A 138,317-nucleotide genomic window follows, 5' to 3' on the forward strand; every position below is an offset into this window, starting at 1 on the left:
GAGCGGTATGTGAAAGTAGGAAACACACTTCATTTTTTTCCATCTTGATAATATGTACATAGTTTTCAGGCACTTCTGGGTATAGCTATTTCTAGCTATTTGAATACAGGAAATGCTTCCAAGAATGCCTCTCACTTTTTTAAAAAAATGAGAGATAACTCACATACTGTAAAATTGACTTTTAAAGTATACAATCCAGTGGTTTTAGCATATTCACAAGGTTGTGCAACTATCACAGCTAATTCTAGAACATTGTCATTACCCCCTACAAAGAATTCCATTAGTAGTCACTTCCCATTCTTCCTTCCCCCACTACCAGCTTCTATCTCTTAATCTCCTCCTATTTTTTGTCGCTATGTATGTGCCTATCCTGGACTTTTCATATAAATAGAACCAGTCAGGTGTGGTGGCTCATGCCTGTAATCCCAGCACTTTGGGAGACTGAGACAGGCAGATCACACGAGGCCAGGAGTTTGAGACCACCTTGGGCAATATGGTGAAACCTCATCTCCACTAAAAATGCAAAAATTAGCCAGTGTGGGTGGTGCACGTCTGTAATCCCAGCTATTCGGGAGGCTGAGGCATGAGAATTGCTTGAACCCAGGAGGTGGAGGTTGTAGTGAACCCAGATTGTGCCATTGCACTCCAGCCTACGTGACAGAGCAAGACCTTTTGTGTCTGGCTTCTTTCTCTTAGCATATTTTGAAGATTCATTTGTGTTATACCATGAGTCAACACTTTATTCCATTTTATGGTTGAATAATATTCCATTTCATTTCTCCATTCATCAGTTGATGGACACTTGGGTTGTTTCCAGAAATATTCTCTCTGACCAACGTGTTAACTAACCCAATGAGAAGGTCTAGGGCCAGAGGGAGTATCATATTATGAACAAGGTCCAGGGTGCCTGATGTCAGAAGAGTGAGGGGTGTGGAGAAACAACAAGTTTGAAACACCCGGAGTCAGAAGCTGCCATGATGGAGGAATGACTAAATCTATCTTTTCTCTCTATAGAAAATGAAATTGCAAAATTGTTGTTAAGTGAAGAGATTATCAAAATATTTACAGTTCCCAAATGTAGAAAAACATAGAGGTGTCAGATAGTTAAGATATCTTGTTTTTCTGGGTTGTGATATATTTTTGGTAATTATCAGTTTTTTTCAAAACGTGTAACTTATGGTTTATCTTCCTTTATTTATTTATTAATTATTGTTATTATTAATTTTGGAGATGGAGATGGAGTCTTGCTCTATCGCCCAGGCTGGAGTGCAGTGGCGTGATCTCCGCTCACTGCAAGCTCCGCCTCCCAGGTTCACACCATTCTCCTCAGCCTCCCAAGTAGCTGGGACTACGGGTGCCCACCACTACGCCTGCCTATTTTTTTTGTATTTTTAGTAGAGACAGGGTTTCATCGTGTTAGCCAGGATGGTCTCCATCTCCTGATCTCATGATCCACCCACCTTGGCCTCCCAAAGTGCTGGGATTACAGGCATGAGCCACCGTGCCCGGCCCTATCTTCCTAATCTTAATCTAATTTATATTTGTAATTTTGCATTACTTTTCTTTAAGAATTCCCCCCAAATCATGTATATAAAAGCCGCTCAAAACCAGGATCCGCCTTCCTTTCAGGTAACAGTTTGAACCCACTTTCCTTGTGGTCAGAGGAACTTAGATGCTGTGTGAGGAACTTCCTCTTTGGGAATTACATGGCAAGCTGCTCATTTCATTGCTTTCCATCCTTTTATTGTAAACCATTTTCTTTCTCAGCTTAAAGCACTTTCAGGAGAAACCAGCTCATGCAACACCTTCATTAAATGTGCAGTACTTGCATCATTGCTATGGTTGGTTGAATATTGTTCAGCAAAAACTCCCTCTCTCTACTCCCCTTTCCTTCAGAGTAGAGACTACTTCCTCGTCCTTCTGACATTGGGCTTGGCCATGTGTCTTGCTTTGGCCAGTGGAAACTAGACAGAGAAGACATGGTGACAGTTTTGAGCACTCATCAGGGTCTTCCCTTGTCTACCCTATTGGGAACTCATGCTCCAGTAGCTGGTGGTCCTTTATTATGAGTCCAGGAAGAAAATACACAGGAAAGACCTAGGTCCTGAATCCAATATTTAGCATAAAGAGGAGACACTGCTGCTGGCCTGCAGACCTTGAGTAAGAAATAATTATTTGTTATTCTGAGCCACCAAGACCTGGGGGTTGTCTTAAACCCAGCAGAATTGTAGCAGGAGCTGACTACTACAGTTATACATTCCTAACCTGAATGACAGAGCTAATATCACTTACCTCCCAGGAGGCAGCTAAGCTTGGACCCAAAGCTCAAACTTCCAAGATCTCTGACAGCAGCTCCCAATACAGCACGTTTCCAGGTTCCCACTTTCCTTCCACCTTACAAGGAAAACTGTGTCTGGGAAAAGGTGCTGTCTCCTTTCCCTCCCTCCTTCAGCCATAATTATAAGTGCAAGTTCATGGTTTCCACTGTCTATAATCGCATTTTTGTCACTGCAGTTAATCTCCTTCCAGGTACAGACCACTACACTTCGCCTAATAAACGCTCTACTCTTTAGCTTCAGTTTGGCAACCCAATCAAAAGTCTGAAAATATCTGGAGGATTCTTTAACCAAGCAGTTACACTTTCAGAAATTTAGCCTGAAGGACACAAAATATAGGAAACAATCTACATGTCCAACTATAGGCAATTCATTAAATAAATTAAGGTATAATGGAATACTCACACTACATCATTACAAGGGATACAGTAAAAACGTGTTTTTCCTTGACACAGAAAGGAGAGGGTTATCAAGAGGAATGCACAGTATAAATTCATTTTGTGAATAAAAAAGTGTATATTTATGTATTTGGAAGGATATATGTTGATTATGTACAGTTGTTATATCTGGTTGTTAGAATTGTGGGTAATTTTTATTTATTTCATTTTGCTTATGTTTTTTTCTTCTTTTAAAATCATTTTCTAAATGCCACACATGTTTAACCTTTGTAATAAAAAGTAAACAGTAAAATGTGTTGTTTTGTTTGCCCCTCACAACTGTTTTAGATGAGTAAAGAGGCCTTCTTATTATGAAGCTGTCTACTTTTTTAGAGAAGAAATCATTTCATATCCAGTGTTCCCCATCTGAAATAAACAACAGTAAGAAAATAAAATCAGGCCAGGCTCCGTGCCTCTCACCTGTAACCCTAGCACTTGGGGAGGCTAAGTTGGGAGGATTGATCACCTGAGCTCAGGAGTTTGAGACCAGCCTGGGCAACATGGTGAAACCTCATCCCTACAAAAAAGAGAAAAACTTAGCTGGGCATGGTAGCATGTGCCTGTGGTCCCAGCTACTCTGGAGGGCTGAGGTGGGAGGATTGCTTGAGCCCAAAAGGCAGAGGTTGCAGTGAGCTGTGATTGCGCCACTGCATTCCAGCCTGGGTGACAGAGCAAGACTCGGTCTCAAAAAAAAAAAAAAAGAAAGAAAGAAAGAAAGAAAAGAAGGAAAACCAGTAAAACAAACAGCTAAAATATAGGAAAATAACTATAATAGTGTAAATAACTTGAGATAAAATGGTTAAACAATCTAAGTTTTAAAAGATCACAGAATAAGACTGTGCTGTTTGACTAAACGAAGGTGGTTAAGGCCGCAGTAGAGAAGAGAGCTGGACTTCTTCATAGCGGGAACTTCCTAACAGGGCTGAGTCACTCTGGAAAGCAACAGTCCCTTAAGTAGGCTTGACCACTGCAGATCAGAACACATAAACGAGTGGAGTGTTGGAAAGGCTCTGGATCTCTTCCTGGTTCTGTATTCAGTGACATCAGGCTAATAGCTTAAAATCAGCTACGATGGGAGTACTGACACCATAAAAATCAGCAAATGCTACAAATCAGGGCTCTCTTTTCCCTGGAGAATTGGTTGTTAAACATTTACCTGAGACAAACCATATAACCTTCCAGGGAAAAATCCAGGAACCATCAGAATCCTGGCAAAAATTCAAACACCTTCCCCAACGGCTTCTCCTCACTACCCCCTGCCCACCACAGCGCCCCAGGACTCCCACCAAGCCCACCTCCCCAAACCCTGCTCTTTATGCCCCAGTGGAAGCTCCTCAGGGGATCTGAGTCAGGCCTGAAAATAGGGTATGTTCTCAAGGAGAAGCAAACAAATGAATAAAAAATGACTTCCTCCATGTACGGGCCACGCCACCTCTCAGCATAAAATGAAACTTGAGCTCTCTATCTCTTTGAACTTACAAGGAAAATATTAAAGAGAATTTTAAATGCCCCTAATGGCACTTGCACTTGTAGAAGAGTACATCTAACTTCCTTTATATTTTTTCTCTAACATTAGTAGCTCTATCTTGAGTAGAATTGCAGATGTTCTCTTGTTACTTTTTTTTTCTTTTGAATATCTGGAAAAACAGCTCAGCTTTCAAAGTAGAATTACTAAAATAATTCCAGTTAGAGTGTAGAATCTTTCACTTTTTCCAAGACATCAACTCTTCCTGTATTACCATAAATTCTATAACTTGACCTACTTCTCTCACTGTCTTGACTGCAGTCTTGTTATAAAGTAGGTTCAAATGATTCCTTCTTCTGATTGGGTTTTGGTAGGAAGAGGGAAAGAGGGTGGGGGCAGAGAGAGTGAGTAGGCAGCTACAGTAAAATAACAGTTCGCACCACGGCTCTCCAGCCTGGCGACAGTGTGAGACTCCGTCTCAAAATAAATCAATAAATAACACCCTGTTTTACTGTCCACTTGACATGGTTCTCATGTTTTATGCTGGTGTCTGTAAGTCTTGTATCTCTGTATGACTCTGTCAGTGGTATCTGTTTAACATCTACTTTTAAGAACAATTGAAGGGAGGAAGAGGGGAAGGGTTGAAAAACTAACTGTTGGGTACTATGCCCAGTACCTGGGTGAGGGGATTAATCACACCCTGAACCTCAGCGTCACACAATATCCTCAGGTAACAAACCTGAACATGTACCTCCTGAATCGCAAATAAAAGTCGAAATTATTTTTCAAAAAGAACAATTAAATATTTAATTTAATGGCTACCATATGTAGGGAGAAACAAGAAAAAGAAGCACCAGGTTTTGGGCAAGGTATTTTTTAAAAAAGAAATTGTACTTTGGTGAAAAGCAATGCTTTAAAGGTTCCATTATAAAAGTATCCATGCATATTAAAGAAAATTTAGAACATACAGAAACATTAAAAAAAGAATAGAAATCACCACATTATCCAGCCATAATGGCTGTCTCCATTTTGATCTGATTCTGTCTTATAACTATTTATGCATGCATATCTTTATTCAAATATAGCAGAAGGTATAAACAAACAGCCTTTGGGGGAAAAAACAGTTTGATGTGTTTTATCTGGCCTAGGCAATATATTTTTAACTTAAATTAGATCTTAACATGCAAAAATTAAGAGATGTCACATTAAGTTTAGATACAGGGTTTTTCTTGAAAAATTGAACCTGCATTCCTAAATGGCTGTTGAGGAAAGGTAGCCACTCTCAGAAAGGAACATGCTTGCCAATTTGCCATTGTCTCATTGTTTGGCTCTTGTAGGTACTTATGTTCGCTGCCCCTGTAGAGTTTTTTTTAATCTTTGCACTTATTTTATATATGCAACTTTATATTCAGATGCTTTCTCTGAGCAATATATTATTAATCTTGCCATATGTTGCCCCCTGATTATACCAGTGTATCTAGTAGTACATATCAAGTGCTTAAAAGTATAAACAGGAAAGTAACTATTATTTGGAATATTTTCTTCCAATTTTTTTTCTACGCAAGTATCTTTTTAAACGGTGGAAATCATACAGCACACAATCCTGTATCCAGCTTTTTTCACTTTTTGTTGTATTGTAAACATGTTACTCATCAAATATATACAATGTATCTAAGTCTTTTTCCTATGGTTGGATAGACTACAGCCTCCACCTGCTGGGTTCGAGCGATTCTCCTGCCTTGGCCTCCCGAGTAGCTGGGATTACAGGCACGCACCCACTCCTGGCTAATTTTTATTTTTTTATTATTTTTAGTAGAGACGGGGTTTCACCATGTTGGCCATACTGGTCTCGAACTCCTGACCTCAAGTGATCTGTTCGCCTCAGCCTCCCAAAGTGCTAGGATTACAAGTGTGAATCACTGCTCCCGGCCTAGGTTATCCTTTTTCTATCATAATTATGCTATGATGAATATTTCTGTGCTTTCTATAATTTTCTTTCTATATTAAAGATTCTTGTCCTAGGATATATATTCCAAAAAATGGGCTATGCAATTGAAGAATACAAACAGTTTTAAGGCTTTTGATGTGTGTTGTCAAATTGTATCCTAAAAGGTTACCCAGTGTTCTGATTTGAATGCCTACCCGCATTGTGTGAGAGTATGTTTCAGGACACATTGACAGAATTAACTATATATATATATATATATATATATATATATATATATATATATATATACACACACACACACACACACAAACACATATATAGTTATAATTATATATAATGAAAACCTATGTGTATATATGTGTTACTGATTTGATATAGAATATGGTACCTTCTAGGTTTAACTTGCAGTCTTTTCCTCTCCAAAAACTCAACTTTGCCCTTTGAAAGGACCAGAACAGCAAGGATGGAACTCACTAATTCAAAAGGATGGCCTCAGCAATGCAGGTAGAGGCAAGTGTTGGGGCAGAAACCCAGAATTCCCCACATTAGGCAGAACTGGAGGAAGAGGCTAGGAGCAGAGACACCTGAGGACAGGATGAGGCAAAGAATTCAGGGCCACAAAAGTCAGTCCTGTGAAAACTAAGAAGGTTCACACCACAGTCTAGGATCCAGACCTCACAGCTAAACACAAAATAGCTAAATCCACAGGATCCAGATTTTTCATCTTCTAACGTACAATGTTTTCAGGTCTTACAGTCCTAATGAGGCCCACAGTCTGGGAGGTCACTTTAAAATTTCTGCCACAGGCAATTTATTTATTTTGCTATCAGCTATTTCTCCCCAGTTCATTCCATCAGCTTGAAATTCCTCTTGAAAAAGGATTTGTCCAGAACTGAATGTCTTGAATCGGAATCATTTATTCAACTCACAGAAGCACATAACCAACTAGAAATCAAGTATCACAGACCTGGACTGCCAGCCTGTATTAAAACCACCCAAGACAGGAAGGAGAAGCCCAGGTGGCCCATTCGATTGGCACCAAGGGCAACATAAAGAGTGGCCAGCACTCACGACCTGCAGCTATTCGTTATCAACACGGAGTGAAAAATCTCTTCATATTTTTTTGTGAACACTTTGTGAAGCTAATGTTTGAAGTGACAAAAAAAGTATGAGTATCTGAAACCTCATATGAACAAATGAGTATACGTAGCTACAGCAATCTGTAATCAGACTTGAAGAGAATGATCATTTCTGGATAGAATATGAAATCTTTTTCATTAGAGGTATTTTTATTCCTTTCTACCTCTGGGTTTTTGGATTTGATAGTAGTGTTTTTATTGCCTGGTAAATGGGAGGGGAGGATGAAAATGATAGCTGTCTCTTGCTTGCAATGTGTTAATATAGGTATTGAGCTCTACATCAGGGTTAGCAAATCTGGCCAAGTCCTAGTCTGTGTTAGTACAGTCTGTGAACTAAGAATAGTTGTTAGATGCTTGGAAGGTTGGAAAAAATCAAAAGGAAACAATATTTTTTTTACATTTAAAATGATATGAAGTTCAAATTTTAGTGTCCCTAAGTCAAGCTGTATTGGAACACAGCCATGACTTTTTGCTTATGGATTCTCTGTGGCTGCTTCTGTGCTACAATGGTAGAATTGAATTGTTGCAAAAGAGACCATACAGCCCACAAAAACCAAAAATATTTATTCTCTGGTACTTTACAGAAAAAATTTGCTGACCCCTGTTCTAATATATTTAGAGTCATAGCCTTATGTAATTTAACACCCTTACCAAGGGCTCTATCATGACGGGAAGATACAAGAGAAAGACATCCACATGACTTGAAATCAAGTATTGAGCTTATGTTTGTTAAATTTGTAGATGATGTTAAATCAAGCAGGATGAAGAGGGAGTTGTTAACGAAGTGTCAGAAAAGGAATTAAAAATGAAGATGATAAATGATTAAGTTTAAGTGGGCATTTAGGATCTAAAATGAAATGCTACAGATACAAAATGAGGAAAGCCTGAGAGAAGTGTGGCGTTAATATTCTGATGAATGTTGTCAAATGTGTTAAATAGCAATGTCACATCCTCAAGAGAAGGAAACATGGGCAAGCTGTAGGGCTTGGCTCAACATCAGGGCTGCACTTCTTGGTTTGTGTTGACTCATCAGTTGATCTCCACATTGGTGTTTGCATTTTGAAGCTCCATGCTCTAAAGAAACGTGAAGCTGAGGGTCCTACAAAGATGTAAAGGAGGAGAAACAGATGTATGAAAAACGGCCAAATGTGCTGGTGTATTTAAACATCAAAACTGTTGTGGAACAAGGACTGGATGTGAAAAGACTTGTTTTCTAATGCCTGGCCTTGCCATCTTCCAACCATGCACTTTAACCTCTCTAGGCTTCCTTATCTATGGAACAGATAACATCTCTGTAAATGATTCTTGAAGGAATTAAATGAGATAATATGAAAAGAGCTTTGTAAACTCTCAAGCACTGTGCAAATGTGAGATACTGTTGTTGGAAAGCCATGCTGTGACAATGAATACCTGGAGTACTGAAGAATTATCCCATTCAGTTGTGGAGTTTGTGCACTGCACAAGGGTTTGCAGCCTGGAAGGTCAATGGGGCCTTGCAAAACGGCTCTGGCTCAGGCTAGATTCCTCAGGAAGGGGAGCACTTTCTTCTCCTACTAAGGCATCATCTGCTTGTAAAAATATGTACTCACCTAGAGGAGGTATCTTTCTTCATTCATCCTTATAAAGGTGCTGTATTTTACATATTTATATATAAATATACAGCAGTGTTATATATCTCAATGGTAATCAAACATTAGACTACTTAAAGTGATAATAGAATGTCCACTTTTGCAAAATCTTGTGAGACAAAATGGAAAACTCCCTCAGTGTCTGCCAGTTAAATGTCTACCTGGTACTCCTGGTTCTCTGATTCTGACATTTATCCCTAGATTAAAAGACACATAGCCTTCTAAATGGCTTCCCTGTGCTTCACTCACAAGGAAATAAAAGTTCCTTTTCCTTAAATTTGTATTTATCCAAATATCAAACTGCATTGTATTACCTATGGGATGGTAAAGATAAGTAAGAAGAAAAATACATAGGGAATATTTTAAACTTTTTGGAGTCTTTTTAAATGTTTTGTGTCCTGTGCATATATCCTGTTTACAAAATTTTCCTAATGTTTATTGATTAATCTATTCAGCTTTTCAGCCTAGTCCGTAAGAAGTGCTTCCTGCATTAGCAAGAGGCGGAGTGATATAATCTGCAGGCATCAGTAGTGATAATGCTGCCTGCTCTGAACTAGCAGTTGAAATAAAACCAAACAGGTGAGCTATTGGCTTGAGTCAGATGTAACTTTCAGTGATCCGGCATGTTAATTTCCCTTCCACTTTCAGAAAGGCTGTGAAAATTGTAGCTGAATATTTCTGGGCTGAAATAATGGCTTCCCTCATGAATACTTTATGTAGAGGACTGTGCTTTCAACACGCTTTTGTAAAGCAACGGCCTTGTTTTCTGTCTGACTTTGCACCATAGAGGACTGTCTGGTTTTTCGGTAAAAGCAAATGGCCTACAAACTAAATACAGCTTAAAATCCATGTGAGGTCTAATGGAGATATCAAACACTTTTAATATAGAATAGTTTACATTATAAGTACATTTCTATATTATATAATTTTTATTAACCTTTGTAATAACTCTGAGAGACACAGATAAATATGATCCCTGTTTCACAGATAAAGGAATACAGGTGAAAGTAAGTGAAATAATGAATTCAGGATCACACAATTAAGTCAGTAAATAAATTAGGTTTGACCCATTACTCTTGGTCAGGTTCTTTTTGGGCTACTTACTCTGAATAACAGAAAAAAGTGGCTTATTTTTGGCTATTCTGGAAGATAAACAAGCAGATATCACCATCAGATCACATTAGATGTTTAATTATATCAATTCCGCCAATCTCCTTGCTGCTGCATTTCCTAATATCACATGGTTTAAAAATTATTTTCAGGGTCCTCATGAGTACAGCATAGGATAAGATAGGAAGATCTTGACCTCCTTTTAATTGTTCTTTGTTTCCCTGGATTTAGACCTCTAAAGGTTGTTTTCATTCCATTATCAGCCGAATAAGCCCCCACAGACATACTGAGTGTCTGCTATTGAGAAATTTACAATTAAGTCAGGAAGGCTGATTTTACGTATTCAAAATGGAAAATACAAATGTAATGCCAGTGTCTAAAACTGGTAAATACAACTATGGTCCCTTCAATGCACATATCTAGTCTTGATGGCAATTGACTGCAAGATGTCCAATCTCTTCCAAAGCCTCTCTCCTTAAATAGATCTTGAAATTCCGAGAGATGCACACTTGTGTCCAAGATCCAGTCTTGGTTATAGAAGCAACAGTGAGTGACAAAGCCAGGGTTCTGAGCTCCTGGTTCTGACCACCCTACAGAGGTGTCTGCTTGGACTGTGAGGCACTGCTTGCCCTGCATGGCCACTGCCACAGCCACACATGTGGCCACCACCAAGAGGCCAGCTGAGTTGTTCTGTTCAGTTGCTGAGAACACTTCTATGTTGTCCTTTATCTGTGCAAGTGAGGGAAACCTATTTATTCAACAAATTCTTATTGAACATTTATTATCTGCCAGGCACCATTATAATACATCTAGGCAGACTGAAGTTTCAATGGCAAACAAGGCAAAGTTTCTCTTCTCATGAAACTTACATTTCTAATGGGGGAGAGAGTCAAGACATAAGCACACAAGTCTGTCAAAACAAAATCTTGGCAAGGTGTGGTGGCTCACAGCTGTAATCCCAGCCCTTTGGGAGACAGAGGTGGGAGGACTGCTTGAGCCCAGAAGCTTGAGACCAGCCTGGACAACATAGCACAACCCTGTCTCTACAAAAATTTTTTTAAAAAGTAGCTGGGCATGGTGGCTTGTGCCTGTAGTTCCAGTTACTTGGGATACTGAGCTGGGAAGATTGCTTGAGCCCAGCAGATTGAGTCATGTCATTGCACTCCAGCCTGGGTGACCGACCGAGACCCTGTCTCAAAAAAGAAAAAAAAAAATCTTAAGCAAGATTTACCATGAGCACCTCAGTCTCTTTTTGTGCAGTGTCACCAGTAAAAAGCAGAGAAATACAAACATGTGTGACAATAATTACAAATACCAAAAGAACATTGGAACCAATTTTTTTCTCTATGGCTCTTTTATTTATCTATTTTTAATTTTTATGGATACATAATAATAGATGTACTGGAATAATAGGTGTGCTGATTAGGCCTACGCTAACTAAAAATTAAATGCAAATTCATTTTAGTTAGCCTAGGCCTAATCAGAAGAATATGCTCAAGGATCGGTTTGATCAGTTTTAATTGAGCAAATGACTTTTATCCCCTTTATTGACTGATTGTTTTTGATGTATTTACTTAGGAACAATAGAATGCATTAAATATTATAGACTCCATTTTCACTAGCCAGTAAATAGTCTTGCAAAATTTTATTACTTAGGACAATTTTAGCCACCAAATTTATACTAGCCTCTTGGACTCAAGGTGGAGTTTTTTTCGTTTTTTTTTTTTTAATATGTTGCTTTTTTGATTTTTCTATTGTCAGAGATAAATTGTGGATTATACATTATACATTCAAGAATCCTAATGTAAAACAATGAAATACACTGTATTGAACCACTCTTGATAGGGTACCATGTCAAACTCTCAAAAAATGTAAACACATGAAAAAAAAGGCTTTGAATACTTGGGAAAACTAGATTACCCTGTCTAAATGATAGATCACATTTTGGCATGGTAAGGACAAGAACTCTGTCATTATTCAAGAGGAATAGACTCAGGTAATGTCCACTGAGGTACTGTTTAATGAGATAGGTACTAATAACAGTCTGATCTTAATAGGTCTAATTTTGAGTGACAAAATCCCTGGGAGAGTTTTAAAAATCATGCAGTGATTCCTGCATAGCTTTATGGGAAAATAATTGGACCATAGTTTGCATAATTAGTCTTTGCACAGTTTGCATAATAAGTCTTATCCCCTTATTTTCTGATGTCCTTGGATTCCTTTGGGGCTCTGAGAAATGTCAATAACAGCAGTTAATTAATGGGGACCTATGATCCCATTAAAGTATGTGGATGTGTCAAAGTTAAAATACATATTTTAGTGAGTTTTGAGAACGTATATCAAATTTAATACTTAGCAAGATTGTCAGTCACTGAAATGCCTTGAGAAAGACAAATTTAGTTCAGAGAATTTTATAGGAAAAGAAGCAGTTAAAATGAGAGCAGAAGGATTAACACAAAAGGAAAGAGCTAAAGAACAAAGAGACAAACAATACAACCTAAGTCCAATTATAAGTCCTTTGATGCAAACATAGATGTTGATCTAAAGGTATTGAAAGGAAACGGTCTACACCTAATGTCATCTTTTTCATCTCTAGAGGACTGGGAAGGAAGCTGAGGATTTCCAGAAGTTGTCTGCTTCTAGAGGGTTTTCAGTGAACCTTTGGGTCAGGTGTACCATGGTGCTGATCATCAGATATGAACTAAGGATCTTAAGTTTACTGCGAAGCTTGTGTATACAGTGTGTGTTCTGGAACTTCAGAGTAGTATTTGTGGTTAACAGTACCGGAAATGGCCCTTTTCAGTGTGGTTTTAACGGTGATTTTCATTGGGGTCATTGCATTTCACGACTGAGGTCTGTTTGAATATATTTGGTCTTCTAAATTTGTATCATGTAGTGAATCCAGCAAGGTACCTTTTGGAGGTGCAGCTCACATCTGTTGGATTTATGACTACATATCCTCCTTATCGTGTCTCACAAGACCAGAATGTTCCAAATGATATCTGATATCTGTCAGAGGGAGAGTCAAGTGTATCTCATGGGACTTTTTGTAACCATTTTATACAGTGAGAATTTGTAGAGATTTTGACAGATCTCATTAAAATGGAAAACGGGAACAGTTTTGATTATAAAATACTATTAGCTTATTTTATATTTTTAGAGCTTCAGGAATAATATGTCATTGACATTTCTTGAACTATTTTAACTGTAAAGTGAGTTTTTAAAAAAATGCAATTTTTTCTGTTTTATGATTATTAGAGATAAGGCAAGATTTGGTCACCTACTGAATCTCTCAGCTAATTTTTTTTCCGCCCATAGTTTTATAAAGTCTGAACCAATTTCACCCTGATTTTGTCACTTTTTTGGCATATAGGTATAAAACATAAGCCCTAGAGACAGGGCTTGGAAAAACATCAAATGGTTTGAGAAAATTTTGCAATTGTCATTATATTTATATAATGTAAATATATACATAGTTATACTTGAGTAAATCCTTTTTATTATGAAATCACATTGAACAACTATCTTTTAATGGCAGTAACACCATTAGCAACTGTACATTTTGTATAATGCGATTGACCCTTGAACAACAGAAGGGTTGCGGGGGTGCTGACCCTCCGTGCAGTTGAAAGTCTGTGTATAACCTTGGGCTCCCCCAAAACTTAACTACTAATAGTCTATTGTTGACTGAAGACTCACGGATAATATAAATATAATTTGTATGTTACATGTGTTATATACCATATTCTTACAATAATTTAAAGAAAATATTATTAAGAAAATCAAAAGAAAAAACATATTTACTATTTATTAAGTGGAAGTAGACCATCACAAAAGTCTTTATCCTAATCATTTTCGTGTTGAGCATGCAGATTAAGAAAAGGAAGAAGAAAGATTGGTTTTGATGTCTCAGGGGTAGCAGATACAGAAGAAACTATGTATAAGTGGACCCACGCAGTTCAAACCATGTCATTCAAGGGTCAACTGTAGTTGGCTGGTGTATTTTCTTTTAGAATAAGCTTTAGTCTGAAATATTGAGATTTTCTTTAGATGGTAGATTGCTTCCAATAAGTAAACAATTTCCTTTAAAAATTTTTGATTGAGGTGCCTGCAGAAGTTAGAAAAATCCTTTTTTTTTTAACTAATATGTCAAAATCTTAAACATTAACTTAGACCTGTCTTAATTGTAGTTTTTAAACTAATATGTCAAAATCTTAAACATTAACTTAGACCTGTCTTAACTGTAGCATGCTCACGTCAGAGATATGTGAAAAGAAAAAGTGATTGATAATAGAATATTTAGAGTATATTGTTTAGACAGCACAGTGTATACATTGATTATTCTTAAGGTATGAGCGACCACCAAATAGTATCGTATTAGGGTTGTCATTAGGGTTGAATGTCAGTCAAAACAGAACAGGGCGTGATTAGAGCAGATGTTGGACATTGTGAGAGTCGTCTAAACTAGGAAGAGAAGTTAGGGTCTCTGGATTTAGATCAGAGCAGCATTTAATCAGTGTGTAGGAAGCAGACAACCAAAAATTTTATAGGTGACAATCAACTGGCCTGTATGTGCTTGTCATTGCTAGGATTCCTGCAGCAGATAAACAAGGTCAATAAGCCTCAGATGAGGGCTCAAGAGGAACAGTGAGGTAGGTGATGGGTTCATGGTAAGTTCCTAGTTCTTAATAAGTGCCCTTAAAATTAACATTGTCTTTAATGTACAAGTTGAGAAAAGGGGTTAGCATAGTTAGAAACAGCCAAAGTAAGGGGTTGGTCTAGTTTTCACTTAAGAAAGAAAAATGCTGACTTGGCTTCTGGATCCCCAAATCAGACATTGACATACTTATTTCAGTCATTTGCAGAGTTGATAAAGCTAAATGAAGATAAAGCTAAATGATAAAGCTAAATGAATGTCATGAAACATACCTTATTATTTTCATATCTCTCCTTTCATAAGGTTAGGAGATAAATCTTATTGGTTACCTGGGGACCATCTGGAATGCCTCGAAGATAGTTTAGATGTAAAAGAATCTTAACATTTAAAAAACACTTACATTTTGGGCTTAAATTTAGGAAAGACCAAAAAAGGGAGTTTGTATGCATTGGTGGTGCTTTAGGAATAATGATACAGCATCTATATGGATAATTTGTAATGGGGAAAGTCTACAGCCAAGGAAGGAAGTTAGGAAAATATTGCAATAGTCTAGGCATGAGGTGATGAGGGCCTCAACAAGAATCTGGCATTGAGAATAGAAAGGAAGGGGCAAATTGGCAGCAGCAAATGAAGTGAAGACTGGCCAAAGAAGATTTAGTGACTTCCTGAGAGAGAAGGCAAAGGAGAAGCCAAAGATGACTTCTGGCTTTTTCAATCCCAGGTCATTGGGAGGAAGAGGGGAACCTGAGCAGAAATAGAGATATAGTGTGGTAGAGCTAAAGTAGGAAGATTAAGGAGACAAGTCATATATAACCTTATAAAGGAGGAAATAGAAGGATAGATATGTATGTTTTTACTCATTCATTCATTCACCATACCACCTCATTCCATAATAAATCTGAAACCATTAATAAAATTACATAGAACATAAATAGATGAGGGAATTGGTACATGAGAAAGATAAACATAGGAAATATCAAATCCAGATGTGATATTAGCACATAGTTTTGCACACTGTAGATTCTCTATGCATGTTACTGGAGTTATGGTGTAAATTTGGCTTTAGACTTCTTAATGACCTGTGCAGACATGGAAGCGCAACCCGTGGAGGATTGCCAGTATCTATAAAAATGAATCTGCTGTTCAGCAGGAGCATAGCTCTTCATGATCCTGAAGCCTATATATTTTCCTCTGCTCACAGACAGAGGACACAATGATGTAACAGATGACGTGCTCTCTTGTCTAACAAATCCTACAGGGATTTGTGATGGAGCACATTTACAATATTTAATATATGAATGTCACCAACCTTTCCCACCCCTGTACTCCTCAAGAGTATTTTGGCTTTGCTCACTCAGTTTCTTCTCCTCCTCCAACATTTGAAGAAAGTTCTGCCTTTGTGGGCTTTTTTTTTTTTTTCTTCCTGGATTTTGTTGATGAGTAATTGGGAAGAAAGAGAAAGGGATTGAACTAAGGCTGGGAGAGGTGCCATTTAAAGAGTGTTTGGAGAAGAAGTTGGTTTGGAAGAGTCAGGAGGCATGAAAAAAGTACAAAGAGAATAAAATGACTTTAAGAAACATTTGTAATATTGGCTATATGTCTCTCTCACAGTGTTTGAAAATACTAGTCAGGGATTGCATTATTTTGAAATCTCAGCTGGTTGCTGGAGTTTTTTCTTGGACACAGGCACCACTCTAAGACAGGAGGATGTGGGTCCTAGACTCATGATGAATATATGAGGGGCCTGAATAGCCAGGTTGAATAGTAGACCTATGGTGCCATAGTCTAACTGTGTATTAGACTTAAACCATCACTGCAGATACGACCAGATGGCACCGCTTTATTCTAATGGTTAGGCCAAGAGCACAGTTGGCCTTGAGACTTTGGAACAAGGGCCAGTCAAACTTCAGACTTTATCCACTTGGAGTTGCAAGCTAAGGGATAATGCACTGGCACATGTTCACTAAATAGAGGTTGTTTCATTAGAAAGAAAAGAAAACAAAATAAGAATTCTCAAGAAATGGCTAACTTGAAATTGGTTTCCATGTTAATATATATGAATGCCTACTCTCTCAAAAAAAACCCCAAGAGGCTCAGGCCAGATCTCCACTCTGCATGGCTGGTATTGTCCAGCAGCACATTCAATGATAAGATATCTTTTCGAGTATAGGACATTTCTTTGTGAGGGCTTTAAAACATAAGCGCTCTCAGTCTCTCCTTCCCCTGCCTTCACTCCTCCTCAAGGGAGATTCTGGCTTTGGCTGTTTAGTTTTTCCTCTTCCCTTGTTTTCTAAGCAGGATTCTGAGGTTAGCAGACTACTTCTTCTGTGTTTTATGGTGAAGAATTGGTACAAAGGAGGCGGGGTGGTAATTTTACATGTCAGCGTGACTAGCTAAGGGATGTCCGCAAAACTGATAAAGAGTAGTTTCTGCATGTGTCTGTGAGGGTGTTTCTGGAAGAGATTGGCATTGAAATCAGCAGACTGGATGAAGAAGTTCCCCTTACCAATGTAGGTAGCCATCATCCAATCCACTGAGGGACTGATGAGAAGAAAAAGGCAGAGGAAGGGTGAATTTGCTCTCTCTGCCTAAACTGGGACATCCATCTTCTGCTTCCCTTGGACATCAGCACTTCTGTTTCTCAGGCCTTCAGACTTGGACTGAATTACACCACTGGCTTTTCTGGTTCTCTGGCTTATAGACAATAGATGTGGGACTTCTCAGCCTCCATAATTGCTTGAGTCAATTCTCATAATGTCTCTCTCTCTAGAGCTCTCTCTCTGGTCTCTCTCTATAGAAAAAGAACCAATAGATTATCTGTATCTATATCTACCTAAAAATATGAAAATTCTATAATTCTATTAGTTCTGTTTCTCTGGAGAGCCCTGGCTCTCTTTCATAGTTTGTGAAAGAAAGTGGGTGAGCAGGTTAGGACAAGTCAGGAATTATCCCAGAGATTTGGGAGTTGAGAGACTCTGAAGGAAGTGTGGGGTATGATGGTTGAACACGTGACATTTTTTTCTGGTAGTTTCATTTATTACTTTTTACAATGTTATTGAGGTATAATTGATATACAATAAATCACACATATTTAAAGTGTATTATTTGATAAGCTTCTATATATGTAGGGATTCATGAAACTATCACCAAAATCAAGATGATGAATTACAGATGAGTTTTTTTTTTAAACTTTTATTTTAGATTCAGAGGTCATATGTGCAGGTTTGTTACTTAGGTATATTACATGCTGAGGTTTGGGGGTACAAATAATCTCTTCACCAAGGTATTATCATACCCACCAGTAAGTTTTTCAACCCCTGGTCCTTCTCGCCTTTTCCTCTCTAGTTGTCTCCAATGTTTATTGTTGCCAATAGATAATATTTTAAGAACTATTACTGTGTGGCTGGGCGTGGTGACTCATGCCTCTAATCCCAGCACTTTGGGAAGCCAAGGTAGGAGGATAGCATGAGCCCACGAGTTCAAGACCAGCCTGGGCAATATGGTGAGACCCTCATCTCTACATAATTTAAAAAAAAAATTAGCTGGGTGTGGTGATGCTTGCCTGCAATCCAAGCTACTAGGGTCCTGAGGTGGAAAAATTGCTTGAACTCAGGAGGTTAAGGTTGCAGTGAACCATGATTATGCCTGGGTGACAGAGTGAGACCCTGTTAAAAAAAGAAAAGGAGAAAAAGAAATATTGCTGTGCAGTGTGTATTTCCTTCACTGTGCTTAAGAAACACAAGTTATAAGTCTGCATTATTTTGAAATTACTTTTTAGTTGCTAAACTTTTTTTCTTTGACTAGGACTCCACTCAGATTCTGGAACAGTGCTTCAGTAGGGTTACCTTCTAATACAGAATTTATATGGCTGTTTCTTTAACATTCTTCCATTGAAAATATAACCTCAGAATGTAATTTTGTGGTTGAGAGATGGCTTAGGAGGGAGAAGGAGGCATAACTTTACAGCCATGATTGCTAGACAGGTTGTTTGAACCAAGGACAAAGTTGCTAATCTCCAATAGAGTGAAGGATTATATGCCATTTGGCAAGCTCCATTCTTGCAGCTGAGCTTTGGATAAGTCTTGGACTACAGAGAGTTGAAAGCTGTACTATTTAGCAAAAATTTGGAGTTGCTAATAAAAGCCAGATCCAAATGCTTTAGCAATCAGTAGAGCCAAGGGTAAGATTATGATTCTCTGACTGAAATTATGGAGGCTGACTAGAATGGTTGCCTGGATGAATGGCTGCCCTATCTCTGCATGGCAGAACCAAAATCATCCTCAGGAAACATTTCTGGGTCTACTCTAATGCATAGGTATGTGTGCAATCGAAACTCTAGGATTCCAAAGTTCTATGACACAGAAGAGATTATTTAAATCCAAAAATTTTTAAAGAAGATAATACTAACTTCCCCCCAATGTTTTTTGCAGAATTACAGATTGAATATTGAAAACATGTGCCAAAGATGACGAATTTCATTGAGATTCATTCTTAAACCATTCTTTCTGGCAAAAAATTTATTGGCAGACTAATAATCTATAATCTATAATAATCTATAAAGACCACTCCTAGTATACGCAGTAGAATCATATCCTTTGCATAGAGAATATATTTCCATTCTTGATGGCAGGCTCATTTAATTCAACCATTAAAATTTAAGTTTAAAAGAAGGAAACCTAAAACATCTCTCTTTTGCAATGCTTCAAATGGTTGGTTACCTGATCAATTAGAAGATCAGTCCTATTAACCCTGCCCTTCAAGGATCTACTGAGATGTAAGTTTTGTATGAATATGATTACCTGCATGGGGTGAGGAAAGGGTTAGTATTGAGCTCATCCAAATAAGCCCTCTCTGACTCATGACCATAGAATCACACATGAAAGAAAGGCCCATAACAGCTGTAAACAACTTTTGTCATTCCTGTCTTCAGAAGGAAATGGAGGGCAGGGGAGGTGGTAGTGGTAGGTGTTATCAGACACCTTCAGCTGGTCTCACCAGGTCTTATTCAAGTCCCACTGCAGGCACCAGCACTGGCATGGACTCAGACAGACTTTGCCCAAGCACACCCTGACAGGGCCTTATCCTGTCTACGTGGTATACCCTCTTGACCCCAGACCCACAGCTTCCTGACCACAGCTTCAGATGCATGGACAAACCCCTACTCTGTCCTCAGCCTGGAAGTGCAGAAGGCAGTAATGCCCCATGGTGTATACTTGGCCAATGGAAGATGGCAACTGATAGACAAATTCTTCACCCTCTGTCCTCATCTTAGACACAGTATATGTAATGGCTTTTGTAAAGGTCTGATGGCACAAGATTAAGGCATCAGTTGAAATCAGTGGCAGAAAACTCTATACAGAACCCAACCATTGACTTCCCTTCCTTCCCTGTATCCCTCACTCCTGTGATTACACTTCCCAGCAGAGTAGTGAGATAGAACGCAGCTTCAGTCTCTGCTTTCTCTGCTGAGATAGTGGAGTGGCTAGACCTAAAATCTACTGGATCCTTGTAGAAAATAGATGTTTAAGAAGTTGAGGTTTATCATGTGTAAAGAGAAAATTTACACAGAGTTTAGAATAGACATATAAGCCCAGGCAAGGCAGATTAGACCTGGAGCCAGACCCTGGGGTCCAGCCTCTACATAGGGAAAATAGGAGAGGAGCAGTATTACTGTGTGGGAATTTGGTTCAAGTTAGCCCAAAGAAGTAGAATTGCAAAGTCAGTTCGGAGATAGAGACTCCAAGTTTAAGATCTTGGAAGTGAAGAGTTCCAGTCATTGTGTGTCCACAATGACCTTCACATTTGGGAGGAAGTAAAAAAACATCTGAGTTGCAGACACAGGCTATGCAACCTCAGAAAAAGGATTTCACTTCTTGGGGTTCTATCAGTGGAACAAATCACAATTCTAACATCCGGTCTGTCTGCTTCCACAGTAATGGGGCAGTGGCAGTGAAGCTCATGGTATGTTATGCCAGGGAAATTCTATGTATGAATGAAGGGGTAGTTGCCCACAGAGAATCTTGTATTTTACCCTGCTCTAGGGTACATCAAACACATTACGTGCTCTTGGCAGTCCTTCCAGCAAAAGGAGGAGACAGATGGTGGGGATAAAGAGGAAGTGGTCGAATTTCCCCAACACTGAAGGACCTTCCAGGGGCCATCCCTCCCACATCCTTCCTTCATCAGCTATGGGGGTGTGGCTTCCAGGCTCCATCATGTCTGCTTTCTTTTTTTTCCCACTGTATATTTTGCATGGCCTGGCAACCGACTGAGAAATAAATGGTTGACCCTTTCCCTAACTGCCTAGCTGGATTGCCTTGAGCTACTGCAAGGGGCCAAGGGCATCAACAGGAGATGACCAGCTACTCCCTTAACGACAAGAGAACTGAAGGGGCAACTTGGGAATGGACAAAGAATTCAGTCCTGTGGTTGTCTGGGCTATTTCTGCCATACAGCGAGGGGGCCTCAGGCCTAGGTCCTTCATTCACAAATTTTTATATTTGAGCATTATTTGTTTCTCTGTGTTCTGTGCCCTTGGGTATTTTGAAGGTATTTTGAAATGTAGTTTTAGCTACATTAGAAAAAAAAAAAAGGATGAAGGTTTTAAGATATTCAAAGGAGGAAGATTCTCTTGTTGGCACTGTATCAGATTCTCTTCCCTAGGGGGAAGACTGCTGTTGAGGGAGGGTGGGGTGGGTTCAAAAAGTTTGTAGTATGTTCTGGCTTTGGGCCCAACATTGTTGAAAAATGCTCAGAGGAGATTCCCAGAGCACTTGGATTTTGGCTTTAAAACTGTCTTTGTTTAGATGTTCAAATTTGTTTAAATATTTTCTCAAACAGAAACAATAAAAGAACCCGAATAGAATTTTTGTTTCCCCACAAAACAAATTCTTTCCCAACATAGGCAGTCAAGCTCACTGTACAATCATATTCAGGTCTGCATTAGTACCATGCAAAAGAAGTGAAATATATAGGATGCACCTAAGACTTAAACTACTCCAGACTGTCTAACAACGATAGTAACCACTGTCATCCACTATTTGACATTACTATTTGCTAGGTCCCGGTCTAAGTGTTTCAAATACCTTACACCACTTAATTTTTCCAACAGGTCTTTAAACTAAGTACCATAAGCCCTATCTTAAAGTTGAGGGAACTATAAGAGACTCAGAAGACTGGAAGAGCTTCTCTAGGGGGGTACTACAAGTGTCAGAGCTTAGATGCAAACCTTGATTTGTTTGACTTTAGACCTGATCTCTATCTCTGGTGTTCTGGGGAATGTTTAATAATCAGCTCTCTGGGTAGGGAAGGGGAGGCCTGCTTTACAGTGTTTGCTGGTTTCCCATGGTGTAAATATTCCCACCATGGTTGATTCAAGCTACCAACTTGACTTCACTGAACACTGAATTGGAAAGAAATGCACAAAACTGACTCTGGCTGGTATCAGATACTTCTAGCAAACCACACTGTACCTTCCATATTGTCATCAAATACACTTTGGAGCCTGGAACCACTGGTGTCACCTACTGCTTGGTGGTAAGTCCACAGTCCCTCTACTATTTGTGTCTCCATACGCTCTTTCTTGCCGGGTATTTTTTTGGAACACTGCTGCTGAGCACTTAATCCAGTCAGGCAAAGCTTCAAAGGCTTCCCAGGCATTTCCTCACTTGATATTCCCTACAGCCATTTTGAGGAGACAGCTCTTATTTTTCTGATTTCAAAAAATGAGGAAACGCAGGCTCAGAGAGGATAAGTAATTTGATGAAGGTCACACAGCACACAAGTGACGAAGGTCTGGCTAGACTAAAGCTAGACCTGAGTCTATGAACTCTGTAGATGATGAAATTTTCCAGAGGGACTGAGAAATGCATAGGAGTTGGAGAGAAGTAATATTAGTCAAGTAAGATTGGAAAGACTGGACAGAAATGAAATTTTATCTACATAATGCCAGAAAATAATACATCAGTTGCCTGTACCTGGGAGATGGCAAATGTCAGAGGATTAGCTGTGTTTTAACTTTTTAACCTGGATATTCTGGGTAAAGCAATCATAATACAGTAGAAAGAATATGGAGGGTTCCAAAGGTCTCGATTTGAGCCCATCCTCAGTCACTGCATATACATCCTCAGCCACTTGGATGTGTCACTTGATCCCTCCTGGCTTTGACTATCTCATCTCTAAAATGGTTGAACAGGCCGAGCATGGTGGCTCACGCCTGTAATCCCAGATCTGTGGGAGGCTGAGGCAGGAGGATTGCCTGAGCTCAGAGTTTGAGACCAGCCTAGTCAACATAGTGAGCCCCATCTCTACTAAAAAAAAAAAAAAAATTAGCTGGGCCTGATGATGCACACTTGTAGTCCTAGCTACTTGGAAGGCCAAATGGGGCAGATTGCTTGAGTTCAGGAGTTCGAGGCTGCAGTGAGCTGTGATCACACCACTGCACTCTAGCCTGGGTAATAGAATGATACTCTGTTTCTTAAAAAAAAAAAAAAAAATTGGTTGAACAAGTGCCAACTGAGACAACGTAAGGGAACGGAGTTTATGATCCACATATTTATAATATTAGGTTTTGGGATTGAACAGACACAGCTGAATGAAAGGAACGTCTTTTCTTCACAGCCATTGAGCTTTTGAAAAAATATTAAGAGTTCAGAATTAGCTCAATTTACTGTGTACTATGGGGGTTTATGATTTTAAAAATTATACCTGAGTTTTGAAATTTTCAAGGGCTTTTCAAATGTGTCCCAAATAATTGTTTTTCACGGAACTGAGAAACTGTGAACTTTTGGATAAGTATCTGGAGTCAGTCTTCTCCAGGAGAACTTGCTTCAGTGGTTTTGTTGTTTTTTAGATTTTTTTTGTTCTTGCTGATTTTAAGGTTAAGATGGATAACTACCTGAATAATCCAGATGAACTAAAGTATTGCCCCAAGTCCCTTCTTAGCACTGTCATCTAAAATTTACTCTGCATGGAAATGGTAAGCGCATCTCGCTGCAGGCTTATGAAAGTTTTCTCATACATCAACACATGCAAATCACAGGCACTATTGGGTTAAGACTTGACATTTAAGGAATTAAATCCTCTACATTCTCCTTTGACCAGAAGGAATGTTGAGAAAGAAAAGTATGGTTCTGTTTCTGCATAGATGTGATAAAGTTTGAGACTTGCAAAAGAGCTTAAGTAGTACAACTTGTGTGAGAAGAATTCTTTGGGTGCAGTTAGTATAAACAAAGGGTCCTTGACATGAACAGAGAACTAAGCAGCTGCAAAAGATTTGCTTAGAAAACCAAAAGATTAAATACTCTTAAGAAAAAAGAGAGAGAGGAGATACCCACTAAGGTCTCTGATATTTCCTTTTTCTTTTCTAACTCTGTATAGCCTTCTAGGATTAAGTATGCTTATCTATGGCTAAAAAGACCAAAAGAATCTTCTACTTAAGAATGAACATTGTCAGTATTTTCCCTTTATCTCTAAATTTAAGTAAGCATAGGGACCTAAGGTTAAGTCACTAGAAAGACATAAAATAAATAAAAAAGAGGACACTGATAGTACTTTGACCCCCATGAGAATATTATGAGAGTCAATAGGAGTGATTGATGCAAAAAGAAATTGCCTCGAAATGAAATATACCAGAATCAATTTGTTTAATATGGAAAACCCAGTGGAACAAAAATACAGTGTCATAAATTTCGGGTATTCTTGCTATTTCTTATGATAAAGCAGCTACTCATATTCCAAGTTTCTTAGGATATTCACATAAAATTAACTGGAACTTACTTCCAGTAAATTCCACATAATTCCACGTAATTCAAGTGATCACACTTCTAAAATAGTCCTTATTGCTGCAACACAATTTTCAGCTCAAACCTGGGATAGGTACAAGGCATAATTTCATCATCGAGTTTGTACAACTTCACATGTTACTGGAATATATTTGAAACACAACTGTTATTACACTGAAACATATGGAATTGTCAAAATGTGACATTTGACCTAAAAAACAGCAAATTTATGTTCTACTAGAAAATACAATACAATAGACTATTGAATAAAGCACACAACTGAATATAGGCATAACTCATTCTATTACATTTCACTTCATTGAGCTCTGCAGATACTATGTTTTTTACAAGTTGAAGGTTTGTGGCAACCCTGCATCGGGCAAGTCTATTGGTGCCATTTTTCCCAACAGTATATGTTCATTCTGTGTCTCTGTGTCACATTTTGGTAACAACCAATATTTCAAACGTTTTCATTTTTGTTATATCTGTTATAGTGGTCTATGATCAGTGAGCTTTGATGTTACTACTATAATTGTTCTGGGGTTCCACAAACTGCATACATATAAGACAGCGAACTTAATTGATAAATGTGTGTGTGTTTTGACTGCTCCACCAACAGGCCATTTCTCTGTTTCCCTCTCCTCGGGCCTCCCTATTCCCTGGGGCACAGGTATATTGTAATCAGGCCAATTAATAACCCTACAATGGCCTCTAATTGTTCAGGTGAAAGGAAGTATCTCTCCCTTTAAATTAAAAGATAGAAATGTTGTAGTAAGGAAGGCATGTCAAAAGCCAAGACAGGCTGAATGTCAGGTGTTTTGTGCCAAACAGCCACATTGTCAATGCAAAGAATTGTTCTTGAAAGAAATTGAAAGGGCTACCCCAGTGAACACATGAATGATAAGGATGCAAAACAACTTTATTGTCCACATGGAGAAAGTTATAGTGATCTATAACTATAAGAATAAAAGGTCAAACCAGCTACAACATTCCCCTATGCCAAAACCTAATCCAGAGCAAGATGCTAACTCTCTTCAATTCCGTGAAGTCTGAGAGAGGTGAGGAAGCTGCAAAAGAAAAGGTGGAAGCTAGCAGAGATTAGTTTATGATGTTTAAAGAAAGAAACTGTTCCCATAACATAAAAGTGCAAGGTGAAGCAGCAAATACTGATGTGGAAGCTGCAGCAAGTTATCCAAAAGATTTAGCTAAGATCATTGATGATGGTGGCTACACTGAACAATACATTTTAAGTGTAGACAAAATAACCTTCTATTGGAAGAAGATGTCATCTAGGACTTTTCTAGCTAGTGAGGAGAAGTCAATGCCTGACTTCAAAGCTTCAAAGGGAAGGCTGATTCTCTTGTTAGGTGCCAGTGCAGCTGGTGACTTTATGTTGAAGCCAATGCTCCTTTAGCATTCTCCAAATCCTAGAGCTCTTAAGAGCTATGCTAAATTTACTCTGCCTGTGCTCTATAAGTGGAACAACAAAGCCTAGGTGACAGCACATCTATTTACAACATGGTTTACTGAATATTTTAAGCCCACCGTTGAGACCTACTGCTCAGAAAAAAAGATTTGTTTCAAAATATTACTGCTCATTGACAAGAAACCTAGTCATCCAAGACCTCTGATGAAGATGTACAAGGAAGTTAATGTTGTTTTCATGCCTGCTAACACAATAGCCATTCTACAGCCCATAGATCAAGGAGAATTTTTGACTTGCAAACCTTATTATTTAAGAAATACATTTCCTAAGGCTATAGCTGCTATATATAGTGATTCCTCTGATGGATCTGGGAAAGTAAATTTAAAACCATCTGGAAAGTATTCACCATTTCAGATGCCATTAAGAATGTTCATGATTAATGGAAGAAGGTCAAAATATCAACATTAACAGGAGTTTGAAAGAAGTTGATTCCAACCCTCATGGATGACTTTAAAGAGCTCAAGACTTCAGTGGAGGAAGGAGCTGCAGATGTGGTGGAAATAGTAAGAGAACTAGAATTAGAAGGGGATCCTGAAGATGTGACTGAATTGCTGCAACCTCATGATAAAACTTCAATGAATGAGGAGTTACTTCTTACGGATGAGCAAAGAAAGTAGTTTCTTGAGATGGAATCTAATCCTGGTAAAAGTGCTGTGAATGTCATTGAAAAAGGAGTTGTAATAGTCTATTAACTTAGTTGATGAATCAGCAGCAGGGTTTGAGAGGACTGATTCCAATTTTGAAAGACATTCTACTGTGGGTAAAGTGCTATCAAACAGCATTGTATGCTTCCTTTTGTGAAAGGAAGAGTCAATCAATGTGGCAAACTTCATTGTCATATTTTTTTTTTTTTTTTGAGACGGAGTCTAGCTCTGTGGCCCAGGCTGGAGTGCAGTGGCCGGATCTCAGCTCACTGCAAGCTCTGCCTCCCAGGTTTACACCATTCTCCTGCCTCAGCCTCCTGAGTAGCTGGGACTACAGGCGCCCGCCACCTCGCCCGGCTAGTTTTTTGTATTTTTTAGTAGAGACGGGGTTTCACCGTGTTAGCCAGGATAGTCTTGATCTCCTGACCTCGTGATCCGCCCGTCTCGGCCTCCCAAAGTGCTGGGATTACAGGCTTGAGCCACCGTGCCCGGCCCATTGTCATATTTTAAGAAATTGCCACACCCACTCTTAACTTCAGGAGCCATCACCCTGATTAGTCAGCAGCCCATGGAGGTAAGACCCTCCCCACAGCAAAAAGATACAACTCACTGAAGTCTCTAATGGCTATTAGTATTTTTTAGCAATAAAGTCTTTTTAAGTTAAGGTATGTACATTGTTTTTTAGACATAATGTCATTGCACACTTAATACATTGCATTATAGTGTAAACATAACTTTTGTATGTACTAGGAAACCAAAAAAATTGTGTAACTTGCTTTATTGCAGTATTCACTCTATTGCAGTGGTCTGGAACCAAACCCACAATATCTCCAAGATAGCTTATACTATAAAGTCATCAGAAAAAATGGGTGTTAATCTAAATATACTGATATGGAAAGCTATACAGGATTATTGTTAAACGATAAAAGCACGTTCTCATGCAGTATATATAAAATACCACCTTTTTTGCAAAAATAAATACTTTTATAAATAATAAATATTAGCATATACATGGAAAAATATGGAGGAATATACATGAAGTAGTTGTTAACAGTGGCTGTATCTAGAAACTAATATAGGAAACTTTTTTGTTCTGTATAACATATTTCTGTAGTATTTCAATTTTTAATAAGCATATATCATGTTTGAAGACTACTTAAAAACTTTGAATACACAAACAGCAAATAATCATATGAAAAGATGCTCAAAATAATTAATAATTACAGAAATGCAAATTAAAACCACAATGAGACACCACTACACATGGATCATAATGTCTAAAAGTAAAACATAGTGACAACCAAATGCTGGAGAGGATGTGGCGAAACCAGATCATTTATACATTGCTGATGGGAATGTAAAATTGCACAGCCACTCTGGAAAACAGCTTGGCAGTTTCCTGAAAAGTTAAACATACACTTAGCATATGACCCCGCAATCCCAATCCTAGAAAAAGTGAAAGAAAAACTTACCTTCACATGAAAATCTGTACATGAATGTTTATAGCTGATTTATTCATAAGAACTAACATCTGGAAAACGGTTCAATGTCCTTCAACCAGGGAATGGATAAACAAACTGTGGTACACCTGTAAAATGGAATACTGCTCAACACTATAAAGGAACAAGTGTCCAGGCACCATGTGGCTCACTCCTGTAATCCCAACATTTGGGGAGGCTGAGGCAGGAGACTAGCGTGAGCCCAGGAGTTCGAGACCAATCTGGGCAACACAGGGAGGCCCTGTCTCTACAAAAAATATAAAAACTAGCTGGGCATGGTGGCACACGCCTGTGGTCCCAGCTGTATGGGAGGCTGAGGCAGGAGGATCACTTGAGCTCATGATCACTCCACCACACTCCAGTGTGGGTGTCAGAGTGAAGAACAAAAAAAAAAAAGGAATTCAAAAACCTGTTTGATTCTATGTATTTGACATTCTGAAAAATGCACCACTATAGGGTTGGAGACCACATAGGTTAGTGGCAGCCAGGGATTAGGGTGGAGTGAGGAAAGTGGAAGAACTGGTGATTGTTTTGGGGTCACAGAGCCATTCTATATCTTGATTGTGGGGTTGGTTATGCATCTCTAAGTATTTGTAAAGACTCATAGAATTGTACACCAAAAAATTGAATTTTACTGTATATAAATCTAAAAACAACTTTAAAAAACATGCCATTGGAAGAAAAATTTAATTAATGTTTTATTTTTTTTAAATGTCTCCACAAGTCTTGATTCATCCTGTAAATTTTCTGGATAGAGTTGGGAGAAACTGCTTTTAAATTGACAGGGGTGGTTGCCAAGTGTAAATTAACTCTGATATTCTTGCTATTTGAAGAAAGACTGGGGGTTCGGAACCATAGCTTGGAAGCTCTCTATATAAATGCAAACTGTGTGGAGTGGAGGTCAGGCTCAGTTACTCACCATGCATGACAGGGGTTGTGGGTAGTGTCCATCAAGGCTCGAACGCCAGACAGCTCCCCCTTCACATGTGAGGGCTATCTTTCCCTACCCAAAGAATGGATTGATCATGTTTCTCGTAAATTCCTCAAGTTCCTCTTCCTTCTATTGAAACTATGAATTAAAAAGGCACTTGAAGGGCAGAACCAGGGGCTCACTCCTCTTCCAGTTCAGGGTCCCTAATGCTTAGGCTCCACAAGGTAAACTGCAACGCTCATGGACAGCACGAGAATCGCCTCTTTAGCAGTTAGCATCAGATTTGGCAAAAGCAGCACTGTTCCCAATTATATTTTACCTTGTAGCAGTAAAAACAAAACAAAACAAAAGAGGAGGAGAAAGAAAACACACACACACACGCACACACACACACATAACAACACAACAGAATCTCCTGAGCTTGGGGCTGAAAAGCTGAGCTTTGCTTTGTAGAGTCCATTTTCCAGCTGAGCCTAAAAAAGAGACTGACTCTATTTATGTGGCTTATTAATGATTCAGGTCTGACAAATCTGGGTTTGTAAATAGGAGAGGCTGAATCAGACTGTCCTGTGTAAATAAGTCTTTAAAATCGCACCGTAAGTAACGACTGTGGCACACCAGATGTTTTTAATGAAGTGACCACTTCACAGATCAGCACCCTGAGAGTCTAAGCTGATGGGAGGGCCCTCCCCCAAGTGTCTTGTTATTGTTTTATTCTCCTTCTTGTAATAGACCACCTTTTCCCTCCTGCCAGAAAAGAACAGTGAGAAGCTGGCTTTCTGCTTTTATGAATCTACCTGTTATTCTGTTTACTGTGGCTGCCAGATGCTTCAAGTAGGAGCTAAAAGAAAGTATTTCCAATCCCAGCTATCAAGTTAATGCTCCCACATCTAAGTCAATGGAACAAGGGTCTATTAAGCCCTTCCTGTATACTTTATGTTTGAAGAGATAATAGCCAGAGAGCTCAGAAAGAGTGCATCACAAGTGCTTTGCGCTGATCTGACAGTAGGTGTTCTTCTTTCCTCTCCTCTGTTCATTCCTGGCTTGAAGTGCAGCAGAAAGGGCTGGAACTCTGGCTCACTGGCCACTAGCCTGTGACACCAGATACCTGGTTTTCTTCCTATTGGTGCTGTGACGCTTGAGTGAATGACTGAATCTCACTGAGTCAGAGTTTTGTCACACAAAAATGTGGAGATTAGATTACAGGACTTCTCAGGCTCCTTCCAGTACTACAAAGCTACGAGTCTGTGAAATAAGGGAGAAAATGTAAGAAACACATGTAGACCGAATCCATAATGATGCCCAAGGATACCTAATGCTCAGGATTCTTTCTGAGTCAATTGATAAATGTACCTGTTTATTCAATATACAGAATAAAAATTAAAGAAATGGCTAGGGGAGACAAATAACACTTTTTTTTTTCTTTTATTGAGACAAGGTCTCACTCTGTGGCCCGGGCTGGAATGCAGTGGTGCAATCAAAGCTAACTGTAGCCTAAAACTCCTGGGCTCAAGCAATCCTCCCTTCTCCACCTCCCAAGTAGCTAGGACTACAGACACGCACCACCATGCTCAGCTAATTTTTTGCAAATGACACCTTTAAAGGACAATTTAGAAATGTGGAGATGTTCCTAAGGTTCTAGAGCATATGGCATAATGATGTTAAGTACTCAGGTTTTGAGTCAGCCTACTCAGGTTCAAATCTCAGTCTCACTACTTAGTAGCTGTGTGATCCAGCCCAGTTTCTTTCTCTGAGCTCATACATATAAAGTGGGATAATACTATTCTCCCCAAGGAGTTGCTAGGAGGATTAAATGAAATAATGGATGCAAGCCTGGGCCATGAAACATTTGACAAATGTTATATGTTACCACCACCACTACTACTACTATTACTACTAATACTACTACTTATAGTGCACAGTGAATGATTACTCCAGAAGTATTTACAGCAATGGATGGTGCTGAAGAGAAGAGACAGTTGTGGTGGACAGACCAAAGCACCTAACTTCACATCCAAAGTCCAAGGTTTTAGGTAAAGATAACACAGAAGTAAAGAATGTGTTCACAATCAAAATTCCATCATGAAAATTATATAAGGTACTGCCCCACAAAGATATTAATGCCTATCTCTTAAGGGCGGTAGAATGAGTTACATGAGATAATGCCTGTGAGTCCTGCATTGTAAACCGTGAACTCCTCTACAAATGTAAAGATTGTTCTAATCTAGGAAGATTACGAACCAAAACCTATAACAGCAGTCTTTCTAAAATGAGACCGCTGTTTGTCTGACAGGCTGAAATACTTCGCATTTTTTTTTTTGGAATGACTGGGGGTTATCTTCATGGACATCGATTACTAACAAATAGAACGTCCCTATTCATCGTGCTCTGCTGTTTTAACTTGCTTTCATATACATGACCTCCTTTCATTCCCATGACCTGAAAGGTACAGAGGGGATTTGTTCCCATCCTGATCCTATCCCAGTTCTTCCTTCATAGCTGCCATGATCTGGCCTCTGCTCCCATTTTTCTTTCCAAGTGGTGATTATTGGAAACAGACATAAGAATAATATCAAACACTTATCTTGAATTCTAGGTCCAAGGGTGCCTTTGAGCAAGGAAGGGGCATATTCAGGAATTTTAGAAGGCTTAATGAGCAGCAGCTGACCTCAGAGAGACTAGAGTGTGTGGACTAAGCAGGGATGGATTCCAACGCAGTGGTGAGGGAGTGTCATATCATGAGAGCAAAGGTGGTGAGACCTCTCTCTGCCTGTATTTTGGCAGTGAGAGTGAGAAGCAGGCAAGACACTTTGCAGGAAGTAAATCTATGAACTTCATTTCTTCCACAAATGTTTATTGAACATTTACCAGGAGTCAGGTATTGTGCTAGGGGCTGGAAATATATTGGGGGGGGGGCGGTAAAACACACAAAGTTTTGATCTCTGTGAGTTTATGATCTGTGGATGTCAAGTAACTGGATGTCAATGAGAGGGAAAGCGGGAAGTCAAATGGCTAATTCCAGCTTGGCTGTCAGGGGAAATAGTGGTGCATTGGGCTGCACTGGAAGGCAGAAGGAAGACTGGGTTTGTGGGAAGATTGACACATTTGGTGTTCAGCACAATAAAGTTGAAGAACTAATATCAAAATACTTTTCTAAAGCGAAATGAGTGCTGGATTAAACTCAGGTTTTGTGGCTGGCACCAAGTGACCTACATGGTGTTATATGGTGACTCAAAGCCTAGTTTGACTGAAAATCCACTTAGTCCTGGTCCCATATTTTAGGAGGCATTTTTCTTGCAAACCTTACATGAGAAAATTTATTTAAATAGTAGACAATGTCTTTGAGTATAGCTTTACAAAAATGTACTGAAATGTATATCAAGTTGATTTTTCTCATAAAGATCTTCTATAAAAGTTGAAAGCACTACTCAGGAGGCTGAGGTATGAGATTTACTTGAGTCCAGGAGTTCAGAACAGGCTGGACAACATAGCGAGACCCCATCTCCTAAAAGAAAAAGTTGAAACTATAAAATTCTAACTCAGTCAAGGTATTTTTGGGAGTGGTAAAGTAACACAATCCAAGTAAATTATTTTCTCGTGATTTCACTTAATACAGGAATGTAGAGAAATGGTATGTCCCTTAGGTTGTGTCTCAACTATCAGGTGTGTCCAGGAAACCATTGTTAAGGGCTGGGTTGTAGTTAATTCCTGGCCAAATTCTTTGGCTGGTGCCTGATGTAGCAATATTTAGTGTGGTTCACAGGAAGCACTGTAGGCCACAGATGTGCAATAACAGAGTTGACATATTATTGGGAAAACTTAGGAGCCTTGCTTTTTCCTTCTACTTCCCTAGAAGTAGGGCCAAGCCAGGGATCATTCTACTTCCTCACAGATGTGGGCCACAGAGATGGTGAGATCATATTTTTCCCCCTACAAAAGTACTGAATCATTCTGACTCTTAAGCAACTTGTTTAAATGACACTGCTTTGCCACATAAACTATAAAGATCATTTTATCTTGAAAAAATATTGAAAGTAGGTTCAACCAATCAGTACCAAAGAAAACCCCATTTTTTAGGTGTCTAGAGAACAGTTGATCCCAACCTTGGCTACACTTTGAATCACCTGGGGAACTTTATAATCTACTGATGCTTGAGTCTCACCCCTGGAATTCTGATTTAATTGGTCTGTGGTATTGTCTGGGCTTTGAGAGTTTAAAAACTTCCCCAGGTGATTCTGATCTGCAGCTATGGTTGAGAACTACAGCTGTTTCTGAGGTCTGCTCAGGCTTCTTGGTAGTAAAACCATGGCATCTGCACAGAGGAAAGGGCTCTTTTTCCATCTTACTTTGGCAGTGGAAATGCACCCTATGCAACTCCTGGGGTATCTTTGTCTATTAATCTTTGTGTCTGATATGAACATTCTACTTTTTGGGGGTCTACCTACGTGAGTGGAATCAAAGACTGGGGTGATTTTGTAGTCTTCACATTTCTCTTCATTTATTTGTTATCGTTGTAATTTCTAATGTTCATACTTTGAGTATTTCTGATTCATTTTGGGGATCACAATCATTCTGAATGGCTAATGAACCAGGTTTCTGTACCAGATTACTGAAGCATAACTATGTTTATGTGTGTGTGACCCGTTGGGGCCATTGATATCTTACTTCAGCTAGTACTAGTTGTTATAGCCTGAGCAAGCCACTCAAATTCTCAGAATCTCATTTTCCTTATCCTGTAGGTTGTTGTAAGGATTGCAAATAATATGTTATAGTATCTACTGCATAATAAATACTCAATAAATTATAGCTATTATTATCTCCAAAACTAGATTGCAAGCTCTAAGGGTATGAGGTCATGTTTCCTATACAAATTTTAGATATTTATAATTTTCTAGGCATTTACGAGATGGTATTCAATACAGATAATACAAATCCAGCTTTATAAATCATAGAGAATACTAGACAGAATTCTTTCATCAGATTGGCAGATTTAGACGTATAGTCTAGGACCATGTTACTAAGTAAGGTAATTGGTCAATCAGAACCTCAGCTCTATAGTTTTAAGTGGTTAAGAGCCTGGGTTCTAGAATCAAATCTTGTGGGTTTGCTTTTTTGTGTGTGGAATAGAGATGGGGTCTCACTGTGTTGCCCAAGCTGGCCTTGAACTCCTAGGCTCAAGCAATCCTCCTGCATTGGCATCCCCAAGTGCTGGGTTTATAGGAGTGAGCCACCATGCTTGGCTGACCTCCTGGGTTTGAATTCTGCCTTCCATTCTCACTGGCTGGGTTCTTGATCAAGTTACTTAATCCCTCTTAGCTTAGTTTCCTTATCTGCAAACTGGGCATGTTCCTTGGATGAATGAAACATTGCACATATTGCATGCATAGTGCTTAACCAGAGCATACCACATTATAAAATTTCAATTAAGGCTTGCTTATTATTATTATTGGCTTCATTCACATTGTTCTGACTCATGCATCAATTTCCAGAGGAGGTGACCGTGGCCAGCAGGTCACATGCAATAGAAATGAGGTGTCACCATTTCATAAGAAGCAAAGCATGTCTAGGAAAGAAGTATAGAAGAAGCCAAGGACAACAGCCTCTGGAAACTCAGTGGTGGTCACTACCAAATGGAGACAGCACATACTGGCATCACTCTTGGGCAGTCACCCAACTCATTAGAAGTTGACCAGCCCTTATTTATTCAACATTGTGTAAGGTAGCTATTAGAGTCTTGAAGGAAGTGAAAAGCAGTACCTTTGAGGAACTACAGTCTGGGTGGGAAGAGAAGTCTTCGTGAAGAAGATGGTTATTCATGTTATATTATTAAGTGCTAAATTGTGTGGTTCAGCCTGTTCTTTCAGTAGGAGTTACAAGAGGGGAGACAGCAATGCTGGCCTTTCTGCACTATTCTTTCTGGAGGATAATAATGCCATTAGCAATAACATTTTCAAACATAATTATCAGGGAAGGTATCTCTTTGCTAACATAAAAGCCAAACCATTTAATCTCCACTTTTCAGCAACAATGCAAAATGTAACAAATATGTGAAGAATCACGGAGTGGATTATTCAGGAAATAAGTACAGGAGTTATGAAAGATTTTTTTAGAGGACGTATTTCCTAATTCAAATCACCAAGAGTTTACTGAACAGCCCTTCTGTAACAGATAGGCACTGTGCTAGACCCATGAGATGGAGAATGAGGAAGATACAGTCCTATCCTCAAGGGTTGGCTCATATTCCCCTGACTATGTGGGACTGTCAGGTCTCAGGACATTTCTAAGGCCCTTTTCTTTTCCTGTGCTCATGGTAAAAACAGTCTGAAATCGAGAAACTGAGGAGGTAAGAGAGCATAAGGAAAAAAGCAGTAAATAATGTATCATTCCATGAAAACTACCCTTGAAGAGAGTGGAGGGGACAGACATAAATAGACCATTTCAGCCACATAAGTGAGGAGCTCGGACAGGGATGTGCCCGGGTATTGTGCACGCGCTGGGGGAGAGGTTCTCTGCGGAAGCTGGAACTGAGAGAGGCTGCCAATGTGATGTGATGTCCTGAACTGAGTACTGAAGGGAATGAGAAATCATCAGAAGATGGGAAGGGTGTTCCAGGCAAGGAACAGCCTATGCAGAGGCCCACCAGGGTCCAGCCACTTGTGTGGGTGGTGACCTGGAAGTAGCTCATCATTGCTAAGATGTCAGGCAGGCAAGGGTGGAAGGTGACAGACAGAAGCCAAGCCACAAAGGGCTTTCCCTGCTGCACAGCTTTAGCTTTCCCCAAAGGGAGATCCATGTGGTGGTCAGATGTGGTTTTAGACATACATATGTAGAGAAAGAATTGAGGGAAAGACTTGATCGTGAGGAGTGGGTGCTATTGCATGCATCAGTGGACTCAGCATATAGGGGTCTGTTTGCTCACATGCCAAGGAGTCTGGTGATGGCAGATACTGACTGACTCAGATACTCAGCTCCCCTCTGTGTTTTTGCTTGGCCATGCTTTTGTTCTGTTGTACCTCACAGTCAGAAAATGGCTGGCCAAGCTCAAAACATCACCTCTGTGTTTAAGGTAGCAAGAATGGGGAAAGATACAATTATTTCCTTTAATCACCAACACAAAACCTTTCCAGAAATTCCCAGACTTTCATGGGATGTCTGGAAGTTAGATCAGGACTATACCAAACAGCCACCTTTGGCTGCAAGAAAGGCTGAGAAAGTAATAATCTTGCTTCTATAGTGCTGGGGCCAGGGAGAAGGAGGTTGGAACTAAGGGTTGAAGAAGTGAACCTATCATTTCTGCCACAAAAGCTAGCAGGTGAGAGTTGGTGAGGACCTGAGACAGGACAATGGTAATCGAGAAAGGGTGAATATTGTTGCCATGGACTGAAATGGAAAACTCAGAAATACTGAGTATTGAATCTAGTTATGCTAGATGAAGGCTTAGGTATTATTCCGGGGAGATGTTCAGCAGGGAGTTGGATGTTAGTTTTAAACTTAAGTGAAGGCGCAGGCCTGTGGATATATTTGAGAGTCATTAGAGCATAGGTGGGAATCTGGGCCATCAGAGGAGTCAAGACACTCAAGGATAGCATGACATGAGAAGAGCAGTAGGCCGTGGTCATGCCATATATTTAGACACTGGAAGCAGAGAATGAGAAACTCACAGGAGATATTACCACAAAATGGCCAGAAAAGTCAAGGAAGTAGAGAATTTCTAGAAATGAGTGGTCAGTAGGATCAGAAACAAAAAGACCCAGTAAGATAAAAACTAAAAACTACCTATAGCATTTGGTAATATGATTTCACTGTTGGTCTTTGCCTGAGCAGTTTAGTTATCGGGTTGGGAAGATTATTTTTGCCGTGGAAAGAAGGAGGCGAGAAGTATAAATTCCTTTCCAGTAGAGTTTTTGAAAGTAAGAGAAATAAAACTAAGGCAACCGATAAGTAGGGAAATTTGTTTTTTATTTTTATGGGTAAGACTGGGCAGAGGGGATTTAGAGGCAGAGGGGAAAAGGCCAACAGGGAGGGAAGGGTTGAAGTTACAGGAGACTGTATCACTATAAGGGTGAAAGGCATTATCATGATTGGCTTCCACCAATCTTAGGGCATCTGCCAGGGCTGAGGAAGCAACCCATCATTGCCGGGCTTATTGCACTCTTTACCTGAACAATATGGGGTTTCTAAAACCAAAAAAAAAAAAGAGGGGACGGCTGTTGGGAGAGCCTCCAATAGTGTCTGCCACACCAACCTTCTCTCTGCTTAAAAATGTTACAGCAGAACTGCATTTGCAGTGATTCATATCAAAAGCTTGAACAGAGTCTTTTCATATTGCACATTTTAATTTAAATACTTTCTCACTTCATGGTTCTCCCTATGCCTAACCTACTTTCAATTAAGCCTGAGCCTGTGAAGACATACTAATTTGTTCAAATCTATTTTCTCTACATGCTAGCACACACACCCTGGAATTTAGTAAAATTATGTAAAGAATCATTGTGTGCAACAAGAACTGGGACATTTTCTGCCAAGCCCACCTCCAATACAAACATGTACACACACCCATCGGTTCTATACATAGAACTTGCTCTTAAATACCAAGATCCATTTGCCACACTGTGGAGCAAATGTGTTTCCATTCTCATGATTAAAATAACAGGAAGTATCATCATTCTTGAAGTCTTGGTATTTATAACAAAAATATAACCACAAAAAATATATAACTGTGGAGACTCTTGCTGAGGTCTATTGGCAAGGCATCTGGTAGCATCCTTGGCTTGATGAAAAGCTCTGCATCTAAATAATCTTACTTCTCAAGCAATGTGCCGATATACCCTGAGGATCCAATCCAAGAAGGCTAAAAACTGCTACAGAAGTCCTCTATAACCTCCAGTCTGAAAGGGGCCTCTGCCTCTTCAGCCAGTCTGGCGAGTCATGGAAATTCTTCTCTTGCAAAGAGAGCTGTGGATACAAGCAAAGCATTTCTCCAGTATTTACTTTGACTGGTGAAAGAGCCACGGCAGATTTTTTTCTTTTCCCCCAAGACACAAAATGACATTTTAAAGGAGAAACCACTCTTGGTGCCATAGCGTCTTTTAAAAATAATATCAGAATAAGTTCAAAGGCAGGTCCTCTTAAGCACAGCTGTCCAAAGCCTCCTATTTCAGGGAGAATTCAGCCACTTTATGCAGACAGGAAAACAAGACTGTTCATTTAGTGTCTTCTCTATTGGAACTATTTCTCTGTACTCAGATCGCATCAGATTCAAAACTAGTGACATCCTCTTATGCTCTGTTTCCCCAACCAGATCATGAGCTCTCTAAGGTCAGGGGCCACATTTTGTACTCCTTTATTTCTTGCAGAGTTGTGTTTGTCATGCTAAACTTTCAGGAAATTGTTGTTGAATGGATGAATGAATGAAAGAATGGCAAAAATAGGAGAGCAGTGGTAGGTGAGTTGCTAGGCAGCCTGGTAAAGAGGATTACAAGAGTCAGGTCAGATTAGCAGGAAAGGTGGTGTAGGGGAAAGAATGTTGCGTTTTGAGCCAGCAGACATGGGTCCTCGTCCCAGGCTGGCTTGCTTGTTTTCACTAATTCAACAAATATTTCTTACACTTCTGATGAGCCAGGCAGGCATTGTGGCAGACACTGAAGAAGACAGAATCCCTGCCTTCCAGGTGTGGTGGTGGTGGTGGTGAGGGAAGCATGTGGAGATCAGGATTATGGGAGACATGTGTGATAGGAGGTATGATCACGGCAAGCACAGGGCACATGGAAGCCAGGAGAAAGGGCCTCTAAATCAGACTGTGGATTCCAGGAAAGCCTCGTCCACCTGAAAGGAAAAGACAGAGGCACAAAATATAACAAAACGTTTACTTGAGTCAAAGTGAGGACAGTTGCCTGGAAGACTTAGACCCAAGTAACCTTGGATATGAGCTTCATGCTGCCTTTATTACAAGCAGGTTTTTTACAGGCAGAAAAGGGGGACAGGGAGTAGGCTGATACAAAATTGTTTGACAGGAATTCACATTGGTTTACAGAAATAACATTGCTCACTGATTGGCTATGCACTGTTAAGCTATAGGCTATGAGGTATAGTGTCCAATGTGACATTATTAGGTTAATGTATAGCTACTTGTGGCAATAGCAAGCAGTTTCAAGGATGAACACATAGCTCAAAAGGGGGCAGTAGTGTTACTGGAAAGGGTTCCTGATCCAGACCCTAAGAGAGGGTTCCTGGATCTGTTGCAAGAAAGAATTTGGGGTGAGTCTACAAAGTAAAGTGAAAGTGACTTTATTAGATAAGTAAAGAAACAAAAGAATGGCTCCTCTATAGGCAGAGCAGGGGCATGGGCTGCTTGACTGATTATACTTATGGTTATTTATTGATTATATGCTAAATAGGGGTGGATTATTAATGAGATTTTTGCAAAAGATGTGGGGAGTTCTTTTCTTTTCCCAGATTCCTGAAGGAGGAGGGTTTTGATTCAAGTCTTAGAGATGAGAAGGTGTTGGTTTGAAATTGACCAAGAAATCTCACTGTAGGTAAAAAGACTTACCTGTGAGGATGTTGTATTTGAGAATTAAAGGCTCAGCTTCAGGTGAGACTTCAGATTGGCTGTGATGGGAGATGAATTTAGAGACATAGACTAGAGCTACTTTCCAAAGGGCCTTGCTACAATATAATTTAGTGGTTAGGAGTGCAGGTTTAGAGATCAGACAGAACTGGGTTCATATCTCAGCTCTGGTACTTACCAGCCATGTGATAATAACCGATTTTTTTAAATCCCATCTAAGCTTTAGTTTCCTTAACACAATGACTACCTGTTATCAGTTGTCTATTGCTGCATAACAAATTATCCCAAAACATAATAGCTTAAAGCAACACACAGCTTCTTCAGCTTCTGAAGCTGAAGCTTTAATTCTCAGTTTTGGTGGGTTTGGAATCCCACCAAAACTATAATTATAATCTAACCAAAACTATAATTCTCAGTTTTGGTGGGCCTGGAATCTGCACCTGGCTTAGCTGGGTCTTCCGCTTCAGGGTCTCTGGCAAGGCTGCAATCAAATGTCAGCCAGCGCTGAGGTATCATCTCAAGACCCAACTAGGGAAAGATCCATTTCCAAGCTCACTGACATGGTTGTTGGCAGAATTCAGTTCCTTGCTGATTGTTGGCCAGAGGCTGCCCTCCTCAGTTCCTTGCTATGTGGACCTCCCTGACATAACAGCTTGCTTCATCAAAATCAATGAGAGAGAGAGAGAGAGTCAGCTAACAAGGGAGAAGCCACAATCTTATTTAGCTTTCTTGTCATCACTATTGCCACACTATGTTTGTTAGAAGTCACAAAGCCAGTCCACACTCCCGGGGTAGGATTCATACAGGGGAATGAACACTAGGAAATGGGGATCATTGGAGACCATCTCAGAGTCTGCTTGTTCCAAAGCTTATAGCTTAGTACCACGAAATAAATGTTAGTTATTATTATCATGCTGAATTGAGAGATAAAGTAAAACTACAGAGGGCCAGTAGTTTTATATCAGGGACTAACTTCAGATGATGTTGGGCAAGTCAAGTCATGTAATGTCTTTGAACCTTCATTTCATCCTCAGTAAAATAAATTTTTTAAAAAATTTCTGACCCCAGAAAGAATGAGAAAACATATGTTCAAGCATAAATATATTTTTGGAACATCAAATATACAATTCTCCACTCTGAGGAAGCAAACTGCTTTGGGCCAGTTTTCCATTTTGTGTCTGCTCTATGAGTCTCACAGTCTGATGTCTTCACGGTTTTTAGCGTTTGGTCCAGTGGGCCCATAGGAATAAACACCTACGAAGAGCAGTGTGTCTTTGGAGAGTCCTTTAAGGCATTTCCAAGGATTTGCTCCTCCCTTCCTTCCTTCCTTCCTTCCTTCCTTCCTTCCTTCCTTCCTTCCTTCCTTCCTCCCTCCCTCCCTCCTCTTTTTAAATATCTTTGCTTTTAAGGACCCCATGGGGGGCCTGGGAGAGAAAACAGACTATCTGGGAAATTTCAAGCTCTTGATAATAAAAATGGTAATAAAATCTCCGGCTCCTGAGGCTTCGCAGAGGGGATGTTTATGGTGGATGGGGTTCCCCTTCTGCGCAGCTGGTTTCGAGGTTGTGCGGTTTCCAGTCCTGCGGAGCAGCTCAGGTTACCGCCTCCGTGGCCACGGGGGGAGGGCAGCTCCGACGGCCGCAGCAATGGGCAAGAGATCAGGGTCTTCCCATCCCCGCGCCTCGCCCATTTCTGCCTGGTGCCCAAACGGGATGCCTCATCCTACTCCCCAAACGGAGCGGATCACACACAGTAGCGTTTCATGGTCTTTCCTGCTGCGGTTTTCCCGGGGGCAGGTATTTCCAGCTGCCGGCCTTCAGCAAGGGGACAGAACTTAGGAGTCAGCCCTCTGACTTCGTACAAAGATTCGCTTCTCCTCAGGGCAAATCTGGGTGGGGCGAAGCGGCCGAGGGGACCACCACAATGTCCCTTTGCTTCTCGGATCGATGGCCGGGCCTCCAGGGCCAGGGGCACCCGGGACCCCAGGGCAGGGCGCAAAGTTCATACCGCAACCCCGCCACCCGCCCGCGCCCTGCCAGCCTGTTGGGGCCAGAGCTCGCAGGCCAGCAGCCGCGCTCGCCCCCGCAGGGTCCCCTTGGCGCTGAGCTCATCTCCTGCAACGCCGCTGCCCCAGACCTTGCGGGCCATTTGGTCCCGGGGCTGGGGCTCGTCGGGGCTGCGGGGCAGCCCGGATGAGAGGATGACCCAGGAGCTCCCTAGGGGCGGAGTGGAAGGAGCAGCTCCGGGCAATCCTGGCCAGGAGCTTTTACCCCGCCAGCCGCGCTGCTCCCGCTGCCGCTCGCTGCCTTAGAAAACTTAACGAGAACCAGATGTGGTGGCCTCTGCCGAACTTTCTCAGAGCCGGTGATTGGTCCCCAGCCGAGGGCCTCAGCCAATTAGCGTGCTGGGTGGGCCTGGAGTCCCGCCCCGCCCAGTCGCCCGCGTAGATCCAGGTTCGAGGCTGGCGCGGCGCGGAGAGTGGGCTGGAGGCCGGGGCGGGACGCGCTGTGTAACGGGGAAGCGCACGGCCGAGCGAGCATGGAGGGAGACCGGGTGGCCGGACGGCCGGCGCTGTCGTCGTTACCAGTGCTGCTGCTGTTGCTGCCGTTGCTGCTGTCGCGGGCCGCGGCGCTGCACCCAGACGAGCTCTTCCCACACGGGGAGTCGTGGGGAGACCAGCTTCTGCAAGAAGGCGACGACGAAAGCTCAGCCGTGGTGAAGCTGGCGAATCCCCTGCACTTCTACGAAGCCCGATTCAGCAATCTCTACGTAAGTTCAGCCCCCTCCTGGCACTTTTCCCGCAGCTTCTTCCCAGGGGTCGCTCTACGGAAACCCTGCCTCCAGAGGGGAGGAAACATCCCCCACGCCCGGAGCCCCCCAGCACCCTTGCGGTGGGACCCGGGCAGAGCGATGCCGCTGCCTGCCCCGCTGCTGAAGGGGAACAAGAATGACCTGCAGGGGAGAGCAAGAATTGTTCGCAGCCACGTACGCGCCCCAGGCAGAAAAGGTGGCGTTGCTAAGGGCGGCCGGCGGGCTTTGCAGTTAGGACCGCGAAAAGGCTGTGCCCGTCTGCGGAGCTGGGGTGTTCCCTCCTCAGACCTGGCGGCTTCCTCTCCGGGGACATGGGGCTCCGGGGTTTTGAGAGGAGTGAGCAGATAGGTAAACGAGTTGTAGGGCGCCTGGACCTATTGCACCGCGGTTGGCGTAAGGGGAGGTGGGACAGTTGCAAAAGTTGCGCTTGTTTCCCTGAATCCAGACTCCCCCCAGCCGGTGGGGAAGGGGAGGCTTTTTGCCTAAGTGAGTTCCCTTCCCTCCCTGCGCGACAGGGTAGCGTCCTTGGGCTTGAGCGACCGTCACCTTTTTGTCCCTGTCCTCTCCCAGGTGGGCACCAATGGCATCATCTCCACTCAGGACTTCCCCAGGGAAACACAGTATGTGGACTATGATTTCCCCACCGACTTCCCGGCCATCGCCCCTTTCCTGGCCGACATCGACACGAGCCACGGCAGGGGCCGAGTCCTGTACCGAGAGGACACCTCCCCGGCAGTGCTGGGCCTGGCCGCCCGCTATGTGCGCGCTGGCTTCCCGCGCTCTGCGCGCTTTACCCCCACCCACGCCTTCCTGGCCACCTGGGAGCAGGTGGGCGCTTACGAGGAGGTCAAGCGCGGGGCGTTGCCCTCGGGAGAGGTAAGTGACCAGGGGTATTTGACTGCTGAGGAAATTGAAGGATGGGCTTGAATTCTGGGGCTGCAACCCAGGGACTGGCTTGGAGTTGTTTCTGAGCTTACTCTTGCACTGAACCTGACGTTGGAGGCAGCAGGGCTGGAGGCTTGGAAGTGAGGAAAGATATTGTCTCTAAGCATCTTCTGAGACCCTGGCAGGTGGTCACTCCATTGAGAAAAATATTGCTTACGGGATATGAGAGCGGGAGTGCAGATGTGGGAGCCCCTTTGAACATAAGGCAATTTACTGTTTGGTTGCTTATTTTTAGAACCATCTCTAAGTATACAAGTGTTTCTAATTATATGTTCATTGAAGGGAAAAAAATCAGAAAATATAGAGAATTTTAAAAAAGAGAACAACCACTTATTTTCCTACCACTGATAAACATTTTTCTGTGTACATTTTCAGAGTTTTTTCTTCTGTATATCTTTATTGCTGTCCATTAACAATGATGAGTTTACACTACACGTACTGTTTTATAACTTGCTTTTTTCACAGAATAGTATATTGTGAATATGTTTCAACGTCAATAAATGTATTTGTACAACATCATTTATGATGATGCATACTACTGTATCCTGCTATTATCCTGTATAATACAGAAGGTTTACCACAGTTTACTCAACCAGTGCTCCCAGGGGCCATTAAGGCTTTTTCTGATTTTTCATTATTATAAATAATAGCATGAATTACTTTTTAAAAAGCTAAATCTTTGCACATGTTCTTAGTTGACATTCCAGGAAATGCAATTGGTAAGTCAGAGAGGATGCACTTTTGGTAAAGTTCTTGAGAACTTCTGCCTAATTGCCTTCCAGGTACCAGTCCACATGTTCCTTAGTTTATAGGAGTCTGCCCTCAATGTGCTTTACAGTCTCTAGCTGCGGAAAGTAAAAAATCCCAGGCTCCCGATCTTTAGTCTTGTCATCAACATTTGAAGTCCTCCAAATGGATATGAGTGGGGCCAGGGTGGCTTGGTAAATGGCGAACTGCCTCATTCCTGAAGAAAGTAAGGGCTTCCTTCTATGAAATTAGACCTGAATCTAAAATGCCATACTCCAAGGGCTGAAACCATATGATTCATTTCAATTTTAACTTACGGAAATGTTTCTTCACTATAGAAGGATGATACATGCCCACTGTTAAGAGATGAGGTTACGTGCCCATGTCACTGATCTCTATCTTGTAAGGATGCTGTGATATATATCTTTTATATGAGGACTCTTTATTTTTTTAATTTTTGAGAGTACATAGTAGGTGTATATATTTACGGGGTACATGGAATGTTTTGGTATAGGCATGCAATATGTAATAATCACATTTTGGAGAATGGGGTATCCATCCCCCCAAACATTTATCCTTTGTATTACACACAATCTAATTACACTCTTAGTTATTTAAAAATGTACAATTAAGTTATTATTGACTATAATAACCTGTTATCACAGGTTATAGTCATCGTGTTGTGCTATCAAATGGTAGGTCTCATTCATTCTCTATTTTTTTTTTTTTTTTTTTTTTTTTTTTTTTTTTTGGTATCTGTTAACTGTCCCCACCTTCCCCTGACCCCTACTACCCTTCCCAGCCTCTGGTAACCATCTGCTTACTCTCTTTGTTGCATAAGGACTCTTTAAATGCAAGGTTTTTGGAATTAAAACTTTTGTCTGGTCCTTTTTTGGGGGTGGGGGAGGTTTAGGGTAGAAAAGATTTGTAAATTCCAACTCTCTTTTACTTTTCTAATTAAAATCCACTTGCAGACATTGCCATGTGCTAGTTGGCTTCAGAATGTTTCATGAAGAAAGGAGGATTCTGTTTGGATAGGGGATGTTCTTTCAGTTACCCGTGTTGAAGGTTCTTCTGGTATTTTAAAGAGCTCTGGAACTTGAGTTCTTGTTTTAATAGTTCTTTGGAGATAGATTTTGGCAAACAATGATGTAATTTGCTTGAAGGACTGAGTTCTACTTGGCCTGCTTAAATTTTGGCTTACTAACCTTATATTGCAAAGTTACTGGCAACTGGAAGATTCAAAGCAATGGCATCTTTGCCATTAAAAACAATCGCAGTTGGTGCCCGTTTTCTCCATGGATATTCCTGTCAAGTGTGACCAGATGTTGCAGCTGATATTGCAGGAATGTCAAGGTGTAATTGTATCTGAAAAAAATGTGAACAAATAGTGTTTGTCAACTCAGTAAATCTGAGATTTCTTAAACTGTCATAGGTAGTTCACAGAGCAAAAAAGTTATGGTGTAGACCTTTGAAATACTTACCAATGGGAGACGTGGAGGACTAGTGTTTACTTTAGCTGTGCTTTTTTGGGGGAAAGAGGAGTGTTTTGTTTTTGTCATTTTAGGGATAGGGTTAGAGACAACTGGGTTATATAGATCTCTGTGGTGTGGGGAATGTTTTGTTTATCTGGAATTTCAGTTGGGTTGAAAGGGATAAAAAGAATGGATATTGAGAATGAGGTAGCAAGAGAGATTGTTCTGAGCTAGAACGTGACCTGGGAGTAGGTTGAAAGAGCTGGGCCCAGAGAAATGGATGAAAGAGTCACAGGCCGTAACATAAGACAGATGAGTGGAAGGTTGCCTGCTATGGTTGAATATCTGTCCCCTCTGAAAACTGTGTTGAAACTTAATCCTCAACGTGGCAGTATTGAGAGGTAGAGCCTTTGAAAGGTGACTGGGTCATAAGGGCTCTGCCCCCATGAATGGGTTAATTTATTCATTCATGGATTACTGGATTATCATGGAGTGGGACTGGTTGCTTTATAAGAAGAGGAATTGAGACCTGAGCTAGCACATTAGCACACTCAGCTTTGTTGCCACGTGATGCCCTAAGTGCCTGGCACTCTGCAGTTACCACTGACCAGAAGGCTGTCACCAGATGTGACCTCTCAACTTTGGACTTCTCAGCCTCCATAACTGTAAGAAATAAATTCCTTTTCTTTGTAGATTACCCAATTTCAAATATTTTGTTGTAAGTAACAGAACACAAATTAAGACATTGCCTAATGGAGGCCTCCACGTGGTTGGGGACTGAGACATGTTGACTTGGTTCAAAGGTGATAGTCGTTGATGGAGGTGGTTGGATTTCACAGAGAAAATGAGAGGTAAAAGCAGGACTTTTTGTAGCTTTTTGACTTCTGGAGACGAGGTTTAGAAGAGGGGAGGTCTACAGCCTATGCAAGAGAGTTCAGCCTGAGTCTGAGATATCACTGTGAAGACGAAGAGAATAGAGACATATATGGAAATTGGTTAATGCTGAACCATATATGGAAATTAGAAATGCTGACGTTTTGCTGAAGAGTATCAGGAAGGATATAGTATTAGGGATGTGATAGTACCCAGCATTTGTCTTTGAATTTTTGGCAGGATCTGTAGGATTTAGTGCAGTAAAATAAATGAGAGACAGTCCTGCATGTGACAGTGTCCTGCAGGCAGTGGGAGATGAAGAACTTCACTAAGGAATGGAGGTTAGTGTTCACAGCAAACACTGGAGGCCAGACCCAATGATCCTACAGCTCTAGAGGACATGTGTTCCTGAGGAAGATGACAAAGAGAACTTTGTGACCCCTATAAGAGTCACCCTAATGCTCCATTTTCATTTTGATAATCTTCTATAGGCAAGCCCCTTGAAGAAAAGGATGTCACTATTCTGATTTTTGGCCAGATAGCTGCAGTTAATTAAATGAATTGCAAAAGTTAGAAATTCTTAGAGGGGTGTGTGTTGTATGCATCAGCCTGACTCTGATGAGTGTCACTTCAACATTGATTGGGATGTCCTGGGAGGAAGAGTCAGGCTCTGGTTTCTGCAGAGGGCTCTGGCTTTTCTCTCTTTCTGATAACAGGGCCTGCAGCCACTCACCCTGATCCTCTCTGTGCTGCTCCTCTCCCCGTGGAGGCCCCTTTCTCCTCTCTGGGATCCTGGGGGAGCTGGGAACCAGTGACTCGTTCGTCGGGTTTGGCAGCCCATCTGAGGGCTTCTCTTTGGAGACAGAGACTGTGCGGCTCTTGCAGAGGCTTGTATCTAGGAATGCGAGGACCTTTCCTGTTTGGAAGCTAGTCAAGGAGTTTTTTGAGAGGGGGAGCCCTTCAAGACTTCATGAAGTGGGCTCTTTAGCAATTAGATGTAGAATTTTGTAGAACTAACTGAGAACTTTACAAGTGATGATTTAGTGTGTGGGTGGCTTTTAAACAGCCAAACTCCTCTGGCGTGTACTTTGGGATCATAAATTCTACTTAAAAGGAAGTTATTTCCTTCCTCTGATATTTGCCTATTTTGGTGGAGACAAAGCAATTAAATACTTGCCACCCATAATGAGTGCTCATCTCAAGGATAGTATATAGAAGATGTTGAGTAAATTTTAATTGAAATGAGTTTGTTGGCTGGTTGGCTGAATGAATGAATAAAATAAAGTGCTAAATGCCCAGAGTGCACAGCAAAAAGCCAGACTCTCCTCTTCACAGCTCTGTTTACTTCTCTCGTCCCCCCTTCCCCATCTCCTTCAATTCTTCACAGTCTCTACAACCTCCTTATCTTATAGAATTTCTCTAAATTTAGAACAGGATTCTCTCCTGTTTCACATTTATTATGGGAGATCGGTGCCAGGAGCTTTGAAAGCTTAGCTTTTTACAATGGGTTTTTTTTCTCCTTTCTCGAGTACTTTTCTTTCCCTAGTAGATTTTTCTTTATTCTGACTAACGCACAACTCTGAAGTTATTGAGTCCACATTAGTTGATGATGTAGACTATCTTATGGTTAGACATGAGGCAGAACAGCCTTTGTTTATATTTGGCAGTAGTTGTGGCTTCCTAGCATTGAGAAGCTCTAAAAACATTTCTTGCTTTTTGTTTCTGGAAAAGTCAAGCTTTGCTGATGAACAATGAACAACTGGAACAATAACAAATATACTAGGCACCCTGTTACTTTGTGAGTTGAATGAATGAAAGAAGCAAAGCAAGATGTTGTTTTTTCTGGGTTAGAGAACCAAAAGAATGGCTGATTGTATTTTATTTGCTCTTGAAGAGTGTGTTACATCTATGTTTCTTTGTCCTATTAGCAAAACCTCAAAACCCTACCTTGAAATTAAACATTGAAAGGAAAAATTAACATTAGAAAAGAGCTAGCACAACTGTGGGAGTAGACTCAGAACAAAGGGAAGAGCCCATTCCTTCCTTGCTGTTTCCTTCAGTGAAATGTGATGTTCTTCTCTGTGCTCGAGTTTGTCTGTCTAGCAGAATGGAGAGGTAATGATACTTACCAGCAAATAATATTTCTAAGAGTCACATTATTTATGAAGTAAGTTGTGTTTTAAAAATACCTTTCCAGTTCCTTACTAAATTGTAAAAGTAGTGTGATTTAGTGAGAGAGAGAGTTTCAGAGGCCTAAACATAACACCTTTTTAGAGAATCAAGCACTGTTAACAGATCTTTGGGAGGAGTGGTCGCTGAATGAAGGTAAAGGCAAAAATCTCATCTTGTTGAAAACATGAGGGTAGACGGAATGTTAAGGAGTGATCCTATAAGGACCTGAGTGTTGAATTGGCAGCGGATTCAGGCTCCTGGTCTCTCTCTGGTCTGTGTTGGCTCCTGCAGTGTTTATAACATTCACCGGCTGCCTCTGTGACACCTCCCAACCCCCACCCTGAGGTCCTGGACACACACCCCCGCCTTCTGTGGCCTCTACCACCTTCTCCAATGACTTTCCTACAATTTCAACCATGACTGTTTCCCTGTCCTTCACCGTGAGACTCTCCTGGGCAGAGTCTGTCCTTTGCTCCTTCGCATCCTCAGCATCAAGCATAATGTCTGGTGCTTAAGTAAACACTTGGCTGTTTGAATTAGTGTACAAATGAATAAATGAATGGTGTTTACAAACATATAAACAACTAACCAAGCATAATGAGGTGAATGCTCACTGGAGATGCTCATAAAGGCGTTACAGAGGTTCAGAGAACAGAAATCATTTTATAATCACAAACACCTCCGAGTGGCAGCATCCATGAGCAAAGTGTAGAAGCATCCAAGGACATGGTGCAAATGGGCACTATTAAATAGTCTGACAAAGATGCAGTGGAACTGAGCCTGGGAGGGACGTATGCAGCCAGGTTACAACTCACCTTGAATGACATGTTGAGGAGGGGTTAGGGTGTCCTAGGGTGCAGGCTGTAGAGCTGGCTGGCCCACCACCACATACTTGCCACCTGACCTGGGGAAGACCTATTAGTCCCTGTGTCTTTTTCTCATCTGTGAAATGAGGATAACCCGATGCTCGTATGAAAGGGTAGATGGAAGAGGAAAGAAAGTGAGGCTGTGAGAGAGTAAGGAGGCCTTTTGACCAAGTGGGCCTAACACAGTGCCGGCCCATAGTGGGCATAAATGGATGAATGGATAAATGAATGAATGAATGAATGAATGACGCCAATGAGAGATGCCGAGTGCCTAGGGTTATAAACTAGGGCAGTGACTGCAGGATGGACAAGTTAATTTTGCTGATTGCTCTTAGCGCTGAAAGAGGTTTGGATGAGAGAAGTTTGAAACCTTAAAAGTGTATATATTTTTAACCTACGTTTTACCTATGCGTATTTCAACTATTAATCTAAATTGAAAATGGTATTTGCAATAATAAATAATATCACTTATGAAATTATATTAGTAACTTGAAGAGGAAATTTTAAAGAAGACGACATTTAAAAACAGTTTGGAGGAATCCTGAGAAAGGGGAAAATTCTTTGCACTTTATGGTGCTTTGCTTGCATTCTATTTCTTTCTTTGTTTATTTGTTTTTTTACAGGACATTTCTCTCTCTCTCTTTTTTTTTTTTTCTCGCAGCTGAACACTTTCCAGGCAGTGTTGGCATCTGATGGGTCTGATAGCTACGCCCTCTTTCTTTATCCTGCCAACGGCCTGCAGTTCCTTGGAACCCGCCCCAAAGAGTCTTACAATGTCCAGCTTCAGCTTCCAGCTCGGGTGGGCTTCTGCCGAGGGGAGGCTGATGATCTGAAGTCAGAAGGACCGTATTTCAGCTTGACTAGCACTGAACAGTCTGTGAAAAATCTCTATCAGTAAGTAACATTGAGCTGAAGCCCTTTCCTATTTGAATAGAAGGACTTTTAGGAGGTACCTGAGCACAAGTGACCATAAGACCATTAAATAATATCTTGGTGGCTTCTAAGCAAGGCATCAAGTCAAAACCGAGAGACTAGATTAAACCCTGGAAGGATCAAGTTCACCAAAACATAAAAGGTCCTTTATTTTTCCTGCTCTATTGGGTATAGATACTGGAAACAGAACAGTATGTGTGTATATTTGTAGAGCCACTGAGGCTTGATATGAAAAACATTGCTCTTGGAACCACATAAAAATACCCAGTCATAAACCACCCAGTTTGAGGTTTTCTAGATTAATCATTTCACAGGAGGAAGTACTGTGATTTAGTCTTTTGGACAGATACTGTTAAACATTAAATTGAGTAATGTAATTTGCAGGAAAAATAACTAAGATTTATAGGTTTCCGGAAGTCTGAGGATGTCTCTCTGGCTTCATTACCTAAAGTGAATTGAACCCATTCCTTCAACTCATCAGTGTCTGCCCATAATGGGCATTTAGTAAATAGATGGATGAATGAATGAATGATCCAGAGGGCTTACTTAACTAGTGTAATAATAAGCTCTTCTGCATTTTGCCAGTATAGATAGTGCCAGTAGGATATTCATTGACTTCAGGTTTTTTGTGGGGGGTGTATGAGGGGGATAGGGGTGCCCTTGCTTTTATTCATTTCCTGAATACAGAAGCCAGACAGAATACATTGGTTACTTCCTGGCCTCCATTAACTGCTTCTCGGCTTCATTTAATCAGTTCTGGGTAGGTATAGAAACACCTCATACTTTTGCATGCCATCTGCTCTGCTCGGCTACCAGAAAGAGACCACTATAGCCAGATTTGGTTACTCAGAGCTGACATTTATTGAAAACTTACTATTTGCCAAGCATCATGCTAAATACTTTCCAGATGTTATCTTAATTAAAACTCACAAGAATTGTAGGTTAGTACTACTATTTTCCCAATTTTACAGAGGAACTTACGGAAGTTAAATAAATTGCCTATGATCTCAAAGTTAAGTGATGAAGCCAAAATCCAAGCTCAAGTCTGGAGTACTGAACTACTTATTTTATCTTGTGCTGAGTCCTTGTTTCCTTTCCCATCCTTATGATCCACACTGGGCATCTTTAGGGCTCCATCTAGGCTGCCACTTAGTCTGGACTCTGGAGCAAATTCAGTTCCTTACTTTTCCTCCTCTGGTTCCACCCTCCTCTTCTACTTGGGAGCTCATAGATTTATTATTCCTCAGGCATTATAGAGAGGTGACAATGGCCAAGCACATGGAATACAAAGATTTCTAAGACACTGGTCCTGCACACCAGCAGCTTGTACCCTATTAGAGTTGATAGACAAATAGATCAACAATTACAGAGCTCTGGGTAAGTGCTGGCGTCTACACAGGAGACAGGAGACAGTGGGGCCAGAAGGCCTGTGGCAAAAAGCAGTTGTGTTCCCTGAGCAGAGCTGTAAAGGTCTCTTGGAACTAACACCCACCATCACGTGTGACACACAAACACACAGACGGCATTTCCATCTAACCCCTTTCATGCCTTCCTTCGTTGTTATCTTTGATACTTCCCAGAAATCTCTGAATTGCTTGGCGAAAGCAGGGTAAGATATGGGGCCAAATGACTCACATATTTTTCTTTAGTGTAATCCATGCTTAATACAAACAGTAAAGCACAAACAATGCAGAATAATGTGAAATAAAAGAAAAAGTTACCCATAATCACTGCTTCAAGTGATAACGAGTGTTAACGGTCCTTCTCTAGAATTCAGGTATATACAAAACTTTTAAAACCAAAATGATTCTTTTGCTATATAAGTGGTGTTCTCACATTAATATCTTCTTATAGGGGTCTTTCAGTCAGATGTCTGTCTATATTACCATTTTAAGGTTATAAAACATTGTGTCATATATGTATAAAGACAGCTTATTAATGAACATTTCACATATTTCTGATTTTTCTTGTTATAAATATCATTGCAGTAAACAGCATAATAAACATTGCTCACATTCTCATTTCTCCCTAAAATAAATTCTTAAAAGTGGAATTGCTGAGAAAGGGTATATGATTTAGCAGTTGTACATTTCAGATTGTCAAAGTTACCGGTCTTTTCCTTTCTGATTTTGGATCTTGGAGTTATTCTTAGGAAGAACTTCTGTACATCAAAATCATAGAAATGTCCTTCAATATAATCTTCTATTCTACTTTTCATTATTTAAATTTTCAAAAATATACAGAAAAGTGGAGAGAATAACTAAATGAACAGCCAAATGCCCATCACCTAGATTTATACATTGTAAACATTTTGCCATATTCATTTCTTTGTTTATTTAATTTTTTTTTCTTTTCTTTTTTTTTTTTTTTTTTTTTGAGACAGAGTTTCGCTCTTGTTACCCAGGCTGGAGTGCAGTGGCATGATCTTGTGCTCACTGCAACCTCCGCCTCCTGGGTTCAAGCGATTCTCCTGACACAGCCTCCCAGTAGCTAGGATTACAGGCGCCCACCACCACACCTTTCTAATTTTTGTATTTTTAGTAGAGACAGTATTTCATCATGTTGGCCAGGCTGGTCTCAAACTCCTGACCTCAGGTGATCCACCTGCCTCAGCCTCCCAAAGTGCAGGATTACAGGTGTGAGCCACCACACCCAGCTTGTTTAAGTGTTTTAAAGTAAGTCACAAACATCATGCCAGTTCATTGCTAAATGCCTTAGTATGCATCTCTCAAGAGTAAAGTTAGGCTGGGCAAGGTGGTTTTAATCTCAGCGCTTTGGGAGGCCAAGGTGGGAGGATTGCTTGAGCTCAGGCTTTTAAGGCCAGCCTGGGCGGCATAGTGAGACCTAATCTCTACTAAAAATTAACCAAATTAGCTGGGTGTGGTTGTGTCCACCTGTAGACCCAGCTACTTGGGAGGCTGAAGTGGGAGGATCACTTGAGCCCAGGTGGTTGAGGCTACAGTGAGCCATGATCATACCACTATGCTCCAGCCTGGGTGACAGAGTGAGACCCTACCTCTGAATAAATAATTAAGAGTAAAGTTATTTTCCTAGTCAATTATTTTCTTCCTCAAATTTGTCTCACAACTGTGAGCTCAAAGGTCATAAATTATATAGTTCATAATGTTTGTCATACTCTTCCTCTGCAAATTTAAATATGAATTCACATGTGTATATTTTGAAATCATACTTTTCTATATTCTGGAAGGCAAGACAGTAGTTAATAAGTATTCATGATGTGTAGGGCCAGTGATAGGCATTTTATTTATTTATTTTTTTGAGATGGAGTCTTGTTCTGTCATCCAGGCTGGAGTGCAGTGGCATGACCTTGGCTCACTGCAACCTCTGCCTCCTGGGTTCAAGCTTTTCTGCAGCCTTAGCCTCCCAGGTAGCTGGGATTACAGGCACACACCATCACACCTGGCTAATTTTTTTGTATTTCTAGTAGAGATGGGGTTTCACCATGTTGGCCAGGCTGGTCTTGAACTCCTAACCTCAGGTGATCCGCCCACTTTGACTTCCCAAAGTGCTGGGATTACAGGCGTGAACCACCACGCCTGGTCAGTGCTAGGCATTTTAATGTGGTTTTCTCACTTACTTCTCCTAACAACCCAGGGAGGAGGGCATTGTCATCCCATTTTGTAACCCAATTTTCCTTTCTAGTAATAAATTAAGAAATCTAGAAATAAATAAATTAATAAATAAAATTCTTTCTATTACTAAGCTTCCAGATGACCTTGGATTTTTAAAATAAACTCAAATTGGTTACTTTTCCATTATGCATAATGACAAAACCCAGGATAGTGATTTATATATAATTAGAAGGTTTTTTTATTTAGCTTTTATTGGCCATAATCTATATTTTTCCACTTTTTGAAGATTTTATAGTTTGTTTCTAACTTCCAGAGGAAATTTCATAGTTGCAACACCTCTAATGTGATAATAAACTCAGTATCCTCAGAACTTCTGAATTTTCTCTTACTGTCTTTAGTTTTCCTTATTTGCTTACCAATAAACACCAACATTAACTCTTATGAACTTCACAGATACGTATAGCATATTGCACACAAAATCAGTTTTTCTTTCTATGCTTCTCTTTCCCTAAATTTATCACAATAGTGACCACAGCATATACATATACATACACGCATACACACACACATACACACGAGAAAGACATTTTCAAATTGTACTGAAAAATATTATTACTATAGAAATCCACATGAACATGATGAGTACCCACCCAAATGAAGAAAGATATTTTGTTCTTATACAATTCAGTGAATTTTTTATTATCTTATTAGCCATTGACTCTTATTCCTCATTGACTGACTTTTGAGGTAATTTCATTGCTTGGGAGAATTTGAGCCTAGTGTTTTGTATAAATACCAGAGGAGTATACAAACTGGCATTTTCAACATAGCCAGACCCTTGTTCACTCAGGTTTTCCCATATTTTCAGAAATCCTATGTAGTTGTTCTCTTTAGGGTATATCATTGAGTAAAATAATTAAATATTGGGATATTTAGAAACTGAATGGAGTTCATGTTCTTTTCTCATGGAGGAAATGAGAGAGCTGTTTCCAGAAGTCTTTAAAAGACCTCTAAGCTACTGTCTTATTTGCTCCTTAACTTTTTCAGTGCCAAAAAAATTTTTTTAGGTTTTGGCATTTGTATTTCTTTGAATTTTTTTATGTTGACTCACCGTTCTTTGTGGATTAGCGAATTGGTCAGTTCAAGTGAATAAACAATGAAATGTCTTTAATATTCTGTACAGTAATGATAATTCAGATGCTTATTGACTGCAGTGTGTGGTATGGTTTTCAGTCATAATGTAACATAGATGTGTAGAGCATGGGCTTTGGTGTTAACTGAATTCGGATCCAGTTGTCTGTTACAACTTTTGTTTAAGTTACAAGATCTTTTGTTTGTTTTGTTACAAGATCTTTTGACTTTCAGAAGATCAGTTAGCCTTTTAAAACCTATTTTCTCCTCTATAAAGTTGAACATGATCACCTGTAACTTGCAGACTGTATTGAAGAATGTGAAACACTTGGCACAGGGAAGGGGCATCACCAGCTCTTGAAAGTATGTAGTAGTCATTCGAGTGTCAGTATTTGGCAGAGTTTTAAGCATACATTTTTTAAACGTGTTATAAGTTTCCAGACAAGTGGAGGAAGGATGAAACATTCCTACATTCCTTGTTTATTTTCAGATAGCCAGATTTTAGATAAACCATTTGGATTGTAGAGCAGATTGATAATTTGATGGTCTGGCATTCTGTGGCATACAGTTTTGAAACATAATGTTAAATAAAAGGTAGTTCACATCAAAAGTCCAGTATGATCCTTTTAGTTACCGTGTAAGTCTGCTTTTATTTGGTTTTATATACCCGTGAAAACTGAACCTGATCTTAATAGCCTTTCAGGTTTTTTGGTTTTTGTTTTTTTGAGACAGGGTCTCACTCTGCCACACAGGCTGGCGTGCGGTGGTTGCAGCCAAAGCCCACTGTAACCTGGAACTGCTGGGCTCAAGTGACCCTCCCACCTCAGCCTCCTGAGTAGCTGGAAGCACAGGCGTGTGGCACATACCTGGCTAATTTTTTTTAGAGAAGTGTTTTGTAGAGGCAGGTTCTCACTACGTTGCCTAGACTGGTCTCAAACTCCTGGGCTTAAGTCATCCTCCTACTTTGGCCTTGGAAAGTGCTGGGATTATAAGTGTGAGCCACCATGCCCAGCTGTCTTTCAGTTAGTTGTTCACCTTCTAGGAAAGTGGGTGAATGGACACTTGTGTTACATTTGTTACAATGACTGTTTCCTTTTTATTTAGACTAAGCAACCTGGGGATCCCTGGAGTGTGGGCTTTCCATATCGGCAGCACTTCCCTGTTGGACAATGTCAGGCCAGCCGCAGTTGGACGAGACCTTTCCGCTGCCCACTCTTCTGTTCCCCTGGGACGTTCCTTCAGCCATGCTACAGCCCTGGAAAGTGACTACAATGAGGACAATTTGGATTACTATGATGTGAATGAGGAGGAAGCTGAATACCTTCCGGGTGAACCAGAGGAGGCATTGAATGGCCACAGCAGCATTGATGTTTCCTTCCAGTCCAAAGTAGATACAAAGCCTTTAGAGGGTAGGGCCTCTCCTCCAGATTCTGATCTGTCCTCCTCCTTGCATCCAACACCTACTTATTGGCCATTCTATCCTGAAACAGAATCTGCTACCTTGGACCCTCACACCAAAGAAGGAACATCTCTGGGAGAGGTAGAGGGGCCAGATTTAAAAGGCCAAGTTGAGCCCTGGGATGAGAGAGGCACCAGAAGCCCAGCTCCACCCGAGGTAGACAGAGATTCACTGGCTCCTTCCTGGGAAACTCCACCACCGTACCCTGAAAACAGAAGCATCCAGCCCTACCCAGATGGAGGGCCAGTGACTTCAGAAATGGATGTTCCCCCAGCTCATCCTGAAGAAGAAATTGTTCTTCGAAATTACCCTGCTTCAGGTCACACTACACCCCTAAGTCGAGGGACGTATGAGGTGGGACTGGAAGACAACATAGGTTCCAACACTGAGGGTGAGTGCATTAGAAAACTGGGTGCTGAGGTTTCATCTTAACCTTGCTGGTTTTGCATAGAGTTGTGATTTTTCTCTTAAGTGGGTAGGTGAAAAGTTTAGCAAAAAGAAGATTGGATCTAATTTTTAATCCCTGTGTTTCAAGAGATAGAGTAAATTTCCTTTGCCAAATAAATCTTGGCAGGCAGATTCTGTTGGAATCTCTTGATCATTAATAATGTTTTTTTAAAAATACGGGCCTCATGAAGTGAGTGGGGGAAAACTCGGTTTGTTATGCCAGCTACGCTCTCAAGTGTAATGAACTATTTCAGTTTGAAAGTTCAGCAAAGGTAAAACATTTTGTGGCTTCATACACATTCCAGTGAGGGATGGGTTTGTGCTTTTTAAAGTGGTGAGTTGTGCTGGCTCAGATGAACATGCCAGATTCATACTCTGTTGTGGGACAAGCCTAGCACTTCCCTTGGTTGGGGAGATATGCTTGTGATGTGTGGGAGAGGAGAGCCCACAGGGAAAGAAAATGACTAAACACCTGTGTCTGTTGTCATTTCTGGTTCATGGCTATGCAGCTGTGGCATGCACCTCCCTGGAGCCCTGTCCTCATTTCATGACTCACTGATCGGACTGAGAGGCGAGGTGGGAGATGCCGAGAGCAGGCGGTGGTTAATTATCATGGACACGGGGCCTATGTCAGTCTTCTAGTCCTCGTTGAGACTTGTCATGCTGGCTGTTTCTTCCCCATCAGGCATGGAAAGATGTGAATGGGAAACTGACCCAGATTCACTCCCATTTGTTCCAGGGACTGCTCATCTGACCTCTCATAGGAAGAAAGAGGTCAGAGGTGACTGCTTTGTTCTGAATCTCCATGTTTTCCAACCTTTTCTGTTTCCTGTCACTGTTGTGGCAAAAACATGGCTGACCTAGCAGAGAGAGCCTTCTGGGTTCTGTTCTGGTATTATCTGCAGGATATTGCATGGAGAAGTACTAACTTCAGGAGGGAAGAAAATATTTTCTGACTAATGTGGCATTGTATAAGGATTCAAGGGAGTACACTGGTGTCAGCCTCGGGTTTGAATCCAGGCTACCAAGCTTGCTGGGTGATGAAGTAACTTATGTAACCCGTAAGCCTCTGATTTCTCATGACTTTCTTGGGAGGATTCAGTGAGACAGGGTAAGTGAAGTTCTTGGCTTCATGTCTGCACTCACTGGTTCTTAATAAATAGTGGCTGCTGTTACTAATTTTAGAAGATTTAAAACAGTGGGAATGGGGTGGAGGATGGGTAGAGAATGAAGAATGTGCGTATTAAAGAGTTTCGCGTTAATTTGTGCCTAAGGGGCCACATTTCCATGAAGTTGAAGATGTAAATTTTATTGAAAGTCTTTAGAACCTTCAGATCCTTCTGAGAATCTCCAGAATTTAAAGTATGAGTTTCCTGTAAGTACATTTTCAAGCCAAGTATCAAAGATTTTCACAAAGGGATTTGAGGTAAAGATGCATTCCTGAATGGCCTTCTCATTTGTGGGCTGTGATTTCCTTCCCCGGGAAGAGCGTGGGAATATTCAAAAGCAGATCTATGGAGTCATGTATTAAAGAGTTAAGAAGGGACTGCACACCCTGGTTCAGGCTCTGAGAGCTCGAGATCACTGGAGTAAAGGGCAGGAGGCTTCAGGAACCAGCCATACAGTAGAACAGAGGCACAGCTATAACCGCTGTAGGGCATGAACTATGATATTTATCAGCTGCCGGATGCAGTCTACTATAGACATCTTGGTAATGGCAAAAAACTCATGTGAAAAAGCTGGTTAATACACATTTGGGGGGAAGAAATCTAACTAGAAGTTGAAACTTAGACCAAAAAAATCCAGTTTTTTTTTAAAGGAACTTAGGGAAATGTGTGAAGTATAGAAGCATGCAATTGTTAAATACATTTGAGGGGATGCAGTGACCATTTTTTTCACATAAAACATTGGCGGCTCAGAGGTCTATCTGGTAAGTGTGGACTTCCTCTGGGAAGTTGTGGGGTGGGAGTGGCAGAGACATAGAACATTGCCTGGTACTAAGGACCCAGCCATGTGGCAACCGCCTGGCTTTTTCTGCTGATGGAATAGAAAGCACATGGTTTTGGTGCTGGCTGGACTTGACCTTGACTCCCAGCTCTGCTATGCAGTTTGGGGCAAGACATAGAGTCTGTTGGACCCTTGGCTCTCCTCAGCCCTAAAACAGAGTTAATGAAGACCTCATCATGTACTTGCTAGAATTGAAACTGAGCCTGGGAATCACCTGCCCAATACATTTTAGTTTCCCGTTGAAGCTTCAGGGTAGTCATCTTGCTAAACCAAGAAATCAAGATTTAGTTAAAGGCCCAGAAAATATCACTCCTTTTTATATATATATTTTTTTTCCTTAGGGACTCATTTTACAGACCTTTCTTTTTGTTCAGAAATTTAGATTTTTAGATCATATCTACACCAGGCAGGAATGTCCCGGCCACACTCGAGCTCTGTCTTCCTAGGCCACAGAACAGCAGTGGGTGGATGTGCAAGCATGCTTTGTCTGAGGAGTCTTGTTTCCAGGGAGCTCTGGTAGTTTTGTTGTGAAGTCAAAAAGTTACCCAAGCACCTGCCATGTACCTGTCTCTGACTCGGTGCTAGTGGAAGTTTTGGCTGGCATTTGCTGAGTGCAGCCTGCTGCTCTAAAGTGGGAACTTGGCATGCCCTGTGGGGAGTTCGAGACCAGCCTGGGCAACATAGGGAGACCTTGTCTCTATAAAAAATTTAAAAAATTAGCCAGGTGTGGTGGTGCTCACCTGTGGTCCTAGCTAATCAGGAGGCTGAAGTGGGAGGATCACTTGAGCCCAAGAGTTCCAGGCTATAGTGAGCCATGACTGTGCCACTGCATAGCCTGGGCAACAGGGAGAGATACTGCCTGAAAAAAAAAATTGTCCTATAAGGTGGGTACTATCATCCTTTCCATTTTACAGAGATGGAAACTGAGCTTGGGAATACTTAGCGACTTGTCTTAGCAAGGGCAAAGACTGCAACAAAACCATGAAGAAATTAGAGAAAGCTGTAGGGTGACACAGAGTCAAAGGCACTGTCCAGGAGTGTCACTGCTGTTGGGGAAGTCATTGTGAGGAAGGAGGGGCTTGAGCCAGCCAGGCCTGGGGTCAGAGTATGAGAGGGAGAATTTGTGAAAACATGAACAGAGAAGTGACAAGAGCAGAGGTGCAGAGGTGGGAATGAGGAGGGAGGAAGGGAGTGAGACAGAGACAAAGGCTGATTAAGGCAGTGAGGTGAGAGAATTGGCAGTGAGGGCTTCAGTTGCCTGGGACCATGGGACTGCCTGTGTTGTGAGTAGAAAGGAATGAGGTTTACCAATAGGGGTCATAGTTATTCTGAAGCCTGCTGAGGTGGTGCTATACGCAGCTTAATTTAATCTTAGTCTGCATGATGAGTTAGGAGGAAGGACACCTGGCCTTCAGAAACCTCATGTAGTCCCACTCCACTTTTGGCCTTGGGAAAGGCTGCAGGAACATGTTGCAAGCTCGACTTCCACCCTGAGAAGAATTCAAGCAGGTTCTGCTGACAGTGCAACCCTCCAGGTGCCAAAGACCATCCCCTGGGTGCACCTCCAGGTTGCAGAGGGTCTGCGACCAGGAGTCCCCACTGCCCCCCAATACCTGTGAAGACACCTGTATGAGGAGATTCCCCGGTAGAGCCCCTCTCCCTTCACCAGAAGTGAATAGAGCCTGTTAGTGTCATGCCAGCAGTTGTAAAAGGCCACCCCCAGGGTCCCGACCACTGTTTGCCAACAGCATCGTTACATGCCACACACATACATCAAAATTAAACAAACACGAAAACTGGACGAAAAAGCTTTCCACTGTTTTTTCATTATAAAGTTGGATATGGTTTTCCTAGCTAGTCTGTCATTCTGGGAGATGGAAAAACTTAGAAGAATTTGTCCTGCAGTGAAAATGCCCATTCTTTTTGTTTGAGGTAGCGGTAAAAATTGTTACTAGTCGCTGCAGCTGTCCTGAGGCAGCCCTGTGCACGAAGCCTCCTGTGTGCCTCTGTGTTGGCCCAGTGAACCTGGTCCACACCATGGAACCTCCCCTGTGGCTGGGCCAGGGCCCTCCGTGAAGAAGGGCAGGCCGGCCAAGGGCTGCAGACAAGTGCTTAAGTGTTTCTGGGAAAATGAAGATTGAAAGGTGGCTCAGAACAAGTGCAGAGGAGAATTTTCCATTTTTGTTACAAACTCCCAGTTAGGACAAGTCTCAAGTCCTTTGGCAGGGCATTTCTTTCTTTCCTCTGATGTATCCCCACCCCATTTTTCTTTCTATTAAGGACATGAGAAAAGTTAAAAAAAAAAAAAAAAAGCATTAAATGGGGGGAAAAAAGTGAGATTTAAAAAGTCTTCATGTTAAGAATCCTTTAGCAACTATCAAACCTCAGTTAATCCGTGACAAAATGAGCTCATTCAAACCTGGCCAGCCTCCACCTTCCTGCTGTGCCCTGAGGTGCCAGCACACCTCTTTACGGTCTGACTCTCCATGGCAGGAGCTTCCTGGAAGAGTGTGGGACCCAGAGGAGGCCATGGACTAGAAACTGTATTTCTCAAAGTGTGGGCTCTCATCTACCCGCCTCTCACTCAGCTGGGAACATAGTTAAAAACACTGATTTCTAAGCCCCTCCTCCACCTTCTGAACCAGAATCTACATTTTTAAGTCAGCTCACTCCTTCAACTCCTCCAGGCCTCTGCCCAAATGTCTCCTTCTCCCAAGGTCTTCCCTGATCGTACTATTTAAAAGAGCCAAGTGCGCCTGCCCTCTCTCACCCTCTTGTCCGACCCTACCATATTCCTCTGCACTTCAGTGATTCTGATGCCCCCTCAATTTGATGAGATTTAGAGCCAGAAGATTAATCTCTGTGGGCCTCAATTTTCTCATCGATAAAATGGAGATAATATCTTACTAGAATAGGAAGAAGTGCATGAAAATACACTCAAAGCCACGATAGGAAGGGACATGCAAATGACCACCGAAAAGAAAAAGTGCCACTTTTCCTTGGATGTGTTCATTGCACATCTCATCTAGCTGGGATCCAGATCTTGATTCCCAGCCTTCAAGAAGTTCAGCCTCTTTGAGTTTCACTGCAATTCCCATAGAAATTTGAGCAGTCACGTTGGCTGGAGGTCTGGCTTTTCTTGCCCTGGATAAATAGCTGCACATGGGCTCAGCACTGTTCTAGCTCCAGGTTTCCCCTTTCTTCAGGGAAGGGCTATCTGGCTGCTGTGCATCTGTGTTACCTTCACTAAAGAATCTTCACGTGGTATTCTTGTGGATGGATGCCCAAGTGGGCTGAGCTCTGCTTCTCAGATGGCCAGGAATGAGCACGAGAGCATTTCCTAACATTCTACCCACCCCAGGCGCTGCTAATTGGTCAGATTAAATTTGTTAATGACATTAATGAGCAACTTCTAGCTCAGAAATCCAAGGCTTGTAAGTATCCCAAGCTTTCTATCAACATCAATTGGTGTGAGAATCACTTGCGGGGTGGCTAAAGTGTAGATTGCTAGGATGCACCCAGAGAGTGGAATTGGTAGGTCTAAGGTGGGACCTCAGAATTTGCATTTTTAACAGAAACCTCAGGTGATCCTGATGCCGTGGTCCCTGGAATCCACCGGGAGAAATGCAGCTCTCCGTGAGAAGGACTGCATGGTGCTGTGCTGAGGGTGTACGTTGTTATTCACCCCTTGGTGAATTTCCTTGACGCCTCATGCTGTTGTCAGAACTGAACCCCACAAACCTGCTCCTCCTCAGTCTCTCTATCTCAGTAACTGGCAGCTCCACCCTTTTAGTTTCCCATATCAGGACTATCATCCCACATCCAATCCACCAGCAAACCTTCTTGGTTCCACCTTCAGAACATCTAGTGCTTCCCATCTCACTCAGATGAAAGCCCAGATCCTTCCTGTGACCTCTGAGACCCTGCAGGAATGACCCAGGCCACCTGTCCTCTCACCATCCCTCCAACATGCCCACACACCCCTCCTGCCTGACACAGCACCCCGCCTCCCCTCATCTGTGGGGTTCACTCCCACACCTCCTGGCCTCTGCTCAGTCACCTTCTCCCGAGGTCTTTCCTGACCATGCTATTTAAAAGAGCCATGTACACCCGCCCCCTCCCGCCTTCTTGTCTTTCTCTGCTGCATTTCTTTGCACAGCTCTTACACATCCACCCCACTAAGTAATACACCTGTTTATTGACTACTGCTGGGATGTGAATTTTTGTCTCTTTTGCTGCCTGCCATGTCCCCAGTTTCTAGACTAAGGCCAGGTCTATAGTGAATACTCAGTAAATATTTGTTGAATTAGTGAATGAATGAACAACAGTTGTGAGAAGCATTTACCTTTCACCTAACAAGCTGCCATTGTAAATGCTAAGTGTGCAAACCTGTGTGTGCACGTGGGCATGAAGGCAGGTGTGGCAGAGGGATTATAAATGGAGCCTTGCCTGCCCCCAGATTAGGGGCTGATCCATCTTCTTTCCTTCCTGTGGCTGTTATGAAGCTGAAAGAGTGAGTGTGTGTTCTTGGCTCAGTAAGTATCATCCTAAGAATACAATAGCCCACAAAAAACTGTTTAAAAAGACTCCCAGGTTAGCTTACCAGTAACTAGTTAACCCGTTGTAATTACAGTTTAAGTCTCATAATAGCCTGTCATGGGAGCCTACTCATTGTTATAATTTCTTTTTCTATAATAGAAAAATGTAGTCCAGCTTCCAATCTATAAACCTTTGCACAGTTGCACTTGTAGGTTGCTTGCTGCATCGCCCTGTCTCTTTTTACTTAGATAAAAGCTATGACTCCACCTAGTTTAACTCTCCATATCTATACTTTCTCTCCTCCATCTTTGCTCTCCTTGTTTCATAATTCAGCCTTAGAATAAGAATTGGGTTGCAGAATAAAGCTTCACAAAATAACTGAAATAGGATACAATCCGTGCCTGTTGTTTCCTTAATTTGTGGGTGGAACAGAGTGTAGAGTTTGGATTGATTTCTATCTGAATTTTCTGAAAATGGCTGCTTTTTTTTTTTTTTTTTTTTTTTTGAGACGGAGTCTCACACTCTCGCCCAGGCTGGAATGCAGTGGTGTGATCTCAGCTCACTGCAAGCTCCGCCTCCTGGGTTCACGCCATTCTCCTGCCTCAGCTTCCCGAGTAGCTGGGACTACAGGCGCCCGCCACCACACCCGGCTAAGTTTTTGTATTTTTAGTAGACACGGGGTTTCACCGTGTTAGGCAGGATGGTCTTGATCTCCTGACCTCGTGATCCACCCACCTTGGCCTCCCAAAGTGCTGGGATTACAGGCATGAGCCACTGTGCCCGGCCAAATGGCTGCTCTTTAGACCTGTAGCAGATTGCCATTTTACTTGGCGTTCAGAAGTACATTAAGAAGAAATGTGACTTCTGGCAATGCAGGTGTGAGGAAGAGGTGCTCTACTTATTTTAGAGATGAGGAAGCTGAAAGACAGAGTTTGCAGTCTCCACAGAGCCCCCGAGGGAGAGCTGAGGTTGAGTCCTAGAGCTCGGCGCTTTCTGCAGTCCCTCATTCCTTGTGCTCTGGGAGAAAGTCCTGATGGCCCTTAAGCCATGAGCACAAGTGTGAGTGCGAGTCTCTCCAGGAGCTGCTTCCTTACACTTAGTTGTGAATTTCTGAGCTGTAGAAGCCTGAGATTTTGACACATCCAAGTTATATTCATTTCTTTTCACTCCAAATTTTTTTTCCCTTTCTTAAACGAACAGACAGTGATAGTTTTCTTCACAGCCATCTATTTCACCATGATCCATCCTGGGTTTTTTGTTGTTGTTGTTCTGCCTTGAATTTTATATCATTTTCTGTTTAAGTTAAGCTTGTCACTTGTTTAAATAAAGTTGAGTCATGCCTAATTTTCTATTTTTATCAAACTGGAATTTCTTAGCCAAGTCATCAAGGCCCTATACTAAATCTTGAGTCATAACTTCATTCCTACTATGTTCCAATCAGATTTTCCACTTGAACCGACACTGTCTGTCCTGCCAACCCTCAGCTTGCTGCTTTCTCAAGGATCTGCAGGCAGCTCTCCAGTACTGTCCAAAAGTTAATGCCGCTGCTGCTACTCTCATTTCTTACCTGTGCTGTTTTTCAGCATGCTGTAATATTCATCTAGATAATCTTCCCTGCTTGCTTCTAGCATTAAACCTGGTTTATAAAGTATGACTTGAATTATACTTGAAGTCTGTGCTGATGAACCCCAGACACGTGGTCATCCCTAATCTAGTGGGCATCCCTAACCTAGTGCTCATGATCTCCGTACTTGGCTTCCAGTGAAGGGGTGGTGGAGAGCAGCAGTTAAGATTCTTGAGCTAGATGTCCTAGGTTCAGATCCCACCTTTGCTACTCACTGCCTTTGCGACTTCAGGCACTTTAATCCACTGTGCCTCAGCTTTAACTGCAAACGGGTTAAAAAATTGTCCCTGACCAGAGTGGTGGCTCACACCTGTAATCCCAACACTTTGGGAGGCCTAGGTGGGAAGATCACTTGAGCCCAGGAGTTTGAGACGGAGACCAGCCTGGGCAAGGCAGGGAGACCCCTTCCCTCAACCAACCCACACCTACTGAAAAAGTAGGCAGGTGTGGTGCACGCTTGTGGCTGCAGCTACTCGAAAAGCTGAGGTAAGAAGATCGCTTGAGCCTGGGAAGTCTAGGTTGCAGTGAGCCGAGATTGCACCACTGCTCTCCAGCCTGGGTGACAGAGAAAAACCCTGTCTCAACAACAGAGTCCCTGCTACCTAGGGTTGTTGTGTAAATTAAGAGTTAATAAACGTAAAGCTTGTATATGTTAAGCGCTATTTAAGTGTTAACTTTGTTACATTTTAATTTGCTGATGGAAGTCTTTATCCTGGTGACATTGTTACCTATATGATGCTATATCTGATTAGTTCCTTTGTTTTCTGTTCTCCCTGGGAATACTGGGTAAAGATTGATCTTTGGATTTCTTCCTTCCACTCCTGTCTCCTTTCCAGATAGACCTGGAACGCAACTACCACTTGGTTTTCCCTAAGAGTAGGGTGTCCTCCTTCACACTAGCATCAGTGTCTCACTTTAGAATTCCATGCCATTCCTGCTTAACAGCATGCTCCTGGAGTCTCCAGCCAACTCAACCTCCTGGAGATGCGGAGGCAGAGGTGTGTGCAGCCACTTGGCCTCCTGGTGGCCATGCTTGGGATTGGCATATTCCCCAGTGTCCTCGAGAAAGCACCCCCCTGTCCATCCACAAGCCCCGCCACGCCCTACCCTCTTGGCCATCTCCTTTATGAACCATGGCATTTGTTCCAGTTTCCCCATTTCTTTGCAGCACAGATGGCCCTCTTCTTTTAATGGGTAGATTAAGTAGGAAATGGAAGCAACAGCTGCTGGAGCACTGAGTTTATCTTGGTCCTCCGTAATTTCTTGGAAGATCTGCGAGTGGGGCCCAAGCTGTCTGCTATCGCATGGAAATCATGCTTGTACCATACCCATCATAGTTAAACCCTGCCGAGGGCATAGGGCTTTTTAATAGCTTGAATCCCTGTTGCTTTGCCCTCCTCTGTCCCCTTCTCCTCATGCCCTTTCTTTGAGGTAGGTGCGTGTGTTCTTTAAGACCCTTCCCTCCAAACAATCTTGGTAGTGAGACCAGCTATTTGTTAAGTTCAGTGTTACCTCAAAGAAGGATGGTTAGACATAAGACATTTGTTAGCTTCTCTATTATGTCTTCCTCTCAGGATGTCTTTAGGTTGAACCATATCAAAGTGCTGGTATTTAGCCCTTTTTGACCCACAAAAATAGTGGTTTCATGAAGTTCAACCTAACATGTACTTGTTCGTTTTCATTTTACTGCACTCAAACCCACGGGTGCAGCCTCATCTTAGTTCACCAACTCTGCAATGAGACCCAGCTGGGAGCAGTAAGCAATTCTTCTTGCCAGCAGACAAAGCAGGTTAATTCCCTTGGGTTGAATGTTATGCCAGTCTCTTAAACATCAAAAACTGTTTGTTATGATCTAAACTGCCTCTGTGGAGTGGATGCTGTGTCCCTGATGCAGCAATGACATTGGAATCATTTAGTCCTTTTAAGGCAAGTTTGTTTTATTTTTCAGTCTTCACATATAATGCTGCCAACAAGGAAACCTGTGAACACAACCACAGACAATGCTCCCGGCATGCCTTCTGCACGGACTATGCCACTGGCTTCTGCTGCCACTGCCAATCCAAGTTTTATGGAAATGGGAAGCACTGTCTGCCCGAAGGTAATTACTGGGACTGGGAACTCCTGTGTGTCTATTCCTGCTGCTTGCCTGTTTCCAGCTACCACTGTGAGCTCTGCTTTATGGACCAAACATCTCCACTACTTAAATCAGAGTGCTATCAACTTGGAGGTGCTCAATAAATGTTTGGGGAATGAACTGGTTTGGGCTGATTCCCAATTTGAGGATTATCCAGAAATGCTTCCTTCTGCTGGCTCATTAGAGCCAAAGTTGTAGTGGAGAGAAGGAGGAGGGGAGAAAACAGACTGGAGGCAGGACTGTTTCATATATGGACAATCGGTTGGTTAGGAAATCATTAAAGCGACTTGCTAAAGAGTGAGTTTTGGAAGTTGTCCATGGAATAATTATACCTGTGTACACCCATCTCTAGCCAGGATGATGCTCAAGCTTAACTGGGTTGGCTGTCTTTTAGGGGCACCTCACCGAGTGAATGGGAAAGTGAGTGGCCACCTCCGCGTGGGCCATACACCTGTGCACTTCACTGACGTGGACCTGCATGCGTATGTCGTGGGCAATGACGGCAGAGCCTACACAGCCATCAGCCACATCCCACAGCCAGCAGCCCAGGCCCTCCTCCCGCTCACACCAATTGGAGGCCTGTTTGGCTGGCTCTTTGCTTTAGAAAAACCTGGCTCTGAGAATGGCTTCAGCCTCGCAGGTGAGTAGGGTCTCTGAGAAAGCCGGTAGTCAGTGTTGCTTTGGCAGTGGTGCTCCTTGGGGCAATGTCTTCAGGCCTTTACACAGTGAAAGAGGAATCACTTGTTTTACGTTCTAGAGCCACATGTGTGTAGTTTGTTGGCCAGAGGTTGTTGGGAATGATTTGACCTCACATCACTGATTGTTGAAAGGCAGTGATTTCGTCTAAATGTTCTCCCAGCTGTTCTGAGAAACAGGATGATTCCATTCAGAACATTTGTGTCCTCTTACTCCAATTCATTGAAGCATATTTGTCAGGCTTTTAAAATTATGCACAGATCTGTCAAATGCAAAAATGGTACTTGGGGCACCTGGGGATGATTTTACTTCATGGTGAAGGGGTGCCCTTCTCCCAGCTCTGCAACTTATAATAGTATAGGCTGGTGCGCCCCAGACCTGCACCTGCACACATCACCTGGAGGTCTTGTCAAAATGTGAATTATGGTTCAGCAGGCCTGGGGTGGGGGATTTTGCTTTTCTACCAAGCTCCTAGGAGGTACCAGTGCTGCTGGAAAGGCCACCCATTGACAACAAGGATTTAGAAGATACTTTTTGGATTCTCACCTTCCCACCTGAAAACTTGTTTCCTAGTGATTTTATCTTTATTGCATGAAAAATAGTTTTGTGAGAAGTTCTTCCCCCATCTTTAACTGCAGAGCTCAGTAGCTGTTTATAGGTTCTTGCGTTTAATCAAAATTTGAATAAACCCCTTGTGTCAAAAGTAGATAAAATAGGGCACACCTTGCTAAATTTCTATTTCAGAGAAACAATTTTCTAGTATAAGTATCCCCCACATATTGCATGAGACATACTTATCTGAAATTCAAACAAAAAACCCTGAATGTCTTGGGTGGTTTTTTTTGTTGTTGTTGTAGTTAGGCTTATATGTTTTTTGCTAAGTCTAGCAACCTTAGAGAAAAGTCAAGGACGTTCCCAAGAGTATTTCTCACAGACTACAAGCTTGTTCAAAGAGAAGCTGGGTGAGGTAAGGCAGGATGAAACCATATTCTTCAATGGAAAAGTTTGGGAACTTAAGGAATCAACAGCTGATAGTGTTTACTCTCAGTATCAGATAATCTCCTTAGGCACGATCTCCAACAGCAGTAGAAATTGGGAGGGGGCGGTATGTATTGGTAACTGTTTAAGCAAGACCTCTTTTCATCCCTATGCTGAATGTTTTTCATCTCCAGGTGCTGCCTTTACCCATGACATGGAAGTTACATTCTACCCGGGAGAGGAGAGGGTTCATATCACTCAAACTGCTGAGGGACTTGACCCAGAGAACTATCTGAGCATTAAGACCAACATTCAAGGCCAGGTGCCTTACATCCCAGCAAATTTCACAGCCCACATCTCTCCCTACAAGGAGCTGTACCACTACTCAGACTCCAGTATGTATAATCCAGTCTTCACATCCCTAAAATGGGGATTATGCCCATCTTACAAGATAGATACAAGGCTTAAATGACTTACATGCCATGTCCTAGAACACTGCATGGAACATAAAATGAGCTCTATGTTATTACTCTTATTGTTATAAGAAAATGTGTAAGTGAGCAGAATGCTGGCTGCTATACACAATATCTATATCCCTACCTAGTACTTTCAAATAATAAAATCAATAGCAACATTGTCCATGGGGTGGGTAGGGATAGTATGATTATATACAGTTTTTAACCATCCTACTTTCTGCAACATGGAAAAATACTGATTATTGGAATTTGTCTCAACTTGTTTCAGCTGATGAGTTCAGGGTGCTTTAAAAATCGGAGGCCAGGTGCAGTGGCTCATGCCTGTAATCCCAGCACTTTAGGAGGCTGAGGCAGGTGGATCACCTGAGGTCAGGAGTTTGAGACCAGCCTGGCCAACATGGCGAAAACCTGTCTCTACTAAAAATACAAAAGTTAGCTGGGTGTGGTGGCGGGCTCCTGTGATCCCAGCTACTTGGGAGGCTGGGACAGGAGAAATGCCTGAACCCAGGAAGTTGAGGTTGCAATAAGCTGAGCTTGCACCACTGTACTCCAGCCTGGGTGACAGAGTGAGACTCCACCTCAAAAACAAAACGAAAAACACAGAGATGCTGTAATTTATTATAAAACTAATGCTAGATTTGGAGTGAAAAGATAACTTATATCCTGGATTTGCCATTTAATATCTGTAGGGAAAGGCCCCTTAATATCTGAGAATGTATTTTCTCATCTTTAGCATGGAACTAAAAATGCTTTTTCTATGTTACATGATCAATAATGTGTGTGAAGCGTGATGTGTTCTGTGAAAATACCTGCATACAGGATGCGGCCTCCATCACAGTTGCTGTTGTGCAGCACAGCAATCCGGACTGAGTTGTGCCTTTCCTCTAACCCCTGCTGCTCCTATGCCGAGAGCTGGCAGCCTAGCAGGAGATGTAGGGAAGACAATGGGAAGCAGAGACCTGGGCTGTGAACAAAATGGTCAGTGTCCGGATCACTGACCTGGGCTTGACTCCTAGACTCAGATTGTGAGAGACAATCCTTTCCTTTCTCTGGAATCCTTCAGATTTACTGAAGTACGAGGTGTTGGAAGTCGTTACTTCTGTGCAATGTAGAGGATGGATTGGTTTAAAATTTAGGGTGTAGAGTCAAACCAGTGTGAGTTTCATTTTCAGTTTACCATGTAGCAGCGTTGCATCTTAGGCTACTTAACCTCTGTGAGCCTCTGATGGCACGATTCAGTGCCCACCTCACCAGGCTGTTGTGAGGAAGAAATGAGGCAGTATGTATAGAGCACCACTGGCATGGCTGGCACTCAGTAATACTTATTCTTTGCATATAATAACACTGACAACTGTAGTGCCTTCTCCCCCTCAGCACTGGGGCTTTGCATCCACTCAGGTTTTTGGGATTTCCTTGCAAATATTTTCATATAAACTCAGGAAGTTCCCAAGGGAACACACTTCAAGAATTAGATGAAAAATGGTGCAGAAAAATCCACCCCACATGAAAATCTCTTTATTTAATATTTAAAAAAAATTACCAATGCATTCATTGCAGCTGTGACCTCTACAAGTTCCAGAGACTACTCTCTGACTTTTGGTGCAATCAACCAAACATGGTCCTACCGCATCCACCAGAACATCACTTACCAGGTGTGCAGGCACGCCCCCAGACGCCCGGCCTTCCCTAACACCCAGCAGCTGAGCGTGGACCGGGTCTTTGCCTTGTATAATGATGAAGAAAGAGTGCTTAGATTTGCTGTGACCAATCAGATTGGCCCGGTTGAAGGTAAGATTTCCTTTTTTTGTTGTTGGGTAAAAATGACATCCTTTTAAGTAGAGTTAGAATGATTCACAGAGGTTACTAAGGGTTACCTAGTGCCAGGCTGTGTTAGGTGCTAGGTATAAGGATGAATAGAACAGATCCTTGCCCTTGAGTTGGAAACAGGCAGAAAAGAGTTTTAGGGCAGGGAACAGCGTCCCTGCCAAAGTCAGGAAATAGAGCATGGTATGTGAGGCTGGTTTAGAGCAATATCCAACTGTGTGTGCCAGTCAGGAATATACCTGTGAACAAGGTGGACTGGAATTAGGGAGAGCAATGCTGACAAGTATTTGTTACAAGTGTGATAAGTGCAGGGCACTGTGAGTCTAGTTTGAAGATTGAGGAGAGATATCCCCACGTAAGTGACATTTTAGCTAAAACAGATGAGAATTTCATCCAAAACCAAGATGGGGCAAAGAGCTAGTACCTGGAAAAACAAAACATCATAGAGCTTGATGTATAACCTCACCCTCCACGATCCCCAGAACATTATAGTTAATGGTGAGAGACTGGATGCTTTTCCCTGAAGCTTAGGAACAAGACGAGGATGTCTGCTCTTGCCACTTTTATTCAATTCAGTACTAGAAGTTCTAGCCAGGGCGATTAGGCAAGAACACGAAATAAAAGCCATCTAAATTGTAAAGGACAAAGTTAAATTAGTTTCAGATGACATTTTATGTAGAAAATCTCAGGAATTCACTAAAAAACTATTAGAACTAAAGAACAAGTTCAGCAATGTTACAGGATATGCAAGATCAGTACACCAAATTAATTGTATTTATAGTAGCAATGAGCAAACTGAAGATTAAGAAATTGTTTCAAAAAGAGAGAAATTTTTAAGAAGTGCAGTACTTGTACATTGCATCCCACAAAACATTTTTTGGAAAAAAAGTTAAGACCCAGTTAAATGGGAAGACCGTTCCATATTCATGGATTGGAAGACTTAATATGGTTAAGATGTGAATACTTCCCGAATTGATTTATTGATTCAACATAAACCCTATGAGAATCTCAGCTGGCTCTTTGCAGAAATTGGCAAGCTGATTCTAGAATTTATATGGACATTCAAAGAACCCAGAATAGCCAAAACAATCTCGGAAAAGAAGCATAAAGTCAGACTCATATTTCTCAAACTCGAAATGTAGAGTAATCAAGACAATGTGGTCCTGGTATAAGAATACACATACAGATCAAGGGAATAGAAGTGGGAACCCAGAAATAGACACTCACATTAAAAGTTGATTGCTTTTTCAACAGTGCCAAAACAATTCAATGGAGAAAGAATAGTCTTTTAAACTGTTAACTATGGTGCTGGGACCACTGAGTGACCACATACAAAAGAATGAAGTTGAACCCTTTACCTCACAGCATATCCAAAAATCAACTCAAAATGGGCCAACAGACCTAAGTGTAAGAGCTAAAACTTTTAGAAAAAAACATGGGGGTAAATTTTTGTGACTTTGAATTTGGTAATGGTTTCTTAGGTACGACACTAATAGCACAAGCAACAGTAAAATAAACTGGGTGTCATCAAAATTTTAAAAGTTTACGCTTCAGGCCGGGCTTAGTGGCTCATGCCTGTAATCCCAGCACTTTGGGAGGCCGACGTGGGAGGATCACGAGGTCAGGAGATGGGGACCATCCCGGCTAACACAGTGAAACCTTGTCTTGACTAAAAATACAAAAATTAGCTGGGCATGGTGGCGGGTGCCTGTAGTCCCAGCTACTCTGGAGGCTGAGGCAGGAGAATGGCTTGAACCTGGGAGGCGGAGCTTGCAGTGAGTGGAGATCACACTACTGCGCTCCAGCCTGGGTGACAGAGCGAGACTCCATCTCAAAAAAAAAAAAAAAAAAAAAAAAAAAAAAAAAAAAAAAATTGTGCTTCAAAGGACATTATTAACAAAGTGAAAACACAACCCATAGAATGGGAAGACAGTATTTTAAATCATGTTTTGAATAAGACTTGTTCTAGAGTATATGAAGCACTCTCTTACAACTTGGAGACAAGCTAACTGAAAGATGGGCAAAGGATCTGCAATGACCTTTCTCCAGAAAGATACACAGATACCCAATGGGCATGTGTGAAGATGCTCAGCATCATTAGTCATCAGGGAAATGCAAATCAAAACCACAATGAGATACTACTTTACCTCATGTGGTTGAGTATAATCAAAAAACGGGTAATAAGCGTTGGCTAGAACGTGGAAAACTCGGAACCCTCATCCGTTGCTGGTGTGATTATAAAATGACGCGGCTACTGTTACAAACAGAAAATAGCAGTTTCTCAAAGTGAAACACGATGTTGCCATTTAATGAAGCGATTCTACTCCTCCCTGTATACCCAAAAGAAATGATAACGAAGGTCCCTACAAAAACTGATTTGTGTATATTCATAGTGACATTATTCCTAATAGCCAAAAGGTAAACATGTCCATCAGTTGATGAATGGACACCAAAAAATATATTCATATACTGGAATATTATTCAACCATAAAAAGGAATGAAGTACAGATACGTGCAACAACTCTGGAAACCTTAAGTGAAGGTAGCCAGTGACAAAGGACAGCACACTAAATGGTTACATTTATGTAAAATATCCAAAATAGGCAAATCTACATACATAGAAAGCATTTTTGTGGTTGCCCGGGGCTAAGAGATAATGAGGGAATAGGGAGTTAATAGCTAAAGGGTACAGGGTTAATTTTGGGGGTGATGGTTGTATAACACTGAATATACTAAATTGTTTAATTATGTACTTTAAATGGATGAATTGTATGGTATATGAATTACATCTCAATTGAAGGCCAGGCATGGTGGTTTATGCCTGTAATCCCAGCACTTTGGGAGACTGAGGTGGGTGGATCCCCTGAGGTCAGGCGTTCAAGACCAGCCTGGCCAACATGGTGAAACGCTGTCTCTACAAAAGAAAATAAAAAAAATATAAATATATACACAAAAATTTAGCCAGGTGTGGTGGCATGTGCCTGTAGTCCCAGCTACTCAGGAGGCTGAAACAGGAGAATTGCTTGAACCCAGGAGGCGGAGGTTGCAGTGAGCCGGGATTGCGCCACTGCACTCCAGCCTGTGCGAGAGAGTGAGACTCCACTTCAAAAAATAAAAATAGAAGCAAACAGTATTAGAAATAAAACTCTAAAACCATTCTCATCGGGCACAGTGGCTTGCACCTGTAATCTCAGCTACTCTGGAGGCTGAGGTGGGAGGATCACCTGAGCCCAGGAGTTTGAGACCAGTGTTGGCCACATAACAAGACCTGTCTCAAAATAAGCAGTGGTTCTCAAATTTCAATGACCATTAGCCTCACCTGTGAAGACGGATTTTAAAATGTTCTAGGCATATCATTCCACAGAAAGACATGCAGGAAACTTAAAAGCATGTTGCTCTGTGAAAGCAGCTAGTCTGAAAAGGCTACATACAGAATCATTCTAACTGTGACATTTTGGAAAAGGTTACACTATAGAGACAGTAAAAAGGTCAGTGCTTGCCAGTGGTTCAGGAGGAAGGAGGAGAAGGATGCATAGGTGGAACACGGGATTTTTAGGGCAGTGAAACTATTCTGTATGATACTGTTATGTTGGATATAGGCCATTATGCGTTTGTCAGTCTATAGAACTGTCTAACACCAAGAGAGCCCTACTGTAGACTATGGGCATTAATTAGTTAATAATGTATCAATATTGATCGGGGATAACAAATGCACCACACTAATGCCCAATGTTAATCAGAGGGGAAACTGCACATTGTGGGTGGGGGGGATATGGGAGCTCTGTACTTTCTGCTCCATTTTTCTCTAAATGTAAAACCATCCTAAAAAGCAAGGTCTTAATTATTTAAAAATGTTTCCAGCAAGCCAGAGGATGAGCTTGTGAAGTCAGGGAACTCTACAGATGGGGAGTGGCTTTGTCAGATCAAGGGGACATTTAGTTCTGAAAACCAGGTCATGTTTTCCCCTGGAATGTGAGAGCCACACAAGGAGGAAAAAACCATCTTCATTCACAGCCACTGTATTGAAACTGTTGAGCCCAGAGTTAGCTCCTCAGCGAGGTGAATCTGTAAGTGATGCACAGTTCTGTGCTTTGTTACTGGAGCTGAGGGCTCCTTAAGCCTCAGCAGGCTCAGTAAAGAAGCGTTGCTTCAGCAATATGACAAGATTAAGGTATCAGGATGGGACTCTTTTCTAGGATGCAGAAGTGACTTGTAATGAGAATCCCGAGGTGGTTTGGTTGATTGGTTTTAAGAAACTTGGTTGGGAATGTAGGCACTGGGTGCCCAGAGATGGGATTGTAAGGTAGCAAATGAACACGTGAAAATGTGAGTTGATTTTAGAGGATCATGTAAATTAGAAAGGGAAAGATTGCTGTACTAGATTTCTCAATGAGTGATTTAAACAAAACTACTGGGGAGAATGGTCTTTACCTTTAAATGTCCAGGTCAGCCCTGTGTTGGGTGTAGGCATCTGATCTGCAAAAGCAACCGTTCGTGAAATAATCTCCCAGGCTATGGAGTCCCATTCAGATTCTGGAACCATTTAGGAAAAAGATGTATCTCTGGGTGTATTTTTCCTAGAAGACATACCAAATGAGAGTAAGAAAGGATCAGAGAAAGCAAACTGGCAGGTACCAAGTTGCTTGTTTTCTTTAGAATTTTATGATTTTCCTTATCACCCCAGTCAAATAATATCAAAGGATGGTTTACTTGGTGCCAAGTACTGTTCTAAGCACCTTACATGAATTAACTCATTTAATCCCCACAGCGGCCTCTACCCGATAGTGGGGTGGGGGAGGGGTTATCCCATTTTACAGATAATGAGACTGAGGTATAGAAATGAAGTAATTTGCCTGGTCATAGTAAGTGGTGAGCTGGGACTCAAGGGTACTGGCTCCAGTATGCACACCCTTACCCCTCATGGCTCTGATATTCCACACTGGCCTCATGACTGCCTCATAATTTAGACCAAACTTTAAAAGAGGCAATGTGTGTCTTTTAAACCCTTTGTGTTTGAACCCTACTTCATCCACCCACAGCAGTACCGTTCATTCTACCTGAATAGGAGGAAAAAAGAAAAACAACAAAAAAGAAACACCAACAGACAAGTTTTTTTCTTTCCCCTCTTGGTGCATAGCAGTATCTTCCTAAGAACTGCTCACTTTTTCCAGAAGGAACTATCATCTGGTTGGAATTCATGGGAAACAGCACAGCTGTCCACACCTGATGTGGGTGTGGCACGATTTCCCAGGGCAAGGATGCAGAACTGGGGTGTCTTTCCCAGTGAGTAATCAAAGCCTCTGTCCCTGGTTGACTTCCCAACCAGCAGCGCCACCCCCCCAAACCAATTGTTTGAGCTTTAAGTTTTAAGTGTGAGTTAGCTGTTTTTGTTTTTTTCTTTTCGTCGTTTTGTGCGGTCATAAAACAGGGTCCAAAAATCCTTCCTGTCCTTCCACTTCAATGGTCGTTTTGGCAAGTTGAGGAGGCTCTGGGCAGAGGGCCGTGCAGTGAAGCTGAACGGACTGTTCCTTTAAGGAAAACCGCTCTTCCCCTTGATTAAATGAGTAAATTAGTTCCAGATCCTCTGCTGGAGAGTCGAGCAGTTTCAGAGGGTGAAATAGAAAATGTCTTAAGAAGGATACTGCTGTTCTTTACTTACTATAATAGGAGAAAAGCTTACAAGTCATAGAGAAGGAGTCGTGAAATGGTTTTAGAAATGTATTTTAAAAATGTTTTGGGAAGCCAAGTTCAGCGAATGGGGCCCCATGCTCAGAAGAGCACCATGCTTGGTTTAATGCTTTACTTTGAACCATGGGCTCCACGTTTTCATTCTGCACTGGGGATTACAAATTAGGGAACTAATCCTGTCAGTGACATACGTTTTAAATCAGTATTGAGTAATTAAGGACACTTTCTTCTCAATTTTAGATAGGATAATATAGCCCATCCAAGTTTGCAAGTCAATTTTTTTTTTTTTTTTTTTTTTTTTTGAGACGGAGTCTTGCTCTGTTGCCCCGGCTGGAGTGCAGTGGCCGGATCTCAGCTCACTGCAAGCTCCGCCTCCCGGGTCCACGCCATTCTCCTGCCTCAGCCTCCGGAGTAGCTGGGACTACAGGCGCCCGCCACCTCGCCCGGCTAGTTTTTTGTATTTTTAGTAGAGATGGGGTTTCACCGTGTTAGCCAGGATGGTCTCGATCTCCTGACCTCGTGATCCGCCCGTCTCGGCCTCCCAAAGTGCTGGGATTACAGGCTTGAGCCCCCACGCCCGGCCTGCAAGTCAACTTTTGAGCTGAGTTTTTGTTTTTGTTTTTTTCTTGTAATGCCTAACAGGGTGGTAAGCTCTTGATGTCCATGTGAACTCACTAATCTTTGCTGGAATGTGCCTTGGTGAAATTTTGATGTTGGAAAGTACTGAATAAGAAGGCTAAGCATTAGTATCTATAAATTAAAACATGTTGATTACTTCCTGCTTTGGTGGGTATGCCAGGCATTTTGTACAGAATCTGCCTAAAATGGAAAAACAATGATGGGGGAGAATCACGTTCTTGTCTTACATTGGGTCCTCATGGATGAGGACATGACCTTGTCCTCAGTTATAACCTGTTGAGGACTGACTCAGGAACCTGGTCTATGCTCAAGTTAACTTGGCAACCATAACCCCAGCATAGTGCCTCCTTCCTGTCAGCCAAGAGACCCAGAGGAACAGACTTCCAAGGATGTCTACGTGCTTCAGGGAGCTCGGCTTATGCTTACATAGTTCATCAGGTCTAAAAAGTGCTAGAATTTTTTGTTGGTCCTTTGTTTTGGCAAAGATTCTGTTACTCCAGCCAACAACATTGTGGTGAACTGAGGATAAACCCATAGCCCTCCTCATTTTCAGCCAATAATACAGGAATCAATAATATGGGAATATTCCATTCCAAGAATGCACTGTGGTGTTTCTTATAAAGTGGGATGGAAAGAGTTTGCCAGAAAACAAGGCTGTCTCAGCCAAGGCATCCCAGCTCACAGCAGGCTATGAGAGGGCACTTGGAAGAGCCATAGCATGGGCAGTAGGGCAGGCACTGGGAAGAATGCCAGACACTCTGAAGGACTGGGAGTGAGTCCAGTCTAAGAGGTTGGCTGCAGCACTTGGGATCTCAGCACTTGGGATCTAGACTAGGAGTCACTTTGGGCAAGTCTCCCCCAATAGCAGTAGGGTTGTGGTTGCCGAGTTGAGAGTATAGACCAGGTTCCTGAGTCAGCATCTGTTACAATGGAGAACAACAGGGTCATGTCCTCACTGAAGGCTCAGTATAAGACAAGAACCTGATTCTCTCCTGTTGTTTCTCCATTTTAATAGAAGATTCTGTACAAAGTAGGGTGGGAGACATGGGTCAGACAGAGTGAAATGATAGAGAATCCAGGAGGAGGTGGTAAAATGGGTGGTACTGCCAGAGTCTGCCTACAGATGCCATGATACTGGTGTCTGGGGGTAGTGAGAACTGGCAAGCAGCACAGGACTCAGAGGATGCTAAGCTGGCTATCAAGACAGGGCCTCAGGCACAGAAGTATGAGGCAGAACCCTGAGTTATTACAACTTAGATGGAGCCCCCTTTGTAGCAGAGATGGCTCAATGTAGAACCTGACAGGCTTAGCTGGGGCTCTGGAAACTTTTTGAGTCTAAGATTAGAGTTAATTCTAGGGACTGAGATTGAGCTAGAACCTCAAATAATGAACAGTGGCCCCACTGAGAAGGCAGAAGGAATGCAGTCAGTAGAGACTGGGTAGACCTGCCAACGGGGAATTGCCTTTCAAATATATTCTGTTGGGTTTTCTTAATTTTCTTTAGCAGGATTGGCAGATGTGCATATTCTTATTTCCATTTTACATGGCAGAATTGGAAGTACACAGAAGTGCTCGAGTTGATAGATTCGTTCTACCTGAGCATCTGACACTCCCTCCAATACCTCTATGCCATTGGTAGACTAGATAACTTCATGAAGTTCCTTCAGCAAGGGTTGCAGCAAAGCGATGGAAAGCATGGGCTATGGAGCCAGATTGCTAGACTTTCATTCCAGCTCCATCCACCTCTTCTGACGGTGTTACGCTGGGCAGGTTATTAGGCCTCTCTGTGATGCAGCAGAAGTGGAGATAATATTTTCCTCACCATGTAGTTAGGAGGATGTAATCGGGCATTCTTCTATCTGTTTAGAACAGTGCCTCACACATAAATGCTCAATGAGCATTGACTATTATGTAGAAATAAATATATCTTTTTAGGACGTGGTCTTGTTCTGTCACCTAGGCTGGAGTGCAGTGGCACAATCATGGCTCACTGCAAGCTTAAGCTCCTGGGCTCAAGTCATCCTCCTGCCTCACCCTCTGGAGTAGCTGGGACTACAAGCATGGGCCACCATGCTCGGCTAATTTTCTTGCTTTCTTTTTTTAGTAGAGATAAGGTCTTGGCATATTGCCCAGGCTGGTCTTGAACTCCCGGCCTCAAACGATCCTCCTACCTCAGTCTCCCAAATTTCTGGGATTACAGGCATGAGCCACCATGCTCAGCCAAAATAGACTTCTCTAGGGAAGGTTTCAGTTGTTAAGTAATCACTACCTAGTGAGTAGATGGATCCTTGGTAAGGCTACTCCTGAAGAGTAGATACTGGGTAAGTCATTCCCATTTAGTCTTAGGAATCTTTAAACAGCAAGGTTTTTTTAATTAATTGGATTTACCCATAAAACTTGGGAATTTTAGTAAGAGATTGAGAGATTTAGAACCAGGAAGTTGGAGTCTGAGTCCTTGCTGTGCCACTTCCTGACTTTGTGAGCTTGGGCAATTTTTCCCATGTCTCAATTTCCTTATCTGTGAAAATGACCCATAACGGGGATAACAGCTCACCACACAGAATTATCCTGAGAATCACAGGAAATAATAGAGCAAAAGCACTTTTAAACAGATGTGTTGGGTGGTTTTAATTCCCTGGATGCAAACCTACTGAAAGCAAGTAAAGGTACTAGTTGTCTGTAGGGTAGGCAATAGGAAGCCATGCTGGAGTTTAAAACTGAAGTGCAGAAAATCCCTAGCTTCGGATATGGATAGTTGAGTGAGGTCTCCAGGTGTGTCACAAAACACAGACATGCAGTCAGTTCCGAGGACTCTTCTATCTCTATCTGTGACATTCTCTTACCAATCGCCAGATTGTACTTTTATGTCCCCTCTACTCAAGCAGAGGATTCAGACCCCACTCCGGTGAATCCTTGCTATGATGGGAGCCACATGTGTGACACAACAGCACGGTGCCATCCGGGGACAGGTGTAGATTACACCTGTGAGTGCGCCTCTGGGTACCAGGGAGATGGACGGAACTGTGTGGGTAAGAGCTATGTTCTCGTGTCTCCTTCTTGTAGCCCTTGTTCTTCCTCTGCCCTCCGAGCATTATATCTGTAGAAGACAAGTATCTGTCACCTTTACAACCTCCATTGTCAATGATTTTAGCAGCTAATCTGAATATAGTTATTTAAAAATTAAAGCTAGCTGTTTAGGTTTGAAAAGATGGTTTGGAGTGGAGTGGATTTTGCACTGGGGCTGTGAAAAGAAAACATCTGTTGCAATTCCTGGATGTTTTGAGTTAAGTTTTGTAATTTTGAGCCTGTAATAAGTAGTTCTTAGACTTACTAAAAATCTCATTTTCTGGTTTTCTTTAAATTTTAGAGAGACATTGTGTTTCTTATATCCCCAAAAGGCAACGGTAGAAATTTTTTGATATTAAAAAGAAATTGTTGGTTTTCTTCCAAGTATCCATTATTTTTAAAACAGTTAAAGAAGTCTTAGAATATTCACTTAAAAATTTATCTTCCTGTGGTGTTTACTTGAATGGCGTGAAATTTTTACTATTTTTGGTTATCTGCAACATGCATTTTTATCTGATTTTTAAGAATTCTACATCTGCCAACCATTTGTCCCATTGAAGCATCATACTGGTGAGAAAACATTGAGTTTTTAGACCCTCCACTTCTGGGACCCTTGAATTAAGCAGAATTTTTCTGTTCTCATTTCTTCTTAGATGAAAATGAATGTGCAACTGGCTTTCATCGCTGTGGCCCCAACTCCGTGTGTATCAACTTGCCTGGAACCTACAGGTGTGAGTGCCGGAGTGGTTATGAGTTTGCAGATGACCGGCATACTTGCATCTGTGAGTTCCAAAATCATTTTCTTGTGTGGCCAACATGGTGCTCTTTAATCTTGCTCTTGATCAATGTTTTGACTTCTGCTATTCAGAGGCTCTGCTATATGGTTTTCTTAAGAAGACAGTTTACATTAAAATAACCCAAAGCTGGGCTGGATGTAGTGGCTCACGCCTGTAATACCAGCACTTTGGAAGGCTGAGGCAGGTGGATCGCTTGAGTTCAGAAGTTCAAGACCACCATGGGCAACATGGCAAAACCCCATCTTTACAAACAATACAGAACATTAGCCAGGTGTGGTGGCACAAGCCTGTAGTCCCAGCTACTCAGGAGGCTAAGACAGGAGAATTGTTTGAATGCAGGAGGCAGAGGTTGCAGTGAACTGAGAGCATGCCAGTACGCTCCACCCTAGGTAACAGAGTGAGACTGTCTCAAACGAACAAACAAAACAAAATCTCTCAAAGCTATTGCTCAGTTTCAGCCCTGTTTATTTTCACTCTTTTTCCCTAAATTGATATTTTTGGTGTTGAGTTATTGAAGGATGCCCACCTCAGTTGGGATTTCTGGCCCAATCATGTAACAAGATGATGAACCTCTCTAGTAAACACCTGCACTCTTTAGATAGAGCCTAAAGTATTTTTCAAATTAGAAGAGATGGATTCATCATTCACTGATGCATGTCCTGCTTGACTGGCTAAAGAGCTCTTTCTGTAACAAATTACCCCTTCTATATTTCCAAAAAATACTACAGACCTAAGAATGGATCAAAAGAACTATCGTAATTCATCCCATTGATAAAGTTGGATGAGAGTAAAGAAAATGCACTCTTTAACCAGGCAAGGTGGCTCACGCCTGTAATCCCAGCACTTTGGGAGGCCGAGGTGGGTGGATCATGAGGTCAGGAGTTCGAGACCAGCCTGACCAACATGGTGAAACCCTATCTCTATTAAAAATAGAAAAATTAGCTGGGTGTGGTGCCTTGCGCCTGTAATCCCAGCTACTCACGAGGCTGAGGCAGGAGAATCAGTTGAATCCGGCAGCTGGAGGTTGCAGTGAGCCGAGATCGCACCACTGTACTCCAGTCTGGGTGACACAGTAAGACTCCATCTCAAAAAAAAAAAAAAAAAAAAAAAAAAAACCCCCTCTTTAATTCACTGGGATAAGGAGGGGGAGAAGAGATAAGAGAAACCGTGTGTGTGTGTGTGTGTGTGTGTGTGTGTGTGTGTAGCAATTGCTCTGGAGTGTTATAAACTTTGAGGACTGCTTAGGTGATGGGTTTTTGTGCTTAATATTTTAACCACAAATTCATACCAGTACTTGAACTTTAATAGCATATGAACCGTCTAGGAATCTTATCAAAAATCCAGATTCTGAATCATTGCCCCTGGAGTAGGGTCTGAGAACCTGCGTTCCCTGGTCTGTTGCTGTTGGTCTGTGGATCATGCCATGAGGAGCAAGGCTCACCCTTTGCAGGCCTAAACTCTTGGACGCCCTTGCCTTCTTCTCTTTTCAGTGATCACCCCACCTCCCAACCCCTGTGAGGACGGCAGTCATACCTGTGCTCCTGCTGGACAGGCCCGGTGTGTTCACCATGGAGGCAGCACGTTCAGCTGTGCCTGCCTGCCTGGTTATGCTGGCGACGGGCACCAGTGCACTGGTAAGTAACTGCGGGTCAGCCTCAGTGAGTGGAAAGTCGCCTTGGATGCACATCCCCACATAGATGGAGATCTCCTAGAAAAGACAAAGGACTTCCTTTGATTCTAACAGCCTTGTGGCTGCCAAAATAGCGAGGAAAAAAGCATCCTTTGAATTAGAAAGGGGAGCCAAGGGTGATTTCCTGTGGACTAGATGGACGAGCATATATGGCTTCCTTGGTGGAGACATTCCTGTAGCACTCAGGAACTTCTAACGTTGGTTCCTTGGAGCCAATGCAGGCTGGAGGAATTTAGAGAAAGTTGCATACCTTCCTGTTAGGCAGTCTCCACTTTTCAATCTCTTTGGTTAATGGCTTAATTCAACCCTTATGGTTGTGCTATTCTCCTGCTTTAAGTGATATTTTAATCTATCTCTAAACACATATAATTTCTAATTTTTCTCTTTCAAAAGAGAGAAGAACTCCACACATATAAAAAGACACACATATCTTCTCTTTTCAGTGATCACCCCACCTCCCAACCCCTGTGAGGACGGCAGTCATACCTGTGCTCCTGCTGGACAGGCCCGGTGTGTTCACCACGGAGGCAGCGCGTTCAGCTGTGCCTGCCTGCCTGGTTAAAACTTTTCTCCCAGAAATCTCTCTTTAAGACTTAATACAGTATTTTATAAAAGCACCAAATCATTTGCAAGGCTAGCCACTGCGATTTAACTTGGAAAGAATGTGTGAGGTTGTTATTTAAAGGCTAGACATAACTCTCTGAGTATAAAATGTCCATGAAACTAGGATTAGGAGTACTTTAAAATAGAAATCATTTAACAAATCTACTTAAATCACAAAAGGTTTTCCAAACATACCCTGTGGTATGTGATGAGATTGAAACTCGGTTTCATGATGTGAGTCACACACACAGTTAGGGTAAAACGACACTGGGGATGAGAGAATGGTGGGAGAAGTGTTTGTAATGGGAACGGGCCTGCTGGGGAACATGAACCTTAAAAGGCAGACTTTCCCCTGCTCCTGGTGTTGCTGTGTGCATCTGCTGCCATCCGCCCAGGCCCACTGAGCTGATGTGCTAAGAACAGCTTTGCAATTCCTGAGAGCTTTATACCAGATCCAAATAGCACAGGCCTCCCTCCTCCTAACCAGATGTTTGATTCTCAGCCCATCCTTCTGCCATTCCTTTTTCCTTTGGTTTCAGCAGGATGGGCTGAGTGGACAACAGGCTTGAGGGCATGTGTCACTGACAGAACAAAGGTCATTGTGACAGCACCTCAGCTCTCCACTTCTCCCTGGATGGGGCAGGTGCACATGGTGGTTTCTGAGCCTCATTCTTACTCTTTCCACTTGTGCTGTACAGAAGCTCTGCTGCATGGTTTTCTTAAGCAATTTATGCTGAACTAACCCAAAGCCATGACTCAGTTCAGCGCCCCCCCTGCTTTTTTTTTTCCTAAATAGATATTTTTGGTGGTGTTATTGAAAGTTGAGGCTATGGCTTTTGAATATTTGCTTCTCCAAAACTCATGTTGAAACTCACATTCCAATGTGGCAGTATTGAGAGGTAGGGCCTTTAAGAGGTGATTGGATCATGAGAGCTCTGCCCCTATCAGTGGATTAATGGGTTATCATGGGAAGGGAACTAGAGGCTTGATAAGAAGAGAGACCTGCCTAAAATAACATGTTAGCACACTCAGCCCCCTCACCATGTGATGTCCTGCACCACCTCAGGCCTCTGCTGAGAGTCCCCACCAGCAGGAAGGCTGCCACCAGATTTCGCCCCTTGACCTTAGACTTCTCAGCCTCTAGAACTATAAGAAATAAATTCCTTTCCTTTAGAAATTACTCAGTTTCAGATATTCTGTTATAAACAACAGGAAACTGACTAATGCAGATGGTAACCCTCAGTTGGGATTCCTGTGTGTCTTGGTATTAGGCCCAGTCATGTAAGAAGACTATGGACCTCTTGAATAAACACCCCTAACTCTAGATAAAGAGTATTTCCCAATTAGAATGAGGTAGATTTGTAATTCACAGATGTTTGTCCCACGTAACCAGCCAGGAGCTCCATCTGTCATAGATATACTGGTGAGAAAACATTGAGTATATCTGTAATAGATATACTATTTACAGATACCCTCTACAGGTATGGAGTTCAGGGTGAGATGCCACAGCCTGACAGTGGGAATGATGCTTTTCCTTCTTGTGGAACACATCATTTGGTTTGGTTTAACCCTAGTACCAGCCCTAAGAAATGTGAATCCATTGAGAAAAGTCTTGTCTGTAGAATTTCTTATTTAAACATCTGGCTGCTCAGATCAGCAGAGATGGTGCTTTTAAAATATTTAATTCCTTAGTGCTCTGGTTTAAAGCAAAGAAGTTGAAATTAATTTCAGCCTAGATGTGATGAGTGTTAATCAGAATATTAATTTAGATGCTGTATGCTTTGATCACTTCTAAAATGATTATTATCTCCCCCTCCTTTTTTCTTCTATTTGCCCTGCAAGACTTTGGTTACCTTCTGGGGTCATGATAGAGCTCTGAAATTGGCTAGTTTTTCATATTGGGAATTTAAGTATTGTCTTTTATTTGCCCTCTCTATTTTTGCCATTTTTCAATTGTCCCTATTTTATTTCTGGCTCTCTGCTTTTAGGATTCTTTCCAAAGCCTACAAACTAAAAATATGCCAAACCCATCAGATGCTTCCCCAGTGTATTGGTTATCTATTGCTGTGTAATAAATTACCCTAAAGTGTAGCAGCTTCAAACAATAGACATTTAATATCAGTGGTCCAAGGACCTGGGAATGGCCCAGCTGGGTCCTGTGCTTTAGGATCTCTCACAAGGCCACAGTCAAAGTGTCTGGTGGGTCTGTGGTCTCATCTGCAGGCTTAACTGGGGAAAGATCCACTCATGGTTATGGGCAGGATTCGGTTCTTTGAGGACCATTGGATTGAAAGCCTTGGTTCCTTGCTGGTTGTTGGTTGCCTTCAGTTTTTGTCACTTGGGCCTCTCTAACATGACAGCTTACTTTATTAATGCCAGAGAAAGTCTGCTAGCAAGATGGAAGTCATAATCACAAAAATGACATCCCTTCAATGTTGCTTTATTGATTAGAAGCAAGTTACTAAAAGGGCAGGGATTACACAAGACCATGAATCCCACTAGGTAGGGATTGCTGGGGGCCATCTTAGAGGCTGCCTACCACAGCCACTTACCATGTGGCTGCCTTCTAAACTTCCAGGTTGTGGAGTAGTAGAGAATGAATGGTCATTTTCTTAAAGACCCATGCATAAATCAGGCTAGGCTAATCATGAAAGGAACTTGAAGAATAAATATAGAAATATATGTGTATGTGTGCATATTTAAAGACATTCTATAGTACACATGTGTCTCAGTGACCAACGAATAGAGGCTGTATTTTGTGGGAGCTATGCATTGTTAAAGCACATGTGCTCTTTTACTCCATCAAACTAACAATAAGGGGGTGTGGGAGTTTTTCTCCAGCCACAGTTTGTTAAAAACCCGGCTCCCTGGAGAGGCTGCACTTGGATTTGGGTTCTCAAGTCTGGTCTGAGTCACTAGCCAGGAGGCTTTTATCCAAGTAGAGTTAAATCCTCTGCAGCTTTCCTCAATCTGGAGTGATTTCAAACTTGTATTGGTGTGAGCTGGATATTTCTCAGACATGTTTGTCCTTTTGGATTGTTGTGACTTGGCCAGGTACAAAAGCAGATTGTCTTGAGTTTGGGACCTTCCCAGGAGGAGCAAGTGTGAGTGAAAGAAGCTGGGTTACAGATGGCCCATTACCCAGAGTCATCATTACTCAGGAGGGGCCTAAGGGTAGATACTGACATTATTCTTGCTCGGTTTTCCTGGTGTTTTTCTTTTTCTTTTCTTTTCTTTTCTTTCTTCTTACTTGGCCAGGTACAAAAGCAGATTTTTTTTTTTTGAGGCAGGGTCTTCCTTTATCACCCAGGCTGGAGGGCAATGGTGTGATTACAGCTCACTGCAGCCTCAACCTTCCAGGCTCAAGTGATCCTCCCACCTCAGCCCCCCAAGTAGCTGGGACTACAGGTGCATACCACAATGCCCAGCTAATTTTGGTATCTCTTGTAGAGAGGGGATTTCATCATGTTGCCCAGGCTGGTCTCAAACTCCTGAGCTCAATCGATCTACTCCCCTCAGCCTCCCAAAGTGCTGGGATTACAGGCGTGAGCCACCACACCCGACCTAGCTTCTCTCTTTTTTGGTAACAAAAGCATTGTCTCCATTATGTGCCTGGCCAGGTTTCCTGTTCCAAGAATGTAGGTAGATGTTGGGTATGATATGGTAAAATACAGGAGGAGGCAAGGATGAAACTTGAAAGGAAGTAGTTTATTACACTCACAGGTCTAGAGTGGGTTCACCACATGCCACGCAGGGGTGCAATCAGCAGGGTGCCCAACTGAACAGATTATGGAGTAGAAAGAGAAGTGGGACCTGTGGGCTGAAGCCTTTATTGGGATCTGGGATGGGTTTGAGGTTAATTGATGCCAGGAAATTTCACTGGGCTCAAAGGCAAGTGGGCGGTGGTGAAGGGGCGGGAGCCTGGGGGAACTCGAGGCCAGTGGTTAGGTTTATCATCAAGCAGTTCCTAGTGGTTTTGCTCAGTATTGGGGCAGTGAGAAGGATGTTGAAGCACAAAAGCATGAACTCAAAGGATTTTTAACACATCTTCCAAACAGTTTCTTTACCAGCTTAATAGATGATAGAGTGGAGGATGGCACTGAGATTAAGGTACCTTTCATTACCTGAGTGAGAAAGGGGCTCTACTACTTCTTGAATGTTTTTGTCTTTATAGCAGTCCCTACAGACCCCTGCTAGTAATGACTAAGCATAAGCAGTGGCCTCCTTCTCCAATGGTGCAATAAAGTTCCTCCCTTGCCAGGGGGCTGAAAGTCTTTCCATGTTTTCTCTGTTGATATCTGAAGTCCTGTGCATGCATGCTCAGGGCCTGGAGGGACTAGCTGGACTCTCGTCTCTATCATGGTGTGAGAGGTCCTCCAAGGAGGAGTCAGGACTGCAATTCAGGGAGTCTCAATCTTTGGGGCAGGAATTTCTCACTTGTGATATTATCAGTCTCTTTGGGGACTTTCTTCTCCTTGTTGGTCATTTCTAATAGCTTCTATCTACCCAAAACTTCAGTATCTTTGATGATGCCAACAGTATCTTTGGGGAGGAAGGCTGGTTTTTCAGATTTAGTCAGAATTTTTAGGCTGAAGGTTCTAAGCGCATCAGTGATTTATTTGGTAGCTCTGGGGAATCCCCTCTCTCTTTAGTTCAAAAATAACAATAAGAAACTGCTCCATGGGCTCCAGAAATAGGCCCTGTGTCTCAGGAATTCCTGCTTCCTGTCATTTCTTGGGGTTCCTGTTACCATTAGAAGTCCTTTTAGCATGTGTATTGTGAATAGCTTTAATTTCCTGCATTTGACTGGATGTTAATTTTTACAGCTTTAGTTTTACAGCCAGTTTTACAGCCTCTTCCAGGTCCAAGGTGTTGGATGGTCAGGTCATCGGTTTTGCCCAGCTGGGCATTTGAGTTGCCCTGTTGAAGAGACAGAGCCAAGCTCAAGGATAATTACGACAACATCGGTTGATTTTTGGGCAACTGAGGAGCGAACCAGAACACTTGGTTTGTTTCTACCCTTGCAGATGAATTAATATCTGCTTTCTTGCCTTTGTAGGTGAAATGATGGTATCCAGGGAGGCCAACCACTCACCTGGGTGGAGACTCTGTGGGTTGCATTGAGTATTCAGAACTTTTTGGGGGGGGACTCCAAGGAACTGATATATGCTGACTAAACTCCCCAGAGACAGAAGATAAGCAGAATGCTTACTTTCTAATTATAACATAAAAGATTCCTCTCCAGTGAACAAAACACCTTATGCTTAATGCCCAGTGTGTGTACTTAGTGGTAGTCGAGAAAGAACATGAGTTACTAGAAGATAAGCCAGTGACAGCATGGTCTGGACAAAGGGTGGTGCAGGTAACCCTAGAAGAGGTTCCATGTGGGTCATGGGAGGCTGGGTGAGGAGCTAGCCCTGTTCCCAACCCACTCACATCAAATCTAGGGCTTCAAATCTCTGTCTTCCCAGGCTGATGTGTCTCTACCGTGGGCTGCACCATACTGATGCAACACACGCTCATTTTCTAGGTTTCACACTGATCACACCATCCCACATTTTTTTTTTCTATTCACACATTGTAAAGAAACTTTTGGTTATTGCGATGGATGGAACCACTGCTTTGTTTTATTTTCAGCCAAGCCTTAATTGGACCTACACCCTTTGTTTATCCTCCTTTTACTCTGAAAGACTTCCTGTCTCTTAAGATAGCTTATCTCATCCCTTGGGAGTTAGTTTTAACCATTCAATGATCAGAGCTGCTTTTTTTCTGCTGGGGATGGGGGGTGAGGGGGGGTGACTTTGTCACATCGACATTGTTGGCATATGCGGATTTCATTAAATAAAAGGAATGTAAGTTGGCTTTTGTTTGAAGTGTCAAGATTTTGTAGTTTTGAGAAATATGATGGTGAAAATTAATCCTCGTGGTGCCATGTGGAGAGTGTAGGGGCCTGAATTGTTTATACCGATATGCTCGGCAAAATTAGATTTCCATTTTCTAAGTATTATTTTAAAACCCTAGATAATATTCTTTCTTTATTTCTTCTAAAAGTGGAAAGTAAAGAAAATACCTGGCTAATAGGGGTGTGGTTCTAGATAGTAAGATTCTGATTAGGCAAGATGGAATGTGCTTCTTAGCTGAAAAATATTTGGGGCCTCATCTGGCTCCTTTGCATCTGTAGACGAATGTTAGTTATATAGAGATGGTGCCAACAACGAAAGAAAAAAAAAGCCATTGTTGGATATATTTGTCTTTGTTGCAGCATTGCTGAAAGGAAGTTAATGACTTGTAGTCTAAAGGTTAGTTCAAAGGTAATTAATTTCCTTGAATTCACTGTCAATGAAACATGCTGTAGGATGTATTTTTTTTTTCTGTGAGTGACTACCCATTTGATTTCTACACTGAACATGTTTAGTCTGATGTGTTAACTCACATGTTCCTTGATTTTTTTTTTTCCTTTCTATGAAGCCTACCTTTAGATGTCAGCATTTTTCTGCTCATGCTCAAAGGTCTTCTGAAGCTGACACCTCCCTGGATGATGATCCACATGTCCAAAGCCCATGCAGTCGCCCAGATTGTGTGAGTGAAGTCATGGTGTTCTTTGCTTCTCTCTTCTGTGTCTGACCTCTGCAGATATAGACGAATGCTCAGAAAACAGATGTCACCCCGCAGCTACCTGCTATAATACTCCTGGTTCCTTCTCTTGCCGTTGTCAACCCGGATATTATGGGGATGGATTTCAGTGCATACCTGGTAAGTTTTAGAGGGCCAGATTAGGCACATGAATCTCTTAGCTCCTTCAAGGGTGTTTTTCTATGACAGCCCACTCTTGATTTAGCCTGGTCTGAAGCCTTGCTGGATTTTCCAGGCTGTGGATTTTTTTCCTCAGTTACCTCCTGCTGCCTAGTTTACTGATAGTTCACTGATTTGTGACATTCCTGGAGGCCTGCAGGAGATGACCCACCCATCGTCCCATCTCATAGCAGCTCTGGTTAACTGCCCTAGTGATCCGCTTGACCTTGATGAGTGCAATTTGGATGAAGTGTTGAGATCAAGCTTATTAAACAGGAGCCATATGCGCTGGTAGCCAGGGTTAAGCCCGTGGCGACCGTGTTAGAGGAGCTTGGCCAGCTTGGTGCAGTCGAGTGACTGCTGTTGGCCTGCAGCTTCTCAGACTTAACCTCTGGGCCTTGGGATGAATGAGCTTTGACTTGTTTTCTCCAGAGTCTCTTGGGATGTTGGGCAGATGCCACGGCTGCCCCTCATTTTCCCCAGATGACAATAGGGAGGGACTGGGCTGCTTTACACTTAGAGCCAGCTAGTGACCTACAGGATGAACTGGAAGAACCGGGGAGAGATGAGATAAATAGTGGCAAGGTATTATAACAGAAGAATCTAGGGCTCCAAAATCCCAGTGCCTTTCCATGCCATGCTGTGGGCTGGTGAAGTGGATGGGTTGCAATGCCTTCTATTTCTCTTCTGTGTCTTCCTCTGCCTTGATCCTGGAAGACTCCACCTCAAGCCTGATGCCTTGTGAACAACAGCAGCGCCATGCCCAGGCCCAGTATGCCCACCCTGGGGCCCGGTTCCACATCCCCCAATGTGACGAACAGGGCAACTTCCTGCCCCTACAGTGTCACGGCAGCACTGGCTTCTGCTGGTGCGTAGACCCTGATGGTCATGAAGTTCCTGGTACCCAGACTCCACCTGGCTCTACACCACCTCACTGTGGACCACCACCAGGTGAGCTTAGGCCTGGGGCTCAAGAAGCAGAATGGCACTGGTGGTGGGTAGATCATAATTCCTGCCCAGACTATGCAGGCACAGGGCCAGTCACCATCCTTCATAGCCTCTTTCCTCCTGAGAAGACTTGAATAATAGTGCGTACATATATTCGTGTTTGTGTCATAAGGACATAGAGATATACAATACATGACACATGATCTGTTACACCTTGGCCTCTTAGACCCTTGTCCAGTACAAACTGGAAGTTGAGATTGTGTATATAGGTCAGACTGAGACCCACTACCTTAGACCTGTTACAGCATCTTAGAGAGATGTGACAGTTAGAAGATCTGGCCAGACTGGCGTTTTGACGAGAAGTAAAACTGCCTTCCTATGTAACTATCTCACTTACCTCTGCCTTCTGAATGACAGGAAACAGTATGAAGGCTGTGTTAATATCAATAGGAAAAATAAGAAAAATGACACCTGCTGGTGGATCCAGCTAGTTTTCTCTAAACTGACAATCCCAGCCCTCTGTAACGTAGCCCAACATCTCAGAGGCGGCACAGGCATCTGGTTTCGGTTAGCCCATATACAATCTGAGAACATGCCTGCTACCATCTGAGCATTCCGCATCTGCGTGGGGCACGGTGTTCAAGTGTTCACAGTCGATTCCAACAGCAGGCAGATAAGGCAACTTTCTGTTCCTTGCTGAATTATTCAGGGATGGGTAAGACTTTTTTCCTTAATCATTACAGAAAAACTATTTAATGAAGAGCATAGGATTGGCTTGATACCGTTTTAGCCAAAATGATTCCAATACAGCTTGCTATCCAAAGATCCATTTTTACTATCGAGAAGGGTTCCATAAATACTAGTCTTGGCTTTTAATGTGTGAAAGTAAGAAGAACTGGAGAATTACCCCAATAGTTTTTTCCCCTTTTAATGGTGTTAATTGTTGCCCGGGTACAGTGGATCATGCCTGTAATCCCAGCACTTTGGGAGGCTGAGGCGGATGGATCACGAGGTCAAGAGATTGAGACCATCCTGGCCAACATGGTGAAACCCTGTCTCTACTAAAAATACAAAAATTAGCTGGGCGTAGTGACATGCACCTGTAGTCCCAGCTACTCGGGAGGCTGAGGCAGGAGAATCACTTGAACCCAGGAGGCGGAGGCTGCAGTAGGCTGAGATCGTGCCACTGCACTCCAGCCTGGTGACAGAGTAAGACTGTTTAAAAATAAAAAATGCCAGGTCTTGGTGGTTCCCAGATTCATATAGGTAAAAACTGGTAATGGCTTGATCCATAGTCCTTCTTTGTTTCTATTTTTAGGAAAAGATTTTAAAGGTCCAAAAAAGGTACAGAGAAATTCTATTTCCCTAATGCCTTCTCTTTGAAAATGTCATTCTAACTCCATCTGGGATTTGAAGAAATCAGATGGTTGGGAGGTGCCTTTGGGGAATGGTTCAGAATTCGATTAAATTTATTAAGACAAGCATGTGTTCAGGACAATGATTTTAAAGGGGGAACCAAGAGACTGAGAAGTGAATGATGAAAATAGGGCCGTGTTCCCTTGTGCGGACTTTCTCCTGCCCACACACTCTCTCGGCACTGGTTTGGACCCGGCCGCTATCTCTGACTGGTCTCATCTTTGATGGGGTCAGCTTCAGGGAGGGTAAGGATGCTCTGTGCCCCTGATTTCAAAACACTTAAACCCCTGCCATCCAGAAGCACAAGAGAAAGACATTCATGGTTGGGTTGAAAAGTAGCAAATAGTAACGAATGAAAGGGATGCCCATGTATGAGTGATTTGAGACACCCATTTCCCAGGAGTTAGGTGCATCTCTTTGTTTGGAAGACAGACACACAGCACAGGGTGGTCCCTTAAAGCAAAAAGGATCCTTGGAGGTCTGAATGTGGAGCAGGGGTGGAGTTGGGAACTTCTCCAGGGAATCCTGCAGTGTTTGAGGAAGTAGCATTTCCCTCTCTGTGTTCCACTGAGACACATTTGGGTGAAGAAGTCAGAGTCTTACCTTCTCTACGGGGTCTTAAAAAGAGCTTTGCCTTCCATGGGTCATAAGCTACAGTGACAACTAAATGGCATTCGCTTCCCCCAACTCTGGTGAGTCGTGCAGTCGAGCTAGTTGGGTATGAGCTCTGACAACTTCATTCGCAGTCTTTTGTGTTCCAAGAGGAACTGTAGGTGCTGGAGCCTGATCATAATGTTCCCAACTTTGGTCTTTGGAGTCATTGGAGGGTTTTGAGCAGAGTGACATGAAATGCCTTTATATTTTAAATGGACCATCTGGCTGCTGCTAATTGAGTTTACACTGGTTTTGGAGAGAGTGAGGGCATAGAAGGGTGGAAGCAGGAAAACCAGTGGGAAGGCTGTTGCAGAAATCTCAGGGAGAGGATGAGGCTTCTTGACCAGGGTGAGGGGGTACAGTAGTGAGAAGTAAAGATATTCTAAGTGGATTCTGAAGGTGCCGCTAAAAAGAGTTTTTGACATATCAGATGTGGATGATGGAAGAAAGGAGGGTTAAGGATAATCAGGTTGAGCAGTGGAAAAATGGAGGTACCATTTACTCATATGGGAAAGACTAGGGGAGCAGCTGGTTTGATGGGGAAGGCAGGGGCTCAGTTTCTATCAGTTTCTGATTTCTATTATACATCTAAATGGTGGTAGCAAGTAGGATTATTGGCTATGTGATTCTGTAGACCGTACGCTTTAAGTTGCAGGAATTAAAAAGGAAGGAGAAGCACCTCCTCTTGTTTAAGTTCCTTTGGGTAGTCCTAACATAAATGAACAAGTTATCTCAATAACCTGCTGCAGCAAAGTCTGCTCAGAACCACCTGTATTTTGAACAAAGCCTCAATGGCACTGTGGGAGCAGCCTTGGAGGAAACTGCTTTGCAACCGAAGCCAGAAGGACTTTAACCACAGAGAGAGCTGTGAGGGAGAGGATAAGAGGAGGATGCTGGAGAAAGAGGGGGAAAGGGCAACATGGCAGGAAGCTAGAGCCTGCAGGAAAAGATTCAGCTTGGAGATAATCCCAGGCGCAGTGTGGGTAAAGCACTTCTGGAAACTGGGCTCTGTGAGAACCATTTTTAAGCTGTTTGCCACCACCTGTGCTATGCTTCACTACTAATTCCACTCAGTTTTACCTTTATTCCATGTAGTTTTCCAATGGGTAGACAGAGGGCGCCGTGGCAGAGTTGGGCTTTTGGTAATACTTTCTAAGACACACACTGGCCAGGCGCAAGATGACCCTCTCCTCAGCAGGTCCTGGAGCTTGAAGCTTGAAGCAAGTGGGGAATGAATACAAATTGGCTTTAAGCATCACCTCGGCCACTGAGTCCCCAAGGATCACCTGCACAAATGCTCCGTCAGCAGAGGTGCCCGAGGTGCAGGCAGGATGGGCCTTGTGGGCCTCTCCCGGCCAGAGGGAGATCATGCCCCTTCCCAGGCTGAGTGAGCTGCACTGCTGACCTTACCTCCTCGTATTCTTTCTTGATGTGGCTGGGCCTTGATGACAGACCCTCCTGGCAAGAAAGAAGCATCAGATGATCTCTTTCTGACTCCCATGGTAGAGTACTTAGAACACATTTGCTTCCCAAGTTTGGTGTCCGCGGGCTTGGCTGAGACCTGGACAGTAGGAGAAGGCAGGCCAGGAGGCCAGGCATGGGGTCTTGAGCTATATTTTGCATTCTGTCCTTGGCTCACAGTCAAACGCTTTTCTTCTTCCCTCTTCCCCATCTGCTCAGAGCCCACCCAGAGGCCCCCGACCATCTGTGAGCGCTGGAGGGAAAACCTGCTGGAGCACTATGGCGGCACCCCCCGGGATGACCAGTACGTGCCCCAGTGCGATGACCTGGGCCACTTCACCCCCCTGCAGTGCCATGGAAAGAGCGACTTCTGCTGGTGTGTGGACAAAGATGGCAGAGAGGTGCAAGGCACCCGCTCCCAGCCAGGCACCACCCCTGCGTGTAAGCACCGGGACGCCCCCGCTCCCCTCAGCTGAAACTAAGGCCTTTGCTAGGGATGCTGTCTGCTGTGGTGAAGTAGGGGGACGTGTTGGGGTCACCAGGTCTGATGAAAGAAGTCACTACGTGCTATGTTGATTTATAATCTGGTCCACGCAAGATCCCAATTTGCGTTTGGTGTCTGGTTTTTGTCATTAACAGTTTCCATAATTGGAACATCTGCAACTCAGTTCAGCAGGCAGTTACTCCCCCTCCCAAGCCCAGGGCGACAGGGGACACGTGTCACTCTGGAGTCCTAAAAGGAAGCTGACACAGTGCTGGCTCTGTGTTTTTTTTGTTTTTTTTTTCTTTCCTGAAAAACAAAAAACCTGTTCTGCTTTGTTCTGAGGGAAGTGTTTTGCTGCCTTCTTGCCTAGTAAATGGCAGATTTACATAATTAATCCTTAAAAAAACCCTAGAAATTAAAATTTCTTTTGAAGAACATCTGGAGCACATCTGCATTGGGCAAAGAACTTTGGATATTTTTGGAGGCTCTGGTATGTTGTAAAGTAACTTTTCTTCCCCTCTCCCTGCCTGCCCTCGTTCCCCTTCCTCCTCTCCCACCCTCTCTCCCACAGGTATACCCACCGTCGCTCCACCCATGGTCCGGCCCACGCCCCGGCCAGATGTGACCCCTCCATCTGTGGGCACCTTCCTGCTCTATACCCAGGGCCAGCAGATTGGCTACTTGCCCCTCAATGGCACCAGGCTTCAGAAGGATGCAGCCAAGACCCTGCTGTCTCTGCATGTAAAGTGGATTTCTGCCGGGGGGGGGGGGGGGGGGGCGCCAGGGCTGCGTGGCTTTCCCAGTGGGAGCCACCTCACAGACCCCGTTGCAGTGCAGTGGACTGGGGCAGGGAAGTCCTGGAGGGTTTCTGAGCTGCAGCCCATTGGCATGGGCCCGATGCCACCACCACAGAACCAGGGCTCTCTGTTGCTGGGGGTCACCTGTCACTGACCAAGGCTGTGCTCTCTGGTTTGTTCATGGGGTTTCAGATACATGGAAAGGGAACTGTAGACTTGTCAGCATATGGAGGCTGTATGGTGATCCAAGGGAAAATGGACAGACTCTTACCGTAAGTCCTCAGGATTCTCTGTATGTCGTAACATCTCCATAGAAATCCTGGAAATCAAAGTGACAGGACTAGCCACAAGGTGTGGTGTCTGCGATTTGTTGGGGACTCCCAAGTGGAAGTCAGTTAATGACTGTCTCGCCGTTGCAGCCCTTCCCTTTCACTTTGGTTCTGTCCCTTTGACCCACTTCTTTCCTAAGCTTCCCTGACTCGAGATGAAAACCTGAGGTGTGTGTGACGCTGGGAGAGGAGTAGATGGCGCCTTCCCCAGGGGATGCTTGACGCTTCCTGAGCCAGCAGCCTCCCTAATGCAAGGCACCCCATTCTGGGGAGGGGGTTTTCTCTAAAATGGTGGAAAAACAAGGGTAGCTCTCTAGAAAGGCATCGACACAGTGGAAAATCATCTAATTCCATTGTTGAACTTCACACTCCAGGCACTTGCTCATCCATAAGAAAGAATAGTATGGCATTCATGTTTACATTTATTTCTGGCTTAGAAACAGCCAGTGTTTAGGAAGAGATGTGTTCTTTTTAAGATTTTGGGTCCTATCCCCTCCCCCAAGAAAACTCTCACATTGTTTTCTAAAACTTCCTCTGGAAGAGGTAGAGACTAAGAAGTTGACATCACTTTAAGCTAACCCTCTTTTATTCTAGTCAAGTCATAGAGCTTGATTGCCTTTCTGAACATGCCCCTGACCAGGGCAGGGTGGTGATGGTAGTGGTAGTGGAACTGAAAGAAATGGGACATGGGTTATTTGCACATTTTAAGGAAATCTACTTAAAGGAAAACACTGGGACGTTTTCTGTAACCTGAGGTTATGACATGGGTTTATGAATCCCATGATTCCCCGGGTTAATGGAAGCTCATTTGAATGTGTACTCTTGCCTGGGACAAATTACCTTTTAATTTTCAAATAAAAGTGTATTTGACCTTAGCCCCCCCCCCCCCCCCCCCCCCCAACTGGAGCCAAATCCCGTTTTGTACAATCTTTCTTGTGCTGACTATACTCCCAGGGGCTGTAAGTGAAGCCAAGCCCCAGGAGGCTGTTAGGCAAGGCAGGAACTTGTATGACCTCAGGGACAGCCAGATAATCCCTGAATGTTGGCTTCCAGAGCAGGAGCCTGGATTGAAAACTGAATGAAGCGGAGCTGTAGAAAAATATGACTCAGTCAGCATTTTTTGTTTTTTTTTTTAAAAGATTCATGCAATGAGGAGAGACCTCACTAGCTAGAGGTTGGATGATCACTACTCCCTAGTTCGTTAACCCAACGAATTATAGACTTTTTCCTTCTTTTGAGACAGGGTGTAGCTCTGTTGCCCAGGCTGGAGTTCAGTGGCACCATCTCGGCTTGCTGCAGCCTTGACCTCCTGGGCTCAAGCGATCCTCCCACCTCAGCCTCCTGAATAGCTGGGACTACAGGTGCGTGCCACCATGCCCAGTCAATTTTTTTTTTTTTTTTTAGACGGGGTCTCACTATGTTGCTGTCTCAAACTCCTGGGCTCAAGCAATCCTCCTGCTTTGGCCTCCCAACGGACAGGAATTACAGGCGTGTCACTGTGCCTGGCTATACTTTAATACAGGATATAACTAATGTCTTGTCTCCTGAGTCAGGGGCAAGAGTATAGGTGATTGCACTTCAGGTAGAGGAAAGATCTCATATTCACAGAGGAGGGGAGAGTAGATTTTGTTGGCATATAGTGGCAAATTTTATTAAGGCTCTTGGAAAAGTGCTGATGACATTGGGAAAGGATTCAGTTGTTACCCAGTAAAATATTAAAAACTTATTTTGCTTAAGGCCATGTCCTCTAATTACTGAAGGGGCTGATTTTTTTTTTTTTTAAAGCAGTCATAATAGCACTTATTGAAGGGCTTACTGTATAACAATTACTGATTAGGAGACTTTACAAGCATTTACAGTATTAATTTTTATAGAAACCATATGAAGCAGGTACACTATTGGCCTCATTTTGCAAATGAGACAAAGGCATAGAGAGGTTAAATGCCCAAAGCTACACGGCTAGTAAGTGGCCGAGCCTGGATATCACTCCAGAGTGCCCACACGTCCAGCTACTCTGCTCGGCTGCCTGCAGGATCACAGTGCAGTGTTGCTCACTGCAGCTGTGCATGAGCAAGGCAGCTGAGTGTGAACAAAGGGGAAATGTAACCTAATTCTTCTAATTCTATGATTTGGTGCACAAAGGGCTCCATAATCGTGGGGATTGATTACGACTGCCGGGAGAGGATGGTGTACTGGACAGATGTCGCTGGAAGGACAATCAGCCGTGCCAGTCTGGAACTGGGAGCAGAGCCTGAGACGATCGTGAATTCAGGTCAGCAGCTTCACTCAGCAGAGTATGAATTTCATTTGATTCTACAAAGTCACTTGTCTACTTTACGCTGAAGTCTCCCGTCGATTTTTCTCTACTAGGGGAGGTTAAGTTCTAGGCAAGTCATTTTATTGAGCAGTATAAGACTAGCCCCTCTGTAAGCATAACACCTTCATACATAAGGAATGAATGAGGTGATTCCTACTGTGAGCGCTTCTCAAAAGAAAAGAACTCACGGTAAGAATTCGGGGTGAGGCCTTAGTTTATTCAGTCTGGCTCTTGCACTGTGGATGCCGGGTATCGTCAAACTGGTAGGTCTAGTCTAGAAGCTAGAGGTAGTAGAATATGTAACAAAAGTACTTGTTTCTCTATTAACCTGGTTCTTGGGGACTTAGAGCCACTTGGGCTTTGTTTTCCCCTGCTGACCTCCTGCCCCACCCCACTCCTGGAGGGCTTCAGGTTTGCCCTCCATATCCTGCAAACACTCCAGTCTTGACTTTGCTTTATTTCCAGGTCTGATAAGCCCTGAAGGACTTGCCATCGACCACATCCGCAGAACAATGTACTGGACAGACAGTGTCATGGATAAGATAGAGAGCGCCCTGCTGGATGGCTCTGGGCGCAAGGTCCTCTTCCACACAGATCTGGTGAATCCCCGCGCCATCGCTGTGGATCCAATCCGAGGGTCAGCTGGGCTTCCCTAATTCTCCTCTTACCTGTCGATCCTGATGTGAAGCCCTTGGGTTTTAAATAGTGTGAGGAAGGTCAGAACAAGAGAGAAAGCTCGAATGCGTTCCTGTAACAAAGATTTACTGAGGATCTACTAGGTGTCAGGACTTGCTCTAGGAAAGGACAAGGTCTGTTCTTTCATAGCACTTATATTCTATTAGGAGGAAACAAGACTGTATAAACAGTATTAGTCTGTGATGTGATATGTAGAAAATTCAGATCGTGTTGTGAGAATTAGGGCTACTCTGAATCAAATGATCAGGCAAGGTCTCAGATGACACTTAAACTGGAAGTGAAGTGGGACTCCTCCAGCAGCACATTTAGAAACCAGGGTTGAAGCCCACGGTAGGCCTGACCTACATCAAGTGACATTAACCAAAGCTCAGGTACCTCTGGCCTCAGTGTTGCTGTAGCAGAAATCAAGATAAACATTCTCCCTGTGATAATTGCTAAGGTCATCAAATGTGACATACAGGATTTGTTCAGTGTTTCAGTACTTGTTAGAACCAGGGTGAATTTTTATATCTTGATAAACTCTTGCCATGTTTAAGTGGAGTTTCTATGAAATGAAATTCCCCGATGCCCTTCAAATCAGTAAAGAAAATCTTCAGCTTTAATTTTCAGGTAAGTGCTTTTTGACTATGAAATACTTAGTGCAGAGTCTCAAAGGTGGTTTCAAACTTTGGGTTCTACACACAGGAAAAGGTGTATCTCTATTCCAGTTGACTTAACAACATGAATTAATAGCCCTCTTAAAAACTCTTTCCATAGGCTTGCCTTTCTGACATTTGGAAGTTTTTTTTTTTTTTTTTTTTTGAGACAAGGTCTTGCTTTGTCGCCGAGGCTGGAGTGCAGTGGCACAATCTCAGCTGACTGCAAACTCCGCCTCCTGAGTAGCTGGGATCACAGGCATGTGCCACCATGTCCAGCTAATTTTTGTACTTTTAGTCGAGACAGGGTTTCGCCATTTTGGTCTCCAACTCCTGACCCTGGGTGATCCACCCACCTTGGGCTCCCAAAGTGGCTGGGATTACAGGCATGAGACACTGCGCCTGGCCCCTTATTCCTTCTTGGTACTTGACCTGAAAACTGGGGAGAGCTGCCTTCTTGTAAGCAATGATACCTTGGCCATGTCTCTGGAGTCTGGGGAAAAAGCATACTTTTAAGCTGAAATCCACAACACAGCCACGAGTTTAAAGATGAAAGTAGAATTTTCTTATCCAGACAGCAAATAGAAATGCTAAAGGACTTTAATTTTTAATGAAACCTGGTTCAAGGTGGATTTTTGATTTTCAATAAAACACATGTATTACATCTACCTGAACTGCTTAACAGAATGGTTGTCAAGCCTTCCTGCATATTTCTCATTTGCTTTCTATAGATTTCACCTTGACAACTTTCTTCCTCTGGCAATCCCCAAATAATCTATACCAAATACCTGTGTGAGCTTGTTTCAGACGTTTTTGATAATATTAGATCATTTTGGGGAGGAGACTGATCAGAAGGGATGAAGGAATGATATGCATGCTTTACCTTCTGGCCACCCTCACCTTAGCGCAAAGTGGAAACTGATTTCTGGCTTTTGCTCTTAGCTTCTCTCTGCTTCATCTATTGGGCATAAGGGATGAAATTCACAACAGGGGTGGGTAACCTATGGTTTCTTCTCTCTCTGAGGTTCTCTACAGCTCAACTGATTTATTCAAAGCTTCTATAGCTTTTATGAAACAGTATTTTATAAAAGGTGCTTTCAACCTTATTTCTGCTCTATAAACCTGTTTCCTTATAATAATCTATTTCCACTTAATAGGACCATATTTCCTAGTTAGTATCTGTTATGAATATCTTTCATTTTTAACGTGGCATTTAAAAGGTAAAGTGCTAGGCCGGGCGTGGTGGCTCAAGCCTGTAATCCCGGCACTTTGGGAGGCCGAGACGGACGGATCACGAGGTCAGAAGATCAAGACCATCCTGGCTAACATGGTGAAACCCCGTCTCTACTAAAAAAATACAAAATCTAGCTGGGCGAGGTGGCGGGCGCCTGTAGTCCCAGCTACTTGGGAGGCTGAGGCAGGAGAATGGCGTAAACCCGGGAGGCGGAGCTTGCAGTGAGCTGAGATCTGGCCACTGCACTCCAGCCTGGGCGACAGAGCGAGAGTCTGTCTCAAAAAAAAAAAAAAAAAAGGTAAAGTGCTTAACTTAAAAGGCTTCCATCTCTGGGTGCCAGGTACAGGACAATCGAGATTCCCCTTCAAGTACCAAATTGTATTTTTGGCAGAAAAAGAACAGTTTCCCTCTAAAATCCCTGGTCCATGTCTCTTCAAGTTCCACAGTTTATATCGAAGCCGTTCCTAACAGCTGTCTTTGTTTCTATTCTAAACCCACGATTCAATTCAAGATTTCAACAGAAGATTTTGGGGCAGCTGAGTCAAGGGGTATCTTGGAGGCAAGGATTCTGATAGTAGCTTAGTAATGACTTCTTCCGCATAGTTACAATAATCAGAAAACCGTGTGACACAGGTAAAAGTGGAATGTGGCTGTGTTACCTAGAGCTGTGTAACAAATTGCCCAAACCGTCAGCAGTTTAAGACAACATTTAGTCTCACAGTTTCTGTGAGTCAGGAATCCAAGTGTGTCTTCACTGAGCTCCTCAGGCATGGAGTCTCTCACAAGGCTGCAATCAAGTAATGGCCAAACTGCAGGGATCTCAAGGCTCAGCCTGGGGAAGACACAGTCCAAGCATGCTCACATGGGTTGTAGGCAGGACTAATGTCTCTGGCCAACAGCCCTCGAGAACATCAGTTCCTTGGCACGTTTCTCTTTATAGGGTAGGTTGCAACATGGCATTGAACTTCCCTCAAAGGGAGCGAGAGAGAGCACCTAAAGCAGAAACCAGTTTTTGAGACCTAATATTGGCCTATCACTTCTGCTATACTCACTAGAAGAAGCAAGATACTAAATAATGCAGCCCAAACTCGAAGGGATTGCTTAAGACTAATACACGAGGAGATGCAGATCACTGGGGGCTGCTTAGATGCTGCCTACCACAGGCTACATAGCTATTCTTTTACAATCTTGATTTTTAACTTACAGCAACTTGTACTGGACAGACTGGAATAGAGAAGCTCCTAAAATTGAAACATCATCTTTAGATGGAGAAAACAGAAGAATTCTGATCAATACAGACATTGGATTGCCCAATGGCTTAACCTTTGACCCTTTCTCTAAACTGCTCTGCTGGGCAGATGCAGGTAATACTACTGATGGAATGCAAATAGATAACCCCTCATTACAGTGAGTGTGAGCACTAGTAGATTTTACTACAAAATCAAATCCCATCACTTAGATCTTTTGGTTTAAACACATTTCTGACACTGACAGTACCGCACATAATCTCCTTTCTTCTGTAAACTTTTAAATACTATTAAATGAGTCTTAAAATGAACTTTCTGGGGTTTGGGTGGAGGGAAGGCTATATCAAGCAGTAAGTTTGTACTGCTTGCCTGACCGTGAGTGCTTGGCATATTTTTAATGATTAAAAGAAATATTAGCCACTGGTGAATTGACAAACTGAATTGAAGTTACTCTTCTGGTGCGGGGAGAGTGGGTCACTATAACTTACCTACAAACATCTGTTATAATGCTAAAGACATTCTTTGAAAAGTGTTGTAGCAGGGTGGCTTCCTTCAGTAATAACATAGGTATTAGCCACCCAAATTTGTTTGCTTTCATTAGCACAATTGAAAAAATGCTGTGTGTCTAGTTCTATACTGAAGAATATGAAAAAGACTGTTCTTGAATTTGTAATCTGATAAAAGGGCCTATAATGCACATAGGTCACTTTTATAACCCAGTTGTTTAAAACAAGTTACATTTCTTAAAAGTATTTGAAATTTAAATCGGGGCTCCATGAGAAATGTGAAACTTGGAAATTCTTGGTTTAGCTATTGTAAAAATTTTTAAGACTGATTCCTTTACACTGAAATGTTACCATTTTAGTCACTTTTTTCCTCCTACCTAGAAAATATTTTTAAAATACTAAGGATTTTGGTTAAAAGGCTGCCTCCATAATTATACACATAGCTTACAAAGGGCAAGTATTTACCCAGGTGTTATAATTTATAAGCTAAGGCTTGAAATCACACAAATTATAAAAATAATTACGTCTAATGCCCTACTTAGGTAGAAACTTACCAGATTTCAGTAAATGTAAATGCAATCCTGTCTTTCAAAAAAGGATTGAAAGTTTGAATCTCTACTAAAAACTGGAATGCTATCCAACCAACTGGAGACGAGTAATAGGACAGGTAATACAGTTGTTAAGATATTTTACTTCCATTGCAGTCATAGATTATTTCCCCGTTCTTCCATTGTTTTCTTGGAGAAGGAATCTGTCACTCATTTTTGGCAAAGCAACTTATTACTCCGTGGTGTAAAAGGCCCTCATTTTCCCCCTTTGTTTTAAAAGGAACCAAAAAACTGGAGTGCACACTACCTGATGGAACTGGACGGCATGTCATTCACAACAACCTCAAGTACCCCTTCAGCATCGTAAGCTATGCAGATCACTTCTACCACACAGACTGGAGGAGGTGAGCCCCACACATTCTGGACAAGCCTGAAAAGGCCAACTGTTCCAGAGGACACGCCACTTGTTTTACGAAAAGTCAGTACGTGACTTTACTCATTTAAGACCTCTGAGGCTTTTGTTTTGTCACCTCCTCATTGGCAGATAAGATCCTTCAAGGATGTTTCTTTTCATCCTTTCATGTTTTTGAAATCATCCTTTTACTTCACCCAGAAATTAAATGGTATTGATCACATATAGCTTAAAAAGTAGCAAAGCTATTTGATAATTAACTATCTCAAAAGGAAGCATATAAATCTAAATATGTTCTTTAGAGAGTAAGACTACCCTTGATACCATGAACTATATTGAATATGGGGCTTAAGTTGGTTTCTGACTGACACTGTGGACATACTGTCTGAGAGAGCGAAAAATACTATTTAGACTAGCTCTCGAATGAGGAACTGTGGAACATTAAAGTCTAGGCCCTTTACCCCATGCCCTACAAATCTGATTTGATAGCTCATCATGTGATTCTAACATGCAGCTAGAGATGAGCAACGGATTTAGAGCAATGGTCCCTCAAACTTCAGTGTGGCTTTAGCATCAGCCCTCGGACAGAGAAGGCTGCCAGAAATTATCCTCTATTGCAACTCACTTTTTTGTAGCTAACTTCTTAATCTAGTAAATGACTCTCCCTGAATTCACTCTTCCTTTCTGTTACCAGGGATGGTGTTGTATCAGTAAATAAACATAGTGGCCAGTTTACTGATGAGTATCTCCCAGAACAACGATCTCACCTCTACGGGATAACTGCAGTCTACCCCTACTGCCCAACAGGTAAAAATATATGCTTTAGGATGCTCCTTTAAATTAGCAGGGTAGAGAAGGGGGATATATATGGTATCTGATTACCCCTGCTGCCTGTGACACTGCCACCATTGCCTTCTTCCTGCCCTGAGGGCCAGTCTTTACTACCTTAAATCTACCTAGTTTATACACAAAATGCAAAGACTTGCTGTTACAACTTGGCTACAATATACTCACCCACCACCGTCTCCCACCCCCACTCTTCTCTCACAGGAAGAAAGTAAATACAGTAATGTAAAGGAAGACTTGGAGTTTACAATCAGAACCTGGACCCTAAAGAACAGTGACTGCAAAGGCAAAGAAAGTAAAGAAGGAATTGGCCATTAGATGTTCCTGAACATACAAGATGAACATTATTTAGTGCAAAAAGACTTTTGTGAAAAGTTGATACCTCAATCTTTACTACTGTATTTTTAAAAATGAAGGTTGTTATTGCAAGTTTAAAAAGGTAATAGAATTTTAACTGTTGCTTTAAAGCAACTTCTTGTAAACATTTAATATTTAAAAGGTCAAATTCATTCAACTAAGAGTTTAAGACTCTAAATGTGATTTTTGCTATGGATTCCTTCTGGCCAACAAATTAAAAGCACATGTGATCAGTATAAAAATACAATCCTAAACCTTGACAGTTGGAGAAGCCAATGCAGAACTGATGGGAAAGGACCAATTATTTATAGTTTCCCAACGAAAGTTCTAAAATATTTTACCTCTGCATCAATGCATTTCTATTTATATCAAAAGGTGCTAAAATGATTCAGTTTGCATTTTCTGATCCTGTAGTGCCTCTATAGAAGTACCCACAGAAAGTATCACATTTATAAATACCAAAGATGTAACAGTTTTAAAATTTTCTAGATTACTCCAATAAAGTGTTTTAAGTTTTCCTATGACTTAAGGACCTATATTGTCTCTAAGACAAAGTTGGGAGTTGGCATATATGCCCTTAACCACAAAGGAGAAAGGTGATTTATGCAAACATACAGTACATAATAAAAATTCTACTTTCCTAAACTTTATTAAAGAAAAAAGCAATGGTGGTAAATCTCTAGAACATACCCAATTTTCTGGGCTTCCTCCCCCGAGAATGTGACATTTTGATTTCCAAACATGCCGGAAGTGTATGGTTCCCAATTGTACCAAGTAGGTGAGAAGCTGAAGTCCTAAAGTGTTCATCTTCCAACTTTTCCCAGTCTGTGGTCTGTCTTTGGATCAGCAATAATTGCCTGAACAGCTACTATGGCTTCATTGATTTTTGTCTGTAGCTCTCTGAGCTCTTCTATGTGCAGCAATCGCAGAATTTGAGCAGCTTCATTAAGAACTGCATCTGTTTTATGAGAAAAGAACACTGCTTCAATACATAATTTTTGTATTTAAGGCCATTTACTTCCCCCCAAGTATTCAGTCTCTAAAATATAGTTTGAATTTAAAATCACTTACCTCCTGTGTCAAAACCAAGAATATGTTTGTCTAAAGCAACAGGCAAGCCCTTTTAAAAAAAAAAAAAAAAGACAAAAAGTATTTATGGTTAAGAACAGCATCCGTTTCTCATCTGAAACTGAAAACCACCTAGCTATTCTGGTGTCTTAACTCTTTTAGCTGCATGGGTAAGGGAACTAAGAATTTTGCTTATATCTGCCTTGTGATTAGTGAGTTTTCCCTATTTCAACCGGTTAGGGGATAAAAGTTAGCTTTAAATGTACCAGGAAGCGCTATAGCTCATCCAATCCTTTAGACCAGGCATACAAAACAACATATCCTTATTGCAGCAGTGCCTTGTCATTACTGCTGTGGAAGGCGAGTTGAGCGGGGCTGTTACTGTCTTATTTTGGTAAGCATAAGCAACAGTATAAAGGGCAAAAATAGTACCTTATATTCCATTTCTGAGCACATTAATTTGTCTTTACAAATTGTACAAACCTATCTAAAATATATATTTTTAAATTTGTCTTTACAAATTGTACAAACCTATCTAAAATATATATTTTTTCAGCCAGCATGGTGTTTACCAAGATTTAGGTATAATTTAACTTTCAAGAGTTGACTTGAAAGTTACTTTGAAACAGTCTAGGAAAATGAAAAACTAAACCACTCAGCACCTATGGACATACTAAAGATGGTGACTATGATGATGCCATTCTGTGGTGCCAAACTTCACAGAAACAAATCTCTAAAATGAGGACAGGCAGTCTGTACTTCCTGCTGATTATATAAAATCATTGCCAAGAAAAACACACACTACCCATACTTTCAATGTTACAACCTGTTACTATTCAAATGCTTTAGTGGCTGCTCAGTTCTTGCCTTATCTAGTAATGGCTCTATCTGCTTTAAAACAGCTAAGTGTGAAGAAACCAATGGGTATGAAAGCACAAGTGAGCAAAATTAAAAAGCAGAATTGTACTGAGTGGCTTTATATGTTCATCTAGTACCAGAGGCTCCATTTTTTTTCCTTTGTCTGCCAACAGGCCACCAAGCTACCCCCGAAAACTACGAGATGCCTCAAATACTAGTTATAAATGGTTACAAGTACACTCAACTATAAGAACTCCACTAAATTGTTATAGGTTGGTATCTTTTGAGATGACACCAAAATTAAAATGTGGAGCATTGAAAATAAAACTAAATTTTACTTTACAAACGAGCAAAGAGATTTGGCTAAGCCTTTACTTACGCTGCCTTCCAAAGCAGACAGAGTTTTGTTGAATGAATGACTGTTACGCCAGAACAATTTACTGTCTGTTCTATAATGTGGTGAAATAAGCTGATCTTTAATCCAACTTCCAGTGGCCCGATTCATATATAACGAGCTAATAAGAACTTTTAAAAGAAAACTGTGTCTTTCAGAGATGCTGCCCTGGCATTAGTAACCTTTATAACACTGCTGGGTCTGCCTAAAGGGGCTGGAGGACAAAAGACATTGGGAGATGGAGGGGTGCAGGGAGGACAAACAACATAGTTGTGCCCAAGGCATTCACTACAACTACAATCACTGCTGCAGGAGGGAGGTGTTATCAGACGCTGCTGCTGACCTGAGGACAGTCTCTACCGCTGCACAGCCAATGAAACTTTAGGCATATATGGATTTCTGATATAATATAAAAATATTCCATATTTTCTCCTGAACGGGAAGGTAGTCATGGGATACAGCTTTCTCAGCCTACAAGGTAGGACTGAAAGATACCATTTCAGTCTCCTGTACCTTGAACCTTACACTCCAACAGAACCCCCGTCCCTTCACTTGGGCAGATTGACGAGCTCATGCAGACATCCACACATGGACCCTTCTCCCCACCTACCATAAGAGCACAGGCTCTCAAATCAGACTGCCTGAGCTCAATCACTTACCAACTAGGTGACCTTAGCCAAATTACTTTCTCATGTTTTATGCCAGGGAATTGAATAAAACAAGAATTTACTCTGGGCCCGGGCACGGTGGCTCAAACCTGTAATCCCAGCACTTTGGGAGGCCGAGATGGGCGGATCACGAGGTCAGGAGATCGAGACCACCCTGGCTAACCCGGTGAAACCCCGTCTCCACTAAAAAATACACAAAAACTAGCCAGGCGAGGTGGCGGGCGCCTGTAGTCCCAGCTACTCGGGAGGCCGAGGCAGGAGAATGGCGTAAACCTGGGAGGCGGAGCTTGCAGTGAGCTGAGATCCGGCCACTGCACTCCAGCCTGGGCGACAGAGCGAGACTCCGTCTCAAAAAAAGAAAAAAAGAAAAAAAAAAAAAAAAGAATTTACTCTGAAGAAATAAAAGCAAGGATAGAATTTAGATGGAAAAAGTAATTTGTAGTGAGGTGTGTTCCTTCTTCTCCAGCATGAGTCAAAATAATCCAGTAAGTTTCATAAAGGTAAATCCTTTTAATTAAACTTCAACAGGCTACAGACATAATTTGTGGACTGTGAATGAGCTACTTGTAGCTTTTTTAAGGTACAAAGTGAGAGGAACATGAAGTTTGATTTTTCACTCAGAAATGACCCCCTAGCCACTGAATACATTCATTTGCTTTAGGAAGCACTGAAGTAAGCTATCCTTTAAGTTGTTCCAATGTAGAATGGATATCTTAAACAGATACATGCAAAGTTTAAATCATGGCAGTATCAGAAGAAATATTCATTAACAACTTATTTAGGATTTATAGAAACATACCTCTTTTGTTTGATTTGCCTTAGCAACTGCATCCTGTGTCAGGCGCTCCTGAACCAAAATTCGAATTGCCTAAGAAACCCAAAAATATTTTTACTTTTTATAGGCTGTATGCCTGTCATCCTTTACTTCCATGAGCCCAGAGAATAAGTATGCTAAGTTTGATGAAGTTAGAATTACCTAAGTTCATTAATAAACTCTCTAATAAATTAAAAATTAAAAAAATCAACCACTAATATAATGTAACCTTTGACACTTCTAGTATTTTAATAATGTTGAGTGGTGCCTGCAACAATTAAAACCATTTTTGGAATAGGTAATTCATGTGCCCAGTAAAAAACAACTTTAAATACAGCAAGATACATGGTAAAAAGTAGGTCTCCTTCCTACCCCTGAGCCTTGCGATCCCCTACAGATTCCTTACCCTCGCTAAAAGTGTGAAATGACAAGCATGCTTAGCACGAATACACATTTTTGGCACGAAGGGTAGCAAATCATACATACTGTCTTACACTTTGCTTTTATCACTTCACTCTAGTAAAATATTTTCATACCTTTCAAAGGACACCATTGGTGGTTTTCATCACCAAGGCACTTCATTATGGTAGGCATGCATGCAAGCATCCATACACACTTAAAAATCAAATTTTAAAAAAATGGAATTTTAATTAGGGAGATGACAATTACAACTCAAAAATAAGTGTGAAAACTTAAACTATAATTTTTAAATAAAAAACCAAATGTTATCTTTGAAAAAGAGAATTCAAACAATGTTTAACAGTGATTGCAGACGTTATTAAATAGTCTGGGGCCAGTTAATATACTGATTCTTGTACTTGGCAAACGTACTAAGATGTTTTCCATATTCTATTACTGTTTCAGTGCCTCTTAAAATAACTCAAAAGGGACAAATGTGCAGCTAGGACTAGAATTTTATAGCAATTTATTGTAGTTGATTTATACTTTATCCCCTTGGGTTTTGAAGTCTAACAAAAGCACTCCAACTAAGCTATGCATTGTCTGACTCTCTTCTCACTTTATGATTAAAACTGACATGATCACTATAGAACAGTTCCAAGGTAATTTACATAATTGTCAGAATAAAGAACAAGCCTTTGAAATAGCTAAATTTCACTAAAAACATTTTTGTCTTTTGACATGCAATCTGGATTGAGAAAATCCAAGTTAACATTCAGATTCAGTATAGAAAATTTTAATAACTTACGAATACAATAGTCTTGTTAAAACTGACATTTAATACATAAAAATCTAAAAAGCATGGTAAGTTATGGCTTAATCTCTTGGGTAGAGTGAAATGTAATTATTCAACTTATCACAAAGTAGTTTACTTGCACAAGGTCTAGTTAAAAGCTTTTAATCTCTTGTAAAATCAGTAATAATTTCTAAAATAATTTCCAAGTCTGGTATCTTAAGTACCATTCCCCTGATCCACACCACTGTACTTTCACGATTACTAGGAATAAATCTTTTGAAGTTTATATTTCTCTCAGAAACAAGAGACCTCTTTCAGATTACTGGGATCGCTGAAGTATAGTTATGAACTGAGTGGCCTATCTAGCACTGGGGACAGAAAGATTCATTTCTCAAAGAGATTTTGGGGTTATGTATTTTCGACCAAATTCACCATTACTCATTTGGCATTTTCTATCATCTTAACAAATGCTGACCATGAATCATTAAAAAGACTAACTAAACAGAAGTAGGATAATGTGGGAAAAACAATGGACCACAGGGTTACAGTGCTTAAAATCCTGGCTCTGTCATTTTTTGTGTCATCTTAGACATTATCCTCATTGAGTCTCAGTTTCTTCATACGACATACATTTTTAAAAAGATATTAGCAGCTGTCTCTAGGATTGTTGGCAGGGTCGAATGAGAACATCTTTGCAAAGGATTTAGCATAGTGCAGGCAGAAAACAGACAAGCCAAATCAGATAAAACCATGAAATCTGCTTTATGTCTCATATTCTTCTGTGTATTTTAGTCATTCAACCATAATTTTAACATCAACAGTTAATATTTAGAAAATACATTTTTCTATGTGCACAGTTTCTGTCAAGAATCAAGAACATGAAGCTGACCTTAAGCATCACCAGGTAATCATCATGACGCTGAATCTGAAGCAGGTTAGCCAAAGCCATGACACCAGCCTTAAAATCAGGATTATTTACTATAAAAGATTAAAAACAAACAAAAACTTACAACTCTGCAAACATGTAAGACATATTTGTAAACATACAAAAACAGTTTTAACTTTTTGGTAACAACAAATCTCTTAGTTTTTAAAACTGCTACTCACAAGAGAAAAAAACAAAGCCCTGTAGACTATCAACAATTAAATTGGTAGGATAAAATGGTTTTCCTATTACTGTATGAGACGGTCCCCAACTGAGGATGGTTAGACTTGTAATTTTTTGATCTTACAACAAGTTCAGTGGGATGTAACCCTAGTGCAAGATAAGGAAAATCTGAACTTACAGTGGTTCCAGCTACAATTTTTCAACTTTACAATGGGTCTTTTGGGGTATTAAATGCATTTTTGACTTACGGTATTTTCGACTTTGGGACATGATCTTATCCTAAGTCAAGGAGTATCTGTATTTCATCAGCCAAACTGAATAATCCAATAAATAACTAATTTAACTCACATTGTATTTGTCCTGTAACTTTTTCTACAAGGCTAAATTATGCAGCACTTTTAATTAACATTTCTTCCCAAGGCCATTAATTTTAGTACACAGATCCCCTCAATGGATAGTTTTCCCAAAACCTTCTCTCTAAGCAGCGGCTCTGGAGTGTCCAAGAGGCTCACTCATTCGAAAGGGTTAACTCTTAAATTATAGGTCACAATGAATAAGGCAGTGAACGAATATTTTACATATCATAATTTAGGTAATTAGATTCTTCATACTTTTAAAAAGGGAAATTACTAAAAGACATTCGGGACTTAAAACAATGGAAAATTTTGCCACTTGTCTCATAGTCATTGGATTAAAAGAAATTTATACATTCAAAAAGGCAAACAATGACCCCCATGATTATACAAATCAAAACTCCAAATTACTAGAAGCAAATCAAATTAACATTCAGATATTCAAATTCAAGGGGAAGGAGAAAGCACATTATAAAAACATTATAGAGAATAAAATGTCAACATAAATGCTGTCTGCATGGATCCTTCTTAATTTACTAAACCCAGGTAAACCTGGACTTCATTCTTCAAAGTAAAAAACATTTAAGAAACCAAAAATGTTGACGTTCAATGTTGTGCATTTATATACTCACCATCCAAATTGATCAATGGTTCTGCATTTTTGGTTGCATTGTCAGCAGTTTTTGAATTATCAGGTACTAAATCCTTGTATTTTTCAGCTATAAAAATAGGCAAAAATATAACTTGTAGACTGCAACTTAAGGTAAAATGACTACTGCTATTTACCAAATTTAACTGAGCCAAACTGATTACAGGTTGAGTATCCCTTATTGGAAATGCCAATAATTTCCAATTTTTAATTTTTTCAGACTTTGGATTATCTGCATACATAAAATGGGTTATCTTGGGGATAGGACCGAAGTCTAAACACAAAATTCATTTTTATGTTCAATGTGCAACCTATACACATAGCCTGAAGGTAATTTCATACAATATTTTTAATAATTTTGTGCGTGAAACAAAATTTGTGTTAAGTGCTGTGTGGAACTTTCCACTTGTGTCCTCATGTCCGTGCTCAAAAAGTTTTGGATTTTGGAGCATTTAGGATTTCAGATTTTCAGATTAGGGATGCTTAACTTGTATAAGTATAAAACAACTCATTCAATCAAACTTAATTTTTGCTACAGAAAATGTAAAAAGACAATGTAACTATCTTTGTGATTAAGCTAAAGCAATTACTGGACTCTGTGACACAAATATCTTTTCATTAACATTCCTAAAGGCAATCATTTCAAACATGTAAATTTTAGGAAGGTAAAAATCTGCTTTTACAGCTTCCTCTGAAATCTGGGGTAGAAGAATGGGAGAAGGGTTAAGTATAGGTTATGTAAGATTAAATACAAACTGATTAAAAAGTACGCTTCCCCCCATCTTCTTTTGAATGCTGTGTATAAAATCCAAAAACCTTGCTTTCCAAAAACAAATACATCAAATACACCATCATATACAAACCTCCAACTTATTTCATGGAAACCTGATATTCAGAATTCCAAAGGTAGATTTTATTATTTTCATTTGAAAAATACTTAAAAGGAATTCAAAAATAACACTTATTAATAATTCACTAAACTTAATGTTCAAAATGGCATCTTAGGCCATAGAGTGCTTATGTGATCTGTTAATGAAATGAGGAAAAAATAAAAGCATAAAATTTAAGTGAGAGTTAAAAAGGCTTTCCACTGGCCAAATCTGGAACAGTATAAACAGCAAAGTACATGATGACAGAAAGGATTATAATCCATTGAGTAAAATAAGAATCTATGTATCTACACTGATTTAAACAAACAAGTAAATTAGAGATGGGAAAACTTACAGGAGAAAGCCAACAAATAAATGTAGAAAAAATGATGAAATTAGAAAAACACCTCTTTGTCGATGATCAACATAATAAATGATGCAGGCAAGAATCATCATATGGTTGCTAAAACTAGTGGAGGAAATTTGAGGAGCAAAAACATAATTGATATAGTCTCAAAGTACCTCCCCACAAGATACATTTATTACAAAGAGGAAAACAGTAACTTTACACTGGAGAAACCGTAACCCAGTGATCAAAGTAACATAACTAGTAAAGGCACGTATCACTACCACGTATCTCCTAATATGATGTACTAAAAAGAACACATCACTTCTGTATTATTCCTAACAAAAGTATAAACCCCAGATCTAATGAGGAAACATTATATAAATCCAAACTGAGGGACACTCTACAAAATAAATGTTAGGGTCATGAAGCACAAATAAAGACAGGAACTGTTCCAGATTTTAATATACTAAGAGAGATGTAAAAACTAAATGCAGTGCATAATCCAGGATTGTTCTGGGTTGTTTTTTTCTGTTGAGAGAAATGGGGGTTTGCTAAAACGTGAATAAATAATAGTAGTATATCAAAGATAGCTTCCTGATTTTGATCACTGTACTGTGGTTATATAAGACAAAGTTGTTTTTAGGAAATGTGTTTTAAAGTGTTTAAGAGTAAAAAGGAATCATCTACAACTTACTATCAAATGGTTTAGAAAAAAATGATGTGTGTCTCTCTATGTAGACGGAAGGATGAAGCAAATGAGGTAAAATGTTACATTTGTAGACTTGAGGTATATGAAAATCTTTGTACTATTTTGTAATTTTTCTATACATCTGAAATTATATATTTAAAAAATTTCAGTTATTAATCATGTTGACAAGCTACCAGAAGGCTTCAAAAAGTAGTAGAGCACAAACAATAAAAACTTACAATGGTTTCAGCAAATTTTAAAATAAGTAACTTGAAAGTCAAGGACGCAGCATATCAATGTTAAACCACAAAAGAACATCAGCGCCTCCTACTGATTGGAGACAGTATTATCTGACCAATTTTCAAGTCTACTTTTGTAATTCTGAATTTTAATAAATGAAACTTGTTTTCTAGCTTAGACTTTTAATACACTTTTGATACCATTCACCTTCAACTATATATTGACTTCCTTTTTCAATATTGAAAAATTTACATTTCACACACAAGCTTCTTTTATTCACTAAAAGAACATGCTATTACTGAGAAATACATGTACTTAAGTCAACTGTAGGTATATATGACCATATGCATCTACCATTGAAGGTTAACAGGTTATAAAAATGGAACAAATAGAACAAAACATAATCTGAGATGTAAGAATTTGGGAATACCTGAAAAACACTTTTGATAAGCTACAAATTGGCTCATATACAGTTCCTACCAATCCAGAGCAGGGTAGATAAAAAGACCTTGTTAAAGGCCCTAAAATATATACTACACTAAAGCCACAAGGCTTATGAATACATGTACTTTCCAAAATAAGAAAAACAATTTTTTTTTTTAACTAAATGGAAAAGTAAATGAAGTCTCAAACTGAGCTTTCCTTAAGATTTTTGCCATAAGGCTTCTGAAATTTAAGTATGAAGCACCAGCAAAAAACTGGCTGACGCTCCCAATCAGTGTATGTAAACACTCACATATATTACATATATCTGCCACACAGTTACTGAAATTGGTAAGCACTTGTTGTGTGCAAGAAACTATGTCAGGTACTGTGACAGACACAATATTGACCTGTACCCCCCAAGATGTCCATGTCCCTATCCGGAACCTGTGTTATGTGTTACCTTACATGGCAAGATTTTCAAATATGATAAAATTAAGAATCTTGAGATGGGGGATTATCCTGGATTATCCAGGTAGGCTCAGGAGGATCAGAGTCAGAGACAAAGTTATGAAAATGGAAGCAGAGTCAAATAGAGACTGGAAAATGCTATGCTGCTAGACTTGAAGATGGAAGAAGAGGTCAGAGTCAAGGAATTCAGGCAGCCTCTAGAAGGTAAAAAAGCAAAGAAACAGATTCCCCCAAGAGCCTCCAGGGAACGCACCTTGCTGACAACTTGACATGAACCAAGTGGGACTAATGTTAGCCTTCTCACTCTAAAATAATAAATTGTGTTTTCAGTCACTGAATTTGTAGTAATTTGTTACAGCATCAATTGGAAGCTAACAGAGGTACCATGTAGGAATCAAAGCTGAATATCAGCTTACAAATTACTGGGACAAATAAGACATAGAAGCAAAATGGAGAGTGGTTAATGACTTAAAAGGTATAGAGTTAAAAGCTATGGAAGTTCAGTGGGAAATTATACTGCTGCTAAGACATATGACAGCATATGAGACGGATCTTAAAAAGATGGGTAGGATTTAGATGTGTAGAGATAGAATGAAATGGTATATTAGCCAACTGATAAGTTTGAACAAAGAAATGGAAGGGGAAAAGGGATATAAACAGGAAACACTATTCTAATTTAGCTGCGATATCAAGATGTGAATACTGGCTGGATATCAGTCATCAATAACTACCAGGCTAAGGAGCTTAAAATTCTTTTTATAGAAAATGGGAAATTAGTGTTTATGAATATGTATGATGTTTATTAATATGAATAAGTAACTAGAACTGTTCTTTGGAAACAAGGAGCAAGTGGCATCCTAAAATAGATTTATGTTTCAGAAAGTTAGCTTGGTTGGCCAAGCAGTTAAGAACAGAAGGTGACACTAATGGGAAATATTACAATACTCCTGGCAGAAAGTGACAAGAGCCAGAATTAGGATTACGCCAATGGAAATGAAGATACAACAAACATAAGAAAAGGTCAGTGTAGGCGGGATGAGGGGAAAGGGATAAGCCAAGATATAAAAAGGCTTCCAAAGTAAATAATTAAGAGGACTGTAACTAACTGAAAAACACAAAATGCAGAGGATGCAGATAAGATAATCAAATCTTGCATTCAGATGCTGGCAGGCCTTTCAAAATGAAATGGTCTAATAAGAGAAAAGATAAGTGTAAAGAAAAATTGTTTTTACTACAGGTACTAATATTCAGAAGCTTCCAAACATAGAAGTATCTATGATAATACAGTAAACATAAGTAACATATTCTGGCCTATAGAGTATTAATGTATATTGGCATTAGACATGTTTCAGTCTTTTGAGAAATTACCTGCTGCAACAACGCTTCAAAGTCCCATCAATTCTGGGACACTAACAACAATTTAATTTGAAAGGCTAAGGTGCAGACCATATTATCAAAGTGTGTTACTCTGTGAGAAGACAATTAGCCTTCTCCAGAGGGCACCATTTCCAGATTCTAAAAGAAATATATAAACAATAAAAGACAATAAAAGTGCTTTTAACTTATGACAAGAATGAACCAAAGGTAAAATAGTATTAGACAAAACAAACTGCTAAGTTCCCTACATTTTCACACTCCCTTTCCCATCTTTTCTCTCTTTTTAAAAGGCACATTCCCCACAAAACGTACCATTATCTCCATATTCAAGTCTAACAGCTAAACCAAGAAGCCAGTCAATAGCTTCTTGTCGATCTTGAATCTTGAAAGGACAGTTAACATCTCTGAGATACTGTGAGGGAGAAGAAAAAAAAAATCACCAGTTTCATTATTACCATAAAGTCATAGAAAAAAGAATAGGAGAGTTGAAAGAGACCTTTAGTTTGGATCCCTAACAATTTTTAAATAACATTTATATTACTACACTTTTGATGCAATTATATAACCCAACAGAAGGGAACATTTAAGTGTACCATCTTAAAAAGAAAAAAAATAGAATACAAGAACTTCCTCATTTTATAGATGAGAAAGCTGAGGCCTAGAGATTGACACTTGCCAAAGGTTACAGAAGTTACACCCGGGACTAGAATCAAAGCTTTCTGATTCCTAGTCTCAATATACATACAGCAATTAACTAAAAAGGATAACTTTAAAAAGGATATGCAATAAATCATTATCTAAATCTCAACTTTCATATTATGGAAATGCCACTGAAAAGAGTAGCCATGTAACATACATGTAGGGTGTAACCAAGTAATTTAAATAAATGTCAGAAGCTGTATATTCAAATAAATGTTGCATATAATAGTATTATATGCAACATTAATTATATGTAATATAACACTGCAATGGCACAATCTTGGCTCACTGCAACCTCTGCCTCCTGGGTTCAAATGATTCTCCTGGCTCAGCCTCCTGAGCAGCTGGGATTACACACATGCACTACCATGCCTGGGTAATTTTGTGTTTTTAGTAGAGACGAGGTTTCGCCATGTTGGCCAGGCTGGTCTTGAACTTCTGACCTCAGGTGATCCACCTATCTTGGCTTCCCAAACTGCTGGGATTATAGGCATGAGCCACCATGCCCAGCCTAGAAAATTTTTTATATTCTCTAAATACCTTTCTACATGTAGAATTCTGTATTGTCTTGTACACACGAATAGAGCATAAAATGTAATATAAACAAACATAAAATCCTAAAAATATATTTCAAAGTTTTAAGAACGCCACTGAAAATTTTAAACATATTTCCTAAGAGCAAAGGAATACAGTAGTATTAATAGTAGCAGTATAGAGGCTTGGTAGTAATAAGCTTATGACACTTGCTATGTGCCAGGGACTTCTGTGAACAGTTACTCATTAAAAACAAAGCCACACTTGTGAAATAGGTACCATTGTTACCCTCACTTATTGGTGAGAAAATTGAGACACAGAAAGGTTAACAACACTGATGTAATTTATACAATCCCTAATTTATAAAATCACTGATTCCACGGAGAAAGTACCTAATCACACTGCTCTAGCAAATGAAAAACAGCCTTTTTCAAGAAAAATATCTCACTCATCAAATATCACTGATAAAAATGTTTAATGTAAGTAATGACACTGTAAACGGATTTTTATTCTGAGAATTCTTTTTCATCAAAAGTGTTACTAAAACGAAATCAATGGGAAAATGATTTGAGGAACAAAAATATGATATACCAGAGATCTTTTAAGGACTATTTCTCTAGTATACAACAAGGGATATCTGTTTACATTAAATATAAGCATAAACGTGACAGTCTTAGTTTTCAAGCATATCAATAATATCTTTTTTTGAGACAAGGTGTCACTCTGTCACCCAGGCTGGAGCACAGTGGTGGAGCGCCTCAGCCTCCCAATTAGCTAACACTACAAGTGTGTGCCAGCACACCCAGTTAACTTTCTATTTTCCTGTAGAGACAGGGTTTCGTCAGCTTGCCCATGCTGGTGTCAGAACTCCTGGGCTCCAATGATCTGCCATCTCAGCCTCCCAAAGTGCTGGAATTATAGGTATTAGCCACCACACCTGGCCAATGTCTTCTTTTAATATAAGAAATAGCACTGTATTATTGCTACGTTTTCAGTTTGACAAAAATTCTGATTTGGGCCATAAAGAGAAAGTGAAATGTTTACATCATTATTTATTTAAGAAACTTCATGGTTCTAGAGAAAACTATTTCTATCTAATACTGAAAGCCTGGCAGGAAGACATAAAATGATTTGCTCTAAAAGCAAAAGATGCATCTAACAAAAGAGCGAAATCCCTGAAATCCAGCTTTCCTAATACTGATCATTATCACTTTTATCTTAAAAGAAGAAAGTAATTTTACACTCATCTTCATATGATTTTCAAACAAGGTCTCTGTACTTTTACTTTACTTCCTAATTCATTACCTTTTCAAAGAACTTGGGCCAGTCACTGCTGTGGATGTTTCTTAAATTACCTCTGTCTTCAATCTTGTAGTGTCTGATTTTCTGGTCTTCAAGCCAAACAATGAAGTTTCTAAATTCTGTTTCATCTGCAATAAAAAAAAATCACATAAATAACTAGAAGCACTATATAAAATACCTCCTTCTCAGGTATATGTTCAGATACATGTTCTTGTGGAATTTTCTTAACCTCAAAATACTAAATTAATTGAACCAAAAGAGGGAATTGAAAGTACAGATTCTGGAGTTGAAAGTACAGATTAACAATGATCTGTTCAAATCCTGGCCTGAATTCAAATTCTGGGTCCAGATACTTACTGGCTGTGTGAACTTGGGATAATCACCCACATTTTCTGTGCCTCAGATTCTTCAGCTACAAAATGAGGGTTTTAACAGAACTTACCTCATAGAATCATGAAGATTAAAAGAAGTTGTTTTATTTAAGAAGTTTCTTAAATAAAATAAATACGGATAAAAGCAGTGCCTGGCACATAGTTTTGCTATTTAAGTGTTAGATATTAATATTCCAGTTCCTTTGCAGATGAAAAGGAGAGAGAGGGCAAGGTTAAATTTATAGCAAAGTAATAAAGTAAAATAAATAACAAAATAATAAGTAAAAAATTAAATGACAAAAAACTGTGACTACTGTTGTCATGTAATGTTAACTGCACATTAAATGCATACATTGTTTTGTTTAATCCTCCCCATACCTCTTTTGAGGTAAGTAATATCCCATTTTACAGAAAAGAACATTTAGACTCAAAGATTCCAATCCAGAACAAGGCTCTATTTTTACCGTTACTTTGTTAAAGTAGAAAAACAACAGATTATAATTTGATATGCTTCTACAAGAGATCAACAGAACACTGACATCCTGCTCAGAAATTATTTTCAATTTGTGAGTCAAATTCAAGCTTCCATTATAAGGTCTTGAGAATTATACAATGGTCTGAGTATCACAAGTTATACTTGATCACTTTCAAACGTACCAGTCTATCACAGGCCAGAACTATACAAAGGAAATGAGTAGTGGTGGGCAGTAGTTTTGTTACAGTGAGTAGCAACGTTATTACTTTTTAAAATTCTAATGCTGTAAAATCCCAAATACCTTTGTATTTACAATTCAACCTTCCCATTCATCTGCTATTAACTTTTTTTGCAAGACCACACAACACAACTAGCCCGTTACTACACGCGCTTACCCTCCCACTGTGATCGGTCCTGACTTCATTGTGTACTGTCTCAAACTGCTCAGTGGGTTCTGACTGCTTCCACCCCTCGCACCCCTTGACCCTTTAGCTCCTGGCAGGCAGTGAGCTAGTCTTCAAGTTAGCACCTTCCTCAGCATCCAGCACCGCGCTGGCCCATAATTAGCAGGTGCTCAAGGTATCGCCTTATTACCCACGGAACCATGGAGTTGAATAGTGAGTGAGAAAGACGAATGCTCTTCCCTTTATGTGCTGAGAAGCTAGTTACACGGTGTTTGGAGTTAGGCAAGTGCAGAAAGTAACATGCCAAGACAGGAGTAGGTGAGAGGGCTTTGAAGCCGGGAAGGGGCGGCGAAGAGCCGAAGTGCGTGGCGACCCAGAGGAGAGGCGCCCGGAGGCCGGCGGCGGAAACCAGGCCGCCGAGGGTCTCGACGGGGAGGTGGGGTGGGAGCACTGAGGCTGGGACCGCCGCCCGGGTCAGGGACACCCGGCCGGCCCGAGGCCGTCGTCTCACCTTTGCAGTTGAAGCCGGCGGGGTTGTGGTAGTCGAGAGCCGTCAACTTGCGTCGGAACATGGTCCCCGCTTCTCGCTCTGGTCCCCCGGACCTCGGCCGGGAGCGAAGAAGCGAGGTGGAGCGGGCGGCGCAGGCACCGGCGACGCGGCGAGGGGGCGGGCTGACGCTTGGACGCACCGAAATGACGGCGGCCTCCGCCAATCGTAGCTTAAAAGCGGTGGCCGCCGGCAAATGCCCACCAATCGAGGCTCCGACTGGGGAGGCGGGGCCACGTCGGCGCACGTCGACGCTCAAATAAACTTTATTGTCAGCTTCCTGGTTGTACACTAGGCAGAAAACCACTGGGAAGCCACTTTCCTTTCTTTCTTGCTATAGCATGCAGAGAATAGTATATGTAGGCTTTTAGTATTCGCTGTACCTCCCGTTGGATTACAGAATTACTGTTTAGTGTTTTGAGTGCATTCATTCATTTATTACTACTCCTACATAATAGGTGCTCTTCTAATACAAAGACGACAAAGCAAGGTCCCTGTAGTAAGATGCTTTCAGACTAGTTGGGAGTGATCCACAGGTACACAGACAACTGTTAATACGACGCGATCGTTCCAGATATCCTCAGCCAGAGTGAAATCTGAAGCCGAGATCGTCCCTCACTCCCGTCCCTCACTCCCACTCCTCCTCACCCTCGGTCACAGCATCCAGTAGGTCACCAGTTCCTGCCATTCTGTCTCTCCTAACTCTCAAATCCCTCACCTCCTTCCGGACCCCACTGATACAGCCACAAGTCAGACCCTCGTCACTTTTGCTTACTCTAAGTATCTGATTGATTTCTTAGGGCCAGTCCTGCTTTCTCCACACCATTCCCCCACACAGCTATGAGAGAGATTTTTCTAAAGCAAAAACCTGTCCATAACTTTCTCTGCTTATGTTTTAGTGATTCCTGGTTACCTCCTAGAAATAATCAAAACTCTATATTGTATTTAAGATCTTTCCTGATCCAGTCTCTACTTGCTTTTCCGACAGCGGAGAGAGAGCAGTGAACAAGACACACCAGGCCCCTACTTTCATGAAGTTTAAAAGGCTAATGAGGGAAACAATAAACAGATAAGTATAAACTAAGGCTTGAAGATGGTGAGGCATTCACCATGCAGTCAAAAGGGTAACCTAGTTTGAGGGAAGAGGATGTATAAAGCAGGAAATGAGCAACAGCATGGCCCAGAGGGACGAGAGCTTGTAGGGGCTGAGGGTGAGAGGGAATGACAGCTGATAAGACTATAGACAAAGGCAGGGGTCTGATTAGGACAAGCTTCTCATGGCAAGCTAAGGGAAGCTATTGAAATTCTTGGGGGTAAGCCAACTATGTATGTTTCATTTCATTTCAACAGATTTTAGTTAAACACTTAGGATCTGTGGAGCATACAAGTGAGTAAACTACAGTCTCTATTTTCAGGAAATTAAAGTATAATGACAAACATAGATGTGTAAATAAATACTTATAATCTAGAGTTAGAAAGGGTAAGTGAATTACAAGAAGTATAAAATGTACTACAAAGAAGTGCAGGCCGGGTGCAGAGGCTCATGCCTGTAGTCCCAGCACTTTGGGAGGCTGAGGTGGGAGGATAGTTCAAGCCCAGGAGTTTGAGACCAGCCTAGGAAACATAGTGAGACGTTGTCTCTACTAAAACTAAACTTAAAAAGAAAAGAAAGAAAGAAAGAAAAAAGGAAAAATTAGCTGGGCATGCTAGTGCGTGCCTGTGGACCCAGCTACTCAGGAGGCTGAGGTGGGAGGATCACTTAAGCCTGCAAGGTTGAGGCAGCAGTGAGCCATGATCGCGCCAACCTGGGCAACATGCAAGACCCCATCTCAAAAATAATAATAATAAAAAGAAGTACAGAGGCCAGAATACAGCTTTAGTTTTAAGGGGGCACTGTAAGATAATCTATATTTTTCAATTAAGATGCTTACAGAGTGAATTAAGAAAACCAGTTCAAGAGTGTCTCAGTTCCAACAAAATTTGATCAAAGATGCAGTTATAATCTCATATTGTGGTGCATGCTAATTGTATAATTAATGAAATACTAACCAAAAAATCAAAAAAAGAACCAATCAAGGAAGGGAAAATAATAAGTACTTACATACAAATAATAAATTAAAAAGGGGGAAAAACACAATTGCAGACAATGAATTTCTTTAAAAAAAAAATAAGGAAAAAATCTCTTACCATTTGTTTTCTGAAATTGACCTTTCAATGCAAAAAATGAAGTTGTTTACTCCTGGCCTAGTCTTTCTACTTCAGGGTCCCCATTGTCAGCGACTTAAGACTGTCCCTGGTCATCAGCCCTGGCCGCCACCAGGAATGGGGAGGTCAGAGGAAGATTCCAACGATGCAGAATGCCAAAGGGACCCATCATACTGGAACAGGGAATAAAGCAAATTTTGGAAAAGAAGTATAACATATTACAAATATTAATCCTTTTTTTAATGTTAAACCCCAGTTATCTTTTTTTTTCCTCTGAATTTGAAGGAGTTCTTTGGCCTATTCTGAATGGAGTGTCCAACAGTAAGTGAATCTTACATAATTCCATTTCTGAAGACCAAGCCCTCTGTATACTTCAAGAAAAGGAAAGCAACTTTTGTGTGTGTGTGTTTTCATGAGTACCCAGTGTTTAGCTTCTACTTGTAAGTGAGAACTTGGGGTATTTGGTAGTCTGTTCCTGTGTTAATTTGCTTAGGATAATGGCCTCCAGCTGCATCCATATTGCTGCAAATTTGGACATAATATTTGTTCTTTTTATGGCTGCATAGTATTCCACGGGGTATATGTACCATATTTTCTTTATCCAGTCAGCCTTTGATGGACATCTAGGTTGACTCCATGTCTCGATGAACATGAGAATGCATGTGTCTTTTTGGTAGAAGGATTTGGAAACCAACTTTTATTATCAAATGACCTGAACTCCAATCTAATGGTTGATCATAGGTTTGACAGGCCATTAATTCATCTGTTGAATTGTTCAATAAAGTGTTTAGAGTGTCAGTTATATGCCAGGCAATCTTGTAGGCATTTTGGAGGCATCTGAGAACTTAAACACACCAATCCCTGACCTCAGGGAGCTTATCATTGGGCAAGGGAAGACAAACAGTACAATAATAAATAAATACATTATTTACTATTCAGAAGGTTTTAAGTACTGTAGGAAAATTACAACAAGGTAAGGGGGGTAAGAAATAGGGGTAGGGATAGTGGAGAAAGTAGGATATAATAGGTGTTGCAGTTTTAGACAAGATGGTCAGGTTGGGCCTCATTGAGACAGTGAAGTGTAAGGAAGTGCTAGAAGGAGGTAGGGAAATTAGCCACACAGATATATGGGGAAAGAGATTTCTAGATAGAGTGCTCAAAAAAAAAAGCAAGATAAGAATGGTTTTTATATTTTTAAGTGGTTGAAACATCAAAAGAAGAATAATATTTTATGACATGTGAAAGCTACATAAAATTTAAATTTCAGTGTCCATAAATAAAGTTGTATTGGAACACAGCCATGCCCATTTGCTAACTGACTGCTTTGGTGCTACAAGGGCAGAGTTGAATAAATGCAACATAGACCACATGACTCAGAAAACCTAAAATATCTGCAAGGGCATATATGGTTTCAGAAATGTAGAGGTGGCCATTTCAATGGTATTGCCAGGGCAACACATTATCAAGAAAGACAACCAGTCAGAGGTACAAGTTGCTCTTTGAAGGACAGTTTCACAACTTGTAACATCTTTTAAAGTCTTAGCAGTTTCACTAGAAGCCTTTGTTCAAATTGGTCTTCCAAAAACAGTGAACAGAACAAGTTGGTAACAATCAGGAATAGCCACAAAAGTCTCTACAGTGCACAGAAAACCAGGTTTTATATTCTAATGAATGTTATCAATTGAACACCCCATGAAACCAGAATTTTTGAAACAAGTTGTATAATGCAGAAAGGTCTCTCTCCCTGGGGGAGCCTCCCGATGAGAGAACATCTCCTTCATCTCTTTCTAAGACTCTTTATGTTAAATATGAAAACTTGCTTCTTTTTAAGGTCAGGCTCTGGAATTTCATGATTTAGCATTAAAAGCAAAATGGCAGGGCAGTAGAACTCAATTTTATTGGTAGAAAAGGCATAGGAATGCATAGGAATTTATGTAGTCATACAAACAGCATAAAGCATTCACCTTCCACATCTAATACTGCAGAGGAAACGCTTGCCGAACAGTGAAAACAACACAGAGGAGAATACAGCCAAGAAGCACAGACAGGCCATTCCCAAAAATGTCTGGTAGGGAGCTAGATGCAACTTTTCTGGGATGTGATCCAATAAATTCTATTTTATACCTGAGCCAGATTTGGTTGGGGTCTTGTAACTTACAACTGAATATTCTAACATAAGGACAGATCCCAGAGAGAAAAGAAAGAAAGATCCATGGACTTGGTGGGACTTAACATAGTCTGTGAGAAGGAGGTGGATGGCTTAAAGGAGATTTCTGGAAGGTCACCTGTCAGAGATGTGATGAGCAGTGAATTCTTGCACAGAAACAGGAGCACCAGTAGAAGGGAACCAGTCTGGGGAAGCTGAAGAATTAAGTTTTGCACCTGTTGAATTCGAAGTCCTGTAGATACAGCCCATAATCACTGCTGAAATGTCAGGAATGAATGTGAGTGAGTGGATGAGATGTCCATTGAGGAGTCATCAGCATAAAGTTGTAGTTGGAAACTGTTACAGTGAACTTCATGAGAAGACAGGGAAAGAAAAGAGGACAGAAGACTTCATCCTAGGAAAACCTAGTATTTATATTCAAGAAAGAGTAGGAGGAAGAGTCTTGGAATATAGGAAAAGTGGTTGGAAGGACTAAGAGAACAAGGAATATGCAGTGTCCTAAAACGTGGAGAGGAAGGGGTTTAAGGACGCAGGGTTGGGGGCAGAGTAACAGGGATCAACATTTGGGTGATAGGATTATGTAGATTCTTCCCCCAAAAGTTACAGAAAAGCCACCTCTGAATGCTTGAAAGCAGGTAATGAATAAGGCAGAGGTTATGGTATCATATGATATTGACCAGCATACAGTCAAATTTAGATCATCTGCTTTACAGATCTCCCATGCATATTCCTGTTCTCTCTTCCCTTTCCCTAGTACCTCAGTGACCCCCTACCGCTGCCCTCCCCCCCACCCCCCACCAGGCATAGTTGCTAACTGAGATGTCCACAAAGGCCTGACCTTTCCCTTTGTTTCGAATTCTTGAGAACTGGTCTTTCTCCAAGATGCTAGGAATTAGACAGGGGCTGCTGCAGGAGGGACCTTAGAGGGCTGGGAAATCTCGTTCCTCAAAAATCCTTTGACCAACTTGTAGAAGGCATTGTCTTGACAGCTGAGTGCCAAACAGTAAGCTTTACTTTAGGTTCAGACTTGCCAGGGTTCCAAAACCACAGCGCTGAGTTCAGCCTGCCAGCTGAAGAGGACGCAGGGGATGGTGAACTCCTACAGATTTGCCCTGATCCTGCCATAGCTCTCATACCTGTGAACATTTTAAGTAAAAGTCCTTTTGATGGAGAATACAAGATATTCTACCTTCTACTTCAAAATCTGACACAACTATTGTGTGTTCATGACATATGTATTAGGCCACTCTCACATAGCTATAAAACATAGTTGAGATTGGGTAATTTATGAAGAAAGAAGGTTTAATTAGCTCATGGTTCTGCAGGTACAGGAAGTATGATGCTGGCATCTGCTAGGCTATTGGAGAGGCCTCAGGAAACTTATAATCATGGCAGAAGGGGAAGTGGGAGCAGGCATGTCATATGGCCAGTATAGGAGCAAGAGAGAGAGAGCCGGGAGGTGCCACACACTCTTAAATGACCCGATCTTGTGAGAACTCACTCCACTATCATGAGGATGGTACCAAGGGGATGGTGCTAAACCACCCATGATAAATTTGCCCCCATGATTCAGTGGCCTCCCATCAGACCCCACCTCCAACATTGAAGATTACAATTCAATGTGAAACTTGGGCAGGGACAACATCCAAACTATATCAACATCTGAAGGCCTAGGTAGCTCACAATGAGTCAGTCAAGGAGGATGTCAGACCTGGGTAAAGAGCGAGAGTGGAGAACATTCATTCATTCTTTGAGCACGATGGACACTTGTAATATAATGATGAAGACAGACATGATCCTCCTCTTCATGGAGGTTACAGCCCAAAAGGGAGGCAGGAAACAGCAAGACAAAGGAGATGGAGGTCAACAGAAAGGGACCTACATTAGATAGGGTGGTCAGAGGAAGCCTCACCGCAGAGGTGACATCTAAACCAGCTATCAAATATGAACTTTTACTGGATTTCCCAATGGGGGAAACGGCAGAGCATGAACAAAAAGTCCCCTTGTGGGGAATGGTTTGCTTCTGTGAAACTGAATGAAGATCAGGGCGGTAGGAGGGCGGTGAGCCAGGGGTTGGGTGTACTGGTGTTAAGCGAGGAGGGAGGCCATGGTGTGGAGTATGGACGTTATTTCTTGTGTACCAGAAAGCCACTGAAGGTTTTAAGCAGGAGTGACCAGCTGTGGCGTGGGTTGTAGGATCCTTTTGGCTACTATGTGGAGAATAGAATGGGAGCTGGTGCAGAGTGAGAAGCTGGGAGACCAGTTTAGGAAGCCATTGCAGTGGTGAAGTGAGTGGGAACGGTGAATGTCAGAAGCTGCTGCATTGTCTGGTGTAGCATAATGGATGGGAGGGATTATCTGTTGCAAATTACACTTTACTTTCTTTTCAGCCATTATTGTGGGTGATTGAGACTTATCCGTATGAACTATTCACCTTCGTACCTCCCCTTTACAACTCAGCATTGCTGGAAGAGCTGAACAGCCACTTGGATCATTTTTCAATTATAGAAAAATAAATTCTAAGCCTGAGAGAAAGAGAGCATGAGAAAGAAAGGGAGGAATATAGCTGCTAGCAGACAAGACATATACTTCCCAGCTCCACCACTGTGACTCTTCTAATTCAAAGAGATTTTTCAATTTTCCAGTGAGATTCTGGCCTCAATTCCTTTTTTTTTTTTTTTTTTTTTGAGACGGAGTCTCGCTCTGTCGCCCGGGCTGGAGTGCAGTGGCCGGACCTCAGCTCACTGCAAGCTCTGCCTCCCAGGTTCACGCCATTCTCCTGCCTCAGCCTCCCGAGTAGCTGGGACTACAGGCGCCCGCCACCTCGCCCGGCTAGTTTTTTGTATTTTTTAGTAGAGACAGGGTTTCACCGTGTTAGCCAGGATGGTCTCGAGCTCCTGACCTCGTGATCCGCCCGTCTCGGCCTCCCAAAGTGCTGGGATTACAGGCTTGAGCCACCGCGCCCGGCCTGATTCTGGCCTCAATTCCTGTTCTAGGCTCAGAAAAAGCACAATAGTTTCTTTATACATCTTTTCTTTTAAAAAGCTCCTTGGAAAATATCGTAAATATGCTAATATATTGAGGTTTGATAATAAAGGGAAAATTTTTGCTCTTTATACCCGTTTCTAACTGAACCCTTTGTTTCTCTTTATTTCTCATGTTTGCTGGGTCGTTCCTACTTTAGCATTGGTGAGTAAGAGCAGCAGCCTCGTGGGAATTTAGTGCTCGGTATCTAATATTCAGTGCTGGGTGTGGGTGTTAGCAAATGCTAGGGAAAAGAAATCTCTGTCATCCTTCCCTTTCCAGCTGTAATCATGTAGCGTTTCCCTAGTGGCATTGGTGGAACCTGAGACCTGACCTCATTGGTCCCACTAATGACTAGGTAGGAATAAATAATTTAGATTGTTAATGAGGGTTTGAGCTATTTCCCCCATGAGCCCAACTTTCTGGCAGCCTTAGACTTTAGAGCTCAGTGGAGTATGTTTCTAAAGCTGCTGCCATTTTCACACCCTTTCCTCACAGTTGGGAAATAGTTGGAATTTGTTTGTTTTTAAAAAAAGTATGGATCTCCTGGAGATGGGCAGTCTTTGATAGTGCCCTGGGAAGTCAAGTCTGTCCTAGGCTGTTCATTCATTCCAGGCGTTGTTAAAGGAAGTGATGCAAAACAGAAGACATATGTGAACCTCATTTCTGCTTTGGACTTCTTTTCCATGCAATTTAGAAGTTAAATCACTGTCGATTTGTGATGAATCCATTATGATCTCCTTTTTCAGGGGTTGCACCTAAATTTGGGGGTACTTCTGACATGCCAAGGAATGAGTGGTAGTTAGCAGGTCACTTCCATGTCCTTGTGGACCCATAGTGGTGTCCCTTGGACCATTCTCATCTCTATCCACTCTTTGGTTCTTGGTGCACAGGTTTACAGGTGCTCTGTGTCAGGGCTATGCTGCTCTTAGTCACACAGGAAAGTCCCACTGCTCCCACACCATCCAAGTGACAAGAGTTCCATAGCCTCAGGAGCCCGGGGGACACCGATCCTCTGCCACAGTGTGGCCTGTGAAGCTAGGCAGCCCAGCCTCATCTGCTTACCTAAAAGATGGCAAACGTGGACACACATCTCTGCACTGAAGCATTGGAGACCACGTGTTCAACACATGAACTCCTGGAGGATGTTCAAACCATAGCAACTCCTTTTGGGGATCTCACAGACCAATGGTTCTCAATGCTGGTCCCTGGATTGGCAGCAACAGCATCACCTGGGAGCTTGTTAGAACCGCACATTTTCCGGCCCTAGCCCAGGCTTACTGAATCTGAAACCCTAGGGTTGGGCCAGCAAGCTGCGTTTTAATAAGCCCTACAGGTGACTCTGATGTGCTCAAGATAAGAACAGCTGTCACAGACAACGTTGTGGGTTTCCTTTTGCTGACTTCTTCTACACATGAATTCCTAATTTGGGCCCGTTCCTGGGCCACTGCTCTGCCTTGCCTCCCTTCAGGACTGTTCATTTGTTTCTGCTCAACCCCTGAGACCTTAGCAGCAGCCCAGGCACACCCCTGCTTCTCCTGCAGCCTGCACAGCAGGATCCCCCGAGCGGCAGCCTTCATTTGGAACAACTTCTTTCCCACTCCTGTTTCCCAACCTTTCAGGCATTGAGTTAACTAAATTTGGAGTAAGAAATAGGCCAAATCCTCTGTTCCACAAAAACTAATTACCTTCTCTGTCCTCCTCGGTCCTACCCTGTGAGGTGGGGGAGTTCTTTTCATTCCTTTCCCAAGCACATTCCTCTGTGTTGTCTGTGGTCCTCTCCACTGGGCAGGTGGCCCCGAGATGTTGGGGCAGGCTCATGTCCCTAGATAGATTTCTGGCTCCTCTGACAACCTCTGGCCCTGGAGGGAGAAGCATAGGAACATTGAAGCTGGCCAGCTTTCATCAACCACTGATGCTGCAGCATAAGTATTATAGTTTTCCCCAGGGGGTGTCTATCTCTACTCTTGATTTATGCTCTTTCCTTTGGTGATTTTAGCTTTTCCAGGGATTTTCCATGCCTTCCTCTTTCCGTCTGCCTAAACATAAGCATACACCCACTTGTTCAATCCCCACCTCTCAGAGAAGCTCCCCAATTATGCATTTCTTGGGCTAGCCCCATTCTCTGTACCTCATAGCCAACATTGCCAAAACTCAATATTTCACCCTCTACAATAACAAAGCTGGAAGCCCAGAGTGGGCTCAACATTTTGTACTAAGTCACCAGGGCAATGGCTACACTCACGTGGTATTCACACGGGGCCTCCTAGATGGCATTCATTTTCTTATGAGGCTGAGAACCCTAACCAGCTATTTATCATTTCATCACCTTCAGGACCATAACTTTACTAGTCCAGAGACTCTTGCCCTGGAAGATCCAAGTTGCAAATATTTATGCTTCATGGGAGAACTTTCTGGAAAGTCTCGAGTCATCAACAGACAGTTTACATTCCTAGATTCACATTCCCTTGCTGTGTCCACCAATCCTAAACTATTATGACACAATCCTTACCCAATTCTAATCAGGCCTCCCTCTCCAACATTACAAGATCTCCCTTAAACCAGATGTCAGTCTTCATAAATAAGACCTTGTTCTTCGTGTATTGAGACTTTCCTATGGTGGAAACTATGCACTCAGCTTTGCCTTATTATTAAGTAATTTGGGGAGCCAGCATGCAACAGGGCATTGCTTACCTAGGCCTTTCCTGCTTACCTAGGGGATTATTACTTTGCATTCAAAGGTTTGCGTTCAAAGGGGGTTTTGTTCTATCGGCGTCTTCCACAGTGAAGAAGTTCTATACCTTGAGGTAGTAATGCCTATGTACTCAAAAACTCGAACAGCCATGGAGACAATAGCAAAAATGCTTTCGTCTCTAGATCAAAATAACCTTCGGCTTCTGGCTGCAAAGATCATCTGCAGACGAAAGACGCGATGATGTGGCGCCTTCTGAGGACTGACCAGCAGAGGGCGCTCTTGAGAAAGAAGAACGATGTGCAAGATTGTTCCTGTCAGGGATGGCAAATTCCCACACAGGAGGCACCACTTAGCTGTAATTATTGTAATGAATGTAAAGGCAAGTGGACTTCCACAGGACATGAACCAGAACAGCCATGGAGTGATAGCGGTGCCAACTGCGGGAAACCCAGCGGAGAACCATCCCAAAATGGTATTCAGGCTAGGATTTCAAGCCTCTAGTGGGATTTGGCCTTTTTACCAAGTCTCCTGAAATAACAGAATTTCCCCCAGTAATTCTGAGCCCTGTGGCATTTAGGACACGCCATCTTGAAGTCCTTCTGAACTACTCACTCTGGGGTTTCTGAGAAATTATTCTGAAACAGAAGGTCACTCTAAGCCAGAATTGGCAAACTTTTTCTGTAGAGGGCCAGATAATAGATATTTTCACTTTTGTAGGCCATACAGTATCTATGACAGTCTTGCAAATAGCAGAACTATATGGCTGAGTAGCTGGAACTACAGGCATGTGCCATTGCACTTGGTTCAGAGTTATCATATTCTGATTCTGTGGGAGTTCAGTGCCTTTCCTTGCCTTTGAGCTATTTTGTAACTGTAAATTGTAGATAACTGATAGCACTGCAACAGAATTCTTGTTTTAGACATGCAACTGAATTCTGTCTAGTGGAAGCTCAACTGACTTGTCTGCCCTTTGGTAAAGAAGCCAATTTTGCATCCATTTGCAAATTCATTTCAGTATTCCTGATCTTTAAATGTCTCTTTTTAAATTTTTGCTTTGACCAATTGTAACATCACCCTGGTTTCCAAATCTGTTTTAGAAAGCTATCTTGGGCCGTGAACCTTGTAGCTTAAAAGCAGGCACAGAAAACATGAAATTAATGGGTGTGATTGTATTCTAATGAAAATTTATAGACACTGAAATTTGAATTTCATATAATTTTCATGTCACAAATTATTTTAGAACATTTTTCCATGATTAAAACAGTAAAACCATTATTAGCTCATAGGCCATCTAAAAACCAGTCAGATTTGGCCCATAGGCTGTGGTTTGCCAGTTCCTGCTCTGAGCCAACCCTCGGCCCAGCTTCTCAACTCTGTCTGTAATGCCCATGTCTCTCAGAGAGAATATCTTTACAAATTCTTCTTTCTAGACCATCTAGAAATAGTTGTCCACCAAGAAAGATGAAGGAACCAAAACGTGCTTCAGGTTCTACCATGTCTATTACTAAGCAAAGTGCTGTTAAACATTCTGACTGAGTTAAGGGGGTTAATAAAAACATATGATTCTCAAGGGTCAAAACGACTGCTCTTTCTGGTGTGAAATGTGAATACTAACCGCATCATGCATTTCTTGCCAAGGAGGAGTCTCTTTGTTGAACTGGCACCAGATTAAGGGAGAGCGTGAAGGTGGAGCTGGATCTACTGAGGTATGGGCCCCTAAAAGAACCTTACCGGTTGAGATTTTGGACATGTGACTTAACTCTCTAGCTTCTGTTTCTTCTTCTGTAATATGAGAGGATATTATTATCTGATAGGGCTTTTGGGAGGGTGTTAAAAGCCAAAACACAGGAGGCACTAAATTGATGTTAGCTTTTATTACCCGACAGATAGAGACAAACCCTAAAAAATGCCATGTCTTTCTGTGAGAAAAGAGGTGCTCTTCAGTGTTAGTGATGGGACATAATAGGAATGGATTGTAAGATCTTGGAGAACAGGATATAAACTAAATTCTTCTTTTTTCTGAGTTACTTAGCTTAACTCAGTGCCTGGCACCTGAAGGGGTCTCAATTGTAAGGAAAAACCTGTACTTCAATAGAAAACAATGCATTGTTTACAGTATTACTCTTCCAAGTTATCTAATTCCTTTTTTCTTTCTCTGTTTTTTGTTTTTAGAAACAGGGTCTTGCTATGTTTCCTGGGCTGGACTGGACTCAAACCATCCTCCCGATCCTCCCACCTCAGCCTGATCTTCCTGCCTCAGCCTCCTGAGTAGTTGGAACTACAGTTATGAGTCTCAGGACTTGGCTCGGAGTTATCTAATTCTGATTCTGTGGGAGCTCAGTGCCTTTCCTTGCCTTTGAGCTATTTTGTAACTGTAAATTGTAGATAACCGATAGCAATGCAAAAGAATCCTTGTTTTACCCACCCAACTGGATCATGTCTAGTGGAGGCCTGACTTGTCTGCTCCTTGGTGAAAGAGGCCAATTTTGCACCCATTTGCAAATTCATTTCAGTATTCCTGATCTTTAAATCTCTTTTATTTAGTTTTGCTTTGGCCAATTGTAACATCTGCCTTGTTTCCATATTAATAATGAGTTAGATAAAATCTTTGACATGTGTTCATTTAACATCTATGTGAGAGTCATGATTTCACTTTTGCTTTTGTGGAAAATTGTCTTTCAATATGTTGTTTAATTATGAAATTGAATTCAGGAATGTTTTCCTAGAAAACATTCCAACACGGTCCTAGGGAATGACCTAAAACACTTCTATGTTGCCCTTTTGAATCATCTCCTCTTTCCATTTATGTTCTGCTCATGACTCTACCACTACATTTCTATATAATTTTGAATGGCACTTCAACTTTCTCATCTGCAAAATAGGGAGTGAAACTAAAAGGCATTCTACAAGACAGCAGTTCTCAAACTTTATGGTCTAGGAACTTCTACACTTTTGAAAATTATTGAAGACCTCCTAAAATTATTAGGGCTTTGGCTTATGTGGGTTATAGCTCTTGTTATTTGCCATATTAGAAATTAAAAGTGAGAACATTTTTAAAAATATGTATTTATGAGGCTGAGCATGGCGGCTCACGCCTATAATCCCAGCACTTTGGGAGGCTGGAGTGGGTGGATCACAAGGTCAGAAGTTTGAGACCAACCTGGCCAACATGGTGAAACCCTGTCTCTACTAAAAAAATACAAAATAAGCTGGGCATGGTAGCCCGCACCTGTAATCCCAGTTACTCAGGAAGCTGACGCAGAATTGCTTGAACCTAGGAGGCAGAGGTTGCAGTGAGCTGAGATCATGCCACTGCAGTCCAGCCTGGCCAACAGAGCAAGACTCCGTCTCAAAAAAACAAAAAAATGTATTTATTAATTCATTGAAAATAACAATAACAAGCCCATTACATGGTAACATAAATAACATATTCTTATGACGAATAACTATATTTTTCAAAACAAGAAAATATACAGTGGGAACCGTGGCATTGTTTTACATTTCTGTAAATTTCTTTATTGTCTGGCTTAATAGAAGACAGACTCTTGTATGTGCGTTTGTATTCAATCTGTTGTGACGTCAATATGTAGCCTCTAAAATATCCAATTATGTTCATGAAAGAAGGCAAGTAAAAAAGGCAAATAACATCATAATAATATTATGAAAATAGTTTTGACCTTGTAGATTCCCTGAAAAGGGCTCAAGGCCCCTCAAGAGTTATTGGAATGCTCTTTGAGAACTGCTGTTATAAAGTAAACCAAGATGACCGAGCAGTGGGGGTAGTGATTTTTTGATGATGGGCATGCCAGTACATCATGCTGGTCCCTTCTGAGAGTGACAGTCGGCTTTCCCAAGCATTCTGGAACAGCCTTTCCTTGTGCGTGCACATATGCAAGTGTGTGCATGTATAGCAGCATCTGTTGATCTGTGCTGGGATTCTGTGTTACAAGCTTGAGTGGGACATAACAGGTCCCTGGAGTAGGGACAGGAAATGGAGTGATGGTGGGGGAAGGAGATAAGCGCCATTCTTTTTTCCCAAAGAAGCTCTGAGTGAGTCCTTGAAACTGCATTTGCAATGGCCTTTGTCCTAAAATTCTTTCTTGATCCTTTTCTCAAATCATGGCTTGGAGAGTGAAGCCTCTGGAAGCTTCCACTCTTACTCAGATGATCCTGCTTCTGACCCTTGGAGGGTCACTGGGCTCTGAGATGACACAGAAGCAGGTATTGGAAGAGCAGTCAGTAAAGGAAGAGAATTTTCCTTCCTGAAAGTCCTGAAGAAAAACATAAACACTCTGTGCCTTCCCTGTTAGAATCACTCTTCTTGTTCTTCCTTGCACAGGCTCCTTGATACCAGGAAATACTTTCAGTGCAAGATGAACCTGGAAGCTACTGCTGATACTTTCTACGTACCAAATGACCACCACTGTGAAGAAAAGGTAAATATTGACACGAGCTCACTGACTTCTTCATTTTAGAGAAGTAACTCAGAGGTTTGAAGTTTATAAATAATCCACTTATTCTATAAATAAGAACAGACTCAGAGCTTTTATTATCACCTCCCTCTTATGTACTTACATTCCAATTTACACTATAAGATCATAGTTAAGAGTTAAATCTTTGGAATCAGGACAAACCTAGGTTTATATCCTTGGTCTGCCACTTCACGGCAATGGGAATTTAGAGAAATGTCAACCGTTCTAAACGCTAAATTCCTCATCTGTAAAGTAGGGGTGAAGTTACTTTGAGATCCTCCCAAAGCAGAGCCTGAGTCAAGGTCCTGGATGCAGATAGTTTATTAAAGGTAGTGTTGAGGGTGATCCCAGAAAGAAGAAATGTAGGAAGAGAGAAAATGAGGCAGATTTAAGTGAGAAAAAGCAATATGGCATATTATTGGGCTGGTTACTGTTGTGGCGGATTGAGGATTGAGCATTGTCTTATGGATGCTCAGAGAAATCATATAAAATGCATCCAGAGATGTCCCTCTGAAAGGATGGGAGCCTGAGGCGTTTCTCCAGACTCATCCCTCATTGGCTGGGGATTGCCTCAGGGGTGTCAATTTTCACTGGGAAGAATGAGCTTGCAGAGAACTCTCCACTGCAGCTGTGGCTGAAATCAGCAGTGGAGCATGGATGTGTCAGGAGGCACAAAGCTATCTGCTACAGGAGATAAATAATACCCGTGTCCTAGAGCTGTTGTGAAAATTAGATGAAGTGCTGTCTATAAAATGTCTAGCATTGTGCCTTGCTCAAAGGTAAGTACTAAGTAAGTGTTCATTTGATTGTTGCGGCTGCTGTTGTGATCATTATGATTATTATCAATGTATGTTCATGAGTGACACAGACAGGTGAATATATGACTTAGAGGGTTCCAAGAATGACGTAGAATCCTCAGTTTATCTCTTCTATGCCACAGCCTGTATGATTTACCATGACCAATGATTTACCATGACCAGTGGCCAATCGTTGTGATTATTAGGGGTCGTTACACTACTTTTACTTTCTCATCCTCTTTTTGATGTTTTGTCAAAATTTGGGCTCAAGGAGAAGGCATATTCTGTCAGTTGTTTATAATGGAAAAAAGGTTGCTATTATCCTAGAGCAGCACTGTCCAATAGAACCTTCCATGGTGATGGAACTGTTCTATATCTGTGCTGTCCAAGACAATAGCCACTAGCTGCATGTGGCTATTGGGCACTTAAAAAAATGGCTAGTTCAGCTGAGGAACTGAATTTTTAATTTTATTGAAAGTTCTAGTTAATTTATATCCAAATGCAAATAGCCAAATGCACACACAGGGAAGGGCAATTATAGATAGTGTTCACAGTAGATAGTGGAAGGGCCTCTTTCCCAGGGGCTAAAATTAAGGTGATGCAGCCAGCAATGTATTTCCTCCAGCCCCTGGGCCTGAAGCCCACGAGATCTGACTTCCAGGTTGGTGCATGGTGGTATCACCCAGACCAAAGGGTTGCTGGCTGAAGAGAATGTCCCCATGATGTTGTGAAGACACGGAGCCAGTAGAGGTTGGAGGGGAAGAGGTGACAACCTTCACTCAGCTTTGACCCATTGTTTTGTGTACAGAGCCAATTGCCAACCCCTTTGCAGGGGAGAGCTTCATTCTCAGCTGCCCTAAAATGAGGGAAAGATTAAAGAGAAGCCTGCCCACCCACCCAGTGTTCTCTATTTCCTAAAGGTTACATTACCCTAGAGACAAGATTCGTGAATGGACACGGTGGCTCATGCCTGTAATCCCAGCACTTTGGGAGGCAGAGGCGAATGGATCACCTGAGGTCAGGAGTTCAAGACCAGCCTGGCCAACATGGTGAAACCCCGTCTCTACTAAAAGTACAAAAATTAGCTGGGTGTGATGGCGGGCACCTGTAATCCCAGCCACTCAGGAGACTGAGGCAGGAGAATCCTTTGAACCCAGGAGGCAGAGGTTGCAGAGAGCCAAGATTGTGCCACTGCACTCCAGCCTGGGCAACAAGAGTGAAACTCTGCCTCAAAAAAAAAAAAAAAAAAAAAAAAAGATTCTCATTTAAGTACAATTAGCTTCAGCATCACCTCCTCGGGCTGGTCATCACTTCTATCCTCCCTTTAGCTTCTGTGTCCTAGAATTGACTACTTTGCCAACTGACTATTCACTTGTCTACTTTCTCCATTAAACCACAAGCTCCATGAAGGCAGGTGCCATGCTGTCTACCCTAGCACAATGCCTCAAACACAAATACGCAACAATACTGACAACAAGGGCAACAGGAGTGGAGAGAGGAAAAAGGTTCCTATTTCCTGAAGTCATTCACAGACCTTATGGAATTCAAGCTGGACCTTGACAGAAAAGCAAGTTTAG

General features: G+C 41.6%; 2 protein-coding genes across 2 annotated transcripts; one reads left to right on the top strand and one right to left on the bottom strand.

Moving 5' to 3' along the window:
* Positions 1-41,897: 41,897 nt before the first annotated feature.
* On the top strand, positions 41,898-106,048 carry NID2 (nidogen 2). Its single transcript, XM_023222616.2, has 21 exons — positions 41,898-42,401; positions 43,014-43,319; positions 50,183-50,415; positions 56,283-57,028; positions 67,203-67,352; positions 67,783-68,028; positions 69,257-69,457; positions 71,096-71,326; positions 80,575-80,718; positions 81,409-81,537; positions 83,043-83,186; positions 90,479-90,598; positions 91,355-91,588; positions 95,336-95,557; positions 96,172-96,341; positions 98,869-98,998; positions 99,509-99,680; positions 102,815-102,972; positions 104,190-104,313; positions 105,016-105,128; positions 105,372-106,048. The coding sequence occupies exons 1-21, from the start codon at positions 42,171-42,173 to the stop codon at positions 105,380-105,382; spliced, it is 4,215 nt and encodes a 1,404-aa protein (XP_023078384.2). The 5' UTR covers positions 41,898-42,170; the 3' UTR covers positions 105,383-106,048.
* A 102-nt stretch (positions 106,049-106,150) lies between these two features.
* On the bottom strand, positions 106,151-121,595 carry RTRAF (RNA transcription, translation and transport factor). Its single transcript, XM_023222617.1, has 8 exons — positions 121,345-121,595; positions 119,587-119,711; positions 117,361-117,460; positions 112,615-112,701; positions 111,411-111,499; positions 109,312-109,380; positions 106,596-106,644; positions 106,151-106,482 (listed from the first exon to the last, which is right to left on the bottom strand). The coding sequence occupies exons 1-8, from the start codon at positions 121,403-121,405 to the stop codon at positions 106,328-106,330; spliced, it is 735 nt and encodes a 244-aa protein (XP_023078385.1). The 5' UTR covers positions 121,406-121,595; the 3' UTR covers positions 106,151-106,327.
* Positions 121,596-138,317: the final 16,722 nt, after the last annotated feature.

The sequence above is a fragment of the Piliocolobus tephrosceles genome, chromosome 6 (assembly GCF_002776525.5).
Source record: "Piliocolobus tephrosceles isolate RC106 chromosome 6, ASM277652v3, whole genome shotgun sequence".
Taxonomy (NCBI): domain Eukaryota; kingdom Metazoa; phylum Chordata; class Mammalia; order Primates; family Cercopithecidae; genus Piliocolobus; species Piliocolobus tephrosceles.

Excerpts from the sequence above, each read along its gene's own strand:
- NID2 (XM_023222616.2), top strand. The coding sequence starts at position 42,171 with ATGGAGGGAGACCGGGTGGCCGGACGGCCGGCGCTGTCGTCGTTACCA. Across the intron at positions 68,029-69,256 it reads GAATGGCTTCAGCCTCGCAG|GTGCTGCCTTTACCCATGAC; the intron begins GTGAGTAGGGTC and ends TTTCATCTCCAG. Across the intron at positions 80,719-81,408 it reads AGATGGACGGAACTGTGTGG|ATGAAAATGAATGTGCAACT; the intron begins GTAAGAGCTATG and ends ATTTCTTCTTAG.
- RTRAF (XM_023222617.1), bottom strand. The coding sequence starts at position 121,405 with ATGTTCCGACGCAAGTTGACGGCTCTCGACTACCACAACCCCGCCGGC. Across the intron at positions 119,712-121,344 it reads CGCCGGCTTCAACTGCAAAG|ATGAAACAGAATTTAGAAAC; the intron begins GTGAGACGACGG and ends TTTTTATTGCAG. Across the intron at positions 109,381-111,410 it reads ATTACCTGGTGATGCTTAAG|GCAATTCGAATTTTGGTTCA; the intron begins GTCAGCTTCATG and ends TGGGTTTCTTAG.